We start from the raw sequence: 142137 nt of genomic DNA on the forward strand, positions 1-142137 counted from the left end.
AACATGTTTTTGAAGATGATTTAAGTGTAGGGGAATGCTTACTGGAAGCATTGCCTCAAAATCACTAAGAGATGAAGATGTAAGTGTAGGGACTTGTGCTATGGAGCCAAGCACCCAAGAATCACTACATGAAGTTGTACATCCACTTGAACCATCACTTGAACCAGAGCTTGAGCATTCATTTGATGAAGAGGAGGTAACAATCACCACTCCAGGTACCATTCAAGATGACAAGGTGAGTATTTCTTGTGATTTTTCAGAAAATCTAATTGAGGTACCAATTGTTGATTTTATTAGATGTGACTCATTCATTGATATATTTTATATACACACTAATGTTCTCCTATTTTTTTCTTACCCCACATGAGTGTGGGAGGGGTTTTCCTTTATTAATGTGGTAGGAGAACATAAGCTTCCGGAGTGGATGCTTACATTGAACTGCCTTAGACCTCCAAAAAAAAATTATAATGGAAAAATGATGAATAAAAAGGAATTGAGTGGAACCAAAAGTACTCCACTACCGACATGGATTATTCTTCTCAATCTTCTTCGACCACCGGAATGAAAGGGGAGTTGGTTACAATTTCACTTGCTTTTGCAATTTTAATTCATGTTTTGTTAATAAATTCTATTTGTGCAACTTTCTTTAGTTTCATACTTTGCATTTGCATTTTACTTCCACACTTTGCTTCCATACTTTACATTTTGTTTAGTATATAGCAATTTCAATTTGAATAAAATTCTCCATGAATTGTTTAGTAATATTTTTAAGATGGTAAAAGCTTCTTAAATTTGATCATCAATTTTAGGTCATGTGACATGATTGGATACCTTTCTTACATGATATTTGTTAATTTGGTGGTGGATTCCAATTTGATCAATTGAGTTTGATTGCATGAATATTACCTAGTGAGGACCACCACAAGCCTAAACTCTATTATTTTCTTTGTGTGACATGCACTCACAACAATTGAACTCTAGAACTTGCTTAGATTCTTTTCAAGGTCACAATAGCATTTGTGTGCATGGAGATAAAGGATATTTATCATTCTTGTTCCATTATTATTTCCCATTTCTTTCTCCATAATTTTCTAAGAACATTTTCATCTAGCATTCTAATTCTTAATTCTCTTTGCTTGTTATATTTCTTTTATTTCGTTGAGAGTTTTGGATTAATTGCTTGATGAATTAACTTGACCAAGATGTGGATGAAGATTGAGTGTGGGGGAGATGTTCATTCTTTGAGTGAGTTCTTATGTGCTTGAATTCTGCAGAAAAGAGGAAGCAGTGGAAGTTGTTGGCTGTGTGTGTGTTTTTGTTCCAATTATTGATACATTTAAATTGGGAATAGAAGTGTTGTGAGCAGCTATGGAAATTTGCAGAACTGAAGTGTACAGAGATTTTTATAGAGCTGGAAATTGAAGTGCAAGCTGCAAAATGAGGTGCATTTTTGTATCTGATTTGTATCAAGATTTGGAATGCATTATTCAAATGAGGGAGGCTTAATTGAATTTTAAAAATGTGCTGGAAACAAATGGTATGATTACTTTTCATAGTATATGCAAGATAAGAAAAGAAGAATTCAGAAACTCTACCTGGATTCTGAAACAAATGCTGGAAACAGAATTAAGAGACAAGAAGCTTGACCAGAATTGGAAATGATTACTACAGGGCTTATTATATCAGATTTCTGTTTTAATTCCAAGAGTTCTATCCGAATATGATGTTAGTTTTGAAACTGAATTCTGAATCAGATAAATCTGAAATCATTTACATTAACTATATTTCTGAAATTAAATGTATCACTGAAGTCTCTAGTGTGCCAATTTTTGTTGAACATTTTTGATTGAATTGGTGTGGCTGTTGGGATTTCTGGAATTCTGAAATGGGTTGCTGAATTGTAGTGCAGAAATAGAGAAGTGTTGAAACTTGGTAACAAGGAGTATCAAAAATTCAGAAATGACATCAGGGAAAGGAGAAGTTGAGATGAAGTTTAAGCATACAAATGAAAATAAAAGGAGAGTTTGCTACAAGAACATAGATGAACAAAGTGCAGAATTCTGCAGAATAAGAAATGTAGCAGCTTTGTGCCAATTTGGAAATGAATGGTGATGAGTTAAAGTTGATGAAACTTGGAATTCTTTCGAGTATGCATGGATAGGGATTTTAAGAAGCAAGATGATGAAGTAGTGAGATTTGTGGAGGGTAAATAGAGCAAAGTTGATACAAAGTCAAAACTTTCTATAAAGATCCAGATTTGTAGCTTGATGTGCTCTGTAATTTCAGAAGTGTTCCTGAAATTTAGTCTAAGGAATTGATATCTGTTGCCAACTGAATTGTCTCAGAGAACCTCTAAATGGTGTTGTGAATTCTGGATAACTGTGTGTGCCAATCCGTTTTGAAGAAAAAAAAGAGAGTTCCTAGAGCTTGAATTTCTGAAATTGCTCTTTGATTTTCCTGGAATCAGAGTTCTTTAATTGAATTTAGAAGTTAAGTGCAGAACTGAAATTGCAGGAATGAACTAGCCTCTGCAACCTTTACTTACTGCAGAGAAAGAAACAGGAACTAATTACATAAATCGAGCTGAGGAAGAATGTACCAATTTAAGTCATTAATGTGCCAAATTCTGGATTTGATTTTTTGATCATTCAAGCATCAAGATCTGATAAACTGAACCAATGTGCCATTTTGGTGAATACATTCCTCAATTGATCAAGAGATTGGAAACAGTGAATATGAATTCTGGAAGCAGATTTCTTATGTCAGTAAGGAATTGTGTTTCTTGTATTTAAGATTAAATGGTGTTGAATTCCTGCCATTACTTGAATTTGATTTCTGAAACTGAACCAGAATATTTCTCAGCAGTGCCAAATCTATGTGCCATTTCAAATCTATGGAGTGCCCTTTTTTTTTTGGTGCAGATTTCCGATAATTGAAGAGTTGGAGTAGTGCATAAATGAAAATATATTCAGGAGATGAGTTCAGGTTCTATTATCAAAGTGCTGGAATGCATAAATTAGAGTACTTGAAAGGATATGTTAAAACTGAAATAGAAAAGAAAACAAATGCAGCTAGCTATGGTATATCAAAATTCAAAAGCAATATCAAGTAAAGGAGAAGATCTGGTGAAATTCTAAAGTGTGAAGAAACAAATGGTTGAGAATTTTTGTTACAGCAGCACCAAATCTGTTTCTGAGTGTTTTTGTTACAACGAATTGCTAGGAATGAATTTGCTGGAAAAAAATGTTATCTACTATAAAAATTTTAGCAATTTGGTTTGCTGAACACTGCTTGTTCTGGACAGTACAAGGTCCTGAGATCTAAAGAAGAAGAAGATCTTGTGAAGTGTTTAAGTGAAAGGAACAAATGGTTATCTTGCATAATTAGGCCTTACAAATTCTGTTACAAATTTCTGAAAATATACAAAGTGTGAAAAATTCTTGAGGGCTTGAGGAAGTTGTACAGTGAGTTGTGTAAAGAAATTTAATCAGTTAAGTGCAAGAGTAGCTGAGATCTGAAATGGAACAATGAAAGCAGCAATGTGCAGAGAAAAAAAAATGATGAAGAGCTGGAATTCGGTATCAAAATGTATCAAAAATCATATGCAACATTTTAATCACTGAAATTTTCAAGGGAAGACTTGCAAGATGCAAAAACAAATGGTATTTCAGACTTTTCATGACCATGTTGAACTCTAGAACTGAAATGAAGAATTTCAAAACATTTTTGTTCATTAAACAGTGGCTGTCTGGAAGTTAGATGAAGGCTAATGCTAAATGCAGGAATGAAATTGCCATCTGAAATGTCATGTTTTGCTGGAAATAAAGCTGTAAATGCTGAATCAAACTTCTGAATTTAGAATGCTGTAACTTCAGGTTTGATGCTGAACCAGATTGCTGAGCTTCTAAAACTTTCTATTGAAGCTTTAATTCTGTGACAAACAGATTCTTGTTCCGTATCACCAAAGTTCATCAAGGATTGCTGGAAATGAAATCAGTGCAGTGTTTGAATGGTGATGTGATTTGTTGGTAATCTGTGGTGCTTTCATTGAGATTTGGAATTCGATTGATTGGAAGAGTATTTAAGTTTAATTTTGTTTAACTACTTAACTCTTGAATTTTTCTGCTGTTAAATAAAATCTGCATAATGAAAAGGAAAACAATGGTTAGAAGAATAGCAAGTCATTGGATTCATGATGGAGCTTAATTGTCCGAGACGGTCAATGTTTTAAGTGTGGGGGAGGGAGCTCTTCTCCACAAGGTGATTTGAATTGTTTTTAGTTTCAAATGCTGAAAATTAAGTGGAAAAAAAATGCAAAAATAGTGAAGAAGAAAATTGAAAAATGGCACATTAAAAGAATATCAAATATGGAAGATAGAGTATCAAGATTCTTTGTTTGCCATCAAATTGAAGGAGAGGTTAACTTGATACTTTGAATTGGTAATGACAAATGGTATACAACTCTTTTCACATCAAATTGGTCAACTCATCAAGTATATTCCTCCAATACTCTTATCTTCTCATTTTCTTCATTAAATACTTTTCTTTTGCCAATTTTATTCATTTTCATTGTTCTTTTTGCTTCCATTTCAATTCTTGATGATAAAATCCTTTTGATTTATGTATGCTATGTTTATAGTGGTGGAGAATTAGAAAATAAGCAAGCTTATGGTAGTGAAATGTTGTGAGTTGCATTGAGTGAGCTCCACTAATATGCATTTTGAGTGTGAGGACTAGAATAGGTAAATTCTTTGTGAGATTGCATCTTGCTTAATTTTTCAATTGGATTGAAACTACCATACCTACTGATTATTATTTGAATTGTATTCATGAATGTTTGTGATCTTTAAGATGACCTTAGTTAAATTTCTTTTACTATCTTTTAGGTATTGCTAGGGAATTGTTGTGGAGATGATTTTCAATTTTCTTGACTTGAACGGGACATCCAAGACTAAGTGTGGGGGGTTTGATAACCATGATTTTGGCTATATTATCTTGATTCATAATGCATGCTTTTGATGATTTATTCATAGCTTAATCTCACATATACATTATATTTCATAATTGCATGTGATCTCGGACTAAATTGCAATTTAGCCAATTATCATGGTATTTGATGCTAATCTTTGATTATTATTTTGTAGGCATCAAAAGGATCATGGATCCAATCAAATTAGACCGCATTTGGGCTCAAATCAAGGGCTTAATGAGGCGATCAAACCTTGGAGCATTATGAACCGTCCATTGAAGATTGGAGAGATCTGAGCCATCCGTCAAGCATCTGGTCCATCCGACCTAATGAGGAGCAGATCTCGTCCATTGATGAATGTCCAAAAGTTTTGATCCAGATCTGACCTCATCCAATCGTTGATCAAGCCCAGGGTTGTTCTGGACCGTCCGATCAGATGAGGAGGGGTTTAAATCCCACGAGAAGCTATAGTGAGAGTTGGGCTAGGTTTCGCAATTTTCTCACTATTCACTATCTTCTACATCACGTCGCCGCAGCTCCCGTTTCTTTCATTCGAGATCCATGAGCTAGCGATTTTCACCGGCAGCAATCCCTGAGTTCTGGTGTTCACCGTTCGTGGTTGCAATGAGCGGTAGAGGGTTTCCCAGTCCACAAAGTTTGGTTTCTGTCCATTTCACAATCCGGATGCAAGGGCGTTCTCCTATATGCGATTTCCATCATCACCGGAGCTGGATGGGCGTTCTCTGAGGCTCCGATCACACTCACGTTCTCCATTCCATCCGCAACGCTGGAATCGATCTAATCAATCGATTGGCGTGGGCAAATTCCAGATTCCAACTCTGTCTCTTCGTGTGATGTGGATTCCAATCGGGTGTGAGCTGTATGGGCGTTCTCTGAGGCTATGAACGGTCGGTTGGATTAGTTGGAAGCTCGAGACCTGCTGCTGATTGCCACAAGGGTGTTCACTAAGGCAATTCTGTTGACAGCAGGGAGAAGAAAGCTTGCGTCAAGGATTTGTGTGTGTGAAACGTTTATTTTCTTTGCTTTTCTATAAATTAGGTTAAAATGTTCATCACTTTGCTCAAATCTATGATCTGATTCACTTCTTTGCAATTTCCGTTTGAATTCTTAGCTTTGCTATCAAATTCCCTTTAGATTTCTATAATCCAAACCCCTATTCAACTACTTGGTGTTTTGTTTGAAATTCATTTCTGATTTCTTCATTTAACTCTAACTTGTTTCTTTAGCTTGCTGCAATTTCAAACCGTGTTAGATACTAACTATTATTTAGATACTAACTAGTGTTTAGATGCTAATTAGTATTTGGCTAATGTCTAGTTTTGAATTTTTCATGTTACTAACTTGGTTTTGCTTATTTAGTTTTAATTCTTAAATGTGTGATCAAACTCTTGCTTTAGATATCAGAGTTTATTGATTGGGATTAAGTTTGAATGTTGGATAATTCACTTGAGTTTTTAATTGTTTACCTCCATAATATGTTGTTGTTGTTGGTTAGTGAGAATTGAAGACTTAGTGAGTGGATTAAGTATTGAATTTAGTTGTGATAGAGATTGAAATATAATTTTTGAACTTAGCAAGTGAATTAAGCTCATGAGTTCAAAGGGTATTGTGATTTTAGTTGAAGAGTTAGATTCAAGGAAGCATTAGAATCCGAATGTGATTGTTGATCAATTCGTAATGAGAATTAAATGGGAAGGGTAATCGATCTTGTTGATGGAGAAATCAATTTGTATCAATTCTAGAATTTGCACACATTCACTAGTATACCGTGAAAAAATACGACTTGGGACTCCTTACTACGATACTTATCTTAATTTTAATGAGTTTCAATTTTAATTAATTTGGAGCGTCTCGTGACATGCAAAAAGGTCGACACCAGTGTCCATCGAGGAGTTGGATTCGACTTCAAATGGGTCTTCATAGAGCTTCAAGAACTTTTCCCAAAGTTCTTTTACACTTTGGTAGTTGTCGATTTTGTCGAGATCCTCCACCGATAGTACGCTTATTAGATGATATTCAGCCTTACCGTTTGACGTAAAATCGTCGTGCTACTTTTTGGTCCAAAGGTATTTTTCAATTTCGTCTCCGTTTATGTTCTTTGGTGCTTCATAACCATATTTTATTATTAATAAAATATTAAAACCTATTTTAAGAAATACCTCCATTCGTCGCTTCCAAAACGCGAACTCCCCCTTAACCGTTGGTGTGTAGATATTAGCTCCAGCCATCTCATTACTACAGTCAACGATTAGTCCTTCTGAGACGTCATTGCTCTGATACCACTTGCTATGACCGTTGGCAGCCGACAAACAAAAATAGCCCCTACACAAATTAAACAAACAAAAAGACCTTTCTCAGATTTACATCTTGATTAAAAGAGCACTTGCATAAGTAAGAATAAAGAAGAAACTAAAAAGAAAGAAGCACCGGGATTTTACTTGGTTACAATCGGGGAGATCGTTAATCCAAGGAAGTTAAAGCACACTAATTTCTCCTTTAGGCGGAGAAGCCTCTTACAGCATTTAAAGCTCACAAAAAAAGCTAAACGAGAACTAGGAAGTATACAAGTGTTGTTTTAAATCATTCAGTTGTTCTCTTTAGTTTCTAGGAGCAAGGTTGCTTATATAGTCTTGCTCGGGGTGCCTGAAAGGGTTTCAGGCACCTGGAATGGGATAGAAATCTATCCCCGATGCAACAATCAAATGTCACGTTGATCTAGATGAAATTTGGATTCCGGGCACCCAGAATGGTTCCGGGTGCCCCAGACTGGTCTGGGTACCCCGATGTGCTCCGTGCGCCTTGGCGCCCTGGGGCCAAAAATCAGCCCTTTGCTGATTTTTGGTCCCGGTCTCCTGCTTCGGTTCCGAACACATCAGTCCAGGTCTTTCACTCTGGTTCTGCTCGCTTGGGTGATTTCGGCCATCCGGAATATAGCTCACCCGAACCAACTTCCAGCCTTCTCCTCGAGCAATCTTCCGCTCCAGCTTCTCGTCACTCGGAATCGCCACATGTTTCCTTCTCATCCGCCAGCGTACTCTTCCACAGCTTTTCGTCTCTTGGACGTACCAAGCCCGTCGACTTTCTCCCGTGCTGACCTTCTCGCTAGTTGTGTCTTTTGCTCATCGAACAATCTTCCACTTCAGCTTCTCGTCCCTCGGAAACACCGCACGCTCCCTTCTTGTCCGCCGGTATACTCTTCCGTAGCACCTCATCTCTTAGACGCACCGAGCCCGTTAGCTCTCTCCCGTGTCATCCTTCTCGTTAGCTGCGTCTTTCGCTCGACTTCCTGTGCTCCTAAGTTCATGTTGTAACGACCTGGCCCTCTTGGCCCATTTGGCGACCCATTTGGCGACCTCTCATGTCGTCGACCATCGGTCCTTATGTCGTCGGCCCATTTGGTGACCTCTAATGTCGTCGATCGACGACCCTTGGCTGTGTCGTTACTCACTAGGACTTCCACCCCTGGTCAGTGGATTTTTGCCTCCCCCAGTATTAGAACTCTAAACCTCCAGGCTTAAGTATTAGAGTTTATGAATCCTGGTAACCAAGTGAGCTGCATCTCACTTGGTTACCAGGATTCATAAACTCTAATACTTAATCCTGGAGGTTTAGAGTTCGAATCCTGGGGGAAGTGGAAAGTCCTAGTGAGTAACGACACGGCCAAGGGTCGTCAGTCGACGACATTAGAGGTCGCCAAATGGGCCGACGACATAATGGCCGACAGTCGACGACATGAGAGGTCGCCAAATGGGCCAAGAGGGACGGGTCGTTACAATAAAAAGGCACCTTTTTATTGCAACGACCCGACCCTTTGACCTCTTTGGGCGGCCCTTGTGGCGGCCCTTATGTCGTCGGCCCATTTGGCGACCTCGCATGTCATCGACCGACGAGCCTTTGGTCGTGTCGTTACTCACTAGGACTTTCCACCCCTGGCAGTGGATTTTTGCCTTCCCCAGGATTCGAACTCTAGACCTCCAGGCTAAGTAGTAGAGTTTATGAATCCTGGTAACCAAGTGAGCAGCACTTGTTTCTGGGAATTCACCCCTCCCCTCTTGTCGGCCTCCAAAGGGTCCAACAAGTGGTATCAAAGCGAAGACGCTTCAGAAAGACTAACTGCTGACCGAAGCAAAGCAACCAATGGTCGGACCAAGCATCGTTTCACCAAAATTCGAGGGAGACTTCACACACTGGAAATGTCATCTGGAGGTATTTCTAACAATAGATTTTGAACTTTATTTAATCCTAGAGTAGGTTTTGAGTTTATGAATCAAACGGAGAGGAAAAAGAAGATCGTCTTTGGTTGAGGAAAGAACAAAATTCCATAGGTAGGGGTGGAAAGTCCTAGTGAGTAACGGCACGGCCAAGGGTCGTCGGTCGACGACATGAGAGGTCGCCAAATGGGCCGACGACATAAGGGCCGACGGTCGACGACCCGAGGGTCGCCAAATGGGCCGCCAAATGGGCCAAGAGGGACGGGTCGTTACAATAATTCGCCTTTTACACTTAGACATTGGCTTAAAAATCAACAGAATCTAACTTAACTTGTTTGATCACATCAAAATCATCTTGGGGTGCCAACAATTAACCCGTTTTGAATTTTATAACTAAGATAATGATAATGAATCTTTTTATCTTGAATGAGTTGAAAATGATCTTGAATTATTGGATCAAAATCTGCAATCATTTCAAGTAGACTCAAAAAATTGCCATTATCAACTTCATAAATTTTGTCATGAGTACCATGAAATGTCAAATTATGTATAGCAGGACATTTGTCCCAAGGGTGTAGCACAGCTGGGGGTGCATGGTTTCGTGACCGAGAGGTCCAGGGTTCGATCTTCGAGGTGCCATTACTTGGGGTTAGTGTACCGGTCATGCGCTTTCAACTATATATTTGCATTTGCCTCTCTCCATATCTATGAGACCGACTCTAAGGGGCCGCTGATGTGGCGGTTCCATATTTTTTATGTATAGCAAGACATTTGACAACAACTATTCTCAGCATAATGTCTTTCCAATGTTGTGTCCTTTTAAATTTATTTTTACAATTGTCAATATTTTCTTTAATCTCATTTGTAGTTCGACAAAAGCTCCTAGATTAGTGAGGTGTTCAATAGTATTTTCATGTTGTTTAAGTTTGTCACATAAATGTTTTTAGTCATTAACTCCTCTTGCTAAATTACTTTTGGTGTGTATTACTTTAAACAATTTACAACAAATACAAAATACTTTGTCCAACTCCTTTGAGTACACTAACTATTTTCGATCACTAGTCTCACCATTTGGTAACATTTGAACATAGTAAGTATGAAAAAAGTGTCAAGATTCCTTATCTAAAGGAAACTTGAGAACATCTTCTCTTTTAGGACCTATTTCTATAACTAAATCTCTCATTTTTGTATCAAGATTATCTCAAACTCTTGGATCAAATATATTCAAATCATATCTAGGTGTTGAACATTAATATTCATTTATAAGCTCATCATCACAACAATTATTAATATCTTTAGTTTTGTCAATTTTAATTTCATACAAATCATTAAAATCTAAGTTCTTTTCGTTCTCATTTTCTACAAATTTCTCATTCTCATCACTTTCTTTTCTCACAAATTCTTCATTTTCATCATTTTTATTTTCAACAAAATCTTCATTTGTATTTAATTCATTATTAAAATCTGAACTAAGCTTTCCATTGTGTTATGTGATTCTTTACTAAAATATTTATTTAATGAACCTCTTGAACTTTAGGCTATCTCTTCTTCCTTTTCCTTTTTTTAATCCTTTTTGATACCTAGAGAGTTGTTTCATAATAATAGATAATTATGAACAATAAGTAATAAACAAATAACAATAAAACCTGATACGAAGAATTTTTCTTCAATTCGAAATCCACTTATATAAGACCTTATATAGATATCCTACAAGTTAATTAAAAAAACACAACTATTATATTCAATTAAGGTTCCAAAAAGAGACAATAGTAAAATAATTCACATTTTTTTTTATTATAAAACTTACAACTACCTCACAACAATATAAGCATGTTTAAAAATATTACTCCAATTTATGAATATGAGCATGACTCATATTTTGAAATTTATGAAAATTTACTCCACTACAAAAAAATAGTCTTTTAGGGACGAATGTTTGCAATGAATTTATTTTCGTCCCAAACTTTCCAACAAAATTTACGACAAAATAATAAATTGTTGCAAATTAGCAATGAATTTAGCAACGAAAACAATTTGTTGCAAATTAACAATGAAACATATTTTGTCGCTAATTTTGTTGGAAAGTTAGCGACAAGAAATAAAATTTGTTGCAAAATTTACAACGAATAATATTTTCATCGCAAATTTTGCAACGAATAATATTTTTGTCGCAAATTTTGTAACAAATAATATTATTCGTTGGAATTTACCACCGAATCCATAATTTGTCGCAATTTTGCAACAAATAACAAATTCGTTCCAAAGAGTTTTTGCATGTAAGAATTTACAACGAACCCATAAATTCATTGGAAATTTCCAACGAATTTGCAGATTCGATGGGAATTTCCAACGAATTTGTTAGAAATTTCCAAAGAATTTGCAGATTCGTTGGAAATTCTCAACGAATCCGTGATTTGTTGGAAAGTATGCAATTTCCTAAAAACACGATTGATGGACCTAGAAATCTCGGAATCGGATGAAACAAGTTTCTATGTGCTCCTCTTGGTCTCTTGACTCTATAAATGAGCTCAAATATTTTTTTGGACATAGGATGATATTTTTCACATTTAGGTCAAGTAGGTGAATTTTAATGTTTATTGAAAGTGTTAGAGTTTTAAATCAAATTGATCTAGTTGAACTTGTAAGATTTACAAAATAATATTCGAGTGCTCAGAACGAGATGAAATCAGATTGTATGCGTTAGTAAAGTTTTCATGATTATATCCATGAATTAAAAATAATTTTAGAGCCAATGTATTTTGATTTGTGAATTTTTAAACCGAATTAAATTTTTCCAACACATTGATGTTTGAAAAATTATTGACAAAAATATATTAGGTAAAAAAAATATTTGAGGACATATATAAAATTAGAATAAATAGAGGAGTATATAGAAACTTGTTTCATCCGATTCCAGGATCTCTAAGTCCATCAACCGTGTTTTTAGGAAATTGTAAACTTTCCAACGAATTACAGATTTGTTGGAAATTTCCAACGAAACTACGAATTCGTTGGAAATATTTCCAACGAATTTGCAGATTCATTGGAAATTCCCAACGAATTCATGATTCGTTGGAAAGTATGCAATTTTCTAAAAATATGATTAATGGACCTAGAGATCTCGGAATCGGATGAAACAAGTTTCTATGTGCTCCTCTTGGTCTCCTGATTCTATAAATGAACTCAAATATTTTTTGGACATAGTATGATATTTTTCACATCTAGGTCAAGTAGGTGAATTTTAATGTTCGTTGAAAGTGTTAGAGTTTTAAATCAAATTGATATAGTAGAACTTGTAAGATTTACAAAATAATGTTCGAGTGCTCAGAAAGAGATGAAATCAGATTATATACGTTAGTAAAATTTTCATGATTATATCCATGAATTAAAAATAATTTTAGAGCCAATGTATTTTGATTTATGAAATTTTAAACCGAATTAAATTTTTCTAACACGTTGATGTTTGAAAAATTATTGACAAAAATATATTAGGCAAAAAAAATATTTGAGGACATATATAAAATTAGGATAAATAGAGGAGCATATAGAAACTTGTTTCATCTGATTCTGAGATCTCTAGGTCCATCAACCGTGTTTTTAGGAAATTATAAACTTTCCAACGAATCAGATATTTGTTGGAAATTTCCAAGAAAACTGTGAATTCGTTGCAAATATTTCTAACAAATTTGCAGATTCGTTGGAAATTCCCAACGAATTCATGATTCGTTGAAAAGTATACAATTTCCTAAAAACATGATTGATGAACCTAGAGATCTAGGAATCGGATGAAACAAGTTTCTATGTACTCCTCTTGACCTCCTGATTCTATAAATGAGCTCAAATATTTTTTGGACATAGGATGATATTTTTCACATCTAGGTCAAGTAGGTGAATTTTAATGTTCGCTGAAAGTGTTATAGTTTTAAATTAAATTGATATAATTGAACTTGTAAGATTTACAAAATAATGTTCGAGTGCTCAGAAAGAGATGAAATCAAATTGTATACGTTAGTAAAATTTTCATGATTATATCCATAAATTAAAAATAATTTTAGAGCCAATGTATTTTGATTTGTGAATTTTTAAACCGAATTAAATTTTTCCGACACATTGATGTTTGAAAAATTATTGACAAAAATATATTAGGTAAAAAAAATATTTGAGGACATATATAAAATTAGGATAAATAGAGAAGCATATAGAAACTTGTTTCATCTGATTCCGATATTTCTAAGTCAATCAACCGTGTTTTTAGGAAATTGTAAACTTTCCAACGAATCAACGAATTCGTTGGAAATATTTCCAACAAATTTGCAGATTCATTAGAAATTTCCAATGAATTTGCAGATTCGTTGGAAATTTCCAACGAATTCGAGATTCGTTGGCAAGAACCCTAATAATTGCTCTACCCGGCCCGATCTCTTCTCCTCACCTCTTGACCTAATTTTTTCCCTTTGCTTGCGACGACGATTGTGGCGATTTTTCCGCCGATCTTTGGATGGGTATATTGTCGCCTTTCTCCGACGATCCTCAGCCCCTTCTCTTAGCCGGTGAGCCTAGCCAAGCCGTCCCACAAGTGGCCGCTCACGGCCGCTCCTAGCCGCACCTAGTCGCTCGCGGTCGTGCCTTGCCGCGAGCGGCCGCGCCTGTCCGCTCGCGCTTGCTCATGGCCTCTCGCGCTCGCGGTAGTACCTGGCCCTAGCATTGCCGCCTGGCCGCTGCTGCCTGGCCCTAGCACTGCTGCTTGGCCCTAACACCGCCGCCTGGTCGCTGCTGCCTGGCCCTAGCGCCGCCGCCTGGCCGTTGGCGGCCGCGGCTGGCCGCTGGTGCCAAGGTTGGCCACTAGCAGACTCACCTGGTCACTGTCGGCATAGGTTGGCTACTGGTGGCCTCCCTAGCTGCTGTTTGGCATTGGCTGGCCGCTGCCAGCGTTGGGTGACCTCTGTTTGTAAATCGGCAGGTCACTGTTTGGGGTCGGTTGGTCGTTCTCGACCTTGGTTGGTCGTGGGGTGTCAGTGCCTTAGAGCGACACAGCTGGTCGGGGGTCAGTGCCTTGCTGCAGGGACCAAGATTATATTTGATAATTTGTAGACTTTTTTATTTTTTTGTAAATTTCATATTATTGTTTGTGCAGGTTTGGATTTGACGTGGCTGGGAGAGACGTTCGGTCACATTTATCTTTGTTAGGTATATTATTTACTCATGCTATTTTAATAATGATTGCATATTTTTATTTTCCTCTATTATATGTTATATGTAGTTGTATGTGAACTAAGAAATATTGAGCATTAGTATGTGTACTAATCTTTAATCTTAATTTTTAACTTAGATTTTATTACTTATCTATTTGCTCTAATTAAGGTTTTAATTTTTCATAGGAGAGATATGATGAGCTATCGTTATCACAGAGAAGTTCAAGTGATGACGATAATATTGAGGGATCTGAGTCGTCTATTACTTATAATTTAGATTTATGGTTGGAGGCTAGTGGGGGAGTCAAAAGGGGAAGGATAATAGGTATGGGTTCTATGAGCAGAATCCATAATGTTTCTCGAAGATCTTTGTCTTCTTCTACCCCACCCGCAGTAACAGCACAGATTCATAGCTTAACTGAAGAGGTTGACAATTTGAAAGACATAATATTTCAAAGGGATAAGCAAATTTTAGAAATTCAACAACAAAATTCACAAAGACATCTAGATATGGTTGAAATGCGCAAACAACAAGCCTTTCTTTTGCAACAATTTCAACAATTTAGATCGGGTCCAAGTTATATTCCTCCTAGTATTGGTGATGATGCCAACGACGATGATGATGCTGCCGATGATGTTGATGATGATGCATGTGTTGGGGTTACAAGGTTGCAAACATAGTCCCACATTGAAAACACATGGGAAAGATCATGAGTTTATAAGAGAAAGATATCTCCATTTAGCATGAGGCCTTTTGGGGAGAGCCCAAGAGCAAAACCATGAGAACTAGGCACAAAGTGGACAATATCATGTCATTGTGGAGATATCTAAATTCCTTTTGATCCAGGTTTAACCGCTAGCTGTGCACGAGAGCTATGATCTTGGTAGGTGAAGATGATGGTGGTATTGACGTAAAAATATGCAAGGCTTTACTTATTTATTTTTGTGTTGGTTTATAAGATTTTCTTTTTGTTTTTTTATCTTTTGATGTAGGTAGAAGAAGGATTTGGATAGAGAAGGATCTCCATAAGATTAGCTTCGACTCTACCTTTTTCATGTTTTTGTATGACATTGAAATTTGGATACTATGACTGTTGGACCCCGTGGTAGTTTTGATGTGATCAACCAAGTTGGTTAGGTCCTGCATTTTGTCTGAACCCTGTGTCTGAGTGTGCAGGAGCTTAGGAGCACAGGAAGTCGAGCGGAAGGCGCAGCTAGCGAGAAGGACGGCACGGGAAGAGAGCTGACGGGCTCGGTGCGTCCGAAGGACGAGAGAGCTGCGGAAGAGTACTCCGGTGGAGCGAGAAGAAAGTGTGCGGCGTTTGAGGGACGCGAAGCCTGACGGAAGCCTGCTTGAGGAAAAGGCCGAGAACTGGGTTCGGGTGAGCCCTATTCCGGATGGCCGCAATCACCCAAGGAGCCGAACCGGAGCAAGTCAACTGGGAGTTGACTTGTCAACGGTTCGATCGACCGAACCTATTGATGGATCGACCGAACCCGTCTTTAACCGAAGCCAACCGCAGCAGACACGTCGACTGCCACGTCACAAGTTGACCGTTGGTGAAGTTGATCGGTCGACCGAACCTCCTGATCGAGCGACCGAACCAAAGATTATCTAGAGACCAAGTCGAGCAGTTTGATCGGGCCAACTCAACTGGAGATCGTTGGCCGATCGGTCGACCGAACAAAAGGATCGGTCGACCGAACCTGAGCTCGATCCAAAGAGACTGTACCTGGACGGAAGAATAGGCAGATACAGCAGGTTCGGTCGACCGAACCTGGGGATCGGTCGACCGATCCCTCTCGAGTCAAACCTAATCTCGAAGGATCAGGTGATCTGATAAGCTCGAGAACCCCTATATAAAGACGGTCTCGGGCAGCTTTAGAAAACAACGAATACGAACAAAATTCAACTCTTGTAATCTCTGTTTAAGCAACCTCTGTGCTCTCAAAGTGTAAAAGGCTTCTCCGCCTTCAAAGAAGGAGTTTTTTACTGCTCTTTCCATCGCCCTGGATTAACAACCCTCTTGGTTATAACCAGGTTAAAAATTCTGTCTTCACTTCTCTTTCTTTTATTTAGTGTTGCGTTATTTTAGAGTTGAAACGCTTTGAGGAGGGTAACTTTTATTTGCAGGCAATTCACCCCCCTCTTGCCGGTCCCCGCTGATCCAACAAGTGGTATCAGAGCCTGATCGCCTCAGAAGGACTAACTGCCAACTGAAGCACTATGATCAAGACAATGGCCAACGCGAACATTCATCCCCCGAAGTTCGACGGAGATTTCGCTACATGGAAACGAAAAATGGAGGTATTCTTTAAAACAGACTTTGATATTTTAATTACTATGAAATATGGTTTTGCAGCTCCTAAAGACAAAGAAGAAAACACGTGGAGCAAGAAGGAGCAAGCTTATTTCGTCGCCAACGGAAAAGCTGAATTCCACCTCCTCAGCGTTCTGCCACCTCAGGAGGTAAGTAGGATCGGAAGCTACGTCTCAGCGAAAGATCTCTGGGAGAAATTCCTGGAGCTTCACGAAGGTACCTCTGAAGCGAAGCTGGCGCAGCGCGACATCCTCCGGACACAACTAACAAACCTCCGGATGAACAACGGTGAGAAGGTAGCGCAACTCCAAGCTAGAATCAAGGAGCTGATAACGCAACTAACGAACCTTGGAGAAGAAGTAACCAACCGGGATTCCATCCGATACGCGCTCAATGCCTTCCCGAGGACTTCAGAATGGGCGTCCTTAGTAGATGCTTACTACATCTCTAAGGACTTTGAGGTAAGTAGCTTAGAAAATTTGTTTTCAACTTTCGAACTTCACGAGTCTCGACTTGCAGAAAAACCAGTAGAGAAGTCGAACCTCAACGTTGCCCTACGAGCTGAAAAGGACGATCCCGACTCCGATGCGTCAATCGACAAAAATGAAGCTGCGTTAATGGTAAGACGTTTTAATAAATTATTTAAATCTAACAAGTTTAGATCGCAGTCAAGTAAACGTCATCAAAAAGGAAGGACAGTCCGGTGCTACAATTGCAACGAAGAAGGGCACATCAAGGATGATTGCCCAAAATTGAAGAGCAAACAGAAAGATAAGGAAAGAAGCAAGAAGCCAGCTCGACCCAAGCACAAAAATCTGAAGGCGACATGGGACGACTCTTCATCCTCCGAGTCAGAAGTCGAAGAATTCTCGGGACTAGCACTGATGGCCAACCATCAGCTAGAAGAAACATCTAGCTCAGAAATGAGCATTGATGAAGGGGGAGGAACATCAGAAGAAGAAAGCAGCAGTGAAGGGGGAGCCTCACCGAGTCAAGTAAGTCAGGTACAAAATCTAACCCCGACTCAGTCTTTTCGCTTTATTAAATCGCTTTCTAAAGACTTATTCGATTTAGAAAAAGAAAATAAAGAATTGAAAATGAAATTGGCAAAAGCATGTCCACTTGAGATGTACGATAATATAAAATCAGAAAATGATAAATTGAAATTAGAAATTGAAATATTGAAATATGATGCATGCTTAAATAAATTTCCTAAATCAAAATTAAGAACTTATGGAAAATTAAATTGGTACATTAGAAAACACCAGGGTCAACTTAGAAATGTGCCCAAAAATCATGTACCCCCTAAGTTTTTGACCAACCCTCCAAGAAGGAACCTTTATTGGGTTCCAAAATCTTTGTTAGTTTAAATTTCACTTTTAGTTAAAAGCTTACAATGAGAAAATTAAACATTGAAATTCTTTATGGAAGCTTTGTCTAAGAAAGTGGTTGTTGCTCCAATAAACAAGAAGACCTAGTGCCTCGCCACGACCTGTAAGCTAAAATATTGAAAGAAAATGTTTAATTAACTTTCTGAAAAAACATTAAAAATAAAAATTAAATAATGCTTTGAAAGTTTATCAAATATTTTTTTCTTAGAAATTTTTCTTGAAAATTCTAACCTAAAAATTTTTTTTAGAAATTAGAATTTTTTTTTAATTGACTTAGAATTTTTTTTTTTTTAGTTTAACCTGGAAAATTTTTTCAAACCGCATTCTTACTTAAAATTTTTTTAAAAAAAAAATATTCAAATTTCTGCGAAGTTATTTTTATTAAATAGAAATTTTTTCTAAAGTTAAAATTTTTTTTCGAAAATATTTTTGAGTTCTCACCCCGTTTTTTGCTGTGATCAAAGGGGGAGAGAAAAGTACAAGTTTAGGGGGAGTTAGGAAATTAAAATTTTAATATTTTTTTCTCTAAACTGTGTTGCAAATTTTAATTGCAAATTTATGCTATACTTGTTAGTTTAGTAATTTTTCTTAAAATTATATTTGTCTAGTTTTAAACCTAACTTGAACTTGGGTTGATGTACATCAAAAAGGGGGAGATTGTTGGACCCTGTGGTAGTTTTGATGTGATCAACCAAGTTGGTTAGGTCCTACGTTTTGTCTGAACCCTGTGTTTGAGTGTGCAGGAACTTAGGAGCACAGGAAGTCGAGCGGAAGACGTAACTAGCTAGAAGGACGGCACGGGAAGGGAGTCGACGGGCTCGGTGCGTCCGAAGGACGAGAGAGCTGCGGAAGAGTACTCCGGTGGAGCGAGAAGAAAGTGCGCGGCGTTCGAGGGATGAGAAGCCGTACGGAAGCCTGCTCGAGGAAAAGGCCGAGAACTGGGTTCGGGTGAGCCCTATTCCGGATGGCCGCAACACCCAAGGAGCCGAACCGGAGCAAGTCAACTGGGAGTTGACTTGTCAACGGTTCGGTCGACCGAACATATTGATCGGTCGACTGAACCCATCTTTAACCGAAGCCAACCGCAGCAGACATGTCGACTGCCACGTCACAAGCTGACCGTTGGTGAAGCTGATCGGTCGACCGAACCTCCTGATCGGGCGACCGAACCGAAGATTATCTAGAGACCAAGTCGAGCAGTTTGATCGGGCCAACTCAGCTAGAGACCGTTGGCCGATCGGTCGACCGAACCTGAGCTCGATCCAAAGAGACTGTACCTGGACGGAAGAATAAGCAAATACAGTAGGTTCGGTCAACCGAACCTGGGGATCGGTCGACCGATCCCTCTCGAGTCAAACCTGATCCCGAAGGATCAAGTGATCTGATAAGCTCGAGAACCCCTATATAAAGAGGGTCTCGGGCAGCTTTAGAAAACAACGAATACGAACGAAATTCAACTCTTGTAATCTCTGTTTAAGCAACCTCTGTGCTCTCAAAGTGTAAAAGGCTTCTCCGCCTTCAAAGAAGGAGTTTTTTACTGCTCTTTCCATCGCCCTGGATTAACAACCCTCTTGGTTGTAATCAGGTTAAAAATTCTGTCTTCACTTCTCTTTCTTTTATTTAGTGTTGCGTTATTTTAGAGTTGAAACGCTTTGAGGAGGGTAACTTTTATTTGCAGGCAATTCACCCCCCTCTTGTTGGTCCCCGCTGGTCCAACAATGACATGTTTGTTGTAACTTTATTGTAGTGTTTGGTTTAGGGTGTTAGTTGTAATTGTAGATTGTTGTAATTTGTATTGTTGCATGATGATGTGCGTTGTATTGTTAGTTTTATGCTCTTAGTTTAGGTTGTATTTGGAACATGTTTTGATGATGTATGTGTTTGGGTTTATATTATTGATGTTTGTATTTATTTTGTTGTAAACTAATATGTTAGTTGATTTTTTGTTTATATTTGTGTTATTGTGTTTAGTTGTGTATTATATATGATCCTGTCCGAGCGCTGAGTCGACGGACGCTGGGGACGTGGCACGCTCCACTGTCTCCGACTGGTGGTGTAGCTCTCCGGCGAACCTGCAAAGAAGCCGAGCCGGGAGGGGTTTTCCGGCGACGGCCCTCCGACGCTCAAGTCAGGCAACGAGAGAGGCAGCTTAATGTGGCTACAGTGAAGAGTTTCGCATACCTTCGTCGACGTCTGGGGGTCTTTATATAGGGCCCCGGGGGAACGCAGGCACGCTTCCCGATGCATGCACGCTTCCCCAAACATACCCTAACGAGCATGTGTCAGAAAAGTACCTCTGGCGTCATTCTGCAATCGTCCGAGCATATCCCGGATGTGACGGTGGAAGCTTCCACCGTATGATTCTGTATACGGCTCGGCCGCCAACTCTGCTGCTTGTCGACAGCAGGTGTCTCGAGGATGATGTTATCCTCTGTCTCCTTTGTCCTCTTACGTTCCCTGTCTGTTCCAGGGCCGAGCGGATCGGCCGCTCGGCAGGCATATCACTTCTGCATCCGTCATATGCTCGGATGAGACTGCTCCTGCCTGTGTTGCCTTGTGCACCGGCCGAACGGACAGCCCGCTCGACCCTTGAAACATTTTTACCTTGAGCATTGGAAACCTGACCCCTAGTCGGGTTGTCTTTCATTCGGTTCGGGGGATTCGCGGCCGGTCGGCCTGCGGTGCCCGGTCGCTCGGCCTGCTTCGTCCGGTCGGCCGGTCTCCGGGTTGAATCCCTTGACTTTTGACCTCCATGTGTCGTTGACCCTCCGCCGACGAGGATCCCCTGTCCTTATCACCGGATCACATGCCTCCCCTTCAAGTCTAGTCGAAGGAGGCGCTAAGTCCGACTGACTGGACTGCCTGTCGGATTGAATGACATCTCCCTGCCACTCTGGAATGTTCCTCAAGCGGCCGCTCGGCCCCTTCCGAGCGCTGGCTTTGCTGCCGTGTCGACGGTCCTCGCTGACGAGCTTCGGATCTCCTTGGGATTCGTGTAAATCTTCTCCATTAAGACCGAGCACGCGCGCTGCACACCGTAATGGCGCTCATTAAATGCGCCCTTATGACATGATGTCACGTGGCGCCTCTACTGGCATCATCGTACGTCTCGGCGGTGCGTCCGATGGGACATCGACGGTTTGAAATGAACGACCCGATGGGGGCCTCGATTCCTGTGGCCTGCATCGGACAGTCGAGGCCGATCGGGCCCGACCTTATAAAGTCGTCACCTTCCTCTTCCGTCACACCTCTGCCTTCGCGTGTTTCGCCGCCGCCCTTTGGTGCTTCAGCGTTCCAGCGACTCCGCCACACTGTTCCCCGACGATTTCCCGCCGTCTTCCTTCGATTCCCCAGCCTCTTCGTAAGGTTCCTCCGCCTTTCCTCTCTGTTATCTTCGTCTTTCTTGTCGAGTTCTCGTCTTCTGGTCGCTGTCCTTCTCATCGTCTCCTTGCCTTGTGTCATTTTCTATTCTCTTGGCTTTTGCTTTCTTGCCCGATCGGATAATGGCCAGTTCATCTCGCCCCGTAGATCCCGCTTTAGGTCCTTGGTATACTACCATGGAGTCTCGCTTCGACCGGTGTGACGCCGAGGCTCTGCTCGATGGTTTTGATATTCCGTCTGACTTCGAACTTATTCTACCCTCGCCAACCACTCGGCCTCACAAACCGTCGAGCGGAGCCATCTGTTTTTCCGCGACCAATTCATAGCCGGTCTGCGGTTTCCTCTTCACCCCTTCTTCGCCGATGTTTGCAACTTCTTTGGTCTTCCGCTCGCCCAACTAGTTCCCAATACTTTCCACCTTTTGTGTGGAGTGGTTGTATTATTCAAGATACACTGCATCTCTCTCCGACCGGAAGTTTTTTACTACTTTTATTATCCCAAGCAATCCGAGCTGGATACCTATCTATTCTAAGCTCGGCCCGGTCTGGTCTTTTTTGATAAACTCCCCTCCTCCAATAAACACTGGAAGGAGTACTACTTTTATTTACGTCTCCCCGAGCGGACTCCCTTTCGATCCAAATGGCAGGTCGGGCCGCCTACTTCTCCTGAGCTTAAAAGATTTAAGACCCGACCGGACTATCTCCAGGCCACTAACGTGCTTGTCGGTCTGAAGCTCGATATCAACAAGCTTCTGCCTGAAGGCGTGCTGTATATATTCGGCTTGAGTCCAAATCGCACTCCACTTCCGAGCAGCTTCTGTAAGAATTTCACTTGCACCTATACTTTGAGTGCTAACTGATTTTCTTCTTTTTCCTTTGCAGCAAATATCGTCATGGAGTCCGTGATGCAAGGGATTTTGAAGAGGAAAGCCGAGGCGCTCGAAGCGGCCGCCGCCAAAGAGATGGAGCGACTGGGCATCACTCCGATCGGCTCTCACGAGGGTGAGAGCGACACACATGCAGAAGAGTCGGCCGCCCAGGCCTCCCCCATGGAGGTGACAGGAGGCAACACTTCAAACAGGGAGTCAGCCATGCAAGAGGAAGGCTCCGGTCAGGAAGACGAGCAGCCACTCAGATAAAAGAGGCGCCGGACGGATACACCGTTGCGATCGGCTACTTCTGTTGTTCGCATGTCCGTGCGGGCGGGGTCCGATTCTCGTGGGAAAACTACAATGGTGGAGGCATTATCCTCCGATTGGACTCCGTCTCAACGAAACTTGCCCGCCAACCCTATTGAGGTTGTGCCGATCAGCGCTCTTCCACCTGCCCCCAGTCGGGTCTAGCGCTCGGTTATTTTGTCCAAATTCTCCGCCCCAGACTCTGCTCCTTCTGCATCTGCTCATACGTCTCCCGGCCGGAGCCGCACAATCAGGGCCACCCTGCATCTTCCCACCGAGGAACTTTTGCCCGAGTCTGATCGACCGACTGCACCCGAGCATATGATCACCATGAAAGGGCCTCTCGCTGAGATGTGGGCCGATGCTCGGGCCCGAGTCGCGATGATTCTGCTCGGCAAACTGGCCAACAGCCATATGCAGCAGGCCACTAGGGTAAGTGTGTTTTCCTCCGAAGTTCTTTACGTCCTCTTTCCAATCGGCTATCAATACTCCTGTTTATATTAGAGATGGGTGGAGGAGATTGTTGTCTCCAATCGGCTGGCCATGGTGGATGAAGAGCTGAAGAGGCTAAAGAGTTCTGGTGGCGCCCCCTCCCAGGGTTCCTCATATGCCGAGCTGCAGAAAGAGCTCAAAAAGATCCAAGATTTATTGGAGGCGGAGCGAAAGAAGACGGCCGACCAGGCCCATACTCTGGCTGAACTCGAAAGACAGGTCAAGACACTTGACCGGAAAATAAGCCTAGCCACCGATCGGAAGAAAATGGCCATCACCGATCTAGAGAAGAAAAACGTCGAGGCGCGGGGCCTGGAACAACGAGTTAAGGAGTTGGTGGAGCAGCTGGACGGCGAGAAGGCGAGCCACTCGGGTGAAGCGATCAAACATAAGGACGAGCTGAAGAACTTGCAGGAGGCTCTTGAAGCTTCCTAAGCTGTCTTCAAGGAGTATCAAGAGGTCGAGCCAGGCCGGGTCGCAGCACTGAAGCAGCAGCACATCCGCTCGAACGAATTTTCTGAGAAGGTCTGCGAGAGGATGTATACTGCCTTTGAGTTGGCCATTCCGCCATGACTGATTACCTGAAGTCTAAGGGTCAGCTTCCCGACTCCGCAACCATCCCGGCTGAAGACTACGTGGCGCTCCTCTCTTCCATCCCGAAGACCGTTTATGAATTCATTGAGTAGTGTTTTTTGTAACTCTTCTGATCGGCTCTAAGAGCCTGAATTTTAATGAAGATATGTCATCTTTTTATTAGCTTACTTTTTTGTCGATACTTGTGTCTTCTGATCGGAGCGCGAACTACCGCCGTTCGCGTCTCCCCCTCTTTCTTCTCGTTAATCGTTTCTCGTCTTGCTTTGTTTTCCCAAGGAATATTTCATGAAGTATTCCCTGTAACTAGGCCGCTCGCCTGAACACCCCCACTTCTTTAAATGGAATTCCCGCGAGGTGTTCGCGAAGTACCTTTGGTAACTTGGCCGATCGGCCGCTCGACTCACAGGTCGACCTTTTTATTATCTTCTTCCGGCCGGGGGGTTTATAGTCGCCGGTTCGACTCTAGGTTTTAACGTCGGAGCTCGACAGTCCTCAAGCCGGGGGGTTTATAGTCGCCGGTCCGACTCTAGAGTTTAACGTCGCCGCTCGATGGTCTTCAAGCCGGGGGTTTATAGTCGCCGGTCTGACTCTAAGATTTAACGTCGCTGCTCGACGGTCTTCAAGCCAGAGGGTTTATAGTCGCCGGTCCGACTCTAGAGTTTAACGTCGCCGCTCGACGGTCTTCAAGCCGGGGGGTTTATAGTCGCCGGTTCGACTCTAGAGTTTAACGTCGTCGCTCGACGGTCTTCAGGCCGGGGGGTTTATAGTTGCTGGTTCGACTTTAGAGTTTAACGTCGCCGCTCGACGGTCTTCAAGCCAGGGGGTTTATAGTCGCCGGTTCGACTCTAAGATTTAACGTCGCTGCTCGACGGTCTTCAAGTCGGGGGATTTATAGTCGCCGGCCCGACTCTATAGTTTAACGTCGCCGCTCGACGGTCTTCAAACCGGGGGGTTTATAGTCGCTGGTCCGACTCTAGAGTTTAACGTCGCCTCTCGACGGTCTTCAAGCTGGGGGGTTTATAGTCGCCGGTCCGACTCTAGAGTTTAACGTCGCCGCTCGACGGTCTTCAGGCCGGGGGGTTTATAGTCGCCGGTTCAACTCTAGAGTTTAACGTCGCCACTCGACGGTCTTCAAGCCGGGTGGTTTATAGTCGCCGGTTCGACTCTAAGATTTAACGTCGCTGCTCGACGGTCTTCAAACCGGGGGGTTTATTATCGCCGGCCCGACTCTAGAGTTTAACGTCGCCGCTCGACGGTCTTCAAGCCGGGGGGTTTATAGTCGTCGGTCTGACTCTAGAGTTTAACGTCGCCGCTCGACGGTCTTCAAGACGGGGGGTTTATAGTCGCCGGTCCGACTCTAGAGTTTAACGTCGTCGCTCGACGGTCTTACAGCCGGGGTGTTTATAGTCGCCAGTTCGACTCTAGAGTTTAACGTCGTCGCTCGACGGTCTTACAGCCGGGGTGTTTATAGTCGCCAGTTCGACTCTAGAGTTTAACGTCGTCGCTCGACGGTCTTCAAGCCGGGGGATTTATAGTCGCCAGTCCGACTCTAGAGTTTAACGTCGCCGCTCGACGGTCTTCAAACCGGGGGGTTTATAGTCGCCGGTCCGACTCTAGAGTTTAACGTCGCCGCTCGACGGTCTTCAAGCCGGGGGGTTTATAGTCGCCGGTCCGACTCTAGAGTTTACGACGGTCTTCAAGCCGGGGGGTTTATAGTCGCCGGTCCGACTCTAGAGTTTAACGTCGCCACTCGACGGTCTTCAAGCCGGGGGGTTTATAGTCGCCGGTCCGACTCTAGAGTTTAACGTCGCCGCTCGACGGTCTTACAACCGGGGGGTTTATAGTCGCCGGGTCGACTCTAGGGTTTAACGTCGGAGCTCGACGGTCTTCCGACCGGGGGGTTTATAGTCGCCGGGTCGACTCTAGGGTTTAACGTCGGAGCTCGACGGTCTTCCGACCAGGGGGTTTATAGTCGCCGGGTCGACTCTAGGGTTTAACGTCGGAGCTCGACGGTCTTCCGACCGGGGGGTTTATAGTCGTCGGGTCGACTCTAGGGTTTAACGTCGGAGCTCGACGGTCTTCCGACCGGGGGATTTATAGTCGCCGAGTCGACTCTAGGGTTTAACGTCAGAGCTTGACGATCTTCAAGTCGGGGGTTTATAGTCGCCGGTCCGACTCTAGAGTTTAACGTCGTCGCTCGACGGTCTTCAATAATGAACTTGTAGATCGGATAATATACTCCCGGCCGAACGGCACGAGGGTTTCACCGTCGAGCATTTGGCTCGGATAATATACTCTCGACCGAACTGCACGGGGTCTTCGCCATCGAGCATTTGGCTCGGATAATGTACTCCCGGCCGAACGGCACGGGGTCTTCGCCGTCAAGCATTTGGCTCGGATAATATACTCCCGACCGAATGGCACGGGGTCTTCGCCATCGAGCATTTGGCTCGGATAATATACTCCCAGTCGAACGGCACGGGTCTTCGCCATCGAGCATTTGGCTCGGATAATATACTCCCGGCCGAACGGCACGGGTCTTCTCCATCGAGCATATGGCTCGGAAATATACGCCCGGCCGAACGGCGCGAGGTCTTTGCCATCGAGCATTTGGCTCAGATAATATACTCCCGGTCGAACGACACGGGGTTTTTGCCACGCAATCTTGCGGCTACCCGCTCAGTGCGCAATGCTCATGCCTTTGTTTTGTTCTTATAGCTTTGATTCCTGCAACCAAATGATACATTCGCACGGAATATTCATGAAATACATTACATCGGCGCACCTTTCATCCGGCCCGATAGGACTGGAGGTGGTTTGCGCTCCAGGGTCTCTCTAGCCGTCATCCATCCTCATCTTCCAAGTAGTAGGCTCCCGATCGGAGCTTCTCGACGACTTTGAAGGGTCCTTCCCAGGGCGCCTCCAGCTTGCCTACGTCCCCGACCGGCTTCACTTTCTTCCAGACCAAGTCGCCCACCTGGAATGCTCGAGGAATCACGCGGCGGTTGTAGTTCTGCTTCATTCTTTGCCTATAGGTCATCAGCCGAACGGACGCTTTGGCTCGCTCCTCGTCGATCAAATCCAATTCCAACTGCCTCCGCTCGGAATTCGCCTCGTCGTAGTTCTGGATCCGGACGGACTCTACGCCGAATTCGACTGGGATGACCGCCTCGCCCCCATACACCAGGTGGAACGGTGTTACTCCCGTTCCCTCCTTGGGGGTCGTGCGTAGGGCGCATAAGACTCCCGGCAGTTCGTCCACCCAGCTTCCTCCCATGTGGTCGAGTCGAACCCGAAGAATTCGGAGTATCTCCCGGTTGGCTACTTCGGCTGGACCATTGCTTTGGGGATACGCCATCGACGTGAAATGCTGCTCAATCCCATATCCCTTGCACCATTCCTCGAGTTGATTTCCGACGAACTATCGTCCGTTGTCCGACATGAGCCGACGCGGAATGCCGAACCGACAGATGATGTTTTGCCATATGAATTTTTTGACCATGTGCTCGGTTATCTTGGCCAACGGCTCAGCCTCCACCCACTTGGAGAAGTAATCTACTGCCACCAATAGAAACTTCCGTTGTCCGGTCGCCATAGGGAAGGGGCCTACGATGTCCATGCCCCACTGGTCGAACGGGCAGGACACTGTGGACGTTTTCATTTCTTCCGTCGGCTTATGTGAGAAACTGTGGTTACTTCTGACAAGAAAGACACGTTGCGACGGTCCGAGCGGCGTCCTCGTGTAGCGTTGGCCAGAAGTATCCGGCCAGCAGGATCTTCCTAGCCAAAGAACGTCCGCCCGGATGACCCCCGCAGGTTCCTTGATGCACTTCCTGGAGAATGTACTCGGCATCTTCCGAACTGACACACTTCAGCAGAGGTCGAGAGAACGCCTTTTTGTAAAGTTGATCTCCGATGAGCGTGAACCGGCCAGCTCTCCTCCTCAGTAACTGAGCTTCCTCCCGATCGGACGGTGTGGCCCCTGAGCGCAGAAACTCCATGATGGTTGTTCTCCAATCGCTCGGGAACGTGAGGCCTTCCATCCAGTCTATAGGCGCTACCAAGGATACTTGCTCGATTGATTGCTGGATGATGACCGGCGATATCGAGCTAGCGAGCTTGGCTAATTCGTCTGCCGCCTGGTTCTCCGCTCGGGGTATCTTCTAGACCACTACCTCGGTGAAGCCGGTCTTGAGTTTCTCAAAGGCCTCCGCGTACAATCTGAGTCTTGCATTGTTTATCTCAAAAGCGCCCATGAGTTACTGAGCGACAAGCTGGGAATCCGAGTGGATCACGACCCGATTCCCCTCCAACATGTCGTGCGGCTTGTAATCCGGCTATGAGGGCTTCGTACTTTGCCTCATTATTTGTTGCCCGATAGTCCAGCCGGATGGACAAATGCATCCGCTCTCCCTAAGGCGAAAGTAGCATGATCCCAATTCCACTTCCGAGCCGAGTGGACGATCCGTCCACATATATTTTCCATGTAGCTTCGGGCTCGGGCTTTTGTACCTCGGTCACGAAATCTGCCAAGGACTGTGCTTTGATCGCCGAGCGGGGTTGGTATTGGATGTCAAATTCGCTGAGCTCCGTCGTCCACTTGATGAGTCGTCCGGATGCTTCAGGGTTCAAGAGTACCCTTGCTAGCGGGCTATTCGTCATCACAATAATGGTGTGCGCCAAAAAGTAAGGGCGCAACCTCCGAGCGGCAAGTACCAAGGCGAAAGCCAACTTCTCAGAGACCAGTGTAGTGAGACTCAACATCCTTTAAGATATGGCTTAAAAAGTACACTGGCTGCTCCTTGCCGCTCGGCCTTACTAATGCTGAGCCAACAGCATGCTCAATTGAAGATAAATAAATGCGAAGCGGCTCACCTACGGCTAATTTCGCCAACACGGGTAAGGAATTCAGATAAGTCTTCAATTCCTTGAATGCCCGATCGCACTCCTCGTCCCATTGGAACTTGGTAGCTTTACGGAGAATCTGAAAAAATGGCAAGCTCCGGTCAGCGGTCTTAGAGATGAACCTCGACAACGTCGTTATCTAACCGGTGAGACGCTGCACCTCTCGGAGATTTCTAGGAGGCGGCATGTCCTGCAATGCCTTTATCTTGCTGGGGTTCACCTCTATGCCCCGCTCAGTCACAATGTAACCCAGGAAGCGCCCGCCTTTTGCTCCGAACAGGCACTTCTGAGGGTTAAGTTTGACGTCATACCTTCTCAATGTTTGGAAGGTCTCCTCCATGTCCGCGTAGAGATCGGTCGCTCGGAAGGACTTGATAAGTATGTCGTCCACGTACACTTCCAAGTTGCATCCGATCTGCTCCCTGAAGACCTTGTTCATCAGGCGCTGGTAGGTGGCTCCTGCGTTCTTCAATCCGAACGGCATTACATTGTAGCAGTAGGTGCTGTCCGCCGTGACGAAGCTGACATTCTCTTGGTCTTCCTGGGCGAGCGGCACTTGATGGTAGCCTTGGTATGCATCAACATGCATATCAGCTCGCACCCGGCCGTGAAGTCCACCAGCTGATCGATCTGGGGAAGGGGGTAGAAGTCCTTCGGGCACACCTTGTTTAAGTCCCGGAAGTTGATACAGACTCTCCACTTGTTGCCCGGCTTGAAAACCAGGACCACATTTGCAAGCCAACTCGGGAATTGTACTTCCCTTATGTGGCCGGCCTCCAGAAGTTTCTCTACCTCCGCTCGGATGATTACATTCTGCTCCGCGCTGAAGTCCCTCTTCCTTTGCTTCACCGGACGATCGTCCGGCCGGACATGAAGTTCATGCTGCGCTATGCTTGGCGAGACCCCAGGCAGCTCATGGGTCGACCAGGCGAAGACGTCGCAGTTTCGCTGGAGGCATTTGATCACCTTTTCCTTTTGCCTCTCCCCCAGGTCGGATGCTATGAAAGTGGTAGCCTCCGGTCGGGAAGAGTCAATTTGCACCTCCTCCTTTTCTTCATAAACCAAAGAAGGGGGTTTGTCGGTTATAGCATGTACCTCGACTCGTGGCACTTTCCGAGCAGACTTAGCCTCGGCTCGGACCATCTCCACGTAGCATCTTCGAGCTGCCAGCTGGTTTCCCCGCACCTCCCCTACTTGATCCTCCACCGGGAATTTGATCTTCTGGCAAAAGGTAGAGATGACCGCCCAGAACTCGTTGAGCGCCGGTCGTCCCAAGATAACGTTGTACGCCGAAGGAGCATCAACCACAATGAAGCTTGTGGTCCTCGTCCTTCTGAGCGGCTCCTCTCCCAGCGATATAGCCAGCCGGACTTGGCCGACCGACAAAACTTCGTTTCTCGTGAATCCGTAGAGGAGGGTCATCATTGGCAGTAGTTCAGCTCGGTCGATTTGCAGTTGGTCGAAGGCCTTCTTGAATATTATGTTGACCGAGCTGTCTGTGTCAATGAAAATGCGGTGAATAGTATAATTGGCTATTACCGCTCGAATGATCAGGGCGTCATCATGAGGGACTTCAACTCCTTCGAGGTCCCTGGGCCCGAAGCTGATCTCGGGTCCGCTCGTCCTTTCCTGGCTGCAGCCAATCGCGTGGATCCACAGCTGTCGTGCTTGTGCCTTTCTGGCTCTATTGGAATCTCCGCTGGTCGGGCCTACGGCGATGATGTTGATCTCTCCCCGAGATGCGTTGCCCCTATTTTCCTCCTCCCGAGCGGAAGGCCGAGGTCGTTCATGTGATGCCCGATGGTGAGCTCCGGGCTGTTGACGATGCTGCCGCTTGGGGGATCTCTTTTCTATCCTTTGAACGGGGCTCCGTTGTCGGTGTTGCCAGTCTGGTGAAGGCGATCGGCGACGGTAACTCCTTGGCCGGGATGAGCGATGGGGGGGAGGCTCCGACAGTCGCGGATGTTGTGAGTAGCTGACTGATGGAATGAACAAAACATCGGGGTCCATACCTTCCCCCTGGGCTTGGGCCGATCAGCCGTGACTTGCTGGACGGCGTGCAACCGAGTGTGCTGATGAGGACGGGCGGCTTCAGCTCTCGGTCCTCTGGGTGGCTGGTGACTGATGGGCTGCTTCCGCTCGGCAAGAGCTGGTTGGTCACTCTAGGCTTCTTTTCTTCTCGCCGCCTGGGCTTCCTCCACATTGATGTATTTGTTGGCTTTATGCAGCATGTGGTCGTAGTCCCGAGGCGGTTTCCGGATGAGCGATCGGAAGAAGTCACCGTCCATGAGCCCTTGCGTGAACGTGTTCACCATTGTTTTCGAGGTGACCGTTGGAATGTCCATGGCCACCTGGTTGAAGCGCTGAATGTACGCTCGGAGCGGCTCCCTCGCGCCTTGCTTGATGGCAAACAGGCTGACGCTTGTCTTCTGGTGGCGCCTGCTGCTTGTAAAATGATGGAGGAACGTCGTTCGGAATTCCTTGAAACTTGTGATGGAGACGTCCGGCAGTCTTCTAAACCATCGATGCGCCAATCCCGAAAGCGTGGTGAGGAACACTCGGCATTTTACACCATCTGTATACTGATGCAGAGTGGCGGTACTGTCAAATTTACCTAGGTGGTCGTCTGGGTCGGTTGTCCTGTTGTACTCCCCGATCGCAGGGGGCACATAATGCCTCGGCAGTGGATCGCGAAGAATGGCATCTGAGAACTGTCGGTTGGTCCGCTCGGGAGACGCGTCCGATCGGGGCACCTTTCCTTTTCTGACGTCCCGGATGGGTGCTTCGTCCGATGAAGATCCCTTGTATTGGTTAGCTTATGCTACCTCCGAGGGCGTCTAGAACAGAGCCCGATGAAAAGATATCGGGGCGGGCGGCGCCCCCATCTGAGTGCCGGCTGACCCCTTGTTTTGCCCCCATATTGAGAGCTGCTCCTGCCTGTCTTCGGGTGGCGCTCGGCCCTCCGAGGCTGATGTCGCTTGCTGCGCTGCCCGCTCAGCCTGAGCTTTCTATTGCTGCTCCACGATTTTTGCGGCTCGCGCTTGGACGAGTGCTTCGAGCTCCTCGGGAGAGAGCGTTACCAGAAGTTGACGTCCAGCTTCTTCCATCTCCTCGGCTCGGATTCAGGTGTGTTCCCACAGACGGCGCCAATTTGATCCTGTCCAAGCGCTGAGTCGACGGACGCTGGGGGCGTGGCACGCTCCTCTGTCTCTGACTGGTGGTGTAGCTTTCCGGCAAACCTGCAAAGAAGCCGATCCGGGAGGGGTTTCCTCTCGTTGCCTAACTTGAGCGTCGGAGGGTCGTCACCGGGAAACTCCTCCCGGCTCGGTTTCTTTGCAGGTACGCCGGAAAGCTACACCACCAGTCGGAGACAGAGGAGCGTGTCACGTCCCCAGCGTCCGTCAACTCAGCGCTCGGACAGGATCAATATATATGTTGAATCTATTTGAAAAAGAAATTGTAATAGGAAAAAATATTGAAATTAGATGGTTATGGTTGTTTTTTTGAAATTTTGGGATGAATTTTGCAACGAAATTAGATTCGTTGGAAATATTATATTTTATCGAAATACTGCAACGAAAATACATTTTCGTTGGAAATTGCCAACGAATTTCCAACAAAACTATAAATTCGTTGGAAATTTCCAACGAAAATATAAATTTGTTAGAAAATTTCCAACGAATTTATATTTTCATTGCACGAAAACATGATTCGTTGGAAACTTCCAACAAATTATGAACTTCGTTGGAAATTTCCAACAAACATATGGATTCGTTGAATCATTTGTTTCGTTGGAAATTTCCAACAAATCATTTGTTTGGTTGGAAATACATTTTCGTTGGATATTTCCAACGAAAAATATTTTCGTTGCAAAAATTGTATTTTTGTAACTTTTCCAACAAATAATCATTCGTCGCAAATCTGTTTGCAATGAATACGTTTTTTCGTTCCTAATTTGCGACAAATTTAGGGTTCGTCGGAGATTTTTTGTGTTGACATTTCCAACAAATATTTATTTCCGTTGTAGTATTTCCAACGAATTTTGCAACGAATTTTGTTTTTATTACAAAATTTCCAACAAATTTACAATTTTTCTTTGCAAATTTTTGCAACGGCGTACTTGCAACGAATTTTTTTGTCGCAATTTTCGTCTCAAATTCAATTTCCAACAATTTTTTTTCTAAAATTTGTTCCAAAATTCGTCCCTAAGTGACAGTATTTTTGTAGTGCTCCAATATAGGCGTGTCTTGGACTTGCCTATTACTCTGGAAATATCTTTTATCAATTAGCACTGCTCATATTTTGGAGAATTTTATAGAGATAAAGCTAAACATGAATATGATGGCTACGAGACAACACTCAAACATCAGGAAACAAATAATACTCATCCTCACATAAGCCAAGTTCATTAGTCTAATAAGAAAATTACTAATGTTTGCATAATAAAACATCATTAATCATGTTAGAGCCAATTAAGACATAAAAATGAATAGAGTAGAAATTTTCAATTTATACCGAAATAAAACATGATTAATAAGAAAATGAAAGCACAAGTGCATACTGATAAGGGAGTTTCGTCACGACGAGAGAGGACAGGGCACGGTGGGGAAAACAACAATGGAAGAGAGAGAGCTAGAGATGACTCGTCTCGCCGATGGAGGCCGCCGTTGAGAGAGGCAAAGTCGGCCCTAGGCCAGGGAGGGTTTCACCGTTTCAAGGACGAGGGAGGGATGGCGCGTCCGCGACAAGGGAGGGTACGGCGACTGCGAGTCTATGAGGGAGGGTTTCGGCTACAAGAGAAGAAAGCTGGGAAGGTGCGGCAAGGGAGGGTGCAACGAGGGAAGGTGCGGCAAGGGAGGGTTTCGGTGACGGCAAGTAGAGTCATGAGGTTAGGACTTTACTATTGCTGCTTGCTTCGATGAGGGAGAAAAGAGAAAAACTAATGATTTTAGGGGGAAAAACTTATTAGATATATATAATAGGCCCCTTAAAATTTTAGGCCCTGGGCAAGGCCCTGGTAGCTTGGTCTAGGGCCAGCTTTGTAAAGATATTAGTATGATTTAATTAAAAATTAAACTTGCAGTAATTATTCATCAAAAACTAAAACTTTATTTCATATTAACTTTTGACTATATTGACTTTTATTTTCAGACACTTCATACTTTTACTTCTCACTCATTTTAAAATATTTTCTATAAAAATTTCTTTTAAATAAACAAAAACTCGCTCAAACACTTAGGGGTGCTTGGTTCGGGTAAGGGAATGAGAAAAGATATAAGAATGATTACAAATATTATTGAAATGGGAATAATACTCATACCCTTCATATTAGTAGGGAATGGCACATTCCTCTATTTAGAGGAATGAATCCGTGAGTCCCACCTTCATTTCCCCAAACCAAACACAAGTTTAATTTCATTCTCATTCCAAACCCCCCAAATAAACAGTCCCTTACTACATCTCCAATAGAAATTACTGTTCTTGGCTTAGACTATGCTTTTAAAATGAGAAAAGTTCAAACATTCAGACGCTTGCTAATTAGCTAAAGTCTAGAACACATAAGGAATCAAGGCCTTGACATGCCTCGGGAACTCTCCTTTAAACTTGGAGAGATACCACTTCCTTGTCGCCCAGCTGCGGCCCATCAAGTAGCCCAAGGTGCCCACCAGCACGCCCGAGGCAAACAGGGTCTGCGAGATGAGGGCGAACCCCACGAACTCAATGGCCTCGAAGAGGTAGTGTGGGCAGGCCACCAGGCCGAAGAGCCCCCCTTTGGGGATCTTGTAGGACTTGTCCCCCTTGTTGTTGTTGTTGTTGGTTCTTAAGCCGGCGAGGAGGAGGTGGTGGTAGAAGTTGCCGGTGATGCCTGCGAGGAAGAGGAGGATGCCTGCGAGTTGCAGGTCGAGAGTTGGAGGGTGGACGGCGAGGTTCTGGGCATGGAGTAAGCAGGCAGTGGCTGAGAGGTAGCCAGGGGAGATTTGGAGGGCTGTGTTGAGGGGGACGTGGCCACTGTACTGGTGGATGAAGAGAACCTGAAAGGGGGGAAAAGAAGCACCATCATTTTCAATAAAAAAGAAAAAGAAAAAAAGAAGGCTCTTATGAGTTCTCATCGTCGATAATTTGTGTTGTGAATATCACATCAATCTTCTATCGAATACAAGAATATAAAGTATGAAGAAATAAGGAGGAGGAGGAGGAGAATTTGTACCTCTAGAACTCGTTTGAAGAAGTGGACGAAGAGAACGAAACAGAGCAGCCATGACCTCTCGCCGGCCAGCGCTCCAGGGAGGAAGGCGGCGGCCGCGGCTGCTACCAGGGCCGGAGTATAGATCAGTAGCATCCCTGTGCGGCTGGGGACACAGCGGATCGAGGGCTTGACGCCGGAAGCGTAGGAGGAGGAGGAGGAGGAGAAGGGGGAGAACTTGGAGTACGTGAAGTTTAGGCCCCAGGCCTCGGTGAAGCTGCCGACGACGGCGAACGCACAGGCGGAGGCGAACATGCCGGCGATGAAGACCGAGGGTAGCAACGGGTAGTAGAACAGGTGGTGAAGAATCGACATGATGACGATTTCAGATGTGTGAGAAATTGAGAAGAGAGACCAGGACGGTAATTCATTTCTAAAGTGACCGAGGGTTGGTTTATTATTTATAGACCAGGAGTGAATTATGGACGGACGGCCGCACCCACGCCGTTCGGAATAAAAATATTTTTAAAAAAACAAAATCAAGACAATTTTTTTCTAGAAGTTTGATCTGATTTGTGAAATATTATAGTATGCTTTCATAGACTTTCAAAACACATGCAAAAGAAGCAAGTTTGTATAATTTTCCTAAGCACAGCCAAAAGACATCATAAGTTGTGTAAAAGGATGATCATAAATCTTTCTAATGATGGATACTTTAGATCTATATTTTCATAATTTTACTTTTAGATTTTCTCAAAAAATTTCATGTCAATGGAGATATCATGTATCATTTTAACCCTATGATCTTTATCAAATATTTTCAATGTGAGATTTTAATTGAACTCCAACAATCCTCCCCTCAAATGAAAGACTACAATTACTCTCATGGTTCGGACCTTCCCGAGAGCATCTGGTCACCCTGACCTGCTTTAAGCATCCCAGCAAGCATCCGCACTTGGTCATCTTAACCTGCTCCAGGCCTCTCCGCAAGCATCCGGTCACCCTGACCTATTCCGAGCCTCCCCATAAGTAGTTTGATCCAGTCAATCTTGACCTGCTTAGGGGTCTTTCCCACAATCCTCCCATCAAACGAAAGACCACAATTACTCTCATGGTCAGGGTCTTCCCAAGAGCATCTGGTCACCTTGACCTACTCTGAGCCTCCCCGTAAACATCCGCACCCGGTCACCTTGACCTACTCCAAGCCTCCCCACTAGCATTTTGTTACCTTGTCCTGCTTAGAGCCTCCCTGCGAGTATCTGGTCACCCTGACCTACTCTGGGACTCCCCGCAAACATCCGAGCCCAGTCACCTTGACCTACTCCGGACCTCCCCACGAGCATTTTGTCACCTTGTCCTGCTTCGAGTCTTCCTGCGAGCATCCGGTCACCCTGACATACTCGCCTCCCACAAGTACTGATCACTCTGACCTGCTCCAAGCCTTCCCGCAAGCATCCAGTCATCATGACCTGCTCCGGGTCTCCCCACGAGTATCCGCTTCCGGTCACTCTTGACCTGCTCCAGGCCTCCCCACAAGCATCTGGTCACCTTAACCTACTCTGGGCTCCCCGTGAGCATTCTGTAGGACCGTTGGGCCGGCTAGGAGGGGGTTGTTGGATATCCTGCTAACACAAAAAGGAAAACAAACCCTCCTCGAACTCTTTAGGCTAACACTTGCATAAATAAACTAAGCAGTAAATTAAAAGCATAAAGAAAAGCGAGGCACAAAAGATTTACTTGGTTACAACCGATGTGGTTGTTAATCCAAGGAAGATTAAGCTCAATAAAACTCCTTCTGGCGGAGAAGCCTCGTACAACGTTGACAGAAGCTTAGACTAAAGAGAGTGTGCAAGCACTGGATTTACAATCTGTTGTAAGCTTCCGGACCAAGGCTATATTTATAATCTTGGTCCAGGCGCCTGGAAGGTTCCGCCCTGGGATAAATTTTATCCCCATCGCTGGATCGAGTCAAACTCGATCCTGCTGAAAAGTCCATTCCGGCGCCCGGATGGTTCCGGCGCCGGACACTCCGGCGCCCGGATAGTTCCGGTGCCGGAGCCAAAAGTCAACCCATTGACTTTTGGTCCGTGCTCTCTGCTCCGGCTCCGCTCCGGCGCCGCTTGCTTGGGTGATCTCGACATCCGGAATAGGGCTCACCCAACCCATCTTCCGGTCTTCTCGAGCGTGCTTCCGGCTTCCTCGTCCTCGGAATTACCGGTCCCTTCTCGCCCACCACAGACTCATCCGCAGACCCTCGGTCGCACCCGTGCCGACCTTCGCTTAGCTGCGTCTCTTGCTCCCGAGCAATCTTCCACTCCGACTGAACCACCCCGCACTTCCTTCTCGTCCGCCGGTGTACTCTTTTGCAGCACCTCGTCCCCGTGTCGTCCTTCTCGCTGCGTCTTTCGCTCGAGTACTCGTGCTCCTAAGCTCCGCACACTTAGACACAAGGTTAGAAACAACGTAGGACCTTAACTTGTTGATCACACCAAAACAACCTGGGTTCCAACAATCTCCCCTTTTGGTGTGATCAACCCAAGTTAAGCTAGGGTCAACAATAGATATGAAATTAAACAGTTTATTGCAATAACATGCAACATGATAGAAAAAATTAAATTTCAAACATTCCAAATTTTAATTTTCAATGTTTTCTACCTACCCCTAGACTTATACTTTCCCTTCTCCCCCTTTGATCACAATAAAAATGGGGTACAAACGAAATCTAAGGGTTGACAAAAAAAATTTTGAAACTATATTTCAATAATTTTCAGGGAAATGTTTCTAAGTCAAGACAAATTTCTAAGTCATTCGACATCAAGATTAAGAATTTTCTAAACATAAAACTTTATGCAAGAAAATTTCAGAGAATTAATAACATAAAGAGAAATTTTCTATGCATTTATTTATTTATATATTTTATGCTTTAATCAGAAGGTTTAAATTTCCATTTTAATTTATCAGAAATTCTTAAGTCACACTTTTTCAGATTTAAAGCAAAAAATATTAAACATGCAACAATTTGTATCATGTTAATTTCTATTATTTTTTGAATTTCAAGTTCACAAAAATATTTCGATAGCATAGATTCTAACTTGATAAAATTTTTCGACAATATAAAAAATTCTTTCAGCAATGTGCAAAATTCGCTCGAAAGAATATTTTGTAATTTGCAAGAATTTTTTAACAACAAAAATTCTATTTTACAGAATCTATTAATAGATTTCTTAATCCGAAACACCTTTTCGGTGACTCAATTTCTAAATCGTAAAATTCTTTCGAGAGAGAAATTTGTAATTCGAAAAATTCTTCCGATTTGCATAATTCTTTTGTCAAAATATTTTTAAATTTGCAAATTTCTTTTGATAATATTTCTAATTTGTAAGAAAAATTTGACAATTGATTTTCTAATTCAAAAAACTTTTTCGATAATTCAATTTTTAAATCACAAAAATCTTCAGGCAATTTTTCTATTGAATTAACCGGTTGTTCAGAAGGTAGAGACCATACCTTACTTACCTCGTCGGTCGTTGATTCTCCCCCTGTTGAGTTGCTTTCTTCCAATATCTCTCCCCCTTCATTGATGCTCACTTGGGATGAGCTTTCTGTGTCCTCGGGATGGAGATCGACTATCTCGACAGTTTCCTCATTCTCGGACTGTTCTGGCGTTGAATAGGTGTTGGATTCATCCTCGACATTGGCTGGTTCTTCGTAGATCTTCAAGAACTTTTCCCACAGTTCTTTTGCATTTTTGTACTCTCCGACTCTGTCGAGATCTTCTTTTCATATTACGGTTAGAAGATGGAATTTAGCTCGCCTGTTTGCCACAAACTCGTTGCATTGCTTCTTGTTCCAGAGGCGTAGATCGAGTTCTTCTCCATTCGTTGTCTTTGGTGCTTCATAGCCAGATTTTAATATGAAAGAAATACCAACATCGTAATTAAGATATACCTCCATTTGTTTCTTCCATGAAGAAAACTCCCTTGAATGTTGGTGGATATTCGCTAGCTCCGGCCATCGTTTTGTTGCTTCAGACGGCGGTTAGTCCTTCTGAGGCGTACTCGGCTCTGATATCACTTGTAGGACCGTTGGGCCGGCTAGGAGGGGGTTGTTGGATATCCTGCTAACACAAAAGAGAAACAAACCCTCCTCGAATTCTTTAAGCTAACACTTGCATAAATAAACTAAGCAGTAAATTAAAAGCATAAAGAAAAGCGAGGCACAAAAGATTTACTTGGTTACAACCGATGTGGTTGTTAATCCAAGGAAGATTAAGCTCAATAAAACTCCTTCGGGCGGAGAAGCCTCGTACAGCGTTGAAGTGCAGAAAACAGAAGATTAGACTAAAAGAGAGTGTGCAAGCACTGGATTTACAATCAGTGAATTCTATCTAAGCTTCTGGACCAAGGCTATATTTATAGTCTTGGTCCGGGCGCCTGGAAGGGTTGGCGCTGGGGATAAATTTTTCTGACTGGATCGAGTCAAACTCGATCCTGCTGAAAAGTCCATTCCGGCGCCCGATGGTTCTCCGTCCGGGCGCCCGGATAGTTCCGGGCGCCCAGCCAAAAGTCAACCAGTTGACTTTTGGTCCGTGCTCTCTTCTCTGGTTCAGCTCTCCGGGTCTTCCGCTCCGGCTCCGCTTGCTTGGGTGATCTCTGACATCCGGAATAGGGCTCACCCGAACCCATCTTCCGGTCTTCTCGAGCGTGCTTCCCTCCGGCTTCTCGTCCCTCGGAATTACCGCGTGTCCCTTCTCGTCCACCAGCGTACTCATCCGCAGACTTCGTCCCTCGGTCGCACCCCGTGCCGACCTTCGCGCTAGCTGCGTCTCTTGCTCCCCGAGCAATCTTCCGCTCCAGCTTTCGTACCTCGGAACCACCGTGCGCACTTCCTTCTCGTCCGCCGGTGTACTCTTCCGCAGCACCTCGTCCCTCGGACGCACAGCGTGCCGTCCTTCTCGCTAGCTGCGTCTTTCGCTCGAGTACCTGTGCTCCTAAGCTCCTGCACACTTAGACACAAGGTTAGAAACAACGCAGGACCTAACTTAACTTGTTGATCACACCAAAACAACCTTGGGGTTCCAACACATTCAACCACCCTGACCTGCTCCGGGGCTCCTAGTAAGTATCCAGTCACCCTGACTTACTTCGAGGTCTTTCTCACAAGCATCCGATCATCCTGACCTATCTCCATTGGCATGAAGCTTTTTGAGAAGAACCCAAGAGTAAAGCCATAAGACATAAATCCAAAGTGGATAATATTATATCATTACGAAGATATCATGCATCCTTTTAACCCCATGATATTTACCAAATCTTTCCAATGTGGGACTTTAATTGAACCCCAACAATCCTCCTCTCAAACGAAGGACCACAATTACTCTCATGGTCCGGACCTTCCCGAGAGCATCTGATCACCCTGACCTGCTCTGGGCCTCCCCGCAAACATCCGGTCATTCTGACCTGTTCCGGGCCTCCTCGTAAGCAGTTTGATCAGGTCAATCTTGACCTGCTTCGAGGCCTTTCCCACAATCCTCCCCTCAAACGAAGGATCATAATTACTCTTATGGTCCGGGCCTTCCCCGGGAGCTTCTGATTACCCTGACCTGTTCTGAGCCTCCCCGCAAATATCTGCACCCGGTCACCTTGACCTACTCCGGGCCTCCCCACAAGCATTTTGTCACCTTGCGGTGCTTCAAGCCTCCCTGTGAGCATCTGGTCACCCTGACCTATTCTGGGCCTCCCCGCAAACATCCGCACCTGGTCATCTTGACCTACTCCGGGCCTCCCCATGAGCATTTTGTCACTTTGTCCTGCTTCGAGCCTCCCTGTGAGCATCCGGTCACCCTGATCTACTCACTGTATGATCAAAAAGAATTTAGATATCTCTACAATGGTATGATATTGCTCACTTTTGGCCTAAGCCCTCATGATTTTGCTCTTGGGCGATATCTTTTTTCTTATAAACCATGATCATTCCTATATGATTTTAATATGGGACTATGTTGCAACTTTGTAACCCCAACAATCCCTCCTTCAAACAAAGGACCACAGGCTTCCCACGTCTGATCCTCGACCCACCAGGTCTTCCTGCCCCTTGATCCACCCGACCTACTAGAACTTCCTTGCCTAATGTCTTGTTCTCTTGATCGGAACATATGAGCCCCCACTTTCTTTGTTCAAGGTCAATATTGTACCCACATGACTCAATCATACTATAGTTCTTCTGCACAGTTGGCGATTAAACATTTTGGCAATTCAGACTCTAATATCAATTGTAGGATCGAAAAGAATTTAGATATCTATACAATAGTATGATATTGTCCACTTTTGGCCTAAGCTCTCATGGTTTTGCTCTTGGGCTCTCCCCCAAAGGCTCATGTCAATGGATATATCTTTTCTCTTATAAACTCATGATCTTTCTCATATGTTTTTAATGTGAAACTATGTTTGCAATCTTGCAACTCCAACATTCGCCTCCCCACAAGCATCTGGTCACCTTGACCTACTCCGGGCTCCCCGTGAGCATTCAGTCACCCTGACCTGTTTCGAGCCTCTTCGCAAATATTCAGTCACTCTGACCTGTTTCGGGGCATTTCCCACAAGTATTCGGTCATCCTGACCTGTTCCGGGTCTCCCCGTAAGCAGCTTGATTCAGTCAATTTTAACCTACTTCGGGGCCTTTCCCACAATCCTCCCTGCAAGTATCTGCTTCCGGTCATTCTTGACCTACTCACTTTGACCTACTCCGGATCTCCTCACAAATATCAGATCATCCTGACCTACTCCGAGCCCGCCCAACTTTGTTCAAGGACACCCCACATTACATCTGGTCTGGACCATGATTCTGATATCATTTGTTGGGCAAAATGATGTCCACATATCTCCACAATGATATGATATTGTCCACTTGGACCTAGGTCTTCATGACTTTGCTCTTGGACTCTTCCCAAAAGATCTCATGTCAATGGAAATGTCATGTATTCTTTTAATCCCATGATCTTTATCAAATTTTTTAAATGTAGAACTTTGATTGAACCCCAATAACATCCTTGCGGATCAAGAAGAAATCTGATAAGTGAAAAAGCTTTCATAAACTACGAGAACAAGAAGAAAAACGTACTGTTAAAAAATCAAACACATGGAGAAGAACAAGCAAAGAAGCACAGAGCTTGATGACGATGCTGCATTGCCTCGGGAAACAATGGGCTCACAATTTCTGCAACGCGATCACAGCAGCAGAAGCAGTTGCAACTCCATCTTCACCGCAGAGGAATCTCTTTACCTCTGTCACCAACTCCTCTTCCCTGCTGGGATCGAACAGCTCCACGCCGTGAACGCCGTCGGACTCCAAGCTCGCCGCCACGTGCACTCCTCTCCTCTCCAACATCCTCGCGAACTCCCTTTGCCGATCGAAGAGTGGATCTCCCGTGTGCCCTCTCACCAGGCACCGTGGGAAATTGCGCAGCCCTGCGAACAGCTTCTCCTCGTTCTTCAGCGGATTGGAGTATTCGTGGTCCTTGTCCGCGCCCTCCGGCAATGCCAGCTCCCACATCAAGTCGTTCGCCGGCAAAGGTATGATCTTGTCGTCCTTCAGCCTCAACTCGGACTCAGTCCGCTCGATTCCTCCGAAGTAGGGCTGGTCCAGCACCAGCCCCGCGATGTTCACAGGATCCAATGGCTCCGGAAGCGCCGCCGCAAGGACGGCGGCGTGGAAGGCGATGGTAGCGCCGGCGCTGTTGCCCATGAGAAAGCAGAGGGAGAAGTCGGCGCAGTCGGCGAGTGGGAGGGGCAGGTTTCCTTCCGTGGAGACGCCGGTGGCATGGGCGCGGAGCCAGAAGAGGGCATCGATGGCGTCCTCGAAGGCAGCGGGCAGGCGGTGCTCCGGGGCGAGGCGGTAGTCGACGGAGAGGACTAGGGCGGGGAGTTCAGCGGCGAGGCGGGCGCAGAGAGCGTGCATAGGAGCGGTGGCGGAGCGGAAGAGGATGAATCCGCCGCCGTGGAAGTAGACTATGACGGGGAGCTTGGAGTAGGCGGGAGGAGGAGAAGGGGAGGGGAGGAAGAGGCGGAGAGTGGTGCGGCGTGCAGGGTTGAGGGGGAGGTCGCGGCAGAGAACTCCGGCGTCGGAGGAGGGAGGAGAAAGGGGGAAAGTGAGATCTCTGGTGATGGAACCGTCAGGGTTACGGGAGATCCTCAACACCTTGTAGGGATCCATGGAGGCGCAATCAGTGCTCTTCTAGATCTTTCCGCCAGTAATCAAAGTAAAGATTGAGAGGAAGATGAGCTGAGGAAGATCCACCGACGAACAACTCTTGACACAGAAGAAGAGCTAGGGCACGCTCCTGCCGTCCTGTCTCTGCCATTGTCGGTTAGATCAGGAGTAAATAATGTGTCGATATCTTGTCTATTCGCGCAGTTAACCATTGTCGGCCATGATTTCACTATCAGTGGCTGTGATTTCGCAACCCTAACTGTGCTCGTGCAGCAACGTGCATATCATCCATGGTGGCACCGCCCACCGGTATCGACAAGCAAACGATCAAGAAGATGAAATATTCTACACTATCTGCAGTTGCACAAACCTAAAACAATGATCGGTTTTTCGGGAAAAAATAATTATGTATTCACCTCGTCGAAAATACATCTTTGCAAATGCCAATCATGATTACACATGCAATTTTAAACCAATTAACATCCATTCACAACCGGATCGTGCAAATGAGAGCTCCGTCTGCAAAATCAAGAAAAAATGTGTATTTTTTTACCCTCCGCAAGCTTAGCGCATGGTTTTCATTCTATTTCAAGAATCCTCTGTTTATGTGAAGATTAAAAAGGTGAAATCAGAATCACCTAAACAAGCAGCATTAATAAGAAAAATTGATAGTAAAAACCATAAGTAGCAACGAGCAATATACCTAGGAAACTGATGAATGAGATGAGAACAAGGGGATAAGAAAATGCATGAAATAAACTGCAAGCAAAAACGCAGCCTAATTGACCAATGACTGGCCTAGGAATCGGAATAACCAACACACGGACAACATGATTAGGGAAAATTGGGAAGACAACACGATTATTTCCTTTCACTTGGCGCCTGCCAGTTGGCTGCGGAGGAGCTTGGCAGCTGCGACCATGTTGCTAAGAGCAGGCTTCACCTCACCATACTTGCGAGTCTTGAGCCCGCAGTCAGGGTTGACCCAGAGGATGTTGGTTTCTAGGACGGCAAGCATCTTGTTGATGCGGTCTGCAATCTCCTCAGTGGAAGGGATCCTTGGGGAGTGAATGTCATACACACCTGGCCCAATGCCGGCGCCGTACTTCACTCCCTCGCGGAACACTGAAAGCAACTTCTCGTCAGATCGGGAATTCTCAATGGTGATCACGTCGGCATCCATGTCAATGATGGAGTGGATGATGTCGTTGAAATTAGAGTAGCACATGTGGGTGTGAATCTGTGAATGCAAGATGACAAATGGTTGACAAAATAATCAAAGGATAATTATTCCTACACCATAAAACTTTGAATAGATTAATCATTTTTTACCAGAAAAAAAAAGATTGATCATTCTCTTATAAATCATTTTTAATGGTTCCTTTTAAATCGTTCTTCCACGAAGCAAATTAATACATATCCTCTTTCTATCTAATGTTCTTAAAAGTAAATATTTTATTTCACATCAAATAGGTTAACCAAGTGTTATAAGTGTAAAGAGTTGAGGAAAACCTGGGTAGTGTCATGGACGCCACAGTTTGTGATTCTGAAGGAATGAACAGCCCAGTCCAAATAGAAAGCTTGCTCAGACTTCCGAAGAGGAAGGCCCTCACGTAGAGCGGCTTCATCAATTTGGATGACCTGTATACCAGCAGCTTCTAAATCCTCAACCTCTTTTTTGATAGCAAGAGCAATTTGGTAGCAAGTCTCAGACCTGATGGCATATATAATTAATTAGATGCATAAGGTGAAGTGTATGTCTATCTCTAGGTTATAGTGAAATTGGCTCACCTGGGTTGGTCATTCCTTACAAAGGACCAGTTGAGAATTGTGACAGGGCCTGTCAACATACCCTTCATTGGGCGAGAAGTCATGCTTTGAGCTGTTTTAGACCAGAATACAGTCATCGCCTTGGGTCGGCTAACATCACCATAAATGATGGGAGGCTTAACACAGCGTGAACCATAAGATTGCACCCAGCCATTAACAGTGAATGCGAAGCCCGACAATTGTTCCCCAAAATATTCAACCATGTCATTTCTCTAAGAGGAAAAGAAAACAAAATTGAAATCAGAGTGATATGGGCTCCAAGCTAAGATACATGTATTCTCAGACATTCTTAATTTGAATGTAGACAATATGGCGCTTGTGCTCACCTCAGGCTCTCCATGGACCAAAACATCAATATCAAATTCTTCTTGGAGCTTGACAACTTTGCTGATTTCCTCTTTGATGGCCTTCACGTATTCTTCCTCAGAGATCCTGCAGAAATATCCAGGTGTTGAATACAAACAATGGAAGTCCAAAGAAAAAGTTAAATAGAAGAGTAAATTTTTAGAAAGCACCCACTTGTTTGCCTTGTATTCTCGTCGCACTCTTCGAAGATCCATTGTTTGAGGGAATGAACCAATTGTAGTAGTGGGAAGAATTGGAAGGTTGAGCTTTTTCTGCTGAGCATCTAGCCTGGCACTAACATTAGTGGGTCGGCGATGGTCAGATCCCTTCAAGGCAGCAGCCTACGCAAACCATCATTGAATTTGTTAGACATTCTGAGAAACCATAAATCAACCACAGCTCAAGATACTTACGTCTCTCTGAACTTCTTCATTGGTCACACGAGGGGAGGACTTTCTTGAGGACTGAGCAGCAGCATTGGCAGAGAAGAAACCCTGTTCATACAAAACAAAAATGCAATATAAGAAAACATGTGGAAACGAAACTGTGCATGGTCAACCGATCAAGATGACATGGACGAAATGCATATCACTCTAAGATCAAACTTTCATGAATGACCAAAAGCTATACAAGATGTGCTACAATACCACCTCTCTGCCATAGACAGTCTGGCACAGAAGCGTACAAGCAGGCATCTTATGAAATCATAAACATGAAAGGGATGTATGGCATGATGCTGTGCCATTTGATTCAAATGATTCCATATATCATAAGCTTTTGCCATCATTATGAAACCTAGAAACAGGAATTCCTTTTGTAGTGAGAACTACCTCATCCTTCTCACCAGCCAAGGCTTTAGCCAATGCATTTACTTCAACAACTTTTTGAGCCGCAAAAGCAAGCCATGACTTGATCTCACTATCAAGTTTTGTCTCGTTGACAAGGTCGACAGCCGTGTGCATAAGTGAGCATGAAGTTGAGACAACAAGCTTATCTACAGACAAACATTAAATAATATCAGCTGCATTTTCAAGAAAAACAAGAATTGGAAAGAAAGAAAAGGCATTACACTAATACCTTTTCCCACAATGGCCTCAAGACCCACAAGAATGCTGAGAGAGGATGCAAGATCATTTGCCCAAATGTTCCTTCCATCAACGACTCCAGCAAAAAGATATTTGCCAGCTGGGAAGCCAGCAGTCTTGATCAAGTCAAGTGTCTGGGTTCCACGAACAAGATCAAAACCAAAACCGCGAACACCCTTCAAAGCAGTAACAGTCCTGAAAAGCACAAAGCAATCATGAATTCTTCCAAGAAGAAAGATAGAATATGGTATTAGTAAATATAAGCCAACTAACTTGTATGCTTCTGCAGGGATATCAGCAAAGTAAGTCTCAATGAACACATCCAAACCATCAAGAGATGATTCTAATTCTGAGTAAGCCTTTGTGAATGCCTCCAACTGATGAGACTGAAGATCCATGACAAGGGTTGGCTCATCAAACTGAATCCATGTAGCACCAGCTGCCTTCAGCTCAGCAATAACTTCCCTATTTTTTGTGATATTATAAGTACAAAATTACAAGATATAGAGAACGTATAGAATGGTCTACAATGCTTACTTGTAAATGGGCAAAATGCTTTCCAAAAGAGAGAGGGGAGAAAATGACTTCTCAGCACCTCTAGAAGGTTTCGAGAGCAACAAGTATGTTACAGGACCAATGAGAATGGGGATAGTCTCAATTCCCAACTGCATGATTGAAGATGATAAACTCAGATCATAGAATAAGTTGCTTAAGAAATTTGCAGTATATAAAGCTAAAATGAACACTTTCGCCTATCTCCAATCATGATAACTCTTTGAATAGGAACTAAAAGTTGCTGTGATGTGCCCCCAAAATGTCATGCTAATAGGATATCTAATTCATTGTAGACCTAAATCCAATATGATAGTTCTAAAATTGGAATCACAAAAGAAAATTCAAATTTAACTAAAAAAGAGAAGGAATCAGGAACATACCGCCTTCGCTTCCTTGTACTCAGAAACTGCCTTGCGAGAGGAGTATGAGAATTTGGTGTGCGGGCCCAACTCGGGTACAATAAAATGACTAGGAAGGAAATTAAACTGTGTTAGTAAAAAAATACAAAAATAAAAGAATAAACAATTTCAATCAAAAGAAGCTCAAAAACGCTTACTAGTTGGTGTCGAACCACTTGGTCATCTCCATAGCAGGAACAGAGGCATTTCCCCTAGCCATAGAGAAATAGATATCAAATCCAATCTCTCCACCAGTATAATTGTACCTCTCAGGTACAGCACCAACCATTGCTGTGGTATCAAGCACTTGATCATAGTAAGAAAATGTATTGCTGGGGATGTATTTGATTCCAGCATCAGCCATTTGCTTCCATATGGAAGATCTGAGTTCAGCTGCAACCTTTTGCAAATCATCAGCACTGCTCTTCCCATCCCAAAATGATTCTAAAGCAAACTTGAGCTCTCTCTTGGGGCCCATGCGAGGATATCCAACAATGTGTGACGCCATTTTCCTATTACATGTCAAGAAAATAAAACTAAGTTTTTAGGAAAAAAAGTTCCCTGTCAAATGGATCAACACAATTTGTAAATTATCACTTTAGTAGAAACATGAAATGATAACATTCACAACAAAGAAAGAATTAATAGTACTCCACACCCAATTAACTACTTAAGAACTCTGGAATGCATCTAGCTTCTTATTTCACATTATCACGTATGAATACCTAGTTGATCTGAATTTAAAGTAATGAAGCTATCTTTTCAATAACAACGAGGATATCAGTCAGGTGCCAACAATGCCAGAGCAGTAGGTTGATCCTGTGAGCATCTGTACATTGTTATCTCGTCCATCAATTGCGCAAGCAAAACCCATTAACGATAAAAATAAATCACTATAGTATTGTGCCAGCCGTCAAAAAATCACAAGCATCGTAAATAACAACGAAAACAGAATTGAACTGACAACGAAAAAGATGGGGGAAACTAAATAAGGAAGCAAAATCATCAGTCGACAAACAAACAAACTAGATTGAAGGTAGGAATGCCGAATACATGGTCGATAAAGATCTGATGTCCTCAGTTATGAGACTCGAAAATAGATAGCCCAGAGAACTGGCATACAAAAACTAAACATGAACAGAAGTAAATCAAATCAACTAAGCAAACCCAGATCTAGACGTTACGATACTGAAAATTGATGGCATGTGAACTAAACAAAAAGGATTCAGTCCTTTTTAGGCAAAAACGTCAGATCTACTTCGTTCTAATCATCCGTAACCCAGAAAGATGAGTAGATCTAACATTTCAATTGAGCAGAAAGGATCGCCAGCCAGCCCGAAAGAATATTCACGAGAAATAGTTGCATTCAAAAACAGATCTGGAAGCAAACAACCTACTCATACAGATCTAGAACGAACAAAGACAGATCCAGAGTGGATAAATCTCGGAAGAAATTCCGCCAAAAAGATAGCTCGTAAAACAAAATGAAGAAGATCCACCATATGATGCAGAAATCAAATCTCAAATCGTTAGCAAAGATCACTAAGCAGTAAGACCTTAAAGAAACCAAAGTCAAGATGCTTCTAGGTTGGATCATACCCAGAAAAGTGTTCTACATAGATCTTAAAACGAAAACTATGATGGAAGGAGAACGCGAATCGAGTGGAGACGCGGAAATCGCAAGAACAGAGAGCTCACCTTGGAGAGCGGAGAAGGAAGCGGTGCCAAGGAAGAGCAATGGATCGCGAAGCGTAAAGCGCGAGTGGGAGAGGGGGTCTGTGGCGCCTTTTATAGACAGCTAGCTACTCAGATGCATCGCACCAACAAAGGTAATAAAACCAAATGAAAATATATTTAATTATTTCTTACAATAAAACATAACTAAAATGGGTAAATGTAATGTAATTTGCAAATAAAAAACTTCACTTGATCATTCGCGCTTTAATTAACTTTTTAATTTTTTATATTTTTTTTATCGTTTTACCAATGAACTATTATTAAAATATTCTTTTAAATTTAATTATTCAGATAGTAATAAATTGGTTTACCTCTTTGAGTTAATCGGTCGCGCACTCTAAATAAATTGAATAATTTTATATTCATTCAATATATAAATTAATTAAATAAATAAATTTAGATAATTTTTAATTAAATATATAAATATTTAGTTTATTAATATTTATAAATAAATGATTATAAATTATTCATAAATAATATCTATAAATTGAAGCTCAAAAACCTCTAAATAAATAAAAAGAAAAAAAGAAACGAAATCAAACTTAATAAATTGTTTTAGTAACTTAACTCAGCAACACCAGTTTAACTCAATTTATCTCGTTTATGATCCTATGGTTCGATATAATTTCAACGTACTAATAAGGAATTGGCGGATGGTAGGTGGACGACCAGTTGGTGATTAACATAGGTTCAGAAAGTATATTTAGTCCACAAATTAGCTAAACAAAATTAATTAATGATTTCTATATTTATCTACTATACTACTTAACTCGTTCCACAGGATATTATGATAATTAAGATATGGAATATTATCATATCAGATCTTAGTGTTGAAACTTAGTATGTATGATCATGTTTTTCTTAATATCTTAGTCATTGTATTAATGATTAGTAATCATCCATGATTCATCTCCTCCATATTAAGATTAACAAGAGGAGTAGGGCAAACAAATCACTTGTTGTCACATTTATCCAATAATATTTAATAAAATAAAGAATATAATTTAACAATGTTTGAAAACTTAATTAATACATGTTGGAAATTTTAATATTTATTTGATGATAAAAACATCCATAATGAATCATCATTATAAGACTTAATACCTCATAAAAAGTATATGGTCCATTGTAACATACTCATTATAAAAATATATCTCTTTCATTTATATTTTTTTTAACATTAACACTCATTATTTATGGGTTCCACCATCCACTTCATTATCTTAAAATTATATTATATTAAATAAATATATTTTAAAATATTTAAATTATTATTATTATTATTTTAATAATAATATTACTTTAAAAAGTAATGTTTTGAAAAAATAATATTAAAATTTTTACAGTTGAAACAAAGATAAGATAAAGTGGAGCCTTCAAAGATGTTACCTCTCTCTCTCCTTTAATACTCACAAAAGAGGATGTTTAATAAGTATTATAATACTCATTTAACATGTATTATGGGTGTCCTAATAAATTATATGCCTATTAATTAATTCGTGGCTCAATTAAAATCAACTTTATTTAATTAGATTAGTGGTTAATAAAAGACATTTGAATATCGCAAATTGTGTTCACTGATAATGTAATTATGTCTTGCTGTTTTGAATTAAGTAGCTCGTTGCGTTCACTATTATGTAATAATCAAATGGAACTTAAACTCCAAGAGTATAAATCAAAATGATTTGGTTATTAGGAAACACACAAGAAAGGTTAGATAGTGTGAAGATAAAGTCACACTATCGTGCTACACCGATAGTGTGGATTTATGTCTAGTAAAAGGCAAATTTGATAGTGTGAATTTATTGCCCTCACGGATTGGCGTAAATGATTACTGCATTAGTTAGCGCAGATAAGCATGGGGTATGCGGAAGCCCCGTGGATTATCCCTTATTGAATGATGCCTTTTGCAATTTACGATCTAACCGGAGGACGACAATACTTAATGGGATGAGCCTTATGATCTTATATTATAGATAGTGTGAATTTATCATTAAAATTACGGGTGTGTATTCGATTAATTTAGTATTAATTTTATATAACTTTTTTATTATTTTTTAAATAAATTTGGTTAACTCGATATTAACTGAAATAATTGATTTTTAATTTGATTTGATTAATTAAATTTTAGTAACATTTTGATTTAATTCTGTTACCCAATATTAAATAGATTTTCGATTAATTTATGAACTGAATTAACTGAATTTTCACCCCTAATTAAGATAGTATTTCAAAGTTAACTTTAATTTTAACATCAAACTGAAGAGTAATTCTCAGTCATAAACAATTTTTAATATTCACTCCCCGGTAGAAAATCTTATTTTACACTCACTAAACTTATTTTTTACTCTCTATTACACCAATTTATAAATTTACTCCTATTAATTTCTTTTCTTTTCTCCCATTTCTTTCCCATACACTAGGGTTATGTAAAAAAAATCGAGAAATCGAAAATTAAATTAGAACCGATAGCTTACCAGTTATGATTTAATGGTTAACTGTTAACCGATTTTAATCGATTCCAATTAATCAATTTTTACCAATTTATCAATCGGTTTCCAGTTTATGAATTTTTACCAATTTAACCATTAAAATCAGAAATCAACCTGTTAAACTCATGGTGTGCGTGGAGTGAATAAATTTGAGAATTTCAGAAATTGAGAATTTGGGAGGAGAGACTTAGAGAAAGATGATTGACAAGGAGTTTTCTAATTTATGTTTACTTTTTAGTCTTTTCTTTGGGAAATTTTTTTGCTGGCCTTTAGTTCATTAGTTTGTTTTAAAAAAAAATCGATAACCCACTCCACTAAATCCACTTACCCAAGCCCTATGCTCGGTTGGAACCGGTTGATCGATCAAAACCTATTTAACCAGAACTGATAGAATCGGTAAGAATACTGATAGATTAACGTGTTCTATATAAGATGTGATAAACTAGAATTAATCGAAACCGATAAACCGGTTGAATAGGCCTACTAGACACAATCTCCATCCCTACAAAAGAAAAGCCCTAACCAAATAAATCCATTGGTCCCCGGTAACGATGTCAAAATTTGGTGTTGACCATATTACATGTCACGTGGCACATCAAATTAATTAAGATTGAAACTCATTGGATTAAAAATAGAATTGTAATATGGAGTCCCAAGTCGTATTTCTTTCCAAGATTAACTAGTAAATATGTGAGTGTCTAGAATGCGAAATTCATTTAGAATTTATTTCTGGAAAGGAAATTTAGGTTATTTCAAACTCAGAATTAAAATGAATCACTTTCATTAACAAAAGCTATGGAATTTAGAGAAATGTATGTTTAACAAAACTTATTTTGATCAAACAACTTACTGTACGATCTAACTGCAATCGAACTTACATATGAAGTACTCCAACTCCAAAGTAAAACTATCAACTTAACCTAAGCTGATCCGAATGGCTTTTGCTGAATTGAATATGATTTCCTAAAATTAAACCTATCTAGGTGAAAAACAAGTTGAGGAAACAGAGCAAATATCGAAATCAGTAAATTTAGTAACAAAATTGGAAATGAAGTTTGAATTGAAACTTGAAACCTAAGCATAAATTGAAATCCCTACTCGCGTATTTGAATTCTTTTTCAAAGTCAGCTATATTCTATAACAGACATTAAATGATAAAATCTAACCGAACAAATTTCAATTTAGTTTTGCTTGCACTGAAAGGAAAACAAATGAGAACAACAGATCTACTAATTGAAACTAAAACCAAGATGAAAGAACATCACAACTCAAATTAGTGTTTCATGAACTGTTTTTCTGCAAATTTTGCAGAAAATCTCTAGGAAACTCCCGTGAGCAATCACCGGATTAATTCAGATTCTCAGTTGAGAATTAAAAAGTGCGAAGATGTAGAAACCTCCCAACAAACTTAAAATCTTCTCAAAAGTTCATTGCCCGAAGATCAAGGAAAGATGAATGAGACGCGATTGTCAATCGATCGATCAAATCAATTGCGAAGTCACAAGCGAATTGAGAAATGAATGTGAAACAGAAACTTCCAGAAAAATTCCTCCGATGATTTATGTTGCCTGATGGATTCCTTCAGATCGGAAAAACTCCCCCAATCTGAGCTCGTCTGGTGAATGAGAAATGCAAGGATTGCGATAGAAGAACCTTCCTCTCTCGCAATCTGATGGTCGAACAATGATTACCGATCACTCCAAATGTTGCTGGTGATGACAGATCTTTAACTCTGATCTAGATGTTGATGGGAGCGTCAACGTCGCTAAGGATGAAAACGGTGAACAATAGATAATCGCGAGGAACCGAGTTCGAAAATGCACTGTAGCTTCTCAAAGCTTTTAAATCCTCTTCTCATCTAATCCAGCGGTCCAAGATGCTTTAATCTTGATCAACGGTGTAAACATCTCAGATCTGCTTCAAAACTTCTAAATCTTCATCAATGGTTGTGATGTACTTTCTCTTAGCTTAGATGGACCAGATTCTTGACGGATGACTCAGATCTCTCCTATCTTCAATGGACGGTCCAAATCGTTCCAAAGTTTGATCGCCTCATTAAGCCCCAGATGATCCTAAGTGTGACCTGATCGGATCAATTCCATGACCTTTTTGATGTCTACAAGATAATAATAAAATATTATCATCAAATACCATAATTATAAGCTAAATTATAATTAAGTCCAAGATCAAATGTAATTTATGAAATGCAATATAAATGTGAGTTTAAGTTAAGAGTAGATCATTAAAAACATGTATTATAAATCAAAATAATGTAGCTAAATCATGGTTATCAAATCTCCCACACTTAGTCTTGGACGTCCCATTCAAGTAAAGAAAATTAAAAATTCTACTTAAATGGCACCCCCTAAACAAATTCCTAAACATGATTAAAAAATAAAGAAAGTAAATCATCTAAGATTATCACATTTCAAAATCTCAAGTATTCATGAACTTAAAACTTTACTCTTGGTTAACAACATAATAATTTCCATCTATCATGAGTAAATTGAAATTGATTTAATACTAAAAACTTCATAAGACAGAATTTTTGTGGTCCTCATCCTAATTCACATGTAATCACAAAAATGGAGAGCATTCATGCTACTTGTGCTTCTTGTCCTACCATATACTTGCTTATCTTCTACTCTCTACCATGATCATGGATGCAAAATACAATTAAAAGGTTAATCATGGAAAGGAAAATGTAAGATTATGAATTAAGTGCACATCAAAGCATTAATTGCAAGAAAAAATAAGAAAAAGGAAAAATTAGCTAACCACCGACGATAATGTAAAGCCCTAACCACCGAGATCCACTGGTCGACCAAATCCACCGACGAGGAGATTGAAGCAAGCGACGAAATAGACATAGCTGAAGCTAACCAGTCACCACGAAAAATAGTAAGTTTCTTCACTTTTTGTAGTTTTTTTATCGATTGGTCGCATGACTCGCATTTTGTTTGATTTCCATAGTTTATTATTTGTTTGTTATTAGTTATTGTTCGAATTTTGTGGCTTCTCGATTTTAAATGAGTCATTATACAATTTGTGCAAAGTTTTGTACTATTTGGTGGTGGTTTGTTACATTTTGGTGTCCACTAAATTGATGATGATATGTTTTGGATTAAAAATCTCCACAAACCACTTTGATTTGTTGTATTTTTTTAATCATTGTTTAGTACTTTCTAGTCGAAAGGAATTTGCATGAGGATGACTATTGGTGCAGTTAGCACTAATGATTAAATTTAAATTTTGATGAATGACAAATGAATTAAAGTTAGATATTGTGCTGTCTAACTTTGTTACTAAGTGTGCAAGAATTGGCCGGTTTATAAGACGTGACAGCAAGCTGAAGCCAAGTTAGGTTTAAGGATCTGATAACTGCATGAAGTCTAAATAGGTCAAGGAGTGATCTGATATCTAGCTGGAAGACCAACTGGATCTGTGAGACTTGACAGCTGGCCGAAGTCCAGTTGGGTCTGCAGACTTAACAACTAGCAGGAAGACATGGTGGGTTAAGAGATAAATCAAGTGACTGTAAATGATAAGTAAATATAAGTAATTAGAGGAGAGATCCAGTGAGGATGAGGGAACAATAGATGTCAGTCCTACCTAGGGTTTCATTAAAATTAAAAGTTAGGACCGGACAGTCTGGAGACTGTCAAATATATTATTACTTTCATTTCCATGTTATTGTTTGTTGTGTTAACATTATGGTGTAGGAATTAAAGTTCAAAGCTGGCTATAAAAAGGGGCTACAGGTACCCGAGAATGATCCGAGTACCTCGAGGTCCGAGCGCCCGGACCGGGTCCAGGCGCCTGGATTGACCCGAACCTAGGGAGGCACCCAACTGAGGTGGCAGATGCTAATAAGCGAGTACACGTTAGAGTCTAGGTGCCCGGACATATCCAACTGTACGAAGATGGATAAATCTTCAAAGATAGACTTTCACTGAGGTGCAATCATGTCAACAATCCAGGCATCCTGAGGTGGTCCGGGCGCCTGGAGGAGGATAAGTCAGTGGAGTCCTAGGCTTTGTTGGAGGTGCCTAGGGGTAGCCCGAGTGCCCAAAAAGGGTCTATAAACACGACTTCGAGCAGAGGCTTTAGTACATCATTTGCTTAATTTTTTTACTTGTGCGATACTCCTAGAAGACTCCTGCGACACCAAAAGGTTGCCTTGACAACCTGTAACAAAGCTTCCATTTCTTTTATTATCGGTATAACTTTATTTTTCTTGCATTGTACTCAAATTTTTGTAATCTTTCCGAACTTATAGTGATTGCCTAACGAAAACACTCAACGAGTATGAGTCTTGGAGCAAGAGTCGTCGAAGGCTCCGAACCAAGTAAAATAAAAATATTTTAGCCATTGCTTACTTTTTACTTAGTTATATTTCTACTGCGTACTTGATTTCAAAATGAAAAGAAAATTTTAAAAATCACACATAATTCACCCTCTCTCACATGTTTATCTATCCAACAATAACCACTTTGGGAGGTCGGGTAGTGGGATACATAGCAAGAATGTGATACTGTAACAAATATAGTTTTATTTGAGTCGAGAGATTGAGATGAGAAGATAAATTAGATGATTGATTATGTTCTAATAATACTTAGAGTGAATGATGAACTCGGAAAACATAAAATAATTTTATGGTAGTGAGATGGAATTTAACGCAGTTAAACTAATAGCAATGAAGGAATCAACTGCGATTTAAATCATGCAAATAATTGAGAATCTCTTTAATGTAATTTAGTGAAAGACATAAAGAAAAACATAAAAATAGGAGTATTTTAGGATTTTAAAATTACGAAAGATTATTTTGTTAAATATATAATAAATAGGATTATTTTTAAAAATAACCCCTAACATAAGCTATATTAATTAAATTCTCATGTTTAAAATGTATTATTTCATATTTAACCAAGAAAATTGAATTATTTATGGCAGACTTGATTTCCACATACCCTAGGCAAAAATAAATTAAAAAAATCCTTTAATATATTTTTTTAAAAAAATTCTATTAATTTTAATTTTGAATTTTTTTTTATGAAGCATTTTATTTTACGTTGTATGGATAAAAAAATCTTATCGAGGAAGAAAAAGAAAGAGTGAGAAAGAAATATTATCAGCGAGGGAGGAGAAGGACATTCTCAGAGTATCATCGGAAAAAATTAATGAGAAAAGAAAAAAGAAACCAACAAGAGAATATAAACATATAAAATTAATGAGGAGAAAAGAAATAGGCATGAAATATTAGTAAAAGAACAATTAGGATTTTTTAGAGATATTGAGAAGGAAAGAATTTATTAGTTTTATAAGATATATAATTCAATATAATAAAATCTTAGCTAAGTGCAATTATGAGGAAATAAGATTAAATAAAATAAAATCTTGGCTAATTGTAATTATGAGTAAATAAGGATACGTGTAACGTGTAAATAGAATAATGAATTAATTAATAAGATGTCATTAATGGGTTAGCATGATATTATGAATGTGCATGTTATTATCGTTAATTCATATTAATAACTCAATTTAATTTTTTTTAATATCTTTACTTAATTATTTAATCAATGGTCCCAATAATATTGGGGCCCTAGGCATAGACCTTAATGGCCTATACTTTGAGTCGGGCCTGTATTCGGGAAACCTATGGACTATTTTCCTTCTTTTGTAAGGTTTCAATTTAAAAATATTGTTTTCATTCTTTTGTAAATATTTAAGAATTTCTTGATTATAGCTAACTGGTGAATACAAGAGGCTTATATGTATATCTATGTTCGGCCGATTGAATAATTGAAGATGCTCAAGTGATATTTAAGTTTTTGGTCGATTGATAAAAAGTTTTGGTTGACTGATAAATTAAACATGATTTTATCGTATCAATTATTGAATCGGTCGATTGAACATATCGTTTAGTCGATGAAATATTTTTTAAGTGAGTTTTAAAAATAATTAAGCTTTTTCAATTTTAATTTTAAAAAAATTTTAATTTTAAAATAATTTTAATAAGTTTTAAAATAATTTAATTAAGCTTTAAAATAATTTTAATTAAGTTTTTAAAATAATTTTAAGTTTTAAAATAATTTTATTAAGTTCTTAAAATAATTTTAATTTAAGTTTTAAAATAATTTTATTAAGATAATTTATTTTAAAAAATTTATTTTGTTTTAAAGTTTTTTTAAAATAATTAAAATAATTTAGTTAAGTGTTTTATTTTTTATTTTTTAAAAAGATTTGAATTAAATTAAACTTTAATTAAAGTTAAGGTTGAATTAAATTTGAATTTGAATTTGAATTTAAGTTTTTAATTGAATTAAATTTTCGAAAAAAATTATTGAACTCATGTTAGATTCAAACTTAGCTTTGAGTTAATCAAATAGACTTCCTAAGGATAAGTTTTCAGTTCAGTGGTGAGGCATGATCTTTTTGTATATCAACGGTGGACCACTTGCTGAATACTTTTCAAAATAGTATTGTCCAAAAAACTTAATACTAAGTTTTGGTCTAACTAGTCATGTTTGACTGAGGTAGCTTCGATCAGATCCACTAAGTCTAGTGCACCAGGTAACTTAGATATGATCTATCTAAGTAATGAATTTGACTCTTAGAGATCAAATAGAGATTTGGCTTAGTTGATTCGGTTAAAAATTTTATTGGAATCTATATTTGAACTTAACTTCTAATATTTTGGCTGGTTAAAGACCGATATAATTTGTTTATTTTATTTGGTTTATAGTAAAGAAATAGAGGGAGAGTAAAGAAATTAATAAGGACAAATTTATAGATTAGTATATTAGGGAGTAAAAAATAAAGTTTTAGAAAGGGTAAATAAGATTTCCTCATAAAAATATGTTTATGATTGGGAATTTTTCTCTCCCTAGATTAATCAACTTAATGATTTTTTGTTTGCAAAAATAACAATACAAATATACTAAAAGTTTGGCTAACTCTATGAATAAATCATGTTGGGTGAGGTGCATGCCAAAATTTGTATTGTTTAAATTGGTTTAATAAGAGAATCCAATTAAATTAAATCCAGTCTAAAATGATTATTAAATTAAATTGAGTAGATGCAAATAAAAATGGAAGACAATTTATACCATAAATTTCTCCAATGAGCACATCCTACTCAACTTAATAATCCCTCTGTTTGATTATTAAAGGTCCCGATTTAAGATACCATAAAATTCTCCTACTACCTTATTTATTATTATTTTTTTCTAAATAACTGTTTTTTTGCTTATTTAAAGATTATATGTTTTAGCTTGGGCTGGGCCGGAATAAGTTTTCATTGAGCCAACCCGGTAGTCCGGCCTTGGCTTATTGATAAGTCGTCATCACTGGGAAAATATAGCTTTGCCCCGAGTACTACCGACGAGACCTTGATCGCCCCTCGGTTTTTTGCTCGTCACATCCTCCGTTATCGAATCCTCTAAATCTTCGATTCCGGAGTCCGATCGACGAATAAGTGTTAGCTAAATCCTAAATCCTTGAATGCGAGAACCCCGCGTCTCCCCGCTTTCGGTTTTTATACCATGGGCGCGAGCAGGAAGCTGCAGGGCGAGATCGATCGAGTCCTGAAGAAGGTACAGGAAGGCGTCGACGTCTTCGATAGCATTTGGAACAAGGTAACCGAGTTGCCACGTCGGTTTCATTATTGGTTCTGTGTGTGTGTGTGATAACTTGATGTTTTTGTAGGTTTACGATACGGAGAATGTGAACCAGAAGGAGAAGTTCGAGGCGGACTTGAAGAAGGAAATCAAGAAGCTGCAGCGGTATCGTGATCAGATCAAGACATGGATTCAGTCGAGCGAGATAAAGGATAAAAAGGTTGGTTTTTTAGTGGATTCAGTGCATTGCATTTTGCAATGGCTTCTCTGCTACTGCCTCGTGCTTATACTGTCTTTCGTTTTTGATCTCTGCTCTGGAGATCGTTGTGACCGTGGGCGACATCTTATTAGCGAAATTTTTTAATCCCTCTCATCTGCATGGAAAACTTTCCTCTCTTTCCTCTAAATTTAAAATAAAATTCTCTCCTTTGATTGCATGCAATGGTAATAGGTTTTTCAAAAACCAGCCCTAGGTGGTGTTGGTCTTTAAAAACCAACACCACTTCGGAAAATTTTAATGAAGTAAACGACGGAAACTTTTCCACCGTGGAAACTTTTCCTTAATTTTGCTTTCCACTCTCCCAAGTAAACATAGCCTAAAAGACCAGCACCAAGGTGGTGTTGGTGTTTAAAAACCAGCACCACTTGATGCCCTTGGTGCTGGTTTTTAAAAAACATGACACCACAGCTGTGGTGGCTGGTGTATTTAAGTTGTGTGCTGATTTTAAAAATCAGAGTGGTTGTTGCATGCAATCAAATAAGAGAGAATTTTATTTTAAATTAAGTGGAAAGAGAGAAAAGTTGTTGCATGCAGATGAAAGTTATTAAAAAATTTCGCTCAAAACCGCATCAGGTGCCCACGTAGGATGTTGGCCACAATCGCTCATATAAAGCTGTGCAGGATTATATATATATATGGTTTATGGACAAAGAAAATTGCTTTACTACACAATCTGTGGTGGTTTTATGCATCATCTCATAGCTCCATGAAACAAAAGTATTTTTTGCACACTAAATTGTAATTGAGCTTGAATGATCCACTGAAGATGTATATTAATTCTCCCACATCAATTCTAAACTTTTAGGCTATAATATCATAAGTTGTGTTTTTAGAAGCTGGATTTTGGACTTACCAGTTACGTTTCAGATTAGTTGAAGTGCTATTACAATAACTTTGTTGAATGTGGATTGTATTTGTGATTGTGCTACTTATTTATATGAATCACCTCATCTTTTCTATCCCGTTTGCTAATATGTGATTCTTTGTTTTTGATGATGTCGGCAGTTTGTAGTGTTAGTTGGGTGGTTTTCTTTTTTAAAACATAAGGTCTCACGGTTCTGTGGTTGATAATCAGTTTCATTACATACCTTGACATAGGTTAGTGCCTCTTATGAGCAGGCTCTCATGGATGCTCGCAAGCTCATTGAACGTGAAATGGAAAGATTCAAGGTTTGCGAAAAAGAGACAAAGACAAAAGCATTTTCCAAGGAAGGTTTAGGTCAGCAACCGAAGACAGTAAGTTTGATGTTTGCAAATTCTCTTCACTAATGGTTGACTTTGATGTACAAGACTCCACTTTATTCAGTTACAAAATAAAATTTCCCTATTAGATGTTTGTCATCACTCTCAAATGTGCTTATTCATTTTTAAAAATAATTTAGGCTATCTACTGATTGTTCTGAGAGGGAAATGACGTTTTTTCTCAAGAAGACTGACAATTTTGAGAACCTCTGGAGGTGTACCTAAATATAAATAAGAGGTCCAACCTATGGCAATTGATATGCCTATGTTGAAACTTTATATGCTTTTACTTGTTAGTCCTCATAACGGTTCATCAACCTGCGGAAGTATTTTATGTATATATTTACATACACATCTATTGAATGCTGAATTTCTCTAGTGCTCTTCTGATAAAAATGGCTTAGATGTTTCTCTTTGTTACTTCTTATTCCATATTGGAGATATTATTTGAGAAGTTAATCTATTTGACTAATTCAGACATGTATTACTTAGACATTGCCAAGACTGGTCCCATCCATTGTTGAAAATTGTGGAGGATTTTGCTAAGCCTGAGCATTTAGTGTTTTTCAAACACAAGTCTAGGTAATCATCTAGAGACTTGAGTATCGCAAATGAGTTTACCTATATGGAGCTCAATGATGGGATAAGATTTATGTAGTCCGAATGGCTTCTTGTTGTATCTTTCCATACTTAAAATTCTTCAACTCCATTTTATTTATTTTTGAAACGCAGCTTATTTGACATTTTCTTTGTGCAATGAATAGGATCCAAAAGAGAAGGCCAAATCAGAAACGAGGGACTGGCTCAACAATGTGGTACATGTGCATTTTATTTATGCCATCTTCATTCTTTTATTCTGTCGCTGTCATGTTTTTCAATTTTTCATAACTTTTTTTAATGCTTGTCCACCTCATGAATCTTGGCAAATCTTTTTACTGAATCCTGTTTCATCTGTCTTGTTTATTGTTGAACTGAGCACCTACATTATGTGGGTGATTAATTTTAGGTTGGAGATTTGGAGACTCAAATTGACCACTTTGAAGCTGAAATGGAAGGGCTTTCTGTCAAGAAAGGGAAAACAAGGCCACCTCGCCTGGTAGTTAATATAACATGCTGTCATGCAGAGTTACTCAGCAAATACACTATACTTGATATGGTGCATCTTGTTTCAGACACATCTGGAGACATCCATCACCAGGCACAAAGCTCATGTTATGAAGTTGGAGTTGATTTTGAGACTGTTGGACAATGATGAGTTGAGTCCTGATCAGGTTAATGATGTCAAAGACTTTCTTGAAGATTATGTTGAACGTAATCAGGTATCTTAGCTACTGGTTGGAGTCTTTTCTGTTTCTTTCCCTACTGTCCACATAATCAGTTTTTCTATGTGGTTTTAATGGTGTCCATTTCATTATTTTTGAAGGAGGATTTTGATGAATTTAGTGACGTTGATGAACTTTACGTCTCTCTACCACTTGATAAGGTAGAAGCACTGGAAGATCTTGTTTCGCTTGGTCCTTCCAGTCTTACTAAGGTAACTTGTCATTTCTCATTTATCTTTTGTTTGATATGATCTTGATTTTGAAGAGAAATGTGATGATCACTTAATATCATTGGATCAGTTTGACCATAACTGTCTTATCGCATCATTAGGTTTTCATTTGGATTTATAAAAAAAAACATGCAAATTTCATGCTTTCTTCTTGCACTTCCCTTTTTTTTAAATTTTTTTTCAAAGATGAATCTTTTTAGCTATTTCTATTTACTGTTCTAAAATTGCTTTAAGAAAGAACTTTGCCGAGAAGAGAGGTGAGAAAATTGATTTCAACGATGAGCTACTTCTGTTTTCAAGGTACATTTATTAAGAAACTTAAAGGTAATTTTGACTTTCGTTGTTGGAAAAAACGAATTAAGCCAGTCAATGTCTGTCCTATGCTCACATAGAAGAATTGATGGTTGTGTTAGGATCTGACCATTGATTGCCAAACATTAAAAAAAGGATGATAGTTGCGGACATTGACTCTTTCCTTATCAAAGAAAATTGCCTTCTACTTGGAAAATAGCATGTATATATCCTTTGAAACATAGTAACCTTTCTTATCTCCAACTCAAGATTCAGTTGCATATTTTCATTCTTGCAAAATCATAAAATTTGAGAATATGTCATTATAATTATTATTGGTTGTTGCCATTAGCATAAACATGGACCCAGGGCAATTGCTATTAAATTTTGTCCTACTGAGGATGAGATAGAGTGGATTTTCTTTAGCTACTGAAGCTCACTATGTCTGTAGTTCAAAACACAAGCTCGGCGAAGTATGAGGATTTTATTGATTCAAATGAATCATTATATGCAAATGGTTCAGTGTTTGAAGTGTCAAGCCGTCCCACGGCGCCGGAAGTGTTGCACGATGCCTCTGCCAGAGCCAGAAGCGTCGCGCGACACCTCCGCCATTGTAGGAAGCGTTGTGGGACACTTCTGGCGCCGTCTCGCGCCGGTCGTGTGATGGTGCGTATTGTTACCGAAAAGGAAAAAAAAGATTTAATTATTTAAACAATTCCCAAATGAGGTGTGATATTTTGAATAGACTTTCATAAACCCTAATTAAATTATCCCTATAAAATATATAAAAAATATATTTAAAATTATTTTTTAAAAAAAATATTAATTAATATTATAAAAATTCTTTTTTTTACTGTTTTAAATTTTATTTAAAAATTCTAAAAAAATAAAAAATCTAATAAATCATATGTATATTCTGATAATTTATTATTATTATTTTGTATTTTTTACTGTTTAATTGATATTTTTTACTATTTTAAATATATATTATTTAAACTAATAATTAATTAAATGAATAAATAATTAATTTATATAATTATGATGTATCAATTTTAATTGGAGTTATTCATATATCTTTTTTAAAAAAATAAATTTAATTATTTTTTCTAACCATATTAAGTTGTTCAAATAACTTATATAAAATCAATATATAACTTATTTTTAAATTATACACAATAGACATATTTATTTAATAATTACTAGATATGTAAATAAAAAAAATATCGAAACCGTATTGGTACGGTACGATACCGAAAGCATATCGTTCCGGTTTGGGACCGAAATTTCGGCATGGGTCGAAATTTTAAACCTTGAAATGGTTGTAGCAATTTGTGGGCGAAGGTAGGGAATGAATAGATGCTGCAGAACAGGAAGAGAAAAAAGAGTGAATAGGGAAATATTTTAGATAAGAAAGTAAACTCAATCACTTAAACTAATCAGTCCAACCAAATTTATGTTGTATGTTCTATATCTCATTATTTGTGCATTTATGTCCATCGAACTAATTGTAGGTATTTCATTGGTCTTATTATATGTCCCTCTAGGGGTTCTTATTTAGCATTTACTTTTCCCTTCTTTCTCCATTCATGAACCAGAAGAATTTCCAAGTTTTTAGATATCTTTTGTAATTTCGTCTGGCCTGAAAATCTGTATGTATTGGTTGATCAGGTTCTTATATCAACATGCTTCATTGTTTGCTTGCATAATTTTATGCTGAGTAAGCACCACATTTGCACAAATTTTTTTTTTTAAGAGATGGTGCTTCACTTGCAGTATATATCATTTATTTTGTCTCACATATGTTTACATATTCAGAGTGTCTGGAATTTGAACTAATTTTAAGAACATATCTGCATTACAAGAGCATGGAGAGCAGGAGCCTCATGCAATGGTTATGTTTTAAATGTTACTAAAAGATGCTCTACTTTCTTTCTGTTCTTTATTTACAAAAACTAGTTCTGTAGCTTGTCCTTTTCCCCTACAACTCTTTCTTTTCTGTCCTATTATTTTGCAAACAAGATAAAAGTTGTAAACTTCCTTCATGGTTTTGTATAATGTTTCTTTATTAATTTGTTGACAGATCGCTTTGTCATCGGCAGAGTCACAACACACATTTCAGGATCAAGGTGAAGATGCAGTTCCTCAGGAAAGTAATTCTGATGCCACATCAAAAACTCTACCTTCAACCGTGTCTTTGGCACCAACACTCCATCCAGCTAATAGTTCTGGGGTATCTGTGGTCCCTACTTCAGCTGTGAGTGCTAGCATTCCTGTACATCCATCCACTTCTGCACCAGCAGCTTCAGTTTTACTTTCTGGTCCACCAAGTGCAAAAAGTGTTACAGAGAGCTCTGTTGCTGTCTCTTTGCCCCTTCCCTCAGCCAACTCAGTGAGGGAGGAAGATACAACCTTCCCTGGGCGAAGGCCTTCACCAGCCATCCCAGAAATTGTAGGGAAAGGTATTAGCAGAGGGATATCTAACCCTGCATCAATCAGTACTAACATGGCTTTCAGTTCAGCCAGTGCAATATCTGAAAATGTTACTCTTGGTTCTGTTCCAGCATTATCTGATATATCTAAGCCTAACTCTTTAAATGTCGATGAGAGAATTGGAAGTGAACTTGCACAGCCATTGGTTTCTCCTATAAATAACAGAATCCTATTGCAATCATTGCCCAAAACAAATGATGGAACTAGTTCAAATGATTCTAATAATGTGGGAGAGACTCCTATTTCAGGAGGAAGAGTCTTTTCACCTTCTTTAGTCCCTGGAGTTCAATGGAGAGCTCAAGGTGCAGCTTTTCAGAATGCAAATGAAAGTGTAAGTTGCTTGAGATGTTATAATAGACTAAAAATTTAATGTGTTCAATTGTATAGTTTGGTTGTCATTTGGTGGTTTATCTGATTGTCCATTTCAAAATATGTGTACATATAAGCCTGGTTTCTCTTGGAATTCAGTTGCAACTGTTCATATTATTGTTTTTTCATGTTATTGTAATTTGATTTTCTAGTTAGGTTTAATGTGTATGGAGTTTGTGACACTTGTGTATCCTCTTCCTCCTATTGATCGGTCTTGATAATAAGGTGCATAATCCTGGTATTTGGAGGTGCTCTGTTTTCTCATTGAATCTGTCACTTTGGAAAGCCTCTTGTAACTTTTATATTTGCCACCTGAGCGCCTTCTACTTCTAGCAGGTTCAAATATCAGTCCTAGATTGTGTAGGATTGGCCCAGACTATGGAATTTGTAGTTGCAAGTTGCAACCATATCAGTCCTATGATTACATGTTATTGCTCTGATAATGTTCATTTTCTCAATGACGAATTTGAAGTGATGTTTCATGACATTGGCTCATGTTTTGTCTGAAAGACAATTTTGCTGAACTTCAGATGTTCACTTACACCTGTTTTTTAATCAAAATTTCCTGCTCACCTTCCATGAGTATCACCACCATAGTATTTCTCTAATAGGTCATCTCAGATTGCATGGATTGTCAAACCATGAGCATTAATATCATAGTAACTAATCCCTTGTTGATTTCTTTATAGACATTTTTCACATTATAGGCGGCTTATAAAACCATCTTAGTTGTGCAGAGTGCATTTGCTGGATTTGGCTTCAACTCTTACTGGCTTTTCTTGTTCATTCTTAGATGATAAATACATCCTGGTTTTTTTTAGTTTCAGATTCATCCTGTTTATTATTAGAGGGTTTGTTCTGATCTCTATATTTTTTACAGGTAAGTTGGTGTGTAATAAAAATACTTGTCCAATGAAATCATTGATGTGTATTTATTGATATTGTCGGCTAAAAGATGAATTACTGAATTGCAAAGTTTTTTTATATTATTATTTTTAATTCTTTATTTGGCTTACTCTTGTGTTTGCAAACTTTTTCTAGAGCATTCACATGCTCTCTTAGGCTCACAGTCTTTTCTAGCATTCATCTACTTGCCTTATGTGTTTGAGTTGAACCCTTTACTTCTATGTTAGCATAGACTGGCAGATATTTATGATGATACACCACATGTTGGATAGAATCACTAATAGCTTTATTTTTTTTCACCCGTTAGTCTTAGATGTCAATTTCTTCTCATTTGATAGTGTTTGAGACCAAATGTTTATGAGCACTTTACTTTTTGTATTTTGTCACATTTTGGTTGATTCCCATTAGTTGTGTGACATTGGTTGATAATTGGTTATCCAAGTTGAGAATCTTGTTTGTCCTTCATTATATTTTAGAACTTGTATTTTTGGTTGTTTTCTAGTTTATCTGGAAGGTTGATGTAATGACACTGAGCTAGCATATTTGCATCCAAGCTTAAATACCTTGGTTGAAATATTTTGCTTTCCAACACTGAGGTCCTAGCATGATGGATTCTTTTGTTCAGGGTCAATTTCGGGGGCGACCTGAGATTGCTCCTGATCAGAGGGAGAAATTTTTACAAAGGCTCCAACAAGTGCAACAAGGTCACAGTAACCTTCTCAATGTGTCACATATCTCTGGTGCCAACCACAAACAGTTTACTACACAACAGCAGAGCTCCCTTTTGCAACAGGTCCTACAAAATTTTCTATCCTACTTATAAAAGGTCTTTTTTGTTCTTTCTATATGTATCACTTTTCCTAACCAATTGCCGGAATTGCATGCTTTTCTATTTCTAACTAAATGAAATTACTTAATGCATATGCTATTTAATGATGAAATTGACTTGTCTGAACAATAAGATTATAAGAACCTTAGCATGTAGTATGTTAATGTTCCAAAAATCTGCACCTGTTGGTTAGCATTTCCAAATAATCATTCTCTATTAGTGATCCTAAACTATTAGGCTCTGTTGAGCTCGTGGATGAAAATAGCCTTCTGGAAAAAACAGCAATGACATCATGGGGAAAAGAATCCATTATGGATAATGATTGTTCCCTGTTGGTTTACCTAGCCAAAGGAAGAGGAAGAAGGGAAAGAATGAGGTTAGAAAGAAAGTTATGAGAATACCCTTCTTTCTACATTCGATCTTGCGACTAGACGGTAATATGTAGGTTCCAAGAGGATTCAAATCTGAAGTGGTAATTGATGTGAGATATGGATGACATGATTGGATGTGTAATATATGCATGTATCGGTAGTTTGCTTGAGTGATATTGAGCTGCTTATTATGGCTTTATCTTTTATTGATTATTGAAAATTTTTGTATTTTACAATAATTGGTTGTCTTAGGAGCACCATTGTCTGGTTGATTATTTCTTTCTTGTGGAACAACTGGGTTGCATCTAATAAAAAGTTCTTTTGCTACCAGATATAAAATTCTTCATCTTTAACAACTACAAAACCTAAGTGGCATTTACCTCACGTTCTGGAAAATGCTTTTCTGCTGTTTGATCTTGTTCCTTCAGCAACTTTACTAATATCCGTGACTACTTTATGCACGCAGTTTAGTCCTCAAAATGCTCTTGTTGCACCTCATATTACCCTAGGACTTGGAGTTCACGGAGCAGGTTTTGGTTCAGTTTCACCACAACAGCAACCAACTATTCTTCAGCAGTCCTCTCAACACCCTGCAGTATCAAGTGGAATGAAAGATGGAGGTATACAGAACTATCTTTAATTATTACTTCTGAGCTTCCTTACAATACATTTTCATTGCCATAACGCAGATGCTGCACATGCAAATGCAAATGCAGAAGACCAGCAACAACAGTGGCATAATATGTCGGAAGACCTGATCACAGATCCTATCTCAAGTCCCAGTCTCAACAAGAATATAGGTGATGATGATCTGAAGACATCATACACAGTAGGTACTTGTAGACTATTTTATCACTTGCTGCCAAGAAGTCAAATTATTTACTTCACTTCATCTTGTGCTAACAATAACATTATGAAACATATTTAGATTATGAGCCAATAGGATCTAACTTATTAAGTCATCAGTTAACCTAATAAATGAATTTCTTTGCAAAGTGCCTACCTTTTGTGGTGGCAGAGACACACCACAGACTTAGAGCATGGACCCTCCTTCCCATGGCATCTCATATTGAAAATCCTCAACAAGGTTTAAAGTCAAGCAGTTCATTATGTCTTTTGGTTAAACTATCTCACGGAATGAGGAAGAAGGGAGGAACAGAGGAGCCATTGCTATAAATCTATCAATAATTTCATGAAAAATAGTAGAAGGGAAGAGGAGAGAAGCATATTCTTGGTGTAATATGGAGTATATAATGTTTAAACCATCATGATCGTCAAGCCTTATCAGGCCCAACTATTGAGGTTCAGTGACAGGAATCCTATACCTTAATTGGAATCTATGCTGGGTTATGATTTTTTTTCCAATTATATTAACTAGATTTTTTTGGCAATCTATAATAAGGAAAATGTAATATAAATTTCGAAAAACCATTTTAATGTTCAAATATTTTTTAAAATGGAAATTTTCTAAATGTGCCATGCTTGAGATTAACTCATATAAAATCCATGATCCAACATTGTGAAATCATGTTTCGCTTATTATTGTATTCACATTGAAACACAGTCTCTTAGTTTCCATGATGTAGATTTTCTCAAAATATTTTCCTTCGAAAGTGACTTCAGCAATTACCATTTGTGCAAACTCTTACAAGTGTTTATTTATAGATGGTGTTTTATGTAGTTAAGCTGTGCTTTTAACAAGATTGAGTAAAAGTAATATGGAAAAATTGATGAGCTAGGATCCAATTCCTTGGCGCCATGTTTTTGGTTCAGGGTACAGGTCCTGCCTCTGCGGCTGAAAGTAGCCAATTGTCTAGAGAGAATGAACTTGGCCAACCATTACAAGCTGGTCAATCCTCAGCCAGCCTTGGTGTTATTGGTAGAAGAAGTGCACTAGATCTTGGTGCTATTGGTGACAACATTAATGGCTTAGCTGGGAATTCTGGTGGAATGCATGATCAAATATATAACTTGCAGATGCTTGAAGCTGCATATTATAAACTCCCACAGTCTAGGGACTCAGAACGTGCAAAAACCTATGTTCCTGTAAGGAATCATTTTACCATCTTTCACTTGAGGACTTCATTAATTCTGAACTGTTTTATGGTGAACGTTGATAGTTATTTTACAGATTGATAAAACGTACTTCATCTTCTAGCTTTTTTATTCCCTTCTCAGAGGCATCCTGCAATTACACCTGCTAGTTATCCTCAGACTCAAGCACCCATAATCGATAATCCTGCCTTTTGGGAACGATCGGGTCTTGATCCAATGGGCACCGATGCCTTGTTTTTTGCATTTTACTATCAACAGGTATGGAGTAGTTCTTGTACGAACTGATATTATTGTGGTTTTGTAAAAAAAAAGTTATTAGTTAGCAACTCTCTTGAATTTACATTTGCAGAACACTCCTCAGCAGTACTTAGCTGCTCGAGAATTGAAGAGGCAGTCCTGGAGATTTCACAAGAAATTTAATACATGGTTTCAGCGGCATGAGGAGCCAAAAGTAACTAATGATAACTTTGAAAGAGGAAACTATGTCTACTTTGATTTTCATATCGCCAATGATGGCTCACAGCATGGATGGTATGCTGAATTGTCTATGTTTCTGTTTTTTAATTTATATTATATTATGGTAGAATGTTGTTGTTGTAGGGTAGATGTTTCATACTTGCAGCTTACTTTCTATTCTTTTTCACCTCAATTCCCGTTATGGCCCCAAAGGATGATATTTCCAAAGGGTGGTATTGTTTAATAGTGGTTTTTATTTGGGTAGGGAGGTAATTTTATAGTTACCATGTGTAAGGCTTTAGTATCTAGAAGTTATTCCTAGAGTGAGGGATTAAGCAGTGCGAGCTAGGGTCTGTTTGTTTGACATAAAATGTTGTACCTGTGAAAAATATTTTCGGAGGAAAATTTTTTATAAGACTAATAGAAAAGGTATTTTTATAACTATGAGCAGTTGACGACAGAGGGTGGAGGGTTCCTTGTTGTCAAGTCTTGAGGTTGGAAGGGAGCTTGTGGTCAACCGTGAACAAAAGAGGGGGGCTTACGGACAGCAGCAGAGGGGTGATCATGGTTGACAGCAGACGGGTGATCGAGGTCGTGGGCAAAAACAACTGGACTCAGTTGTGAGCCACTTTATTGAGTAGCGGAAGAAGAAATGGATTTGGTAGTTTGGTCTTCCTTCTTGGCATTTCATCCTGCCTTTTGAGATCTTGCTTCTGATCTCACATCTCAAGAGGTTGCAACTCTCCAATTATTGTTGACGCTACTACTCTCTGATTGGGACAAATAGTTTCATTCTGAAACCTTACCTAAAGTTTCAATTAGTGAGTCGATAATTGGGTGATACTATTTCCCAATGCCTCCTAAGATAGAAACTGAACCAGTATTAACATCATTTTTAGATATTCTCATGTTTCTGTGTTATCACTATCACTTCATTGCTAGTTTGTTCCTTGCTAAGTGTGGCTAAAACATCCCCTTGCAGGTGCCAGCGGATTAAAACTGATTTCACCTTTGAATACGATTTCCTTGAGGATGAACTCGTCGTATGAACTTGCTAAATGCTAAAGAAGATGAAAGGAAAATGGCCATTCTGGTATGATGTATTTTCTCTTGCTTAGTTGATTATGGAAAAAAAACAATTGTGAAATAATCGTAATGTTGCCAACTTTGGTTGAATTTATTGAACTGGAAGTTATTCCAATTCTTTAAATTTGATTCTCTTCGCAGATGAGTTTTCGATACCCTGAGCAGAACTTTAGCGTATGTTGATGATGTCGAGTAACCTTGCATCGACGCTTCAGTTTTTGACGAAAAAATTGAATCTATGTTGCATATGTTACTTTACAATCCATTTTGTTTCTAATTTGCTTGTGTGTGTGTATATATATACATAGGGTAATTTTTAAAATGCTCAGCTTTTATAAAGTAACTCTAGAAATTTAGAAGAGTAAAATAGATATTTTAGATTTGGATATTGAACGTTTTGATAACAAAATGGAAATTTTATTTTAAGCTATTTCGACATTTTATCAACTGCAATACAGAAATGAATAAGCTGAGAATTGACTAAAATATAATACATCACATTGGGAAGAGGACAGCATGCAGATACCTATTATCAATTTTAACGTTGCTTGATGAGCATTTCGTAATACTTATTTTTCATTTACTTATTTATTATTATTTTAATATTTTAAGTGTTTTTAATTAATTTTTAAGATAGATAATTTTTCTTCTCGATTCATTTGCCAAGTAAATTTAAAATATAATTTGTTTAGAAATTGATCATGGTTGTCTTGTATAGAGAGTACAATGTTACTTGGAGACATTAGGGAGGACCATGGGTCCGATTGGATTTTATATTCTCTGTTTCATATCAATCGAGAATCCGATATTTATTTCCATACTAATTAAAAAGATAAGATATCTTCTTTCTATTAGGGTACATGAGTATTCTTTAATTTATTTTGGTGGTGAACATTATTTTTTTTTAGTGTTAGGTCGGTCATCTCAAAATAGTATATTAAATTAAAATGGTATTAAAAAAATATAATTATTTAGTATTATATTAAAAATATATAATTAAAAAATTGATTAAATATTTGTATAACTTGATTTGAGAGGTAACAAAGTGCCCAATTGCTCAAGATTCTTAGAACAGGCACGACAAACATCAAGGTCGAGCTGCAACATCAAGCGCCACAAGACCTCGTCTTTACTGAACGACTTGTTTATCTTGTTGATCACATCATTAACTATCTCTTTCGAGATTCTCGTCTTATGCTTCTTTAATTCGTCAAAAGCTTTCGGTTTATAAGAAGGACCTGCATGTAATCATGCAATATAAAACTTTGATCAATTATTTAATATTTAAAAATAACAATGAGTAAATATCATGGAGAGATATAATAGTGAATCAATGTTGGGATGATGTTTATTATATTAGTAATAACGAAATATAAAATTTTTCTTTCACATAAATCCATAAATTTTTATAAAATTTATAAATGTCTGTAAAATTCTTATAAAAAAATCTATATAACTTTATAATTTTTTTTCACAATTATATAAGATTTTATAAAAATTAAAAAAAAATCTATCTAACTCCATCAAAATTTATCATTAAAAAAATGAATAAAAGTTATTCAAATTTCTTGCTCCTAAATCTTAGGATTCCGATAAAATTATGACATGTTGGTGGACGATTATGTTTGGAAGATGCGTGACTGTAGATATAGTTGAGTTGGTACGTCAGGCTTTGTCACCAATGATGTATGATTCAATTTTAGACCGTTTAAATACTATTTTGGTTTATTTTATATCCCCAGTCATGGAAGATCATTCGCTGAAGATGAGATAAGCTCCTGTTCGATTAAGATGGAATAGATCCGGTGATTTATTCTAATTTAAAATATGTAAAGTTTTCCGGCGATTGATAAGCGGTCAGATTATTATGCGTTGAGCGAAAGACAATCTCTAGAAAGTCTTCGATTATTCTTTCTGTTCTAAATTATAATACGAAAAACGATAAATTAGTAAAAAGATCACAATCAATTGACCGGATCGCCCCTGGATCCACTGTTGTTTATGGAGGGAATCTGGCGTCGTCACCCAAGCCGTCGGTTAGCTTCCTGATTTACCTTACCCTAGACGTACTGCCCGATCTCCGTACCCAAAACTCTACCAGCTTTTCATTGGACTACAGCAGGGTCCTTCGACACTAAATCAGATAAAAAATGCGTAAGAAGATGGATGGACCTACCCGGGTAGAGTTGTGGGGCCTTTTGTCTTTTGACAACAAACAACGCAGTTTTCCTGGTATATACGCGAATAAAACGTTACATTGGCGACTTCCCCCAAATCGCGTTTTTCTTCCTCGATCATTCGATTTGCGACTTTTCCTATCGCCTTCGTGTAATTTTCCAGGTTTTTGATCTCAATCAATGAGATTCTACATTTTTTTTTTTTTGCCCTTTTTCTCTTCTGTATCATGGGGTTGACATCGGAATTATTTTTGGAATCGCAGGGCGAAGGCCGAAGGCTGAAGGGCGAAGGCCGAAGGGACCATGGCGAAGAGTTCCTTCAAGTTGGAGCATCCACTCGGTTCGTTTCCTTTCTTTCCCTCTCTTTTGATTCAATAAACGGAGGCAAGTCGATTAGGGTTTGGCCGATTTATCTTCTCTAGAATCCGACACTGGGATTTGTGCTATTACATCTGGTTTGCAAATGTCCTGATGGTGTAACTCTCTCAATAAGTTTCTTATGGCTGTTGCTTGACCCGGAGAATCGGGATTGAGCATTCCTCCCTGGCTTTTAATTTTTTTTCAGAAAAAATTAATTTTAGTAAGATTTGTAATTTATGAATACAGATACTTAAGATCATCCTATTGTTTTACCTATCGTCTTCTATATGATAAATATTGGTTCATATGTTTGTAGAAGACCGATCAGTTGCCTGATTTCATACGATTTTATGTTTTTTTTTTAATATTATTTTAACTGTAAATATATTTGTTCTCGAACTTATTATTGGTTCTAGATACTGATGTTTAAGATAAGTCTCTTGATAATTCCTTCGTCATTCTCTTCATTTTATCAGTTGATGTTTTTAGGGTTGGACTAGGGAGGAATAAGACTGTGCTATGATAATGATTCATGGTAGTTGTGAAAACGTTATACCCGTTTGGGCGTTTTTTGGTCATGTCTAGGACTTCTATGATTTTTAGATGTAATGCATTTTTTGTTTGCATAGTTTTTCTAATTATTTAGTTTTTCATTATAACTTTTCCCACACTTGCTTTTCAAATAGACAAGGCGGGGCGTTAACTTTCTAGTTGAATATTTCACATGCAATATGTACAACTTAATGTTTTCTATTGGAGCGAGATGTTCTGTAAGCTTATTCATGTGTTCAAATATGCAGAAAGGAGGCAAGCAGAGGCTGATCGGATCAGGGAGAAGTACCCCGATAGAATTCCTGTGAGTAAATATAATGTTACATTGATTTTCAACCATTCATATAACTAGTTTGTTGTGTATATTATCTAATTGTTTGAATCATAGGTGATTGTGGAGAAGGCTGAGAGAAGCGATATACCAGACATTGACAAAAAGAAGTTAGTTTTCTTGAACACATCCTTCCCATTTCTTTTGCCACGTTTTCACATGATAATTCTTCATTTCTGAATCATATGGGTAATCATCTGAAATTTGATGTAAGATATATCCAAACATAGAATTCCCACATATTTGGTTACACTAAAATTCACTATTTGTTTAGTGGGAGTGTGGATCCTCCTTTATGTGGTTCTCTGTGAAGGGTATTTAGTGTACTTGTTATTCGATACTAGAAGCATCTTTTTTTATTGAATACTAGGTGTATCTTTCTCTCTTCAATACTTGGAGTCATGTTTTTTAAGTGTCAAACTATTTTGGTTGGTATAATCTGAATGTATAGTTTGTCATAAGTGAAAGAGAGTCCATCTAGAATTGATATCATTTGGCACCTCTATGTTGTTCGGTATCAGTCGGTTCCATCTATAATTTTTGGGAGGAGATGAAACACTAAAGACAAAGAAAGAGGAAGAGAGCACCAATCCGAGGACCAACAACAACAAAAAGGAGTGCAAGCATAGATGGAGTGATTGAGATGGGTCCGTATCTTGTACCTGAGTAGGTTTCATTTCAAATTGTGCTAGTCCAATCAAACTTCTAGTCGTTAACCTAGATAAATTAGCAGACATGTAGAAACCTATTTCTATATTCGATGTTCGAGAAGCATTACTTAATCCAGGGCATTAGGAAATAATATGGGGATGATTTTTATAGTACTCCAAGAACAAATCCTCTTTTCCGATGTAAGACAATTTGAGATGGCTATTATATTTTTTGTAATTTTCTTCTTTCATAGTTGTAATTCAATTGATTCTTTATTTGTTATAATGCTATAAGAACAAATTTTCCTATATGATGCTTCACACTCATTTTGTTATTTATAAGGTATAATCATTAGTTGACATATGTATTATATTTTTATAATTTTTTATTTAAAAGTTTTAATTTGATTGACTCTTTAATTGCTATAAACTTATATTTAAAACTAACAAGTTACGGGGAAGGTGATCATAAGATTAGAAGTTATTTGGATTGATCTTGGCACATTTTAGAGAGTCGACGCTGCTTAATAGTGAAATGATACCATTCTTGTTGGAGATTGGAAGTTCAGTAAAACACATTATTTTAAACCTTGTCACTGACACGATGCACCCTTGAAGGCATGCACCTGAACGTGATTTATAGTGAAGAATCTATCTCCTTTGATATAAGTTTATAAGGTGTAATCATTCAAGAACTTCAAAGGATTTATAGTAAAGTTTTATTCTTGTTGAATACTATTGTGTACTGGTTGCTACATTTAATTATTCATTCTTTGATTCATATGCGTGAATAGTTTTGTGCTAGTTTCATAATGCTGACTTTCTGCATTGTAAACCAACTCCATGTGGAACATAAACAAGTTTTAACTTTAACTTCACATAGCAAGGCGAAGCTGTCATCTTACCAAGTTGATCATGAAATTGAAGCTTGCTTGCATACAACATTTAAAAAAAAAAACACATTGCATAGTAAAATGAGATTTGCTTAGTTTAGCTCTTCATATTTGTTATTCAAGGTTGTGTGCTGAATCATAATACAGAAACTTGAATAATTTAATTCAGGTACCTGGTTCCTGCTGATCTCACAGTTGGGCAGTTTGTTTACGTGGTGCGCAAGAGGATCAAGCTCAGTGCGGAGAAGGCCATCTTCATCTTCGTCAAGGACTCGCTGCCACCCACAGGTAAACATAACCCCTAAACAATAAAGATCAAGTCAATCGATTAATAACTCCACAATGAATAGGTTGATTAGTTTTCCTTCCCTTCCAGCTGCAATGATGTCTGCCATCTACGAGGAGAACAAGGACGAGGATGGCTTTCTCTATATGACTTACAGTGGAGAGAACACGTTTGGCACCCTGTGAGCCAAAAAGATCATATTCTGCAAGTAACATCCCAAAACGTGTATATTCTTCTGCACAATATACTATGCCCCGCCCCCACTCTGGTATACGATATATTTAATTAAGGTGAAACCTTTTAAAAACCTTTGGCTGTATCCAAATATTGTTGCAGATCAACGGATCTATATTTCCTGCTTATAATTGACAAAATATATCCTTTCTAAGAATCTATATCTCCTTTGAAGTTCTTGAATGATTCGGTCAAGTTGCATAAACCACCCAGCAAATATGTAATTGTATTTCATACAAAATGGTCCTTGCCCTGTTGGTTACATCTGCGAACATGAGCCTGATCAACAAGATGACTTAGAAACCGGCTTATGGCTTGATTTTAGCTCAAAATTGGCTTGTTTGAGTTCGTACCTTAAATGATAGTTTTTTGAGTTTCGCATATCTTGTGTAAACATTGGCCTTCTTTTAGAAAGAAGTATTAACAAGAAGGCCAGAGCGGCGGATCAGAACTGAGCACAGCAACGACAAAGAACAACCATACACAAGTATCCTTGTAGACCTTGCTAGTTATTGAACGGAAACAACTGCATCAACCTGTTTGATTTTTCGCAATCATCATCTTCGTTGTCATCATTGTCAAAAATGAGTTTGTCGGAAGTCCGGACTAGACCGTGTCACTCCTTGTTTACTTAGTGGATAAATAATAGATAAATTTAATAAACAATTAGATGTGCCGCATAATAACAATTGAAATTGAGCGAATTAAAAAAAAAATCTTTTATTTTTCTAAATTTTTTGTCATGCTAAAGAATGAAAAATTAGCCTAAATTATCTGAAAAAAGATCTCATCGTAGTTACCCCACTCACCGACCGCTTCCAGAATCTTCTACCGTTTCCGTTGCTTTCTGGTGGCGCGCTATGAAGATGACACCTGGGTCCTCTAGAAACTTCCATTCGTCACTCCTATAGCTCTGGAATCTTCTATTACAAAGGAGGAGAATTGCTATTTTGCGGCATCCCCTTTCTCTCCTCCTGGCTCATGACGCTTACGCAAGCAACTCTCCGGTTTCGATCACTCTACCTTACTTCAGCGCACTATGGAAGAGAGCTAAGCGATCCTAAACCTGCATTTTGTTCGACTCCAAGCAGGAAGATTTGGTAAATTCAATTCTTTCGTTCGTCAGGATCATTCTCTCCCTTTTGTTCTCCATGTTTTTCTTCTGGAGAACCGATGACTGTTGTTAATCCTCACTCTTTTCTTTCGGTTTGGTGGCAATCATGATAACTGCTGCCTCATTTTCGTCGGGATCCCATTCGTCACGTCAAGCTCTCTGCTTGTATTGTTTCTTCAATTTGTTCTTTGCAAAGCGTTGTCTTTCGGTTTTTTTCTGCTGATATCTTGCTAATCTAATGGCGTAGAGGACCGACGATTTTGGTGGTAAACCTACAGATGTTTCTGTTTTTGATTCGTTCAACTTTCACATCAGGCTCACTGTTTATCGTGCTTCTCCATTTTGTTCTTTGCTCGCTGCCTTTGTCGGCTATTATCTTCGAATTAAAATTGCATCATATTCCTGTTGTAAGCAAAATTTCTGCTATAAAGGGAGCATTTTGCTTCCCGTTCTGAGCTTGCCTCTCTATCTTCAATCTGTATTTGTCGTTCTGTGAAGACGTTGAAAGAGGAGCTCCATGATTTCTCTGATGCATGCTCTGGTTCCGTCGATGGCGCTGTGGATCCTCCTAGGCCAATGGATGGGTTGCATGATGTCAGTCCGCCGCCGTTCCTGACGAAGACCTATGAAATAGTTGATGATGCCAGCACCGACCAGATCGTGTCATGGGGCCCTGCCAACAACAGTTTTGTTGTCTGGAATCCTCAAGCTTTCGCAATGACTCTTCTTCCAAAATATTTCAAGCACAACAACTTCTCCAGCTTTGTGCGGCAGCTAAATACCTATGTAAGTGTTTTGAATGTAGCACATTCAGTCTGCTACTTAACTGTTATCTGTAGATGAATTTGTTGTCAACTTAAAATTTAGGCTGTATTCATTTTTCTCTGTTATCTTATCAGCTATTTGTTACTAAAATCTTTTGCATGTGTATGTGTTGTATCCCACATTTCTGTTTACCATTGGGTAGGGATTGTATGAAAAAGGAAGTCAGTAGTGTTTTGAGCTTCAACACTCCGGTTTTCTCGGTTGTCAACTTGAAATTTAGTCTGTTTCATTATGCTGTGTTATCTTATCAGCTATTGTTACTAAAATCTTGTGTGTGTGTGTGTGTGTTGTGTATCCCTGATTTCTGTTTACTATTGGGTAGGGAATGTATGAAAAAGGAAGTCAGTAGTGTTCTGAGCTTCAACACTCCAGTTTACTCGGTTGTTTACTAATTGCAGTCTCCATGCACAAAATAAATGCTTGACAGTTGCAATCATCTTTGTATTTGGCTGAATGGTTTTTCATTTAGAATAGAGTTGAACTTGCAGTCAAATGGTAATAACATTGAGAATACTTGTGCACTGATTTGGTTTATGCTGAATTCTTCTGTCTTTTCATTGAAGTTTGTTTTCTTTTGATCAATGATATTAGATGTGTTCACCGGATAAGAAGATGTCTTCTGTATGTTATTCTTTAATGCATAATCATCCTTGTAAAGCTTAAAGTGTGAACAACAAATAATAGAATACTTGGTTTGGCAAAGAAGTTGACTCCCTCTCTGTTAGCTTTTCTTCCAATCTTGAGTTGTATTGTAATACAACTTGAATTGGACATGAAACTATGTTATCTGCATCCTTTTCTTTTTGTATTCTATGTTCAGTTCATTTTGGAGGAAAGTTGGCAACAATGGTTAGCTTTCCCCACTGGAATTGCAAAAAATCTAGCTTGCCACTTGCTTTGTAGAACATTGGATCTCCCTCGTAATTGGTGTGTTTTTGAACAGTAAATTTTTTTTTCCCCCGAAAGAGGCTTCTTAGCAGAGTTCATCAAGTTTAACTCCACGAAAACTATATTAATTCCTGATATTAGTTGGTTTCATTCACCATGATTCTCACTAGTCATGTTGGTATATTATTCGGGGCAGGGCTTCAGGAAGGTGGATCCTGATAGGTGGGAGTTCGCAAACGAGGGCTTTCTGAGAGGCCAGAAGCATCTTCTCAAGACCATAAAGAGAAGAAAACCAGCTTCTCATCTTCCTTCACAGCAGCCTCTCGGTTCATTCCTCGAAGTCGGAGAATTCGGACTCGAAGGCGAAATCGACAGGCTGAAGCGCGACAAGCAGCTACTGCTAACGGAGCTGGTGAAGCTGCGGCAGGAGCAGCAGAACACGAGGTCCCGTCTCAGAGCCATGGAGGAGAAGCTGCACCAGACTGAGCAGAAGCAGCAACAGATGATGGAATTCTTGGCCCGGTTGATTCGGAACCCCAGATTCTTACACCAGCTGGTCGAGCAAAAGGAGCGTTTTAAGGAGCTCGAAGAGGAGATATCAAAGAAAAGGCGACGTCCGATCGACAGAGCTCCAGAGAATGATGCCGGAACTAGTATTACGGTCAAAGCTGAAAACGACGATCCACAGGACTTCCATGTGGAGGAACAAGCATTGGGTTTGGGCGACTTGGCCCTGGAGATGCAGGGACTGGTGAGTGAGGACGATTACCAAGAACAAGTGAAGCTGTCGGAACTCGAGTTAGAGGGGGATTTGAATGTGGAATTTTGGGAGGATCTGTTGAACGATAGGATCGATGGCCGCAACGAGGATGATGTGAATACTTTGGTGGACAAATTAGGTAAAATTTCTTAGTTCAGCCAGTCCCTGACAGGATTTCATCAGGACTTCATCTGTTGTAACTCTCTAAACCCTAAACCTTAAATCTTAAACCATCCAATCCAACACGAGTTTCAAATGAACACCAACTTGAGAACTAGAATGAACACCAACTTGAGAACTAGATGACTCAAGGATGAAAAATTCTTGAGTCATCTAGTTCTCAAGTCGGTGTTCATTTAAAAAAAAAATTCAATCCGACCTACTCGAATTGACATCCCTAATTTCAGATCATCTAAATCTCAACGGTAATTTATCAAATGGTGCATCTAAGATTTTGAATTGAGTGTATATCATTTTGGTATTTATCAAAAGAAATATTATTTTTTAAGTGCACTTTCAATTTTACCTAAATTTATTTTTTTTTAATTTTTTTCTTAATATTTTTTTTTCTCTTCTATGTATCATCAAGAAAAGAGAGAGAAAATAATTGAAAAAATATAAAAAATTAAATTTATTAGGAGGATAAAATGTGAAGTGCACTCGAAAAAGATATTCTTTTTGATAAATATTAAAGTAACATGAGTTTGTCTTTTCAGAGTGATGCATGAGATGATGTACAGAATAGTACAATGATTAAGATATGAAATATTGTTATATAAAATTTAGAGTCAAAATTCAATAATATCTTTCTCTATACCTTAATTATTTATATTAATAATTAATAGTTATGGGTAAAGAAATTGTCGTTTACCACAAGAGAGATATTGAGCTCGATTGAACGATAGGAGTCATCGTAATTTCTGGATTTATTTGACGAGTTAAATGTGACATCAGACCGTCTAATTGAATTGATCTGGATATCTGATGTAAACAAATATTAATACATTGAGGGTTGAATTGAAAATGTCCCAAATTAAAAACCCTAATAAGCTTTTCTTTGTTTGTTCCCTCATCCTTCCTCTTTCGTCTCGTCGGTCTTTCCTACTTTGCTTCCGCGGCGGCGCCGCCACTCGACCTGCTTGTTCCGATGCACGTCTGAAGTCAATCGCCTCCGACGACCGCCTTCCGATTCCAACCCCGCGTCATCCATTCAATATTCCGACGCCGTCTTATTCCCATCGAGTCGTGGGCGCCCTTCTGTCCGACCATTTCAACGCTGCGGAACTCTCTTTTTGAGTGAAGGGATACTCTGCGTTATACCTCTAGGTAAATTGAAGCCTTAATTTTCCTCTGTACCTTGTGAGAATTTGATCCATACATAGCTGAATCCGGGGAAAACAAAACATCTAACGTGAAATAGCTATGTTCTTCTCGCCTATTAGTGCACATTTGGGAGCACGATCCATGCAGAATAGTTTCAGATATAGACGTCTGCAACACTTTCATCTTGCAACTGCCCTAACAGCCGTTGTTTTAGACCTATTTAGAGTTGATAATCCATGGTTTCGTTTCCATTTCCACAATTCTCTCTCTTGCTCGCATACCCCACTTGAGTCCCATGACAATGGCATTCTAAGAGCTAAAGCACATGAAGTTGCCATTGCCCTGTGTGGATCTCCTTTTTGTCTGTTGAAATGGGATCCACATCTGCAGGATAATTCCTTAATACGATAGATTTGAGCATTGACAGAATAGTTGTGGTGCTAGAGAATGTTCTTAACATGTCACCAGTTGTGTATACATATAATCATAGTGCCAGTAATCTAAACTGAACAACAGAATTTGCACTAGTTTAATTGAGAGGAGTGTCTAACAAAAAGGAAAGTAACAACATTATCCATCCCATGTCCTAAGAACACACTTATATATGGTCCAAATATGATGCATAAACTTTAATAAAAGAAAATTGATAATATACATAATAGATGCCAAAACTTTTATTCACATATAAACTTAAAGTGTCATGTTAGCTACACTCTATCTTGCGTCTTGCCATCTCAATGACTTCTTATTGACTCAAACTTATCACCCTCTTATTGATCTAGAGGCAAAAGGTAAAGGAAATCAGTAGGAAACATTGAGTAGAATTCAACAAGCATAATGGAAATGCTATAAGTTAATATTGAAGAATGCAACAACATCATTTAACCTACAACCCACTCAACCACATGAATGCAATACCACTGTAAATAATCACATTATCTCAACGGACAAACAGGAGTGAAAACAATACTAATGACTGATATAACTGCATGGGTTACAACTTTACCAACAGATGTGCAATCTACTTATACATCGACTTGTAAGTTAATAGCATGTAGGAAAACTGTGTTCTTCCTATACTTGTTGAGTGGCACCATGTATCACTCTAGATATGAATATATGACTACCTCATGACTCAGCAGTCTGTCATTGTTGTGTCCAACAACACTATAAAATCCACAGTGTAGAGTGCCCATCTGAATGAGAAATTATTTCAGAAATTTGATTTCTGATTTTTTTTTTTTTTAAAATAGTCATCTTACTGTCTTAATAACAATGATACAGAGTGAAACACAACTACCAGGTAGGGTGGAGTGACATGCTGTCTGTTAGATTGATCTTCAATTGCTTTAGAAGTTGGATTTCAGCAATTAGAAAATAGGTTAAAATGGTAACATCAAACATGTATTCTTATTGTCACATCCTTAAATTAGTGGTGGGGGAAAAACCTTGTCCAATAGATATATGAGCTAACTAAATCCGAACCCAAAGTTTTGATGATTTGGATTATTTTTTATCTAAGCCAAAATACAAATTAGCCATGCCCAACCCAAGTTTAATTATATAAAGATATAATTTACTCAAAATTTAATTATAGATCACCCATTATACTTATTAGTAATTAATCTGAGTCATTTATTCAATGAACTCTGTATTTATTGATAAGTTTTAATAATGTTAAATAATAATAAAAGAGTACCACTACACAATTAAGAGCCATATCATTTTAGTTTGGCCGTGGTGACTGATTATGGGTATACTTATAATTGTATGATACTAAATTTGTTTTTTTGATATCTTTTGTTAATTTATAAAATTAAAATTTTATTTTTACTGCATGAAGTACCTTTTCTTGTATTAACATTAGTAAGTAGTTTGATGTGACCTAAAAACTGATAATGTTTGATTCTACCCTATTTGGTTTTGGATACGGTTTTGGGTTAATATTCCTTGATCCGGACAAGTTAGGTTGGATCCAATTTTGTTTGAAAATTGACCTAATCCAGCACTTGATTCCCCTACCTTAGATATGATCTACGAGCAAGGTCATGAATTTGAGGCTGTAAGTTTATCTTTTTGGAAGCAATTTATAGAAAGAATGGTTGAGCTGGCAATAAATATTCTGAACTACTATTTTGAGAGGGATTTTTTGACAATTAACTGCAGCATTTTCAACTGAGGAAAAATGGCAACGAAGAAGAATCCTGTTGTTTTTCTTGAGATTTCGGTGGATGGAAAGCCTCCTGAGAGAATGGATATAGAGGTAGGTATTCTATTGGTTTTCATGACTGGGCTTACTTTTTTCAAAGATATTTGGTTAAAATGTCGCACCCTTTTGTCTTACCTTTTTTTCTCACTTGATTTTACAGCTTTTTGCTGATGTAGTTCCAAAAATTGCAGAGAATTTTCGAGCACTTTGTACTGGTATGTTCTCCATTACCATTTGAACTCTCTGTAATGGGATATTTACTAGCTTTTTTAATTGAATAAATATTAATCTGTGTTGAATATTCTATCTGGTGCATCTTTTCTTTGGCATGATCATACAAAAACAACAATCAAGCCTTATTCCATTAGGTGGGGTTGACTATATGGATCCTTTTACGCCATTGAGCTATCTCCTACTATATCATCATCTATACTTAAATAAATTTTATCTTTTTTTTTTTATTGTTAATCAAGTCTTTTTTGGTATATCTCTTTCTCGTTTGATATGTGTGTTTGTCATAGTTTCATATCACTTAACTGGAGCATTTATTGATTGTCTAAGTATATGTCGTACCATCTTAAACTTCTCTCGGAATTTTCTCTCAAAAGATGCAATTTCGATTTTTTCTCTAATGCTCTCAATTTTTTTATTCTGTCCATCCTCGTATGTCCACACATCCACCTTAACATCCTCATCTTTGCAACTCTCATCTTTTGCTCATGTGCTTGAGTCCCAACATTTAGTTCCATATAACATAACAAGTGTAACTGTAGTTTTGTAGAACTTTCTTTTAACATTTAGTTGCATACACCTTAAGTTTTAGAGGTACTTTACATTCACATAAAACACCCGACGCTCTTCTCCATTTCAACCATTTTGCTTATATTCTATGTAAGACATCTCTTTCAGTCCCTCTATCGTTTTGCAAAAATGATCCTAAATATTTAAAGCTCTTGGTCCCGGATAACTCATTATCTCCTATCTTAACAATTGTTTTATTACGTCTAATATTGCTAAATTTAAATTTCATATAGTCTGTTTTTATTCTACTAAGTCTAAAGTCTTTCCTTTCTAGTGTTTCTCGCTAAGATTCTAGTTTAGCATTTACTTTTTCACGTGTTTCATCTAGCAAAACAATATCATCTGCAAATAACATTCACCACGGTACTGTGTCCTGAATGTGTGTAGTGATTTCGTCCATAATTAGTGTAAAAAGATAGATTTAAAGCTAATCCTTGATATAACACTATCTTTATTGGAAATGTTTTAGTTGCTCCTCCTGAAGTTTATTCTGGTCATTATATCTTCGTACATATTCTTAATTAGTTCAATATATGTTATGCTAACACCTCTTTTTTCTAGAATTCTCCATATAATTTTCTTGGACTCTATCATAAGTTTTTTCTAAGTCAATGAATATTATGCATAGATCTTGTTTTTACTCCCGATATTTTTCATTTAGTTGTCTAAGAAAATGATTAACTTCTATTGTCGATCTTCCAGACATGAATCCAAATTGATTTTCCGTCACCGTGGTCTCCTTTCTTAATCTGTTCTATTACTTTTCCCCAAAGTTTTATGGTATTAATACCCCTATAATTTGCATAATTTTGTGCGTCTCCCCTATTCTTATATAAGGGAACTAGAGTACTTACCCTTCGATCATATATTTTTTTCGTTTTCAATATCATGTTAAATAATTTTATAAATCATTCAATACCTTATTTCTCTAGGCACATACCTCTATTAGAATATCATTTTTCGAACGACTTTTTCATTGTGCATCCCATTTAAAGCTTGTTGTACTTCTGAAGTTTAAATTCTATGATAAAACTTTCAATTTCTATACTTATTTCACATACTTAAATTACTTAAGTTAAGTTGATTTCCTAAATTTTTATTAAAAAGTTGATGAAAATACACATTCCACTGGTCTTTTATTTTTCCATCGTTTACTAGTACTCTATTACATTTATCTTTAAAAAATTTTATTTAGATAAGATATCTTGTTTTCCTTTCTCTCACTTTAGCTATTCTATAATTTTTTTTCACTTTCTTTTGTATCCAATTTTTGATATAATCGTTCAAAAGTTTCATTCTTTGCTTCATTCATAAATTTCACCTAATACTTGTACTCCTACCTTTTCCTTAAATATATTTTGCTTTCCATCTTTTACCTTTTACCACTTAATTCTAGGAGTCGGATATATTTTATTTCTATTGATATTATGCTTGAGGCGTATAATTAATTGAACATTTGCCATAGTTTTAATGCTGACTGGCAACCTAATGCAACCCTCCTCCTTTATTTGGGCTTGAGACCGGCCATGATTGGTTCATTGTGGGTGGAGTACAATATTTAGATAGTAGAAGATAATAAGGCTTTTCACTTATCTTAATAGAGTGATGAACCATGACATTTTATCAGAAAATATTCAAGGATTTTTTGAATTCATCGACTTTGGTTTTGTCTAGGAGAAAAAGGCATTGGAGCTTCTACAAAAGTACCATTGTGTTACAAGGGTTCAACCTTCCATCGAATTGTGAAAGGATTTATTGCTCAAGTACGTTTCTTTCACTGTTCATTGTTGCTAAAAAATAATATAGAAATGCTTTTCATATCAATTCATTGGGATGTATCCTGTGGATATTTTTTTGTTGGGTTGTTTCTTGCATTTGCATGTTAGTTATGAAAATATGTATTCCTATTCATCATTTTCAATGACTACTACAACTTGGTTTGATTTTTATAATAATGCCAAATAGTTGGTCGTTATCAATGGGAAATGATGTTTATTTTTATACAGGGTGGCGATTTATCAAGACAAGATGGTATTGCTTTGTTATGTCCAGGCTTCTACTTTCCATGTGACTTCTTGCTAAATATACTTTGAAAGCCCAATTAATGTGCTATTTCCAGGCATTGGTGGTGAGAGCATATATGGAAGAAAATTTCCAGGTATATGATGGGAGGAGAGGACCATATGATTTCTGACATGCTATTCTATATTTGTTAGTCATGGAACATGTTGTCCTGATGTCAATCTTTTCTGTATAGATGAAAATTTTAAGCTCAAGCATGCAGGACCTGGCTTTCTATCATTGGCAAGCTCCGCCCCCAACTCAAATGGATCTCAATTTTTTATTACCTTCAGGGCTACTCCAGAGCTTGATGGGTAACCCTTTCCTTTCTATGAACTTTATATGGACTATATCATATATGAAGATTTGGATTTTTGTTTACCATCTATTTAGCTGTGCAATGAAAAGGTTATTATGGCTGCTGGTGACTTTTTACCCCTGATTCTCACAAGATATATCTGGATGTTTTGCAGCAAAAATGTTGTGTTTGGGAAGGTACTAAGTAGTTCAGCATTATTGAAGAAGATAGAACATGCAGGTACTGAGAAAGGAAAACCCCTTTACATGGTAAAAATTGTTGATTGTGGTGAAGTTTCTGCTGGTAAGATTCAAGTTGCAGCAAGAAAAGAGAAGGGTAAGATCTGAAGCAAGCATGATAACACAAAGGAATGTGTGTTTTGTTAGTTTGTCTGACACATCTGTAGTTCTTGCAGAGAAGCTTAGAAAAGCCAGCTCAGATAGTTCTTCTAGTGATAGTTCTGGTGGAGAACAAAGGTCAAATCACAAAAGAACTGTTAAAGAGGAAAGAAAGAAGAGAAAGAGAAGATATTCATCTGATTCTTATAGTTCGGATGATTCTGATTCTGATACCTACTCATCTGATAGTGTTTCTAGTTCAGAGTCTGACTCATCATATACAAGTTCCTCAAGTGGTTCTAGGTATAAGAGGAGAAAGAGAACATTAAGAAAAAACAAAGATAAACATGGTAGAAGAAAGAATGATCGCAATAGAGATAGGCAGCAAAAAATTCACAACAACAGACCTACTCGTAAAGCCAAACGGTATGTTGGTTAATGTCAGCTCTGATATAAAGGTAATTTTATGTGCTACAAAAGACAGGCAATTTTTTTTTTAATAAAATGTGCTCCATTTTGTAGGAGCTCAATAAGTTCCAGTGATTCAGAGAGTGGAAGTACCAGCAATAGTAGCTCTGGTGGAGAAAAACCTAGTCCTCATGATAATATCAAGAACTTCAAGCAATCACCGCAGCATACTGATATCTCTGCTAAAAACGATGGTGCACAGTTGCTCTTTTGAAGTTCTTCTATCATATATGATTTATTTTCAGACTAAATTCTTTTGAATATGGCATCCGGCATCTTTCAATTTTCTATAATTTCATGCATTTTTATGTTTTTTGTTTGCTTTGTTATTGTTTGTGAACCCGGTAACAAATTCACTATTTTGGCCTTGCGACTTTCACTCTGTCCTTGCAGACACATCCTGTTATGACACCTGTACGGCATATAATAATCAATGCTTTGCAATATTTCCAAATTCTTGTGCTAATTAATGTCCACTTGATTTCTTATTTTTGTAAACGGTAAAAACTATTAATTATTAACTTGTGGTATGTGCCTTGCTTAAGTATGTCATTTGTTTGGTTCGCATCATTTAGGCAGATGATAAATCTTGTCATTATCTTTATGAACCAGCATATCTATATATTAAAGAACAACTTAATTTTACTTGAATATTATCAGTGAGATACTCTGTAAACTCAATGGAGGGATAAGATTTACGTAGTTGACCCCAAGTAGTTTGGATGGCTTGATCTTATGAACCAGCACAAGCACACTACTATCCCAAAAGCAAAGTGTCTTCCAAAGTCTCCAAACAAAGATCACGAGCTTGTGCTTCCCTTCATTCTATGTCCTATATTTTCTGGAAATAGAATGCTACTGCACAAATTTAGAGCCACCCAGTTTTTGGTTTAAACATGAACCTCAGTTTTAGCGACAAGGCATCCATTGTGTGCAAAATGCATGAAATAATTGTGACTTTGTATGACCAGATAATTGTGGGACTCACAATTGTTTTGATTGCAAATGTCTGATTGTACTTTCTGCACTTTAATTCTTGAAATAGTTTGGGTATTATATATTGTCTTTGTATGCTGACACTGTAACATGATATGATTATAGCCAGATTTTCCCCCCTTCTATCAATTGTTTATTGTCTTGGCTTTTTTGCTGAAAAGCTAATCACCTGGTACGTTCAATAGGAAGGAAACAATCTCTTCCAGCAGCATCAGTTAAACCAATAGCTACTGGAAATGCATCCAAAAGTGAAAGGATAGTAGATCCTGATGGTAATGCCTCACATGAAGCAGGACATGTTTCTAAAGAAAAGAGAGACTATCCAGACGTAACAAATCACTCGATAGAAAAATTTAATGAAAGGACCAAAAAACCTCCCAATTCAAGTGAGAGGTCAAGAAAATCCAGGTATTACTTGTTCATTAACTGGCCTCCGGCATTACTCATCTGTAATTTTCATTACGTGCAATTTGTCATGCAGGAGCCCGATCAAACCAAAAGAATATTCCATTGGAAGTCGTGGGGCTCTCCCAAGCATGGAGCGTACATCAAGCCTAACCAGAGCTCAACATTCTGGTGATGCTGACCGAAGTTTGGACAGAGGAATCAGCAGAAGAAGCAAAAGTCATTCGAGGAGCCCAAGGCGGGAATTAGATTCATCCAAAAAGCCATCGCCTACAGGTCCTCCAAAACGCATTAGGAAGGGAAGGGGTTTTAGCGAACAGTATGCCTATGTACGGAAGTACAGGACACCATCACCAGAGCATTCTCCTATTCGCTCCCACTACTATAGAGCCCGATATGAACTTGGAAGAGAAAGAAATAGGTATTTGTCGACTTAAAAAACCTGCTTGAAGCTTGGGTAGATTTTTAATGGACAGTGACGGGAGTCCATCTTGTAGGTACCCAAGACGTCCATTCTATGCTGATCGTTCTCCGGTAAGACGTTACCGAGGCTCTCCAAGAGGCAATAGTCCACCCGGGTATTTGCTGCGTACACTCTTTCTATTAGTCTTGCTTTTAGATCTGATTTTTAGCCTGATTATTGCTTTATGTTGTTTGAGTTTGTTCTATGGAGTCGTTGAAACTATAGCAGAGAAAACAAATGTTCTCTATCTATTATATCAGAGGAAAAATATTTGCACAGATTGGTTGGAATTGGTCATTCTTGAGAAACCGTGAGTCTCATGAAGATTGTAGGAGTTTTGAGAAAACATATGGCTAAACGAATTATCTAGGAATTATTTTGATTCTTCCGGAAAATGGCTGGAATCTATCAAGCACACACATGAAGTCACAGCTACCGTACTGCACTGCTAATTTTAATTGCTCAACTTCGACTTCTAGCTTAGCCGTTTTGTTAAGAGAAAATGATTAGAACTTGTACTTGAACTGGCAACTAACTCAAATTCACTTTATGATGTCATCGTATTTTTAGATACCGCACCAGAAGGGATCGAAGCAGGAGCTTGTCACGTAGCCCTATTCGCGGCCGGCAGAGGGATCGGAGCCAGAGCCGAAGACAAAGTCGAAGCCCTTTGGACAGGCAGAAGCCTGCTCCGAGCAGTCAGCTTGAATCTCGCCTCGGTCCTCAAGGACATGATTTTCGCTTTGCTAGAGAGCAATCAAGATCAAAGAGCCCTAGCCTTTCGAAGTTTAGATCTGATGCAGGACGTGCATGCACTGCCGACAAGGGAAGATCTCGAAGCACCTCTAAATCCAGCAGCCCTAACGCAGCCAATGGACTGGTTGCATATGGAGATGGCAGCCCCAATAAGTAGCTTTCGGGCGAAATCGATGTTGCAGTCTATGTTATCATTTTGTTTCTCCAGAATTGTCAATTTATTATATTTGCTTAGAAACCAGTTGTCTGGGACTCGAAGTTTTCCTGCTCCCTTGGTGTTGCTAAGTTCGAACTGAGTTTGGATGTTTTTCTTTCTTGCTTCTCCGTTATCCATCCTTTTCAGTTATTTGTGTTTTCCTCTAGCAATGTTCATTGATGTTTTAAAACACAAATCAAGGGATGCTCAGCTTGATTATTTGTTTGCTTGGTCATTACTTTAGCAGTTTATAAATATGACTAAGAATAAAAAAAATAATGATAATTTACCCACATTAGGAATTGAAACTAAATTTTATTATTTAACTCGAATTTAACTAATTGAGTTCCCCCACCCTATAACACGTTTTTCACACGTTGGCTTTCTTTTATTCTTCCTTTATATCTTTTCCTTTCTTTATATAATTAATGAGAAAACTCTAATTTTACCCTAAAGTTACTTGTTTTTTCAAAAACATCTACATAAATTTCAAAGCATCAATGTCAAAATACTTTTGAACTTTTTTATCATTTACCATCCAACCGCTAATGTTATAAAAATGACGATGAAATGATAATTTATAATTTTAATGAAATAAGATTATATATTTGTTACATCATTAACTTATTGTTAGTGATGTTATTAATTAGAAATAAGACAATGAGAATTTGCAAACTCTTAAACTCTACAGGGTAATGAAAAAAATAAGCAAAACCTGAGTGTTAAAATGAAATATTCCCTGGTTAATTCGTCGTTCGCTTTTAAAAAGCCGACCTTTGCCTCCGGCGATGGCAGCCATGGCGAACCAGCATCAGCCGCAGCAGCATCCTGTGGCCGTAAACGAAGATGAATTCTTCGAGCACATATTCTCCATGCCGACGTCCTACGCTTCTGTCGTGGAGGCCGGAGCACCACTCCATCGGAGTTCAGCGGACTCTGGCGGCGTCCTCCGGGGTGGCCCTTTCCCGCTAGGGCTTAGCTTGCAGCACGGCTTATCGAGCGCGAACCAGCCTCGCGAGGAACCCGATAGGAAGGCGGTGAGTGAATGATCGGTTCCCTTCCCTCGCTCCTCTTAGTTCGGATTTTTTATGTTTCCATTCGGGCTCTGTGGATCTGAAGCAGATTAGGGATGCGTTCTCGTCAGCAGGGCTGTTTACGCCTGGGTTAGAGCTCGTTCAGCCGCATCAAATTCGTTCTAATCCTGTAAGCTGACATATGAAAATCCCTCCTTCTATGAATCTTCAATCTTCAATTAGTATGCTTGTTCTACTTAGTTTCTCTTTACTTTGTGGATAAGATGGCTTCCTTTTTCCCCTGGGATTCTCCAAATTTGAAGTTTTCTACGAATTAATAAAGTTGAAATCAAGAGATTTAAGTAAGAAATAAAGAAAATGATCTCTACAAGCTATGTGATGTCTAGAAGCTGAAAAATCATGGATCTTTTCCTCGAGTTAGTGCTAGGGTGATGTTTGATTTAGCTGATACACTGGAAGAACACAAGGAATAATGCATCAACAAACAAAGATGTTTCCGTTCCAAGAACTAGGAAAATGTTTACTGAGCTAAAAATTCATTGTTTGCTGATCAAATCTAACATAGAATGTTTGATTCAGCTGCTTTTCCATTTCTATCTCATCTATCTAATTTTTCTCTCTCATATACCGGTTAATATTTCTGATACTCTTGTAGAATTTATATTTTTGTGAATCTTGTTCATTTTTAGCTTCATTGAGGTTATTTTTCAAACTTGTTTAGGCTTTCCACGGTCAAGTAAGACAAGGGGGGGTTGCCGTAATGCCACAACAACGTCCGAAGGTGCGAGCAAGGCGCGGCCAAGCCACTGACCCTCATAGCATTGCCGAGCGGGTAGGTTATGCATCTGTAACACAAATAGATGGCCTAAAATTTCTCACTAATTTTATTTGATTTTGCATCTCTTGCCATCATAGTTAACAATTCAAATTCTTTAGTTGTTTTACGTTTCTGGCTATCTAAAAACGACCTGTTACGATGATTTCTGCTCAAATAATTGGTCGAGTATTAGTCACTTAACCTGCTTCTTTTTTCTCCTTTGACCTGCAGTTACGTAGAGAAAGAATAGCAGAAAGGATAAGAGCACTGCATGATTTAGTGCCCAACATTAATAAGGTGAACAGACAAAATGCTTTCCTTTACAGTTGTGTGAAAATTGTCACGTCTCTATGTTTTAATTCTTTTGGTTCCATATGGTATCAGATTCAGAAATTATTTCTTTGAGATATATTATACTGATTTCGAGTTACTTTTGTTCACTGTGGACTTTTACCTGTGCAGACAGATAGAGCGGCCATGCTCGATGAGGTTTTAGATTATGTGAAGTTCTTGAGACTGCAAGTGAAGGTAAATATGCTTTAAAGTGGTCCTGCTGTAGCAACTGTGTTGTTCATGTTTGATCATTTCATATTAAGGCTTGCGGTTTCTCTAGTTCTTTTGGTAAATCAACAATACTAATTCTTTTATCAGTATCTTACCCATATTTGCGATAGTTCCTACAAGCTTATTTAATTTCATCATATATAGTTGCACAATCATACTGAAATCTTTTTCAATGGTAGGTTCTGAGCATGAGCAGGCTTGGTGGTGCCGGCGCTGTGGCTCAGCTGATAGCTGAAATTCCACTATTGGTCGAGGTAAAGTTCTTACATGCATTGGTCATGCTCTCTAGTTATTTTCTTTCTTTGTTTGTCGCATTTCGATGATAATTAATTACTTGATCTAATCTAACTGGCCCTTGCACTCTTCCTTAGGGAGAGGCAGTGTGGGAGAAGTGTTCGACTGACGGCACCGAGCGACAAGTAGCAAAACTGATGCAGGAAGACATTGGAGCTGCCATGCAGCTCCTCCAGTCGAAGTCCCTCTGCATGATGCCGATATCACTCGCCATGGCGATGTGCGACACGCACCAGCCTGAAGCCCAGATGCTCAAACCCAAACCCAACTCCCCTTCCTAGTCCAATGTAAGTCAGTCGTGACATATAAAGTTTCGACCACACAAGAACACCAATCATGGCCTCATTTATCTTCTTATCCTTTTTTTGTCAAAGTCGTATGATGCAAGAGCAAGGTAGAAAACATTCTGATTTGCGAATCTTCGGATGTGGTTTCGAGTGCTCTTGGCGTGTGGGGGACTACTGCTTTTTGCTGTAGTGGGCGGTGGGGTTGATCCTAAAAGGTGAAACTGATGATTAGAATTAACAAGTTGCTTCTTGGAAATTAAAAAGTTGAATGCTTGTCGACGATGATGGCTATGACTTTTCTTTTCTCCTCGTGAAGTGTTCTCCATCCACTCATTCAAATTCAGTGGCACTCTCTCTCTCTCTAGTGGGATCTATTATGTCATGTTTAGTGGGAAAACTAGAATAAAGGAGGCCTTCAGACGCAGATCGCATGAAAATCCCCTGTAAAGCACGACGCTACTGCGATTTAAATAATTCCAGCTGTTCGCGTGCAGCATTGAATCAACCGGCTTTTAGGGTAGCTTTTGCGCGAAATGAGGGCAAAAGCCTCCCTCCCCTTCTTTCGCACTAGTTTAATTTTTCAATGCTAGTGTGTCCCTTAAACCTCTCTCTCTTGCTGAAGTACGGATGTAAATAAATTAAACTATTTCGGGCAAAAGCCTCCCTGCTAGTGTGTCCTTTAAACCTCTCTCTGGTTGAAGTACGGATGTAAATAAATTAAACGGTTTATGAATTATTCGAAATTCGATTCGATAAAAAATTCATTCGAATTTATTTATTTATCTTATTAAATCGAGTTCGAATTTGATTTCGAGTTTGATAATTTTATCGAGCCGAGCTCGAGCTTAAGGATGTTCGACTTGTGAGCTCGCGAACATGTTTGTTTATAGGGTCGCGAGCTAAAAAAACGAACCTTAAAACAAGTTCTAAAACGAGTCAAAAAAAAATAAGTTCTAAAACGAATCTTAAAATGAGTTTTAAAATGAGTAAAAAAATTACCTCTAAAATGAGTCAAAACGAGCTCTAAAATGAGTCCAAAAATGAGCCCGAACTCACTTAACGAGTTAGACTCGTTAACTTTGATAATCGAGATAATAACAAGCCGAACTCGTATGGTTCGCGAGCTTGATAATTTTAAAACGAGCCGAGCTCGAGTCTTGTCATAAAAGTTCGATTCGAGCTCGAGCAAAGCTCGAACCCGAATATAAATTAAACGAGCCGAGCTCGAGTCTAATACTATTCGATTCGATTCGATTCGTTTACATCCCTATGCTGAAGCAATTGAAAAGGTTTCCAACCTTTATTGTGAACGACTTAATATTTACCAGATTTACATAAAAATATAACAAAGAATATGATATTTTAATTTGATACATTACATGTTGTATATAAAAAAACACACACTCGCATTCAGATGAAATCCAAACTAAACTGATAATTTAAGCTTAATTAAATTTCTAAAAGTAAATCAATTTTACAATCATCAAACTCCAGTTACAAACTCCTGAGATCAACTACGTGCCGTGGGGATACTCGCTCAATTGCTCACTGTTCATGGCTCATGAAGCAAAAAATATATACACATTTGTCATGATATCGAGTAATCATATGCAAAAACAATTGTCTAATGAAGATTGACGTGTATCAAACACTGAAGCACATAAATATTCTATCTCCCATCATCAAAATATTCACAAAGGTTACGACATTAAAAAAAATACGATGAGAGCCAATACAACAATTATAATTGGGAATGATGTTTTATCTCATGGTGAAAATTTGGTCGGCAGGACTCTTATTTAGCATGTTGCAGGAATAATTGTACAGAAGTCCAAGAAGCAACTAACAGTTATAAGGATTTGGATAAGGGTGTGGCTTCCGAGAGCAGCAATGAGCAAACTCGTTCTATACCTGCAAGTTTTGCCATGGTTAAGGAAAAAAGAAGAAAGGCCTTTTATGTTAGCTTTAAACGAGCCAAGGCAATCTAAATTTGAAAATGTTTAACTTACTAGGTTGTTCGAGCTTGTCTATCAAAAAATATATAGCAAGCTCAAGATTTTAAGGAGCTCCATTAGGAACCTGATTGTCATTCTAATCTAATTAAATCATTAATCCATTAAATAAAACCGGTAATGTACTCATTTTTAATATATTCAAAACTCTCGTCGAGCCAAGTATTGAATATTATGCTCATACAGCTTTACTTTTTAGAAAAGAAAAAGTACGGATACCTGATCGCGTATTGCTCCGATCAGCGTATCTTGAGACCCAGAAGCATGTACGTCTATCAAATTAGGGCATTGGAGAAGCCACTTCTCTAGTAAAGTTGCTGAATGTACGTCTATCAAATTAGGGCATTGGAGAAGCCACTTCTCTAGTAAAGTTGCTGAATGTGTTCAGTGTTAATGTTGTTGCTGAATGTGTTCAGTGTTAATGTTATTTTACTATCGTAAAGTCTGATGACAGACAGTATCTGGATGCAAGTGTGTGCACAAGTTCAGATTTAAATCATTGAGCTCTGGACAATTTAAGTACAGGGCCTGAATAAACTAGTGCAATAAAAAAAATGAAAAATTTTACATGCATCCCCGATCAAAACTTAAACTTTTGCATGTAGTCTCTATATGTAAAAATCTTTATTTTCTATCCCTAATCAAATATAATAGATTAATTTACCTAATTGTCTCTCATAATGATAGGTAAAAAATTTAAAAATAAATATAATTTTACTTAAATTCAACACATTAAATTAGAATTTAATATATTTTCTATCAAATTGAACACGATTTTTTTTCCACCTCAATTAGATGAAAATTATACTAAATTCTTTTTAAATAGTATTCAATTGGATGGAAAGTATATTAAATTTTCTTTAAATGATATTAAATTTAGAATGAATTATATTGAGTAAGAATAAAGCTATGCACAATTTAATATAAAATATACTCGATTCTATTTTAAAGTGCTGAATTTAACATAAATTATATTCATTTTTGAGCTTTTTGCATATAAAAAATATGAGAAATAATTTTGATAGAAAATATACTCAATTCTAATTTAAAGTGCTGAATTTAAGAGAAATTATACTTATTTTTAAACTTTTTTACTTAAAAAATATGAGGAGTAATTAGGTAAGAAAGTTGAAGTAAATAAAATTTTACATGTAAAAAATGGAAATAAAATTTTTTTAATATAGGGATTACATACAAAATTGAAATTGTGATCGGAGATTTTTATCCGATTATAGAATTCTGTAAACTAAAGACTGTAAATGCTGGAAAGTCTGCTTGTATTCTTAATAAAAAGTTAATCTATAAAAAAATTTATAAAAAGAAAGCACAAAGGAAGTTAAAACTCTCAAGAGTAAAAGGATAGTATAGAAGATTTAATTCGAGCACTTTTCAATCATAGAAGAATGGCAGCAATTCTTCGAGATAGACAAAAATAAGTGTGCAAGAATTTAATATCGAGATGTGTTGATTTTGCATTCACAACAAGTTAGATCAAAATCAATCTTTAACCAACCATACAATCAAATAAACTGATCATCAAAAGGGCTTATTCAAGATTCACCCTTCAAGATGATCAAAAGAAGTGTGCAACAATGTATATATGAAGATGTATAAATAGATCATCAAAAGGGCTAATGGAAGAGGAAACTTTGTCTAATTCAACTGATAATGCAAATTCTTTATGCATAATACTAATTTTTTTTCACTTCTTATCATAGATCGCTCAAAATTTTATCATTTTTTATCTCGAAAGATATCCCATTAGCATTCATGGGATGATTGTTCTATAATAGGATTTGAGCATGAAATTAGATGTGATAATTGTTCTAATTTTGAGATCGATAATTGAACACCAATGTAAATGTAAATCCTATGTTACTCATCAATAAAAATATAATCCTTGGAGGTATACAGTTTTTACCCCTAAGTTTTAATTCTTTATATTTATGAGTATTATTATGAATATAGACAGTTGCCCTCAGGGTCTCAGATGACTTAAATATGATTTTCTACATGTTTAATGTTTATATGGGGTAGATGAAAAGATTTAAAAGACACTCAATTAAATATATAAGTTGCTACTAATAATGCATTTTCCCAATAAGAAATTGACAAATTAGCTTGAACCATTATAGACCTAACCATATTTAGAAGAGTTCGATTTTTTCTTTCAACAATCTCATTTTGTAATAGAGTTCTTGAGATTGTTGATTGTCTAATAATTCCTTTATCATTACATATTGTCTTGAATTGATCAGACAATATTCATTCTCACGGTCAGTATGTAAGGTTTTAACTTTATGATCTAATTGATTCTCAACTTCGTTCAAATAATGCTCAAAGCAATATAATACTTCAAATTTATAAGAAATCAAATACACATGACCAATATATGTGAAATTATCAATAAATATAATGAAATAAGAAGCTCCATGTTTACCCTTCATATTCATTGAACCACAAATGTCTGAATGAATTAATTGTAACGGTAATTCAGTTCTAAAAGTCTTACCAAATGATTTCTTGGATGCTTTTCCAGCAAAATAATGTTCACATACATATAAGTTAATCTTATCACACGTGCCTAGTAGACCCTCTTTAGCCGATCTATGCATTCGTTTTTGTCCAATATGTCATAATCTAGCATATCAAACTTGAACATCAATATCAACATTACTAGTAAGAGCAATATTTGAAAAACAACTATCAATTCCATAATCAATATCTGGTTCTTCATCAAGAACTATGAAACCATTCGTTAAAAAATCATATCCAATTAACACAAAGTTAATAATAAGTTCCACACACCTGCTATAAAAATTCAAACTATATTCTAATTCAAGAAGACATTTAACATAAATCAAATTCTATTGAATTTCATAAACATAAAGGACATTATGTAGAAACAAGGTACGCCCACCATATAGGTTGAATTTGCATGTGTCAATTCCTTTGACTTCAATCCTTGCATTGTTTCCCATATATATCCAATTATTGTCAGCTAGTACCCAATGGTACTTTATGAATATATCTCGTTCACGAGCTATATGGTTTATTTCTTCTGAATCTATAGTCCACAAAGGATAAAAATTAGTTAACGACATTGTACTAGCAACATAATGCTCATGAATAGAAGATAAACATAGATCTACCTTTTTCGGCTTAGTACATTCCTAAGCAAAATGATCCTTTATGCCACAGTTATAGTAAGTTAGCTTGCTTTTAGGTTTCAATCCATGCTTCTTTCATTTAAATTTCTTCTTGTTTGAGCCTAGCCCAGCAGCAGCAACAACAATACCAGTTTCCTATCCCTTTCTCATCTTGAACTATTTTTTCTTATTCTTAGATCGAATAGAACCTTCAACCATAAAAGTCTGTCCAGAAATCCTTACGAATTCTATCTTTCCCGCCTCTAGTTTAACATGACTTGATATATCAGTGAAAATTTTGATATTTTCACAATGAGTAAGATTTTGTTTTATTATTTCCCAAGAATAAGGAAGGGAACAGATTACTACCTGAACGTGTTGTTCATTGGTTAACTTATGACCAATAATCTTTAGCTCCCGAATCATATTCATCATTTTCCTCAAGTGTTGGGTCATGGTGACATTAAAGTGCTTCTTTTAGCTATCAAACTTAATAGTCAACTGTTAACGCTTGCTCAGGCTCACTCCACTATTTTTCTCTCTAGGGCAACCTATATAACATGAGCCGATGGAAATTGTTCATACTCACACAACTAGGTCATCAACCATAGAATTAATCAATAATCCTTTAGTAGTAGACATCAAGATCATGTCTATGTTGTGATCCTTTAGAAGCATACTATGTGATCCTTGCTCTTCTTTGTTGTGGAGGCGTCTCCTTAGACTTCTCCTTGCCCCTAAGTGCCACTTGGCTCTTTTTCTTGGCCAATTTGGGGCACTTACTCTTGTAGTGCCCATGTTCCCTACACTCAAAATATATAATATGATTTTTATTTTTAATTGAACTAATTATACCTTCATGTGTAGGGATGACACTCGATCCTCCATTTGATTCTTCATGACTTTTGGAGGTTGCATCATCTACTTCTTCTCTTGACCCGGAAGTAGAAGCTTCTCCTTCTTCTCGATCCGGTGTAAACGAAGGTCGCTCTCCCTCAATTCTCGAGGTGGAGGTCTCTTCATCTTCATCCTCTACATAGAACAAAGAGTATGCTTCCTCTTTGCACTTCTCGTTGCATTCCTTTGAAGATGAGGTTTCTTGAACTTCTTCTTTGGGTGTTGAACATCTCTCAACTTCCGAATCCTCTTCTTCTTCCTTTTGGTCTTGATCCGATGAGTCACCCTCCTTTGATTCTTCTTGGTTTGGTATATTCTTCATGAAGCTTGACCAATTTGTTCCAAAGCTCCTTGGTATCCTTGAATTCTTCAATTTTCTCCAAGATGTTGCTTGGCAATAGATTGACCAACAATTTGGTCACTTTATCATTGGCCTCACATCTTTGGATTTGCTCTTGGCTCCACTTGCTCCTTTTGAGAATTTTGCCTTTTGAATTTGTTGGACTTCAAAGCCTTCCATTAAAGCAAACCATTGCTTTATCTCCATCATAAGAAAATTTTTTATCCTTGATTTCCAAGAATCGAAGCTTGTGAATATGAATGGTGGAGGCACCCTCGTGTCGAATCCGAATTCCATTTGAAGTGGAACCTTGATGAAATCTTTGACTTGATGAATTTCGGTGCTTCAACTTCTTCACCCTCTAGCCTTGTTGCCCCTTCCGGCGATGATTCTGGTAAAGAGCGATCTCGCTCTGATACCACTTGTTATGGTCGTTTGGTGATAGAGGGGGGTGAATAGCTCGTCACATGCTCGTTGCTTGCTTCTTTGATGATAATTTGCAGCGGATAGTCATCACAACAAGCTAACAATGGTAACAATAGGATTTACATGGTATTCACCTCAAGAAGAGGTGACTAATCCAAGGATTCACACGTGACACACATTCCACTAATGAAAACACTCCTTTACGGTAATTACTGAAGGCGGAGAAGCCTTACACAAACTCTCAATACAATAAGAAAAGAAAAATAAGCTTATACAATACAAATCTTACAAGCTTTATAAAACTCTAACTTGCTTCTTCTCCTTGTGGAACGTCTCTTGACCTTGGAAGTGCAGCAACACTTTGCTCCAAGAAAGCTCCAAGAACTGGCATGAACAGCTGAGAGTGATTGTGAGAAGTGGAGAGGAAGATATGCGAAGAAGGACGCTCGCCAATGGCTTTATCCTGCGCAACGGTCGCCTCCCAATCGATCGACTGATCGATTGGGGAGGTTGAATCGATCGGCTGATCGATTCAGCCTTCTTCTGTGCTCTCTGGAAAGCGCTTGAATCGATCGACCGATCGATTCAGGCTTTCTTGCGATCGTGCGAGAAAACCTAGCCCCCAATTGATCGGTCGATTGATTAGAGGTGCCCAATCGATCGGCTGATCGATTGAGAAGCGTTCTGTGCTTATGACAAAGGCTCCCAATCGATCGACCGATCGATTGGACTGCTGCTTGTCGCAACACAGTGCCAATTGATCGGCTGATCGATTGAACCACTGTTCAATCGATCGGTTGATCGATTGGCCTCCCCTTGACTTGCTTAAACCAAGTCTAGGGTCCCCAAATCCAACATCCGGTCAACCGTGACCTATTGGAACCTCATGCCTAGCATCCAATCAATCTTGACCTGCTAGGACTCCTTCACCAAGTGTCCGATCAATCCCTTTGCCCCACTTGGACTTTTCTCCTTGTGCCAAGTGTCCGGTCAACCTTGACCCACTTGGACTTCCACAGATGTCCGGTCACCCTTGACTTATCTGGATTTCCTTATGTCAAGTATCCAGTCAATCCTTTGACCTACTTGGACTTCCACCAGATGTCCAGTCACCCTTGACACATCTGGATTTTCTCTCGCCAAGTATCCGGTCAATCCTTTGACCTACTTGGACTTCCCAACACCAGGTGTCCGGTCAACCTTGATTCACCTGGATTTCCACGTGCCAAGTATCCGGTCAATCCTTTGACCTACTTGGCCTTCCCAACACCAGGTGTTTAGTCAACCTTGATCCATCTGGATTTTCGCCTGCCTGACTTCATTCACCAGGACTTTCACGTAGCTTCACTCACTAGGATTTTCACATGGCTTCATTTATCAGGATTTTTTCACTGCCCAGCTTCACTCACCGAGACTTTCACTTACCTGGCTTAACTCACCAGGACTTTCACCTATCTTCACTCACTAGGATTTTCACCTATCTTCACTCACCAGGATTTTCTTCTGCCTAGCTTCACTCACCAGGACTTTCCATCTGTCTGGCTTCACTCACTAGGACTTCCAACTAGCTAACCTCCAGTTAGGACTTTCCCAGTCAAGTATCCGGTCACCCCTTTGACCTACTTGACTCTTCTTCACACCAATCTGGTCAAGCCCTTATCATAGGGGAATTGCACCAATAATTTTCTCAATCGGACGATTGCATCCGTAATCTTCTTGTATTGTCAAACATCGAAACCCAAACATCAAGACTCAGACTTGAGCCAACTCAAACCTAGTCAACCTGATCAACCTTGACCCAGGGGATATTGCACCAACACACTAATGTTCTCTTTAAATGATATTTCCCTTTAAATGATATTTCTCTAGCTTTATCATTCCCACTATTCTCAATGAATTTGGCATTACATGTCTTGAAAAAGGATTTACTCAAAGGGTTATAGAACTTAAAACTTTTTGAGTTTTCAAAGTATCCTATAAAATGACAACTAATGGTTCTTGAGTTCAATTTCCTTTCATTAGGCCTATAGGGCCTACCTTCAGCTAGACAACTCCAGACATGTAGATGTCTAAGACTAGGCACTCTACATGTCCATAACTCGTATGGGATTTTCGTTACTGCCTTACTATGAACTCTGTTGAGTAGGTAAACTGCAGTCTTGAGTGTCTCATCCCACGAGGACTCTAGTAGAAAAGAAAAATGCAATCATACTTTTCACCATGTCCTTAAGAGTTGGGTTTCGCCCTCTGCTACACTATTTTGCTGAGGTGTCCAAAGCATGGTGTATTGTGCCACGATACTGCACTTAGCAAAGAAATCCGTAAATGGCCCAAGACGTTGTTCACCTGATCCGTCAGATCTACCATAGTATTCACTACTAGGATCTGATCTTACGACCTTAATCTTCTTGCTAAGTTGATTTTCAACTTTAGCTTTGGAGGTTTTGAACATGTCCAGGGATTGTAACTTCTCATGAATAAGGTATAAGTATCAGTATCGAAAATAATCATCTATAAAGCTTATAAAGTATGCTTGACCATTCTAAGAAGCCTTAGGGAATGATCCACATATGTTTGTATGTATAAGCTCTAATATTTTATTACTCCGCCTTGAACCCTTGTTACTTTTGTTAGTTATTTTTCCCTTGATACACTTAATGTAGATTCTAAAATCTGACATATCAAGGGAATTAAGAATTCCTAGTAACATTAACCTTTCTAGGCGTTATTTAGAGATATGCCCTAAACGCCTATGCCACAACATAGATGAATTTTCATTTGTCACACTACACTTCACACCTATATTATACATCACAAGGTTATCTGTATGAGTTTCAGTGTCCAATCTATATAGTTTGTCAATCACGGAACCAATACCACATAAGATAGAATTTCGAAAAATACTAAACTTTTCATTTCCAAATGAACAAGTGTATATGGATTTGTCCAAACATGAAATAAAAATTAAGTTTCGTTTAAAAGATGACACTACAAATATATTTTTCAAATTTAAAAGTACATTGTTCCCCAAACAAATTTTAAAGACACCTATTGCCTCTACTTTTACCTTCTTGCTCGTTCCCGTATAGATGAAATTTTTAACATCAATTGACATTCGGCTCATGAGGTAATCTTGCATAGTTACACTTACGTGAGTAGTTGCGCTAGTATCTATCCACCAAGTGCTATTAGGTAGTAGCTAGGCTGACTTCTGAATTAACAAAGTTAAGAAGTATACATTTTTTGGCACGTTAGTTAGGGTATCTAGGGCAATCCTTCTTCAGATGACCTTTTTTTTTTTTTTTACAAAAAATACAAGTTGGGTCCGTATCTTGTTGCTTTTGCACCTTATGCCCTGAAGCCCCAGTCACTGCAAGTTGTTTACCCTTACTCTTACTATTACTTTTCTTCTTTTTCTTGTTTGAATGTTGAGATGAGGATGCATAGCGAACACTTTGAGATGTACTACCTCTCAATCTCTCTTCTTCCTATACACACTGAGCTATGAACTCATTTAGTGTCCATTTCTCCTTTTGAGTATTATAGCTAATTATAAAAGGAGTGAACTATGTAGGCAGAGAGATTAACATAAGGGTCACAAGGACACTTTCAAACATATCTAACTTTAGTGTCTTAAGTCTTGTAACCAAGTTGGACATCTCCATAATGTACTCCTTAATATTATGTTTCCCTGCGTACTTTTCAGACATATTTAACTTTAGTGTCTTAAGCCTTGTAAGTAAGTTGGACATCTCCATAATGTACTCCCTAATATTATCCTTCCCTGTTTATTGCATAGACACTAATTTCGTGAGAAGTGTAGTAGTCTTGTCCTTTTCGTTTAAGGTGAATTGGTCTGCTAATTCCTTAAGGAAGGTTTTAGCATCCTCCTTCTCAGTTATTGAACCCTTTCGTGATTCTAGAATTGACATTTTCATGATTATCAGACTCATGCGATTATATCACTCCCACTTGCCAAAGGTCACCTTTTAATTCATAGTGGAATCATCAATCAAAGGTGCAAGGCGAGCGTGCCTAAATGCAAAGTCTAGATCTATGCAGTCCAATAAAACTGTAATATGCTCTTTCCATTGTCCAAAGTTTGTGTCAGTAAGCATAGAGATGTTATTCAAATTAGTAGACATTGAGAGTACTGAATAAACAAAGCAAAGAACATAGCTCAATTTAATAAACAAGACATGTATCTTTATAATTGTGCAATAACAAAATGCAACAAGCGAAGCATGCAACTATATGGGCATTAATAGAGATTTGTAGTGCAACTTTATATTAAGTTTTTGGACTAAATTATAACTTACTATTGGTTTTCTCTAAATAACTCATGATTACTTTCATCTGTCACATAACTTGCCTTCCTTTGGGCCGTCGCATTATGCGTATGATACTTTATTCATGAGCTTCCTTAGTTAGCTTATGTTTTCTAGCATCACTGACAATGCTTCTAATTGGCTATATAGTGCTCCCTCCTTTGGGCCGACATACCATATGCATGATCAAGAAGTTTAATTTAATTTGTGAGCTTTCTTTAAACATATATTCAGCATAAGAATGATTTTTCTTTGAGCCAATCACTCTTAGCATGAACATACATCTCTCTATACTAGTACTCCTAGCCTCCCCAATAGTTCTCACTTTGGCGATAGTATATGTTTGACTAAGCAACAAAAGCAGAGAAGCATCTAGGAAGAAATTACTAAAAATTGAGCTAAATTCAGTTATTAATCGATTAGTATTGGATATTAATCAATTGATGTCCTTATCAATCGATCATGAATGAATGTGAATCGATTCACACATGTGCCAATCGATTGATCAATCAATTGAACATATATGAATCGATCAACTAATCAAGCTAGAAGGCTCCTGTTTGCTCGTTCATCCACCCCAATCGATCATCTGATCGATTGACTAATTCCAATTGATTAGCCGATCGATTCGGAAACCTTATGTGGACAACCTAGTGAACTTCAATCGATTGGTCGATCGATTGGTGAACCTCAATCGATTAGTTGATCGATCCAGAAGCTCTCTGTTGGATTCTTGCAAACTTCAATCGATTAGTTGATTGATTGGTAAACCCCAATCAATTAGTTGATTAATCCAGAAGCGCTCTATTTATTCTTCACGAACATCAATCGATTGACTGATCTATTGGTTACCCCAATCGATCAGTTGATCGATCCAGAAGCTCTCTGTTGAATTCTTACAACCTTCAATCGATTGACTGATTGATTGGTAACCCCAATCGATCAGTTGATTGATCCAAAAGCTTTTGTTGGATTTTTGTCACAATCGGGCAATCTGAATCGATTGATTCCTCATGCTGATCGATTGGAAAACATCAATCGATCAGCTGATCAACTCTAGACCCTTCTGTTCATGAATCAGCGACTCCCAATCAATTGGGAACCTTCTCAATCGATTGATATCAGAAAACGTCCATTTCTGAACGATATTTTCTGCCCTAAAATCGCGCCTCTAATCTCGCTCTTTGCAGATAATGCAAAAAACTCGATTCATAGGTTAAATCCTAATCTATCCATGCTACATTCAATGAATATATATCAATTTTACTCATCCATATGGAATCAAATGCAAAATATTGATGTATTTATACCAAACGTTGAAAAATAATTCTTACGTCTTAAAAACTGATAATAAGTCAATCCTAAGCTCTGATACTAATTGAAAGACTTGCAATACATTATGTATGAGCTAAAGAATGTATCTATAATAGGATCTAGCTTCTATCAATCTCTAAAGCTTTATACAAATCGAAACAATAGCTCATGAATCGCTGACTTGAATCCATCGCAAAAGAGTATTGCTTCTTACTTGTCACCTGAAGTTCTTGTGATTGCGGAAAAGTCTTCTAAAGGAATGGTCGACGACAATCGTTAATCCTCTCTCAATGGGAAAGAAAGGAGGTTGAACAAAGCTCTAGAACCTTGCCCTAATTTATGAGCATCTTCTTTTATATACTCAGTTCATCCTATAGGGATTATTCACCTTAAAGTCCATTCATTATTAACAGCTCATTAATGTTAATGAGTCAGGTTTTGGATATACATATTGAATCCATATCCATTTATACCAAACTCTCTTTATATGCTTGAAACATTGGATCACTTAAATGAGTTTAGTTATTTTAATGATAATTAGTTGTGTATGTGTATTAATTAAGTGTAAATCCATTTTTTAGAGATTAAGTCCACCTATATAGATTCAATTGGATTTAGTCCAGTCAGGTAGATTTAATCCTACATGTATATGAAGAAGTATAAATAAATCATCAAAAGGGCTAATGGAAGAGAAAACTTTGTCTAATTCAACTGATAATGCTATTTTTTTTTCATTTGTTTTTTTTACCTTGAAAGATATCCCATTAGTTGTAGCAACTAATGGGATAATTGTTCTAATTTTGAGATCGATAACTGAACACCAATGTAAATGTAAATCCTATTGTAAGTGCAATTCCTCTGTAGATAATCAAGCTCAAAGGGTTGAGATCAATCAGTTTATGGGTTACTAATTAAGCAGCGACGAAATCTGGCAGATATGGTGATGAAAGTTGCTTATAATTAATTAACTGCGCACCAATGTGAGCACACGATCAAGAGCTTAATTAATTGACTAATTTTACACGATGATTACAGTGAACTCAGGTCATTATCCCTTAAACACGTTCGATTAATTAACACGAGAGATTTAGAAAATCAGAGTGAGAGAGCAGAGTCTTCGTCCTCCTCGAGCGTGGAGGTGTACAGAAAATACAGAGCCCAAATCAGTCCAAACACTCCAAACAGTATCCATCCCAACAAGTTGTTGCTTATCCCCAAGCTCAATCCCGTCCCCTCAGTGCTCAGCCTCTCGTCCACCAACGCTAGCACAGGACTCGCCGACGCTGCCATCGCCAGCACCGCCGCCCCAGTACTGGTCGTGGCCACGGCCCTCGACTTCGCCTCCATCGAGCACCGCACGCTTCTCCCACCCTTGCAAGCCAGCTGAGGCAAGCCTGTAACAGAGCTCAAGCCAGTTGAGGCAAGAGCACTACTCGAGTAGAAAAAACTCAAAGGAACGTATGGAACAGTAACTCACCAGTGGCTGACTGCCTCGGGAGGACAGCGCGATGGGCGAAGGTCGAGGCTGGCGCGGCAGAATTGACGACAGTGGCCATGAGTGGAGGAGCAAGGTGAGCTTCTTCGAGCTTGTGGTCGCGGCAATGTGGAAGGGAGGTGTGTGGTGAGTTTGTAGGATTTAATGGAATTGTCGAAGCGCAGGACAAAGAGGAGAAGTGGGCCTGCGCCACACAATAAATATTGCAAGGTTATTGGATGGCAAGATAGCCTTATCCTCGACGGCCCAATAAAAGCATGCCAAGTGGACCCTTAATTCTCCATAGATTTGTGATAATAATGCTATATGAATTTTTGTTGAGACTGTCATTTTCTGTATACATTTTTTTTTCTTTATTATTGTTTTATTCTAAAATTGAGACTGTAAATTTATTTTTCTCATAAGGTTGCAGTCACTCTGATCCCTTGCACAAACACAGATCACTTGTCTAATTGCATCCCTAATTGCATTTATTCCTTATCATCTTGAATGGAATTAATATAATTGAGAGACAATGTAATTCCAATATTCCTACTACACTTGCCAAGCAATTTGTTGTGGAATGCATGGTGGATCAGGAGCATCTCGTGCCTTTCGTTAGGAACCTCCTTTACATTTTTATTTTGGTTATTGATCCGGTGATAAGGACGGGGGATCCTCATTGGCGGAAGGTTAACGGTACGTGGAGGTCAAAGGTCAAGAGATTCAACCCTGAGACACGACGATCGACCGGACATTGTAGGCCGACTGACCGGACGAAGCAGGCCAACCGGCCTGGAATCCCCCCGAGCTGAATGAAAGACAACCCGACTAGGGGTCGGGTTTCCAATGCTCAAGTTGAAAAGGTTTCAGGGCCGAGCGGGAAGTCCGGTCGGCCGGGGCACAAGGCAGCAAAGTCAAGCAGCAGTCTCATCCGAGCATACGCCCGAGGCAGAAGTGATATGCTAGCCGAGCGGCTGAGCCGCTCGGCCCTGGAACAGACAGGAAGCACAAGAGGACAAAGGAGACATGAGATAACATCATCCTCGAGACGTTTGCCGCCGACAAGGAGCAGAGTTGGCGGCCGAGCCGTACACAGGATTGTTAGAATGTATACTAAAAGCTTAGCTTTTGGTATAAAACATTTATCTAGAAATAAGAATCACATTGGTCAAATGTCTACATTTGTGATAAATGTAGTTGTTCAATTAATTTATACTGTAGATAACATAGTATGTGGTGCCACATGCAGAAGATGATGTTATCAGTACCTTATAAATTATAAACAGTAGCTCACGACCAAAATGGAAAGGAACAAACCATTAGAAGGTCGTAGTGTAATTACGTATCAGTTTATCTTGACTGTATAATTACACTAGTACACTTAGAGTGTATTGAGTAGGACCATTTGAGGTCATTTCTTTTATACTGACTTTATAAAGAAACAAAGACCTCGGTTATTATAGAAGTGTGTACTCTTAATCCTAATATAATAACAAGCACATATATTTGATATTTATTTCTTTAATTTATCAATGGGTGAGATTTAGTTCGATCAATAAGCCCGATAAGTTGGGAAATGGTATCACTTATAGTGTGTGTTGTTGATTATAGAAGGAAACTGTGTCCTAGAGATACTAGGTTGATAATGTCCTCAAGAGGAGCTCATAAGGATTGTCATGTTAAACCCTGCAGGTGGACCTAGCCCAACATGATGATAAGGTTGAGTGGTACTACTCTTGGACTAAGATATTAATTAAATGAGTTGTCAGTAACTCACTTAATTAGTGGACATTCGATATCTTAAACATGGGGAGACCAATCATAATAAGAAGGAGCCAAAATGTAATTTGGGATTGTGCGGTAGTTCAATAATAGTTCTTCAGTGGAATGAATTATTATTGATAAAATTAAGTTGTGTGTCTGGCGAACACGAGATGCTTAATTTTATCGGGAGACCAAAACCAATTCCTCCTCTCGGTCCCTATCGTAGTCTCTTATTTATAGAGTACTATACCTACCTATACCCACCTTCTATACCCACCAATAGGGGGCCGGCCAAGCTAGCTTGGGAACCAAGCTAGAGGGGAAGGCCAAATTAAATTAAAAAGGAATTTTAATTTTAATTTTTATTATGTGGAAGATATAATTTATTAAAGAGGATTAAAATTAAATTATCTCTCTTGTAAAAGATCTACAAAAGATTAAAGAAAGATATTAGATCTCTTTCCTTATTTGTAGATTGGTGAGATATTTTATTTTCTCTTTAAAAATTATTCACATGTTGTAAAATTAAAATTATGAAAATTTCTTTTTATCAACCATGAAGAGATTTTGAAGAAAATTTTAATTTTAAAATTTCCGGAAACAAATTAGGAAGTTTTAATTGTTGATTGAAACTTGTCTAATTTGATTTCATGATGTGGCCGGCCATTAGAATTTAATTGGAAAATTTTTATTTTATTTTTCTCAATTAAATCATGTCAAGGAAATTAAGGAAATTTTATTGTAATTAAATTTTCTTATTTGCCAAAGCCAAGGAATATAAAAGAAGGGGTAGGGGTGCCTTCATGGGATACAACTTCTATTGTTCTCTCCCTCTTTTCCTTGGTGTTGTGGCCGGCCATCCTCTCTTTCTTTCTTCCTCTTTGTGGTGGCCGAATTCTTCATCTCCCTTGGAGCTCTTGTGGTGGCCGGATACTACTTGGAGAAGAAGAAGAAGAAGGAGAGAAAGCTAGCATCTCTTGGAGCTTGGTTGGTGTTTTGATCTTCTTCCTTGGTGAAGCTTCCTTGTTGTGGCCGAACCTAGCTAGGAGGAGAAGAAGGTGGTTGGTGGTTTCTCATCTCAGAAGATCGTTGCCCACACAACGTCCGAGGTTAGAAGAGGAATACGGTAGAAGATTAAGAGGTCTTTCTAGAAGGTATAACTAGTAATTTTTTCTTTCCGCATCATGCTAGTTATTTATGGAAATAATACCAAATACAAGAGGCTTACGTTCTAGTATTTCGAATATGTTTTTCGAAGTTGTGTTCTTTTATTTTTTTCCTTGTGATTTGATTGTTCTTTTTGGTTAACCTAAAGTTATTTTAGGAAATTAAATATTAGATTTCTATAAAAGGTTTTGTCTAGTCGGTGGTGGTTGCTCCCATATCCAAGAAGGCCATGTGTCTCGCCACGTCAGTACTGGGAACCAATTATGGAAATTAATATTTAATGGAATTAATAACTTAAGGTGACTTGGGTCGAACGTGTTAAGTTCCGCAGGAGATCCAAGTCAAAACCTAAAAGAACAAATAGATTAAGTTTTGGATCAAACGTGTTAAGTTCCGCAGGCGATCCAAAATTTAATTTAAAAGAACACATGGTAGCTAGGAAAAGATTCAGACCTTCGTACAAAATTTTTGTACAGTGGAACCTCTAGGTTTTTCGAGTAGCAACCAACAAGGATCATACGGCGGAAGCTTCCACCGTCACATCCGGGATATGCTCGGACGATTGCGGAATGACGCCAGAGGTACTTTTCTGACAGGGACTCGTTGAGGTATGTTTGGGGAAGCGCGCACGCATAGAGAAGCGTGCTCGCGCCTCCCCGGGATCCTATATAAGGACCCCCAGACGTCGACGAAGGTATGCGAAAATCTCTAATGTAGCCACAGTTATGCTGCTTCTCTCGTTGCCTGACTTGAGCGTCGGAGGGCCGTTGTCGGGAAACCCCTCCCAGCTCGGCTTCTTTGCAGGTTCGCCAAAGATCTGCACCACTAGTCGGAGACAGCGGAGCGTGCCACGTCCCCAGCGTCCGTCGACTCAGCGCTCGGACAGGATCAAATTGGCGTCGCCTGTGGGATCGCACCTGAATCCGAGCCAAGAAGATGGAAGAAGCTGGACGTCAACTTCTGGTAACGCTCTCTCCTGAGGAGCTCGAAGCACTCATCCAGGCGCGAGCAGCAAAAATCGTTGAGCAACAGCAGCGAGCTCAAGCCGAGCGGGCAGCGCAGCAGGCGACATCAGCCTCGGGAGGCCGAGCGCCACCCGAAGACAGGCAGGAGCAGCTCTTAATATGGGGGCAAAACAAGGGACCGGTCGGCACCCAAATGGGGGCACCGCCCGCCCCGATACCTTTTCATCTGACTTTGTTCCAGACGCCCTCGGAGGTAGCGCAGGTCAATCAAGACAAGGGATCTTCATCGGACGAAGCACCCGTCCGGGACATCAGAAAAGGAAAGGCGCCCCGAACGGACTCGTCACCCGAGCGGACCAACCGACAGTTTTCAGATGTCATTCTTCGTGATCCACTGCGGAAGCATTATGTGCCTCCTGCGATCGGGGAATATAACGGGACAACCAACCCAGATGACCATCTAGGTAAGTTCGACAACACCACCACTCTGCATCAATACACAGATGGTCTAAAATGTCGAGTATTCCTCACCACGTTTTCAGGATCGACGCATCGATGGTTTCGGAAACTGCTGGACGGATCTATCACAAGTTTTAAGGAATTTCGAATGGCGTTCCTCCATCATTTTGCAAGCAGCAGGCGCCACCAAAAGACAAGCGTCAATCTGTTTGCCATTAAGTAAAGCGCGAGGGAGCCGCTCAAAGCGTACATTCAGCGCTTCAACTAGGTGGCCATGGACATTCCAACGGTCACCTCGGAAACAATGATGAACGCGTTCACGCAAGGGCTCGTGGACGGTGACTTCTTCCGCTCTCTCATCCGGAAGCCGCCTCGGGACTACGATCACATGCTGCATAAGGCCAATGAATACATCAATGTGGAGGAAGCCCAGGCGGCGAGAAGAAAGGAAGCCCTGAATGACCAACCAGCTTCTGCCAAGCGGAAGCAGTTCGTCAGTCACCAGCCTCCCAGAGGACCGAGAGCCGAAGCCGCCTGTCCTCATCAGCACACTCGGTCGTACGCCGTCCAGCAAGTCGCGGCTGATCAGCCCAAGCCCAAGGGGAAGGTATGGACCCCAATGTTTTGTTCACTCCATCAGTCAGCTACTCACAACACCCGCGACAGTCGGAGCCTCCCCCCCCATCGCTCATCCTGCGCCAAGGAGCTACCGCCGTCGATCACCCTCACCAGATCGGCGACATCGACAACGGAGCCCGTTCAAAGGATAGAAAGGAGATCCCCCGAGCGGCAGCATCGTCAGCATCCCGGAGCCCACCATCGGGCGTCGCATGAACGACCTCGACCTTCCGCTCGGGAGGAAGAAAATAGGGGCAATGCATCTCGGGGCGAGATCAACATCATCGCCAGAGGCCCGACCGACGGAGACTCCAATAGAGCCAGAAAGGCACACGTAAGGCAGCTGAGGATCCATGCGGTCGGCTGCAGCCAGGAAAGGGCGAGCGGACCCGAGATCAGCTTCGGGCCCAGGGACCTCGAAGGAGTTGAAGTCCCACACGATAACGCCCTGATCGTTCGAGCGGTAATAGCCAACTATACTATTCACCGCATTTTCATTGACACAGGCAGCTCAGTCAATATAATATTCAAGAAGGCCTTCGACCAACTACAAATCGACCAAGCTGAACTACTACCAATGACGACTCCCCTCTACGGGTTCACTGGGAACGAAGTTTTGCCGATCGGCCAGGTCTGTCTAGCTATCTCGTTGGGCGAGGAGCCGCTCAGAAGGACAAGGACCACCACCTTCATCGTGGTTGATGCTCCTTCTGCGTACAACGTTATCTTGGGACGACCGGCGCTCAACGAGTTCCGGCGCGGTTGTCTCAACCTTCTGCCAGAAGATCAAGTTCACAGTGGAAGATCAAGTAGGGGAGGTGCGAGGAGACCAACTGGCGGCTCGAAAATGCTATGTGGAGATGGCCCGAGCCGAAGCCAAGTCCGCTCGAAAAGTGTCGCGAGTCGAGGTAAATACTATAACTGAAAAAACACCTTCTTTGGTTTACGAAGAAAAGGAGGAGGTGCAGATTGACTCTTCTCAACCGGAGGCCACCACCTTCATAGCATCCGACCTGGAGGAGGAGCAGAAGGAAAAGCTGATCAAATGCCTACGGCGAAACTGCGACGTCTTCGCTTGGTCGACCCATGAGCTGCCAGGGGTCTCGCCAAGCGTAGCGCAGCACGAGCTTCACGTCCAGCCGGACGCTCGGCCAGTGAAGCAAAGGAAGAGAGACTTCAGCGCTGAGCAGAATATAATTATCCGGGCGGAGGTAGAGAAGCTTCTGGAGGCCGACCACATAAGGGAAGTGCAATTCCCAAGTTCGCTCGCAAATGTGGTTCTTGTCTCCAAGCCGGGCAACAAGTGGAGAGTCTGCATCGACTTCCGGGACTTGAACAAGGCATGCCCGAAGGATTTCTACCCCCTGCCCCGGATCGATCAACTGGTGGACTCCACGGCCGGGTGCGAACTGATATGCATGCTGGATGCATACCAAGGCTACCATCAAGTGCCGCTCACCCGAGAAGACCAGGAGAAGGTCAGCTTCATCACAGCGGATGACACCTACTGCTACAATGTAATGTCGTTCGGGCTGAAGAACGCAGGAGCCACCTACCAGCATCTGATGAACAAGGTCTTCAGGGAGCAGATCGGACGCAACTTGGAAGTGTATGTGGATGACATACTTATCAAGTCCTTCCGGGCGGCCGACCTCTATGCGGATATGGAGAAGACCTTCCAAACGTTAAGAAGATACGGAGTCAAACTTAATCCTCAGAAGTGTTTGTTCGGAGCAAAAGGCGGGCGCTTCCTGGGTTACATCGTGACCGAGCGGGGCATAGAGGCGAACCCCAGCAAAATAAAGGCATTGCAAGAAATGCCGCCTCCCATAAATCTTCGAGAAGTACAACGTCTCACCGGTCGGATAACGGCGTTGTCAAGGTTTATCTCTAAGACCGCCGACCGGAGCTTGCCGTTCTTCAAGATTCTGCGTAAAGCTACCAAGTTTCAATGGGACGAGAAGTGCGATCGGGCATTCGAGGAACTGAAGACTTACCTGAATTCCTTACCCGTGTTGGCAAAGCCGGTCGTAGGTGAGCCACTCCGCATTTATTTATCTTCAACTGAGCATGCTATGGGCTCAGCATTAGTAAGGCCGAGCGGCGAAGAACAGCCAGTGTACTTTTTAAGCCATATCTTAAAGGATGCTGAGTCTCGCTACACCGGTCTTGAAAAGTTGGCCTTCGCCTTGGTCCTTGCCGCTCGAAGGTTGCGCCCTTACTTTTTGGCGCACACCATTATTGTGATGACGAATAGCCCGCTGGGAAGGGTACTCCTGAACCCTGAAACATCCGGATGACTCATCAAGTGTACAACGGAGCTGAGCGAATTTGACATCCAATACCAACCCCGCTCGGCGATTAGAGCACAGTCCTTGGCAGATTTCGTGATTGAGGTACAAAAGCTCGAGCCCGAAGCTACATGGAAAATATATGTGGACGGATCGTCCACTCGGCTCGGAAGCGGAATTGAGATCCTGCTACTTTCGCCTCAGGGAGAGCGGATGCATTTGTCCGTCCGGCTGGACTATCGGGCAACAAATAATGAGGCAGAGTACGAAGCCCTCATAGCCGGACTGCAGGCCGCACGACATGTTGGAGCCATCCGGGTGGTGATTCACTCAGATTCCCAACTAGCCGCTCAACAACTCATGGATGCCTTCAAGATAAACAATGCAAGACTCAGGTTGTACGCGGAGGCTTTTGAAAAACTCAAGACTAGCTTCACCGAGGTGGTGGCCCAGAAGATACCCCGAGCGGAGAACTAGGCGGCAGATGAATTAGCTAAGCTCGCAAGCTCGATATCGTCGGTCGTCATCCAGCAACCAACCGAGCAAGTATCCTTGGTAGCGCACATAGACCGGATGGAAGGCCTCACATTCACGAGTGATTGGAGAACATCCATCATGGAGTTTCTGCGCTCAGGGACCACGCCGTCCGATCGGGACGAAGCTCAGCTACTGAAGAAGAGAGCCGGCCGGTTCACGCTCATCGGAGATCAACTTTACAAAAAGGCGTTCTCCCGACCTCTGCTGAAGTGTGTCTGTTCGGAAGACGCCGAGTACATTCTCCAGGAGGTATACCAAGGATCTTGCGGAGGTCATCCGGGCGACCGATCCTTGGCTAGGAAGATCTTGTTGGCCGGATACTTCTGGCCAACTCTACACGAGGACGCCGCTCGGACCGTCGCAACATGTCTTTCCTGTCAGAAGTACCACAGCTTCTCTCACAGGCCGACGGAGGAAATGAAAGCGTCCACGGTGTCTTGCCCGTTCGACCAATGGGGCATGGACATTATAGGACCTTTCCCTATGACAACTGCACAACGGAAGTTTCTGCTGGTGGCCGTTGATTACTTCTCCAAGTGGGTGGAGGCTGAGCCATTGGCCAAGATAACCGAGCAGATGGTCAAGAAATTCATCTGGCAACACATCATCTGTCGATTCGGCATTCCGCGTCGGCTCGTGTCGGACAACGGGTGGCAGTTCATCGGAAAGTAGTTTGAGAAATGATGCAAGGGATATGACATTGAGCAGCACTTCACGTCTGTGGCGTATCCCCAAAGCAACGGTCAAGCCGAAGTAGCCAACTGGGAAATCCTCCGAATTCTTCGGGCTCGACTTGACCACATGGGAGGAAGCTGGGTGGACGAGCTGCCGGGAGTCTTATGGGCCATCCGCAGGAACCCTAAGGAAGGAATGGGAGAAACACCGTTCCACCTGGTGTATGGAGGTGAGGCGGTCGTCCCAGTCGAAGTCGGCATAGAGTCCGTCCGGATCCAGAACTATGATGCGGATAATTCCGAGCGGAGGCAGTTAGAATTGGACTTGATTGACGAGGAGTGAGCCAAAGCGTCCGTCCGGCTGATGACCTACAGGCAGAGGATGAAGCAGAACTACAACCGCCACATAATTCCCCGAGCATTCCAGGTGGGTGACTTGGTTTGGAAGAAAGTGAAGTCAGTCGGAGACGTAAGCAAGCTGGAAGCTCCCTGGGCAGGACCCTTCAAAGTCGTCGAGAAGCTTCGATCGGGGGCCTACTACTTGGAGGATGAGGATGGACGATGGCTAGAGAGACCATGGAACACAAACCACCTCTAGCCCTATCGGGTCGGATGAAAGGTGCGCCGATGTAATATATTTCATGAATATTCCGTTCGGATGTATCATTTAGTTGCAGGAATGAAAACTATAAGAACAAAGCAAAGACATAAGCATTATGCACCAAGCGGGTAGCTGCATGATGGCGTGGTCAAGACCCCGTGCTGTTCGGCCGGGTATATATTCTCTGATCCACATGCTCAATGTCGAAGACCCCGTGCCGTTCGGCCGGGTGAATATTATCCGAGCCATAGGCTCAATGACGAAGAACTCGTGTCGTTCGGCCGGGCGTGTATTATCCGAGCCATAGGCTCGATGGCGAAGACCCCATGCCGTTCGGCCTGGCGTATATTATCCGAGCTATAAGCTCATTGTTGAAGACCATCGAGTAGCGACGTTAAATCTTAGAGTCGAACCGGCGACTATAAACCCTCCGGCCGGAAGACCGTCGAGCAGCGACGTTAAATCTTAGAGTCAAACCGGCGACTATAAACCCTCCGACTGGAAGACCGTCGAGCAGCGACGTTAAATCTTAGAGTCGGACCGGCGACTATAAACCTCCAGGCTTGAAGACCGTCGAGCAGTGACGTTAAATCTTAGAGTCGGACCGGCGACTATAAACCCCCCGGCTTGAAGACCGTCGAGCAGCGACGTTAAATCTTAGAGTCGAACCGGCGACTATAAACCCTCCGGCCTGAAGACCGTCGAGCAGCGACGTTAAATCTTAGAGTCGGACCGGCGACTATAAACCCCCCAGCCTGAAGACAGTTGAGCAGCGACGTTAAATCTTAGAGTCAAACCGGCGACTATAAACCCTCCGGCCTGAAGACCGTCGAGCAGCGACCTTAAATCTTAGAGTCAGACCGGCGACTATAAACCCCCCGGCCTGAAGACCGTCGAGCAGCGACGTTAAATCTTAGAGTCCAACCGGAGACTATAAACCCTCCGGCTTGAAGACCGTCGAGCAGCGACGTTAAATCTTAGAGTCGGACCGGTGACTATAAACCCCCCGGTTTGAAGACCGTCGAGCGGTGACGTTAAACTCTAGAGTCGGACCGGCGACTATAAACACCCCGGCTTGAAGACCGTCGAGCAGCGACGCTAAACTCTAGAGTTGGACTGACGACTATAAACCCCCCAGATGAGTCAGCGTCGCGTCGAAGCACTTCAGCGAGATATTGGCAAAGAATCTATGAAAAAGGAAGAGTCATTTGATCGATCGGCGCAGTAAAGGAAAACGCTAGGCGAAATGCTCATAAAAAGCCATAGTGGAAAGTCGTCTGACCGATCGGCGCAGTAAAGGGAAACACTAAGTGAAAAGCTTATAGAAATCCCTAGTGGAAGGTCGGCTGACCGATCGGGCGCAGTAAATAAAAACACCCCAGCTGCAAATTTATAGAGGTCCCAGGCATAGTGAGAGGTCGTTTAATCAGTCGGCGAAATTAAGAAAGTCTCTGCGGAAAAAAGGTCTAGCGACCGGTCGGCATAGTCAAAAGGAACACTCGAAAGTAAAGGCTAACGCAACAAGAGTAGGCATTCATTTAAAATTAGCATTTGAAGGTTACAGACGCCACATGAAAATTAAAGACTCGTCGATCGGAAGCATTACTGGAAATACATCATTCAAGGAAGTCAAAGATATGTTTTGGGATGGTAGTGAGAAGCGCCGCATGCTCCGTCGCAGGGATGACCACTGACTCAGGGAGCTGACCCTTGGTCTTCAGATAATCCACCGTGGTTGTGATGGCCAACTCGAAGGCGATGACCAACCGGTCGCACACCTTCTCTACAAACTCCGCCGAGCGGATGTAGTTTTGCCTCAAGGCGGCGACGCGGCCCGGCTCCGCCTCTTGGTACTCTTTGAAGGCAGCACGGGAAACATCAAGAGCTTCCTGCAGGTCCTTCAAATCGCCCTTGAGCTTAGTCACCTCCTCCGAGCGGCCTTTCTGCTCGCCTTCTAGCAGCCCGGCTAGCTCATTCACGCGCTGCTCCAGAGCGCGGGCTTCCACGTTCTTCTTTTCCAGATCGGCGATGGCGGTGTTCTTCCGTGTGGTGGCCAGCTCAATCTTGCGGTCATAGGATTTGACCTTCTTGTCTAGCTGGTCCAACATGTAGGCCTGATCGGCCGTCTTCTTCCTCTCGGCCTCTAGCAGAGCCTTGGTTTTGTCGAGCTCCTTCTGCAGCTCGGCATAAGAAGGGCCTCGGGAAGATGACGGGCCGCCCTGACTCTTCAGCCTCTTCAGCTCGTCCTCCACCATCGCCAAGCGGTTGGAGATAGCAATCTCTTCCACCCATCGCTGATGTACAATAAAAGGTTAAGGAAGCCGATCAGGAAAACTACATAAAGAAGAAGTAAACCTTACCCCGGTGGACTGCTGCATGTGGCTGTCAGCCAGCTTGTCGAGCGGTATCATGGCCACACGAGCCCGAGCGTCCGTCCACATCTCAGCGAGGGACCCCTTCATAGTGATCATATGCTCGGGGGTCGTCGACCGATCAGACTCGGCCATGAACGCCTCGGTAGGGAGGTGCAGAGTGGCCCTAACCGTACGGCGCCGACCCGGAGTCATCTGAGCGGACACCAGAGAATCAGAAGCGGGGCTGGACATGGTGGACAAAATGCCCGAGCGGAGGACTCGGCGTGGTGCTGGAGGAAGGGAGGCAACCGGAACCGCTTCGATGGGAGCCGCAGGCGCCTCTAGTTGAGAAGGAGTCCGGTCGGAAGATAGAGCCTCGATCGATGGTGCTTGGCCGCATGGGGAGGCGATGCCCGTCCGCTCGGACGCTTGCACTGCGAAGGTTGCCGAACGGAGGGCCTTCTCAACTCTCCGTCTTTTCCTGTTGAGTGGGAGCTCGTCCTCCGGATCGGAGCTTTCCTCCCGAACGATTGGTTCTTGGCCAGAAGTTGCATCGCCGGCAGCATCCATAGGCGAAGGCTGAGCGGCCGACTCGCTTGCCTGCGCTTCGCTCTCGTCCTCATGAGAGCCGACCAGAGCAATGCCCAGTTGCTCCATTTCCTTGGCCGCTGTCGCTTCGAGCGCGACCGCTTTCTTCTTCAAAATTTCGAACAGCACCGACTCCATTACGATGTTCGCTACAAAGAAAAGAAAAGGAAATCAGTTAGAACTTAAGGCAAATATACAAGTAAAGTTCTTACCGAAGCTGCTCGGGAGGGGGGTCCGGCTCGGACTCAAACCAAATATGTGCATCACTCCTTCAGGCAGGAGCTTGTTGATGTCGAGCTTCAGACCGGCTAGCAGATTCGTTGCTTAAAGATAGTCCGGTCGGGTCTTATATTTCTTCAGCTCGGGAGAGATGGGCGGTCCGACCTGCCATTTCGTACGGAAGGGGAGCCGTCCGGGAACACGAATGTAGAAAAAGTTCTCCTTCCAGTGTTTGTTGGAAGAAGACAACTTATCAAAAAATACTAAACCGGGCCGAGCTTGAAATAGATAAGTGCCCGGCTCGGACTGCTTGGGGTAATAAAAATAATAGAAGACCTCCGGGCGGAGGGGAATGTTGTGTATCTTAAATAAGACCACAACCCCGCACAGGAGGCGAAAGGTGTTGGGAACCAGTTGGGCGAGTGGAATGACAAAAAAGTTACAAACTTTGATGATGAAGGGGTGGAGGGGAAACCGCAGACCGACTACGAATTGGTCGCGGAAAAGACAAAAGGCGCCGCTCGGAGGTCTGTGCGGTCAAGAGGAAGGTGAAGGTAAAATTAGCTCAAAGTCGGAAGGGATATCAAAAGCGTTAAACAGACTCTCGGCATCGCGCCGATCGAACCACGACTCCATGGTGGTATACCATGGGCCGAGAGTCGGGTCCGCAGGTTGAGAGGAGCTTGCCATCGCCAGAGCAATGGAGGAAGCAGAAATCGAAAGGGAAAGCAAATGCCCAAGCGAAAAAAGGAGCAAAACAACAATCGAAGGACAAAACGAGGCCGAGAGCGCGGAGAAAACACAAGAATGAATGGGAGAAAGGAGAAAGAACCTTACAAAGGAGTTGAGGATCGAAGGAGGAAGGCGGAGAATCGTCGGAGAAGGGAAAATCGGAGTCGCCGGAGCGCTGAAGCACCGAGGGAGGATACGGGACACGCGAAGGCAAGGGGGCTGCGGAGGAAGAGGGTGAAGCCTTTATAAGGTCGGGCCCGAGCGACCTCGACCGTCGGATGCAGGTCACAAGAACTGAGGCCCCCATCAGGCCGCTCATTTCAAACCGTCGATGTCCCCTCGGATACGTCGCCGACCCGTACGATGACGCTAGTAGAGGTGCCACGTGGCACCGTGCCACAGGGGCGCATTTAATGAGCGCCATTACGGTGCGCAGCGCGCGTGCTCGGTCTTAATGGAGAGGATTTGCACGAATTCCGAGGAGATCCGAAGGGCGTCAGCGTTGACCGTCGACACGGTTGTAAAGCCAGTAGCAGTAAGAGGCCGAGCGGTCGTGAGGGGGAATATTCCAGAAAGTGGTAGAGCAGTGTCACTCCAGCCGACCGGCAGTCCAGTCAGTCGGACTTGGCGTCTCCTTCGACTAGACTTGAAGGGGAGGCATGTGATCCGGTGATAAGGACGGGGGACCCTCGTTGGCGGAAGGTCAACGACACGTGGATGTCAAAGGTCAAGAGATTCAACCCTGAGACACGACGACCGACCGAACATTGCAGGCCGACTGACCGGACGAAGCAGGCCGACCGGCCTGGAATCCCCCCGAGCCGAATGAAAGACAACCCGACTAGGGGTCGGGTTTTCGATGCTCAAGGTAAAAAGGTTTCAGGGCCGAGCGGGAAGTCCGGTCGGCTGGGGCACAAGGCAGCAAAGTCAAGCAGCAGTCTCATCCGAGCATACCCCCGAGGCAGAAGTGATATGCCAGCCGAGCAGCCGAGCCGCTCGGCCCTGGAACAGGCAGGAAGCACAAGAGGACAAAGGAGATAGGAGATAACATCATCCTCGAGACGTCTGCCGCCGACAAGCAGCAGAGTTGGCGGCCGAGCCGTACACAGATTCATACGACGAAAACTTCCACCGTCACATCCGGGATATGCTCGGACGATTGCGGAATGGCGCCAGAGGTACTTTTCTGACAGGGACTCGTTGAGGTATGTTTGGGGAAGCGCGCACGCATAGAGAAGCATGCCCGCACCTCCCCGGGATCCTATATAAGGATCCCCAGATGTCGACGAAGGTATGCGAAAATCTCTACTGTAGTCATAGTTACGCTGCTTCTCTCGTTGCCTGACTTGAGCGTCGGAGGGCCGTCGCCAGGAAACCCCTCCCGGCTCGGCTTCTTTGTAGGTTCGCCAGAGATCTACACTACCAGTCGGAGACAGCGAAGTGTGTCACGTCCCCAGCGTCCGTCGACTCAGTGCTAGGACATAATCAGTTATAATTCTCATGTACACTTAAAAATCAATCTATTTTATCACTATACCACATTTAAAGGCACCTATTTTAGTATTTTTTTTTTAACAAAAATGATTTAATATTGTTCATGGCCATGCCAAATCCCCTCTATGGCTACGATTGAATTTGTCATCAATAATATAAATTTAGTATATATTTTAAAAATAATTAATATTCAAAATGATAACTTGTTGAACAAGTTAGTTCATTTTTTACATGTTTAAATTATATTGCGTCGTTATTTTATTATTTGTTCTTAATTTTTTTTAATAATGGGTTTAATTGATAAATGGTATAATGGGTTTAATTGATAAATGGTGGTAAAAGTATACTAATACTTGCTCCAGAAGTTCCTCGTAATCTATCTCCAACCCGAGCAGCGACCCATAGATAAGGGGTCAGAAATTGACTCTCTGACTCTATAATGGTAACACCTCAGGATGGTAATACCTGCTGGTGTGATAAAAAACAATTTATTCGTCCTAATAGTCCCGCCAATTTATCTCTAAATTCTCTAAATTAATATAAAGAAGGTAAATTATAAATGATTATTGAAACATGAAATCGTTACATCAACGAAAGTAATTAGTCCTATAGATATAGATAGAGATAAATATAAGTACACAGTTGAAAGCGCATGATAATTACAACTGACTACAAATCATTAGTACAGGTGTCAAGGCATACGGAAAGGTATGTTGGGGCGCACCGAGTTTCGATTCTAAGACCTCCTATGATAATATCTTATATTTCAACCACCGCATCGTCCTGAGGGACGTGATAGAAACACCTCGTGTGGCAAAAAGCGATTTGTTTACTCCCGTCAACTCGTCCCTAGGTTAACATGGAAGAGATAAATCATGAGTGACTACTAGCCATTAGTATAGATCACAAGACATAGAGAACGCATGCTAGAATACGTCTAGGGATGACAATTTTCTCTGCGGGTTCAGGGCTCCGTGGGGAAAATCCGAAACGGGGATGAGGATCTTCGATTTTTTCGGGGATGTGGCAGGTTCGGGGCGGATATGGGAATACTATCTCCATCCCCAAACTCGTCCCCGAATATTATTATTATTATTATTATTATTAAATAATAATAAGATTTTTTTAAAAGTATTAATAATAGTGTTAATATTAATATTAAAATTTTTGAAAATATTTTATCCTGTCTGAAAGTCGATGAGATGGTGTTGGGGATGTGGCGCTCCCGCTAACCTCCTGTGGACTTCGCCCTGACCTGCAACACAACTGACATCAGTGCCGAGCCAGAGAAGGGGTCCCCGGTGATGGCCCTCCGACGCTTAAGTCAGTCTCCGACGAAGAAGAAGAAGCAGTAAGCGGAGCAATAAGAAGACTGTAGCGCAACAGTAAAATATCGCATACCTCCGCTTATACTTGGACCCCCTTTATATAGAGTTTCGGTAGCACGCGTGCATGCTTCCCAAGACGGGCACACATCTCAAAGCTTTCCCTGAAAAGACTTGTCAGTAAGGTGTCCTTGACACAGTACTTTAATGGGGCGAGCATATCTCTGAAGTGATAGTAGAAGCTTCCGCCGTACAATCCTCTGTCTGACCATGCCGCCTGTCAACGATACTAACTCCCAAAAGGATGCCAAAAAATAGTCTATTATGTTTGTTGCTGGGCCGAGCGCGATAGCCGCTCGGCCGAAATTCCATTATTCACATGTTCTATTGCTGGATAGTCGTGCCAGGAGCACCCAGGGCACCACCTAGCGAGGGAGATTCTGGGATTTGTCTGTGGTGTGATTCGTGGTTACACAACGAGGACGTTGTGTCTTTAAGTGGGGGTGATTGTAATACCCTGGTTCTTAGATTCTGGTTAAGTATGACTTAAAAAGTTAGATGGTACTATCCATATCACCAAGGTGCAGAAGCCCAAACTTAAGAACTCCAAAGTTAAGCATGCTTCGCTTGGAGAAATCTAAGGATGAGTGACTTCCTGGGAAGTTTTCCAAGGTGCGTGCGAGTGAGGACAAAGCACGTTGAAAGGATCTCCGGTGATTTGTGGAGCTAGTCGTCAACCCGATGGGCAATTTTGGTAGCATTCCCGGTTCGGTCGTGTGGAGCCCGCTCGAGCCGGGGCATTACATATCTCTGAAGTGATAGTGGAAACTTCCGCCGTACAATCCTCTGTCTGACCATGCCGCCTGTCAACGATACTAACTCCCAAAAGGATGTCAAAACATAGTCTGTTGTGTCTGTTATTGGGCCGAGCGGGATAGCCGCTTGGCCAAAATTCCATTATTCACATGTTCTATTGCTGGATAGTCGCTTGATCGGAAGTCTACTGTTCGCGTGCTCTGTTGCTGGGTCGAGCGAGATAGTCGCTCGGTTGGAAGTCCACTGTCCGCGTGCTCGGCCGATGTCGAGTCTGCTGCTGGGTCGAGCGGAAGAGCCGCTCGGCACGGTTCCTGCATATTACTCCCTTTGTCATCCTCTTATTTGAGCGTCGGGTGCTCGGCTCATAGCCGAATCAAAGGTGATATCGGTGTTGGTTGCTACTCGGAAAACCTAGAGGTTCCACTGTACAAAAATTTTGTACAAAGGTCTGAACCTTTTCCTAGCTACCATGTGTTCTTTTAAATTAAATTTTGGATCGCCTGCGGAACTTAACACGTTTGATCCAAAACTTAATCTATTTGTTCTTTTAGGTTTTGACTTGGATCTCCTGCGGAACTTAACACGTTCGACCCAAGTCACCATAAGTTATTAATTCCATTAAATATTAATTTCCATAATTGGTTCCTAGTACCGACGTGGCGAGGCACATGACCTTCTTGGATATGGGAGCAACCACCACCGACTAGACAAAACCTTTTATAGAAATCTAATATTTAATTTCCTAAAATAACTTTAGGTTAACCAAAAAGAACAATCAAATCACAAGGGAAAAAAAACAAAACAAAAGAACACAACTTCGAAAAACATATTCGAAATACTAGAATCGTAAGCCTCTTGTATTTGGTATTATTTCCATAAATAACTAGCATGATGCGGAAAGAAAAATTACTTGTTATACCTTCTAGAAAGACCTATTGATCTTCTACCGTATTCCTCTTCTAACCTCGGACGTTGTGTGGGCAACGATCTTCCGAGATGAGAAACCACCAAGCACCTTCTTCTCCTCCTAGCTAGGTTCGGCCAACACAAAGAAGCTTCACCAAGGACGAAGAACAAAACACCAACCAAGCTCCAAGAGATACAAGTTTTCTCTCCTTCTTCTTCTTCTTCTCCGAGTAGTATCCGGCCACCACAAGAGCTCCAAGCCAATAGAGAAGGTTCGGCCACCACCAAGAGGAAGAGAGGTTGGCCGGCCATAACACCAAGGAAAAGAGGGAGAGAAATAATAGAGGTTCATCTCATGAAGGCACCCTCACCCCTTCTTTTATATTCCTTGGCCTAAGCAAATTAGGAAATTTAATTACAATAAAATTTCCTTAATTTCCTTAACATGATTTAATTGAGAAAAATAAAATAAAATTTCCCCAATTAAACTATATTGGCCGGCCACATCAAAAGGAAGTAAATTAGACAAGTTTTAATCAACAAATTAAAACTTCCTAATTTGTTTCCGGAAATTTTAAAATTAAAATTTCTCTTCTAAAATCTCTTCATGGTTGATAAAAAGAAATTTCCATAATTTTAATTTTACAATATGTGAATAATTTTTAAAGAGAAAATAAAATATCTCACCAATCTACAAATAAGGAAAGAGATCTAATATCTTTCTTTAATCTTTTGTAGATCTTTTACAAGAAAGATATTTTAATTTTAATTCTCTTTAATAAATTATATCTTCCACATAATAAAAATTAAAATTAAAATTCTTTTTAATTTAATATGGCCGGCCCCTCTAGCTTGGGTTCAAGCTAGGGCATATTATACCTAGGCCGACCCTAGCTTGGTTCCCAAGCTGGCTTTGAGTGGGTATAGAAGGTGGGTATAGGTGGGTATAGTACTCTATAAATAAGAGTCTACGATAGGGACCGAGAGGAGGAATTAGTTTTGGTCTCCGATAAAATTAAACATCCGTGTTCGAACACACAACTTAATTTTATCAATAATAATTCATTCCACTAGATAACTATTATTGAACTACCGATCCTAAATTACATTTTGGGCTCCTTCTTATTATGGTGTGTTAGTCTCCTGTGTTTAAGATATCGAATGTCCACTAATTAAGTGAGTTCTGACAACTCATTTAATTAATATCTTAGTCAAGTAGTACCACTCAACCTTATCATCATGTCGGACTAAGTCCACCTGCAGGGTTTAACATGACAATCCTTATGAGCTCCTCTTGAGGACATTATCAACCTAGTATCTCTAGGACACAGTTTCCTTCTATAATCAACAACACACACTATAAGTGATGCCATTTCCCAACTTATCGGGTTTATTGATTCATCGAACTAAATCTCACCCATTGATAAATTAAATAAATAAATATCAAATATATGTGCTTGTTATTATATTAGGATTAAGAGCACACACTTCCATAATAACCGAGGTCTTTGTTTCTTTATAAAGTCAGTATAAAAGAAACGACCTCAAATGGTCCTACTCAATACACTCTAAGTGTACTAGTGTAATTATACAGTCAAGATAAACTGATACCTAATTACACTACGACCTTCTAATGGTTTGTTCTTTTCCATTTTGGTCGTGAGCTACTGTTTATAATTTATAAGGTACTGATAACATCATCTTATGCATGTGGCACCACATACTATGTTATCTACAGTATAAATTAATTGAACAACTACATTTATCACAAATGTAGACATTTGACCAATGTGATTCTTGTTTCTAGATAAATATTTTATACTAAAAGCTAGGTTTTTAGTATACATTCTAACAATTGGATCAGGCCTTTCTCTTCCCGATCGCGACATGCTCATCCGATCGTCAAAGCCTCCCCGCATCACAAGCCTTAATGCGCAAAGATTTGCAAGATTTCCCAGAAATAATCTGGGTGACGTCAGCATGGCTCACGCTCGCCCAAGACAGCTCAAGGAAAGATTTCATAAGTGCTAACCTTCGTCGTGTCGATCAGATCGAGGGAGCTTACCTACAGTCGAACGACAAACTTCAACAGACCGATGGGCAGGGTGAAGTCGCCCCAAGTAGAAACCACACAGTGTTGAAGGCCGATTGGGAGGAAATCTGCTCACACAATTGTCCAGTTAGTCGGACTTACAGCCTCCTTCTACTAGACTTGAAGGGGAGACTTGTGATGCGGTGATGATGAGGGGTCCTACCCTGCTACCACGGTGGAGGTCAAACAAGGTCAAAATCATGACAGTCAATGGTTATAAGTCATTTGTCGATTAGACGAGCATGTCCCGATCGGGAAGAGAAAGGCCCGATCCGATATCACCTTTGACTTGACCATGAGCCAAGCACCCGACGCTCAAACAAGAGGATGACAAAGAGAGCAGTATGCAGGAACCAAGCCGAGCAGCTCTTCCGCTCGGCCTAGCAGCAGACTTGACATCAGCCGAGCACGCAGATAGTGGACTTCCGGCCGAGCGGCTATCCCGCTCGGCCCAACAACAAAGCACGTGAAGAGTGGACTTTCGACCGAGCAGCTATCCAGCTCAGCCCAACAACAGAACATGCGAACAATAGAATTCCGACCGAGCGGCTATCCAGCTCAGCCCAACAACAGAACATGCGAACAATGGAATTCCGACCGAGCGGCTATCTCGCTCGGTCCAGCAACAAACACAACAGACTATCTTTTGACATCCTTTTGGGAGCTAGTGTCGCTGACAGGCGGCATGATTAGACAGATGATCGTACGACGGAAATTTCCACTGTCACTTCAGAGATATGCTCGACCTGTTAAGGTACTGTGTCAGGAACACTTTACTAACAGGTTTTTTCAAGGGAATCTTTGAGATGCGTGCCTGTATTGGGGAGCGTGCACACGCGCTACCGGAACTCTATATAAAGAGGGTCCAAGTATCAACAGAGGTATGCGATATTTTACTGTTGCGCTATAGTCTTCTTATTGATCTGCTTACTACTTCTTCTTCTTCTTCGTCGGAGACTGACTTGAGCATCGGAGGGTCATTGTCGGAGATCCCTTCCCTGGCTCAGCATTGACGTCAATTGTGTTACAGATCGGAGCGAAGTCCACAGGAGGTCAGCGAAAACACCATATCCCAACATTTATCTCATCGATTTTCGGATAGAATCAATATTAATAATAATATTAATATTAATAATAATAATAATAATTAAATTTGAGGATAGGACGAGGATGGAGATGGGATAAGGATTACATCTCCATGAGTTCAAATTCAGAGAATCTTCAAATAAAAAAAAAAAAAAAAATGAAGACAGGATAAGAATATAGATGATAAATCCGTCCCCGTCTCCGTCTCCGTCTCCGTCTCTATTGCCTTCCTTAAATACGTCAAATTTTAATGCCAAAATTTTAACCACTGCCATGAGAGGACTCCACGGTAACACCTCGTGCCCAGGACGGTTTAATTGATAAATGAAATAATGACAAGTATAAGGGTAGAATCGTCTATAAAAACCCACTACGGGAAGCAAACAAAATTTATTTATATCAGAAACAACAAAAAGACGCCTTTTTTTTTTATTCCATCTCTCTCTCTCCCCCCTCACTGCAGCGCTGCCGTCGTAGCCGTCTCCGTCGGCGCCGCCGAAGCATGACCAGCTCCTCCGCCTCATCGCGCAAGGTACTCTTTTTCCTCCGCGTCCTTCTTTCTATGCCCCTTCGTTTCCCCGTCGATCATCGCCTCCGGTCCTTCATCTCCCGATGGTCAATTTCTCGTGACACATGCCTTTTGATCTCAGGCTTTGAGCAAGATCGCATGCAATAGGCTCCAGAAAGAGCTTCTGGAATGGCAAGTCAACCCCCCGGCCGGGTTCAAGCACAAAGTCTCCGATAGCCTCCAAAGGTTGCAGCTTGGTCTTCCTCTCTGCTTTCTGATTCCTTTCGCGCTTTCATTAGTTGACTTGATTTTTGGTTTTTTTTAATCCTTCCAAAAGGTGGGTAGTTGAGGTGATCGGAGCACCCGGGACGCTGTACACGAACGAGAAGTACCAGCTGCAGGTCGATTTCCCGGAGCATTATCCCATGGAAGCACCGCAGGTAAACAAAATTTAGGCAGGGGTGTTTGTGCCCCTTTGAGATGTTGTTAATTAGAGTTGTGATTGAGTGACTTTCCTTCAGGTTATATTTTTGCACCCTGCGCCTCTTCATCCGCACATCTATAGCAACGGGCACATATGTTTAGGTAATTCTCATGTTTCTGTAAGCATTTAGTGGAATCACAATGTTTGCCTAATACATTCCTTACTTGAATGGATTATCTTTATTTTTGTTCTACTACAACTTGCAAGAATGGCATCTTGCCATTAAAAATGTGTGATAGATTACCTCCCTTTTTTGCTAGTTTTGGTATACTCTTTTCTGAGTTATTTACTTTTCTGTTGCTTGTATAAAAAGTTTCAATATGGCCATTACCGGATTTTGGATTGACCCTTTAAACGATAACTTTTTTGGGATTGAATTCTATTCCACTCTTGATCAATATTTCCTTTCTCCTAGTCCCTGACTTCCATTTGTATTAGAAGGCTATATAGTGACGTTAACTCCAAAAATGATCTATTCTAATGCATTGTGTTACTGAAACATCATCATGATCATCTAGTCGTGTTTGCCCAACTATTTGAGGTTGGCTACATGAATTTTATCCCTCGATTAAATTTTACCCAACGCTATATCAGTTATTAATCATTTTATCTCCTACACAATCCCCTAATTTATGCATCATCTTCCTTGTGATAGTATCATTGTTTCTGTTATCATTACTATTTTTTTTATTGATGTTAACACATGAGTACTATTACAATGCAATTGTTTCCATTGAAGAAACTTACACAATAATAAACAATCTTAGACTAATAAGAAATAGTATGAGTGTCCTTAGCCTATAATTAAAAAACAGTCTACATTTCTCAAGCTGGACAAGTACACAAGTTATGCCTTATCAAGTTAGAAACAAGGAGTGTAAAATATCAATGTTTAAAGCTCTAAGTGTTGATCTGTAAGACGACGCTAAATGAAAATACACGAAAATACATTATCCTTCACACTACAGATGTAGTTTAAGATGAATTATCGGCTTGGTATGTAAGATAACTTCACAAGATGTAGAAATATCTGTTTTTTTTATCTTACCAAACCAAATCAAATTCCAATAGTTTAACAGTGGACTGTATCGAAGAATATTAAAGAGTACAGTATCATTGTATTGTATGCAGCCATCATAGTTTAACAGTGGACTGTATCCAATAGTTTTGTAATAGACATTGTTCTAAGGCCTTTGCATTGTCAATATATTGTGTGATCTGTATCATGTTGCGTATGGGAAAGCTCCAAGAGAATGGAATTGGCTGTACAGCATTATAATTTCTTGTACCTTCCGTTATTTTTTTACTGCAAAGTAGTGGAGCTAGGTCTAGATTATTTTTGTTTGTATTTTCTTTGCAAAATAAATGTGTTTGATTTGGGACTTCTAGAGCTTATTGGTAGGATTTAGTAAATTTTGATTTATGTATTGTGTTTGAATATGAGAAACACATATCATTCATTCTTCACTGGGAAACTCAGACACATTTTTAACTAATTCCTCCTGTCAGATAACATGTCTATGTCTATTTTAGTACTGAAATGCAACAGTTTGAATTAAGTTCATAACTATAAACCTTATCTGTGTTGGGAATGCCTTTACCACGCATCTTTGTAAGTTAATCGCGGAGCAAAGTTTGATATTCCTTTATTAGTTATTGCTAGAACAACAGGAGGATGTTCTTGGTTCTTACGAAAAAATAACAGTCTACTTGCAATATAAGGTTATTTCTAGGTTGTTTATTTCACCATTTACTGTTTATGGTTGGTTAGTTAGAACCTTCATGGATTCATGTTGGAAAGACACTGCTTTTGCTATAATCTTATATTCCTAGATAAATCCTTCGGTATAGGTCATTCATTCTCATTTGTGAATGGGTGAAGAATATCATGAGATAGTTTCGAAAAGATTTATTATGGTAACATCTCGTTTGGTGCCTTTCACAGATATCTTGTATGACTCCTGGTCTCCAGCAATGACTGTAAGCTCAGTCTGCATCAGCATTTTGTCCATGTTATCCAGTTCGACCGTGAAGGTCTCTAAACACACCCTTCACATGTGTTAAATTACTAAGCTTCGCATTTATATTTTCTAACATTGCTGGTGAAATCTATCTTGCCATTGTAGCAACGCCCACCGGATAATGATCGGTACGTGAAGAACTGTCGGAATGGCCGATCTCCCAAAGAGACCAGGTGGTGGTTCCATGATGACAAAGTATGATGCTACTGATGCTGTTAATACTCACTACTTCTCCAGCGTTTATGTAAGCTTATCGAAAAATGGCATGTATCATTCCCATTGGTCTATGATTTGCCTTAAAAAGGTTTTTAATCTTAAAATTTACTTTTGCATGTAATTATGAAGGGAAGATTTACCTTGGCTGAAATGAATACATTATGATGACTTTATGGGATTAGAATTAATTTTGCTCGTGTTCATTGTTTCTTTTAAGTTATAACTCTTGGTAAGATTGTTCAAAATTGTCACAAAGATGTGCTTGAAAAAAGCTTTTTTTTCTGTTTATTTGGAAGGAAAAATATGAAGAGGAACGAAAATTATTTGTTAAATAGTTATTTTGGATGGTCAAAAAGTTCGATCCACAGCAATTAGGTTCAAATATTCTTTTTAAATTTTTTACGTCTTTTAATTTATTAAATATTAATTCGATTTTGACTTATTTTAACAGAAACCTGCGTTTTTTTTCTTAAAAAAAACTCATCGAATTAGTGTCATTAGAAAGAAAAAAAAAATAAAAATGAGCGCCTCTCATTTCAAAAATACTTCTGCATTAATTACTCTGTAGCAGTTGCCGGTTAGTTTTTATAATAGGTAGAAGTTAGTCGATAGTTGTTACCCCTCATAAAAGTTATATGTTATCTTTTATACGTTTGATAATGAGTAGATTATATTTATGAGTCCTATAGAGTTTTCATCATTTGATTTACTTATTAAAATATTATTTTTAATCATATTATTATTCATAAAATTAAAATTAAAATAATATAAAATTATCATTTTAAACCTAGAAACTAGCTTCTAGAATTGAAGCTAATTGTTAGCTTCTACAACACCTAGAAGATAGATGTTAATTTTTACACATGCTAGAAGCTAGCAATCTAGTTTTAACATGGTAGAATGATGTATTGTAAAAGCTAATTGTTAATTTTTATACGTTGTAAAAGTTAGATATTAGTTTCCACAACTATAATGTTAGGACCTTCGGATGCGCCTAGAGAGTGGGGGTGTGAATAACCCACCTCAAATTATCATTTCTTCCTACAATTTAGGTTAGCGCAGCGGAAATACAATGTAGAAACGAAAGTGGAGAAAATCAAACCTCAAACACGATGATGTAACGAGGTTCGGAGATGATACTCCTACTCCTCGGCGTGTCCGTAAGGTGGACGAAGCCTATCAATCTGTCGGTGGATGAGACCCCGGATAACCGGCTAATATGAACTCCTTCTGGGTGGAGAAACCTCGCCACAATCTCTTTTGCAACAGCAATAAAGGAGTACAAGAAATAAAGCAAGAAACAATGGATAATATGAATGTAAATACACTCTACCAAGTTTGCTTGCCTTCTTCTCGTCGACTGGAGTCCGTTGATGAAGCAGCAACTTCACGGATGATGCCAACAGCAGCTGATCAACCAGTCGAGGGAAGCTCACACGAAGCTTCAGTAAAGAGGAGCTCAGCAAAGCTCAAATCGCAGTAAGGAGGAAGAGCAAGAACTATCCCTATAGAGGCCCTCGACCTCGATATATATCCTGCACCTGCTGCACCTGTGAAGAAGACAAAGAGCAACACAGAAATCTAGTCGTGTGCATACGGCTAGTTCGGACCGATCGCTCCACCACGATCGATGGGAACCATCGATCGATGCGTGGACCGATCAGGCCTAAACGATCGGTCCCACGGCCGACATCTGTGAGGTTGGCTTTAAGCGATCGTGGCCGCGGACGATCGTGCAACGATCGTTTCCTACGATCGATCGTGGACCGATCGGATAACTCTGACGAACCATCGTTGTTGATCGGTCACTGCACCGATCGATAAATCTGAGATCCTTGGATCGGTCACCGACCGATCCAATGCCTTAGAGTTCCAGCCCTAAATCCTAAAGCCTTCCGGTCTAGAGAACGAGCTACGAGCCCTCTCCGACTCCGGTGCCAAGCCATACGAGGCCTCTCCCTTCCATCTGGGTCCAGAACGAGCACCGAGCCCTCTCTGACAGAGAACGAGCTACCGAGCCCTCTCCGACTTCCACGTCCGGTCCAGAGCGAGCTCGAGCCCTCTCGACCTGAGTGCGGAGAACGAGCTACCGAGCCTTCTCCGACTTCATCCGCTCCGAGAACGAGCTACCGAGCCTCTTTGACCTAGTCCGGAGGCGAGCTACCGAGCCCTCTCCGACTTCATCCGCCCAGAACGAGCTACCGAGCCCTCTCTGACCTAGTCCGGAGAACGAGCTACCGAGCCCTCTCCGACTTCATCCGGTCCAGAGAACGAGCTACCGAGCCCTCTTTGACCTAGTCCAGAGAACGAGCTGTCGAGCCCTCTCCGACTTCGTCTGGTCCAGAGAACGAGCTCCCGAGCCCTCTCTGACCTAGTCCGGAGAACGAGCTGCCGTGCCCTCTCCGACTTCCCATGTTAAGCTTCCATACTTGGACTTCTCCCGTGCCAAGCTCCCTGCTTGGACTTTTCCGTGCCAAGTCTCCATACTTGGACTTTTCCCGTGCCAAGCTCCCTGCTTGGACTTTTCCGTGGCAAGTCTCCATACTTGGACTTTTCCCCGTGCCAAGCTCCCTGCTTGGACTTTTCCGTGCCAAGTCTCCATACTTGGACTTTTCCTGTGCCAAGTCTCCATACTTGGACTTTACCCGTGCCAAGTCTCCATACTTGGACTTTATCGAATCAAGTCAACTCAAGTCGGGTCAACCAGGTCAACCTTAACCGAAGGTTGCACCCACAATCTCCCAAGTTTGTATTCTTGTCAAACATCAAGATACAACTTTTCTATTCTCGTCAAACATCAAAATACAACTCGAGTCAGGTCAACTCGAGTCGGGTCAACCAGGTCAACCTTGACCTAAGGTTGCACCAACATATAAAAGTTAACATCTAATTTTTACATGATCGAATGATCAAAGATAGATCACTAAGGGTATAGTGGAGCGCTCATTTGATTTTCATAAAAACGTATAACGCTCCTCTGATAAATAAATAAATAAATAATATATATATATATATATATATATATATATATATGTATATATATATATATATATTTATATATATATATATATATACATATATATATATATATATATATATATATATATATATATATATATATATATATATATATATATATATATATATCAAAAATCTTATCCTTGATGTGCTTATGATGCTTTCTCTTATCACTCCGCATCGATAAACACAATCAAAGACTCCTTGAGATCACCTCATAAGATCTTTCAAATCCTCAGTCACCCTCCTGCTTCGCATGACAAGAGAGGCGAGAGAAAGAGAGTATGAAAAGCTCCTCTCTGCGAGCCGTCTCCTCTCCTCGTCGCGAACCCTAGCCGCGCGAAGAGACCCCCCTACTTCTCCTCTAGTGTCGTTCTGCCGCGTGAAGAGGAAGCTGATTTCTCTCCCTCTCCGAAACCTGTTGCGGTCCAGCTCCTCTCCGCGAGCCGTCTCCTCTCCTCGTCGCGAACCCTAGCCGCCACACTTTCTCTCGCAGCAGAGGCGTTCTCTCACATCTGTTCTCCCTCGACACTAGGGCATATCTCTCCCTTTCTCTCATCAGCAGTATTTCAGGTGATGGATCGATTTTCGCTCGACTGCCGTACTTGATTTGTTCCTATGTTTCATCTGACATGTTTCAATGTATGTTCTTAGTGATTATTTGCTCATTTTATTTAGGGTTTTGCGATCTCATCCGTTGCTCGCCTGGGTGGTTCCATTTCCTCCGTGCCTGCGCTGTTTGGCTTTCCGATCCGCATAAGGTGAATTGCTCTTTCACTAACCATTTCACCCCTGTTTTAGGGTTCTTTGGAGATTATCTGATATGTCTGCTGAGTTAATGGTAATAGGATTTCTTAGTAGGGAACAATCAAAGAGTGCTTTGCTTAAAACTTAATTTCCTCAATCAAATCAACTTCCTGAACTTCATCATCCACAACCGCATCAGCTACCTCTCTATCAAGTTTATTGCCCTTCCTTTCATTCAGAAGCACGCTTTGGGAAATTAAGCTCATTTTAACTGCAAAAGGAACAATTTAATTAGAAATCAAACAGTATGATGCAAATATGGAAAACAATATAAATATCAAGCAAATGTAAAAAAATCAAGTAAACAATAGATGTAAAAAGACATGTAAAACAGAAAAAGAATTTGCATAAGTACAGTCAATTTCATGTTTAACTTAGATGATGTTCTCTTAGGATTTGATGCATATATATCAGAATCACTTTTATTTTATTCTATTAATTGGAACAATTTTTATTTATATCATGTCTATGGTTTGTTGTTGTATCTATATCAGAATCACTTTTATTTTATTTTGTTAATTAAAACAGTTTTTATTTATTTATCTATTGTCAAAAAAAAAATGCGAGGGCACCCAGAAATGGAAGAAAATAGAGTTGATGATCAGGAATTCATTCCCCAAGTTGCAGATGATCGAAAACCAAAAATTGGAATGGAATTCTCATCTCTAGAGGATGCATATTCGTTCTATAACCAATATGCACGAGAAGCTGGATTTAGTTCAAGGAATAGCACGAGCAGGAAAAACAAAATGACAAATGAAGTGACATGGAAACAAATTGTATGCTTTAAAGAAGGACATACAGATCTAATGCGACACAATAAACATCCAAACCCTGATCAACAAATAAGGGAAAGAGCACGTGGCACAGTTAGAACGGGTTGTAAGGCAAATATTACATTTGTCAAGAATCAGATGGGACCGGACTGGGTTATCTGTAACTTTATAGAAGATCATAATCATCCGCTCTCAACTCCATCAAAGGTGCATTTGCTACGCTCACATCGTAGTGTTTCGGCAGCCAAAAAAGCATTGACAACTCAATTTTCAGAGGTCAATGTACCAACTTGCCAACAAATGCGTTTATTAGAGATAGAGTATGGAGGTCCTGAACGGGTAGGTTGTACAGAAACTGATATTAGAAACTTTGAGAGAAATCTAAGGGATGAACAAAAAGGTATTGATGCTGAAACACTTATCGAGTTTTTTACATCTGAGCAAGAGAAGAATTCAGCTTTTTTCTTTGCCTACGAGACTGATTCAGATAACAGATTTAGTAGGTGCTTTTGGGCTGATCATGTATCAAGAAGGGCATATAGTGTATTTGGTGATGCTATTGTATTTGATACAACTTATAACACCAACAAATATGGTTTGATTTTGGCACCATTTGTAGGAGTTAATCATCATCATCAGACAATTCTTTTTGGTTGCGGGTTTCTTAGTGATGAGAAAACTGAGTCTTTTGTTTGGTTGCTTACAAAGTTCTTAGAAGCCATGCCTAAAGGTGCACCAAACATTATCATCACTGATCAGGATCCTGCAATGACAAAAGCTATTGCACAGGTTTTGCCTCAAACAGTGCATCGATATTGTTTGTGGCACATATTGAATAAATTCCCAGAAAAATTAGACCCTTTGACTTTTCGAAACTATTATCACAGTATAAAGAACGTCATTGCAAATTCTACAACACCTGATGATTTTGAGAAGTCATGGGAAGATACTATCAAGGAAGCTAACTTAGAGAAAAATGATTGGTTGTCCTTGATGTATGAATTACGACACAGATGGGTGCCAGCATATTTTAGTCATGTATTTTCTACAGGAATGTCAAGTAGCCAAAGATCTGAAGGGTCACATGCATTTTTCAAGAAATATGTCTCAAATAAGAACTCATTAATGGATTTTATCACACGTTTTAATAGAGCATTGAGACACCAAAGACACAATGAGTTAGTTGCGGACCATATTGATATGAATGAGAATCCCAAAGTTAATACAACCTGGCCAATGGAAAGTCAAATGGTTAAGCTGTACACAAAAAAAAATGGCTTGAGTTTCAAAGTGAAATGATCGAGAGTCATAGTTATTATGTGCAACAGATATGTACAGAAGTTGCCTCAGCAGTTTACCACGTGATGAAATTTCAAAGTTCCTCTTCCTCAAAATCAAGAGTGCTCACGCATGACAAACAAAGGGATTACATATCGTGTAGCTGCACAAAATTTGAGTTTGAGGGCATTCCATGTAGACATATGTTAGCTTTTTTTCGTGTCAACCAAGTGTTTCATTTGCCTGATATGTATATACTCAAACGATGGACGCAATATGCAAAAGTTGGAGCAATGTATGTTTTAGGAGAGCAAAATGTCATTGATGATCCAGATTCAGAAAGATATTTGATGTCGAGGCACTCGAGGTTATCCTATAAAGCTTCAGTGTTAGTTGATGATGCATCTTTGAGTACTGAGAGGACAACCTTCTTGGAAGAACAATTTGATTGTATCTACAACAAAATTCAAGAGATATCCATTAATACAACATGCAGTGATAGAAGTCAAAGAAAAAAATCAATGGATGAGACTCTTAGTATTATTGATCATTCTGTAGTACGAACTAAAGGATGTGGAAAGAGATTAAAATCATCAAAGGAGAAATCAACATCAAATTCTAGGCTTTGTCGTGGATGTGGACTTCGAGGAGTATCACATGACAAGCGTAACTGCCCCAATTTGCAACAAGGGTATGTGTCGATTCAATTTTTCTTGCAAACAAATTTATTTTATTATCTTTTGTATATGACAATGTGCCAATTATCAGATCAATTGAAGATAATGATCATATCAGTCTTGACGACACATATGAACGAGATTTGGGATCTATAGCCGGTACTATCAAAGTTTAAATTTTTTAAATTATAGTGGTTTATTGTTTATTGAGACAATAAAATTAATAAATTATCTTTATTGTTACAGGTTCTAATAACATGCGCTAAGATGTTGTAATTATCTATGGTTGGTATATCTATTTTCTTGTGTTTGTATGTTTGATTGGTTTAGTGCATTTCTTTAATTTCAGAATAGTGATATTTGTAAATATGGATTATGATTTCCACAGCACTATCATGAGGATACATTATGGACTCACTGTTGTAAATATGGATTGGGACCATATTAAGGTACATTATGGAACTTCAATTAGAGATATCTTGTTGCTTCTCTACAATGTATTTGAGCTTGATTGATTGTTTAGTTTTAGTAGTAGAAAACTTGCTCTACATGGATCCCCTTGTTTGATATGCATGATGTTGTAGTTTCCAATCTGTGCATGTTTAATATGGGTACCCTTGTTTCTGTATGGGTCCCCTTGTTTCTGTAATATGCATGTTTAGTTATGTAACAATATTGTATATGAATTTATTTCACTTAGTGGCATATTTTATGTGAAAAATATAATATATTTTGTATCTAGTCTTAATTCTTGCATACATTATTCACTCTCGCTTGTCTCCTAATATTAATTTTAGGCAAGAATGGATATTAATTGATGATTCGCATTGATGAACCAGGCTTAGAGTTTTAGAGATCATGAATACAAGCAAACCAGACATTAGGGATGCACATCAAGCTTGTCTCAATTTGGTTTTTGCTGTTGGCAAATTTTACAACATTTTCAACTATGCTATAATGGGATGCTAATTTTGTTCTGATTTTAGGCATAATTGTATTTTAATTCGTGTAAGAAAGATGTATATAAGTTGTTTGGCTACACTGGCAGAAGTTTGTTTTTTTCCAGTTGATTTGATGAAATGATGTTGTTTTCTTGCTTTAATTATATTAATCACGAGACTTTAACTGATGCTGTTTTCCAGTTGAAATGATGAAATGATGCTGTTTTCTTTTGCTACAAAAGTTAGTTAAAGCTCATAAAGAAATGATGCTGTTAACTTGAGTTCCTGCATCAAACTTCACCTCAGGTTGCAACTCATCTATCAAGTCCTCAGCATCATAAGCAGCATCCTTGAGTTCCTGCATCAATGTCTTCCATTTGGTGTCGTTGCACCCACTACTCTGTACCTTATCAAGGATGATTTGAATCTCCAGCAGAGACGTGTGCAGATTTTCCATGTCCTCAATGAAACCCCGGCGCTGGGCAAATAATTAAGCTACGATTGATTTCGCCTCAGACGAGGTGGGCGGCGTCATTGCTCAGCCTTTCTCCTCCCACGCCTTAACTACCACGAATCATATAGCTCGATGGTCTTGGGGACCGATCAGGACCTATGCTGATCGGTCCCCAGACCGATCAGCACGCTTCACAGAGAGTTACCCAACTCTCTGATCGGTCTGTGGTGGACCGATCCCCCTCTTTCTTCTCCCGATCTTCTTCGTTTCTGTATGATTACTGATCGGTCACCAGACCGATCAGGTAATTCACAAAAACACACTGTTTGGTTACTGATCGGTCACCAGACCGATCAGTCAACCAGCGTATCACTGGATCGGTCACCAGACCGATCCAGGTTTAGAGCTCCCAGCCCTAAACCCTCCCAGCGTATCACTGGATCTTTTTTATTAACTTAATTCTTCTTCTTGGGTTAGTGATTTTCATCTGTGTGATTTAAGAAACATGCATGCATGGAATCAAAAAGACAATATCCATGATCACAAGTACCCCAGTCGTTTACTAGTTTAGCAGCAGAATAGTGGAGACAAAAGGGATTCATAACTAATCAGTTGAAGTGTTTCTCTTCAACCTGAATCAACATCTGCAAGAGCTAATTTCAGTGCTCAGGCGTAGATATTCAGTCATTAATTGAAGGACGACCTTAAAAAAAATAATGTTAAAAAATAAATATAAATTCACCTTTATCAAATACATTCATTCAAGTAAATAAAAAAGTTTACTGTCAAATACATTCATCCAGATAAATAAAAAAGTCTACCGTCAAATACATTAATCCAACTAAATAAAGTCTATTAATTAATCACTGATATGAACAGAGTCCATTTTTTTTGAATCTCTTCACACATCTTGGCGATCTTAGCTGCATTACGACGATATTCATCAGCTAAATCTAGTTGACTTTTTATCAACTTCGCTAGTTCCTCTGTCTGCTTCATTTTTTCACCAGAATTTGAAGATGCAGTTGAAGTTGAACTCGAAGTTGAGCTTGAACATTTTTGGACAGTAGGGGCAATGAAAGCATGTTGTTTCTCCTTGTATGAAATAAAAGCTCTAAATGCTTCCTCTTTACTGAGATATGATCTATGCAATGCACTGCTATATTTGTTAACTTGAGTATGAGTTTCTTCCCAACTATCATAAACACCGGGGTTTCATCCATCAAAAACCACATATGTTTTTCCCTACATTACAATAAATAAACATTAAATATAGATTGTGAAATTCAAATAGGAAGCTAAAATCAAATCAAAGGGTTTACCATTTGAGTACTGAAATCCAGCTACAACACCGACCTGTTTTATTCGATATAAAAGTTAAAATTTTTTTAATCAAACAACATGCAAACTGATGTGTATTATAAAAGATAACAAAAAGCAAGAAACAAATATAAAAAGGGCACACAATATGCAACTTATCATAAAAGGTCAAACAACATGCAAACTTATCATTTTCTCCGCATAACATGTATTATAAAAGGTCAAAAAAAAAAAGCAAGCAACAAATATAATTTGCATCTAATTATATTTATTCAATCTCTATAATATCATAATCCAAAAATGAAAAAGAGAATTACATGAGTTTATCTCTTTCAGGTATCATAGTTTAAACATGAATTCATTTAGTGTCTTATGTGCGGTTTTACCCGAAATTGAATTCATTTATGGAAACTGCTACACTATCAAAATCTAAGACAGATCTTAATTGTAAAAGCGATCTGAGTATCAAGATTGTACCCATTTGGATAGGCATGAAACATCTTTGTCACAAATAGATAATAGAAACTTTAAACATGAAGAAGCTTTCTCAATTAAACATAAACATTTAAAGAGGTAAGTGTGCGGAGAGTTACACAGGAACGTGATAGGCGATTCTGCTAAGGTTCGAGGAGAGGGAGGCGCCGACGCCGCTTCTGATAGGGTTCGCGAAGAGGGAGAGCTTGCAGCTGGAGACGGCTCGACGACCAGGAAGGAGGTGGCTCGCGAAGAGGAAGGTGGCGGAGAGGAAGGAGATGGCCTTTCTCTCGGAGACGGCTTGCAGCAGGTTTCGAAGAGGGAGACAGTGCGGCTAGAGACGGTTGAGCGGCGCCGCACTCTACTAGGGTTCGCGACGAGGAGAGGAGACGGCTCGCAGAGAGGAGCTGGACCGCGGCAGGTTTCGGAGAGGGAGATAAATCGGCTTCCTCTTCGCGCGGTAGAACAGCAGGAGAGGAGAAGGAGGGGGAGAAGTTGGGGTTCTCTTCGCGCGGCTAGGGTTCGCGACGAGGAAAGGAGAGAAGTCGGAGTTTGGTGAACGCTGCGGAGGAGAGCAGCGTTGATTTCGCTTTGTGTTTTCTCGCTGACGTGGCAAGTACCGCTGCAAAACCGCACATAAGGCACCGCAGCATAAGATTTCTGTACATATATATATATATATATATATATATATATATATATTTGCAACAAATATATTACATATACCTAGCCGCAGGCCCTCTTAATTCCTTGCCTGGTCGGCGATATTTCACATGGTTTCCATTCAAATCACAAATCACAGCTCATAATCCGCGTGCGATCCGATCTGCGCCATCCAACCGTTGACTCCCCCCTCCCCCAATGAGGTGTTGACTTCTCTACCTCTATATATTCTCCATCGCCGTAGCTCCACGATGACGTAAAAGAAGAAGAACATAACTATATATAGCGATACATAATGGCGAGTTTGTTCGACAAGGCAAAGGAGTTCGTGGCGGAGAAGATCGCCGGCGTGCCGAAGCCGGAGGCCTCCCTTGCCGCCGTCTCGATCAAGTCCTTCTCCCGCAACTCCTTCCTCTTCCACAGCGACGTCGCCGTCCAGAATCCCTACACCCGTC

The 142137-nt window shown here is 40.3% G+C and overlaps 11 protein-coding genes across 17 annotated transcripts in view; 7 read left to right on the forward strand and 4 right to left on the reverse strand.

The window, feature by feature from the left end:
* Positions 1-34058: 34058 nt before the first annotated feature.
* On the reverse strand, positions 34059-35267 carry LOC121983021 (3-oxo-5-alpha-steroid 4-dehydrogenase 1-like). Its single transcript, XM_042536008.1, has 2 exons — positions 34863-35267; positions 34059-34686 (listed from the first exon to the last, which is right to left on the reverse strand). Exons 1-2 carry the CDS (start codon positions 35211-35213, stop codon positions 34204-34206), a joined length of 834 nt encoding a protein of 277 aa, XP_042391942.1. The 5' UTR covers positions 35214-35267; the 3' UTR covers positions 34059-34203.
* A 6639-nt stretch (positions 35268-41906) lies between these two features.
* Positions 41907-43447, reverse strand: LOC121980986 (probable carboxylesterase 8). The gene has a single exon (XM_042533278.1). It carries the CDS (start codon positions 43047-43049, stop codon positions 42045-42047), a length of 1005 nt encoding a protein of 334 aa, XP_042389212.1. The 5' UTR covers positions 43050-43447; the 3' UTR covers positions 41907-42044.
* A 251-nt stretch (positions 43448-43698) lies between these two features.
* Positions 43699-49078, reverse strand: LOC121980985 (5-methyltetrahydropteroyltriglutamate--homocysteine methyltransferase 1-like). The gene is made up of 13 exons (XM_042533277.1): positions 48958-49078; positions 47418-47771; positions 47242-47329; positions 46844-46971; positions 46580-46771; positions 46299-46501; positions 46052-46215; positions 45635-45715; positions 45396-45562; positions 45203-45308; positions 44838-45088; positions 44559-44760; positions 43699-44286 (listed from the first exon to the last, which is right to left on the reverse strand). The coding sequence occupies exons 2-13, from the start codon at positions 47765-47767 to the stop codon at positions 43918-43920; spliced, it is 2301 nt and encodes a 766-aa protein (XP_042389211.1). The 5' UTR covers positions 47768-47771; positions 48958-49078; the 3' UTR covers positions 43699-43917.
* A 9760-nt stretch (positions 49079-58838) lies between these two features.
* LOC121980987 (CCR4-NOT transcription complex subunit 3-like) lies at positions 58839-71401 on the forward strand. 5 transcript variants are annotated; one of them, XM_042533280.1, is made up of 16 exons: positions 58839-59125; positions 59196-59327; positions 60486-60623; positions 61394-61444; positions 61636-61725; positions 61802-61948; positions 62053-62163; positions 64553-65293; positions 66863-67030; positions 67904-68057; positions 68127-68266; positions 69211-69483; positions 69616-69750; positions 69842-70023; positions 70931-71041; positions 71141-71401. In XM_042533280.1, the coding sequence occupies exons 1-15, from the start codon at positions 59033-59035 to the stop codon at positions 70995-70997; spliced, it is 2622 nt and encodes an 873-aa protein (XP_042389214.1). In that variant the 5' UTR covers positions 58839-59032; the 3' UTR covers positions 70998-71041; positions 71141-71401. The 5 variants fall into 5 exon arrangements, with proteins under 5 accessions (XP_042389214.1, XP_042389213.1, XP_042389216.1 ...); XM_042533279.1 differs by having other exon boundaries at positions 71176-71401; XM_042533282.1 differs by having other exon boundaries at positions 68154-68266; positions 71176-71401.
* A 1863-nt stretch (positions 71402-73264) lies between these two features.
* Positions 73265-76678, forward strand: LOC121980990 (autophagy-related protein 8C). The gene is made up of 6 exons (XM_042533284.1): positions 73265-73374; positions 73475-73551; positions 74372-74427; positions 74512-74564; positions 76167-76285; positions 76374-76678. The coding sequence occupies exons 2-6, from the start codon at positions 73515-73517 to the stop codon at positions 76466-76468; spliced, it is 360 nt and encodes a 119-aa protein (XP_042389218.1). The 5' UTR covers positions 73265-73374; positions 73475-73514; the 3' UTR covers positions 76469-76678.
* Positions 76679-77446: 768 nt separating this feature from the next.
* On the forward strand, positions 77447-80286 carry LOC121980991 (heat stress transcription factor A-2b-like). The gene is made up of 3 exons (XM_042533286.1): positions 77447-77617; positions 78130-78417; positions 79541-80286. The coding sequence occupies exons 2-3, from the start codon at positions 78208-78210 to the stop codon at positions 80255-80257; spliced, it is 927 nt and encodes a 308-aa protein (XP_042389220.1). The 5' UTR covers positions 77447-77617; positions 78130-78207; the 3' UTR covers positions 80258-80286.
* Positions 80287-81161: 875 nt separating this feature from the next.
* Positions 81162-90568, forward strand: LOC121980992 (peptidyl-prolyl cis-trans isomerase CYP63-like). 2 transcript variants are annotated; one of them, XM_042533287.1, is made up of 14 exons: positions 81162-81430; positions 83594-83690; positions 83797-83851; positions 86112-86200; positions 86444-86468; positions 86557-86595; positions 86695-86812; positions 86972-87132; positions 87203-87560; positions 87657-87796; positions 88784-89006; positions 89080-89424; positions 89501-89581; positions 90037-90568. In XM_042533287.1, exons 2-14 carry the CDS (start codon positions 83613-83615, stop codon positions 90377-90379), a joined length of 2055 nt encoding a protein of 684 aa, XP_042389221.1. In that variant the 5' UTR covers positions 81162-81430; positions 83594-83612; the 3' UTR covers positions 90380-90568. The 2 variants fall into 2 exon arrangements, with proteins under 2 accessions (XP_042389221.1, XP_042389222.1); XM_042533288.1 differs by having other exon boundaries at positions 81163-81430; positions 87212-87560.
* Positions 90569-91181: 613 nt separating this feature from the next.
* On the forward strand, positions 91182-93677 carry LOC121980993 (transcription factor bHLH7-like). Of its 2 annotated transcripts, XM_042533290.1 has the most exons (8): positions 91182-91455; positions 91541-91621; positions 92174-92284; positions 92501-92566; positions 92732-92797; positions 93013-93087; positions 93205-93414; positions 93502-93677. In XM_042533290.1, the coding sequence occupies exons 1-7, from the start codon at positions 91207-91209 to the stop codon at positions 93406-93408; spliced, it is 852 nt and encodes a 283-aa protein (XP_042389224.1). In that variant the 5' UTR covers positions 91182-91206; the 3' UTR covers positions 93409-93414; positions 93502-93677. The 2 variants fall into 2 exon arrangements, with proteins under 2 accessions (XP_042389224.1, XP_042389223.1); XM_042533289.1 differs by having other exon boundaries at positions 93205-93677.
* Positions 93678-106861: 13184 nt separating this feature from the next.
* On the reverse strand, positions 106862-107526 carry LOC121983022 (photosystem II reaction center W protein, chloroplastic-like). Its single transcript, XM_042536009.1, has 2 exons — positions 107358-107526; positions 106862-107274 (listed from the first exon to the last, which is right to left on the reverse strand). Exons 1-2 carry the CDS (start codon positions 107434-107436, stop codon positions 106976-106978), a joined length of 378 nt encoding a protein of 125 aa, XP_042391943.1. The 5' UTR covers positions 107437-107526; the 3' UTR covers positions 106862-106975.
* Positions 107527-128423: 20897 nt separating this feature from the next.
* On the forward strand, positions 128424-131469 carry LOC121980994 (probable ubiquitin-conjugating enzyme E2 16). Its single transcript, XM_042533291.1, has 6 exons — positions 128424-128577; positions 128696-128799; positions 128891-128993; positions 129075-129138; positions 130983-131071; positions 131164-131469. Exons 1-6 carry the CDS (start codon positions 128548-128550, stop codon positions 131257-131259), a joined length of 486 nt encoding a protein of 161 aa, XP_042389225.1. The 5' UTR covers positions 128424-128547; the 3' UTR covers positions 131260-131469.
* A 10472-nt stretch (positions 131470-141941) lies between these two features.
* LOC121983023 (desiccation protectant protein Lea14 homolog) overlaps positions 141942-142137 on the forward strand; it is an 862-nt gene continuing 666 nt past the window's right edge. The window contains exon 1 of the mRNA XM_042536010.1: positions 141942-142137. This exon is cut by the window's right edge and continues 46 nt beyond it. Coding sequence (XP_042391944.1) covers positions 141978-142137 — 160 coding nt within the window. The 5' untranslated portion in view covers positions 141942-141977.

Source organism: Zingiber officinale, chromosome 5A (assembly GCF_018446385.1).
Source record: "Zingiber officinale cultivar Zhangliang chromosome 5A, Zo_v1.1, whole genome shotgun sequence".
NCBI classification, from domain to species: domain Eukaryota; kingdom Viridiplantae; phylum Streptophyta; class Magnoliopsida; order Zingiberales; family Zingiberaceae; genus Zingiber; species Zingiber officinale.

Excerpts from the sequence above, each read along its gene's own strand:
- LOC121980986 (XM_042533278.1), bottom strand. The coding sequence starts at position 43,049 with ATGGATCCCTACAAGGTGTTGAGGATCTCCCGTAACCCTGACGGTTCC.
- LOC121980994 (XM_042533291.1), top strand. The coding sequence starts at position 128,548 with ATGACCAGCTCCTCCGCCTCATCGCGCAAG. Across the intron at positions 128,800-128,890 it reads GTCTCCGATAGCCTCCAAAG|GTGGGTAGTTGAGGTGATCG; the intron begins GTTGCAGCTTGG and ends TCCTTCCAAAAG. Across the intron at positions 128,994-129,074 it reads ATCCCATGGAAGCACCGCAG|GTTATATTTTTGCACCCTGC; the intron begins GTAAACAAAATT and ends ACTTTCCTTCAG.
- LOC121980990 (XM_042533284.1), top strand. The coding sequence starts at position 73,515 with ATGGCGAAGAGTTCCTTCAAGTTGGAGCATCCACTCG. Across the intron at positions 74,428-74,511 it reads AGTACCCCGATAGAATTCCT|GTGATTGTGGAGAAGGCTGA; the intron begins GTGAGTAAATAT and ends TTTGAATCATAG. Across the intron at positions 74,565-76,166 it reads CCAGACATTGACAAAAAGAA|GTACCTGGTTCCTGCTGATC; the intron begins GTTAGTTTTCTT and ends AATTTAATTCAG.
- LOC121980985 (XM_042533277.1), bottom strand. The coding sequence starts at position 47,767 with ATGGCGTCACACATTGTTGGATATCCTCGCATGGGCCCCAAGAGAGAG. Across the intron at positions 46,772-46,843 it reads AGCATTTTGCCCATTTACAA|GGAAGTTATTGCTGAGCTGA; the intron begins GTAAGCATTGTA and ends CACAAAAAATAG. Across the intron at positions 44,761-44,837 it reads GTAAGGAATGACCAACCCAG|GTCTGAGACTTGCTACCAAA; the intron begins GTGAGCCAATTT and ends ATATGCCATCAG.
- LOC121980987 (XM_042533280.1), top strand. The coding sequence starts at position 59,033 with ATGGGCGCGAGCAGGAAGCTGCAGGGCGAGATCGATCGAGTCCTGAAG. Across the intron at positions 62,164-64,552 it reads GTCCTTCCAGTCTTACTAAG|ATCGCTTTGTCATCGGCAGA; the intron begins GTAACTTGTCAT and ends ATTTGTTGACAG. Across the intron at positions 65,294-66,862 it reads TTCAGAATGCAAATGAAAGT|GGTCAATTTCGGGGGCGACC; the intron begins GTAAGTTGCTTG and ends TCTTTTGTTCAG.
- LOC121980991 (XM_042533286.1), top strand. The coding sequence starts at position 78,208 with ATGGATGGGTTGCATGATGTCAGTCCGCCGCCGTTCCTGACGAAGACC. Across the intron at positions 78,418-79,540 it reads TGCGGCAGCTAAATACCTAT|GGCTTCAGGAAGGTGGATCC; the intron begins GTAAGTGTTTTG and ends TATTCGGGGCAG.
- LOC121983021 (XM_042536008.1), bottom strand. The coding sequence starts at position 35,213 with ATGTCGATTCTTCACCACCTGTTCTACTACCCGTTGCTACCCTCGGTC. Across the intron at positions 34,687-34,862 it reads TCTTCAAACGAGTTCTAGAG|GTTCTCTTCATCCACCAGTA; the intron begins GTACAAATTCTC and ends CCCCCCTTTCAG.
- LOC121983022 (XM_042536009.1), bottom strand. The coding sequence starts at position 107,436 with ATGGCCACTGTCGTCAATTCTGCCGCGCCAGCCTCGACCTTCGCCCAT. Across the intron at positions 107,275-107,357 it reads CCCGAGGCAGTCAGCCACTG|GCTTGCCTCAGCTGGCTTGC; the intron begins GTGAGTTACTGT and ends GCTCTGTTACAG.
- LOC121980993 (XM_042533289.1), top strand. The coding sequence starts at position 91,207 with ATGGCAGCCATGGCGAACCAGCATCAGCCGCAGCAGCATCCTGTGGCC. Across the intron at positions 92,798-93,012 it reads TCTTGAGACTGCAAGTGAAG|GTTCTGAGCATGAGCAGGCT; the intron begins GTAAATATGCTT and ends TTTCAATGGTAG. Across the intron at positions 93,088-93,204 it reads AAATTCCACTATTGGTCGAG|GGAGAGGCAGTGTGGGAGAA; the intron begins GTAAAGTTCTTA and ends ACTCTTCCTTAG.
- LOC121980992 (XM_042533287.1), top strand. The coding sequence starts at position 83,613 with ATGGCAACGAAGAAGAATCCTGTTGTTTTTCTTGAGATTTCGGTGGAT. Across the intron at positions 87,561-87,656 it reads CCTACTCGTAAAGCCAAACG|GAGCTCAATAAGTTCCAGTG; the intron begins GTATGTTGGTTA and ends TCCATTTTGTAG. Across the intron at positions 89,425-89,500 it reads CTTGGAAGAGAAAGAAATAG|GTACCCAAGACGTCCATTCT; the intron begins GTATTTGTCGAC and ends TCCATCTTGTAG.